The sequence below is a fragment of the Haliotis asinina genome, chromosome 2, assembly GCF_037392515.1.
Source record: "Haliotis asinina isolate JCU_RB_2024 chromosome 2, JCU_Hal_asi_v2, whole genome shotgun sequence".
Classification (NCBI taxonomy): domain Eukaryota; kingdom Metazoa; phylum Mollusca; class Gastropoda; order Lepetellida; family Haliotidae; genus Haliotis; species Haliotis asinina.
Window position 1 is genome coordinate 60765957 of NC_090281.1, and position 144179 is coordinate 60910135.

The following is a 144179-nucleotide window of genomic DNA, read 5'->3' on the forward strand; positions in this document are numbered from 1 at the left end:
GAAAATACTCTGGACCAGACAATCCAGTGATCAACAGCATTAGCATCGACCTGCGCAATTGGGTCCTGATGACATGTGGCAACAAAGTAAGCGAGCCTGACCGCCTGATCCCGTTAGTCGCCTCTTACGACAAGCATAGTCGCCTTTTTTTGCAAGCATGGGTTGTTGAAGTCGTATTCCACAGGGACAGAATCATCTAGGAGGTTGTCTGTGCCTACTACAGGGCGAGACGAGGGGATTCTTCTACGATCAGACTTGGGTACTGTCTACGTACCAGTTCCGTGCCATGTCGGAGGGAATAACTAATACCTATTCTCTTTCCGTATTTAGCAACGGGCCCGGTTCAGGACAGATTCGGAACAGCCTTGAATACACTGACGTGCTTATAAGGCCTTTAACTTACAGCTGAGTATTTAACCGTTGTGATGTCTTTAACCTAATTTATGATTGCAGCCTAATATTTCTTTTACAATATAATTTTTAAGTTTTCATTTATCTACTGTGGCTGTTTACACATTTTAAGGTCTAGCTCTGTGCGTGGTTTCTTGTTTTTCCTCCCTTTCAGTTTTGGAATCAGCACGTTCATTCCCTCTTTATTCTGTACAACGGTGTGGACCATCGTCCCTATGTACCACATGGCCCATACAATACACAGGAACTTATGCAAGTTACAGCAAGGCTATGTAACGATACAATCGATTTTGCTGAATATTTATAGATGTGTATCAAGACATGACATATGCAACACTCCGCGGTCAATGATGCAAAATGTTACACTATATAGTAAATATGCAAAAGTGTTAAGACTGAACCCACTGTACAACGTGGTCCAAACCTTATGCAGGTACAACAAGGCTATGTACGACACAATCGATGTGGCAGAATGTTTATACAGATGTATCCAGGCATGGGAGACATAACATTCCACGATCAATGATACATAGTTTTACACTGCAGGATAGATATAGAAAAATTATAAAGGAAAGACCGGAATCCTAGAAGATATAACACCCCATATGTATTGCTACCTGTTACAATGCTACCCCTACACAGCATCAAGACATGGAAAACAAGACGGCTCACAACCAACAGTGCATGGGTTTAACAATGTACAGATATATCATTGCACAGAGATGATACGTTGATACGTTACATAAACAAGTGCTTGAAGGGTGGTGATTTGCAATATGGGGGGTATTCTCAGACCAGTATCAATGATACATAATAATATCGAGCGCTTTTTCAATTTCATCAAAACATGGAGAACCTAACATACCATATACCCCCAAATTAAAAATATAAACAAGAGTTTTAAAAGGGAGATTTAATGGATGTAAACAGACATGTATTGATAGTGTTATGCATAGTACGAATACCAATACAGAGAGGGACAAGGATGATAAACCAGTCCACGGCCAATGCTGCCTAATTTTACATTGTAAAGCAGATATGCAAAAAAGTTTAGGCAAAGTCCTATGTACAACATGGTCCATAAGTTATACGGGCACTTATGCAAGTACAGCATAACAATCAATAGAAAACAATCACGATCCACAATTCCACGATCAATCGGGCATGTTTTCACATTACAAGGTAGATATACCGAACTTTTATGGCAAAAACTTGCGTCCTAGGGGATATGCCAGACCATATGCAATGTTACCTGTTACAAACCCATACATTGCATCCAGGCGGGGAAATAGGACGGTTCATATGCAATAATGCACATGACACGAAGTGCATACGTATCATGGTATGTATATGTTGATATTACACGATAAATAGAAACATGTGATTGAAAGTCGGAATGGGCAGCAGGATATACTCAGACCAACATCAGTGATACATAGTTATACCGAGCACGTGTTCAATTACATCAGGTCATAGAATGTCAAGGCAAAGTCCTATGTACAACATGGACACATTATACGTGAACTTATGTAAGCACAGAAAGGCTATGTCACAAAACAATCAATTTTGCAGAATGTTGTATACTGGTGTGTCCATGCATGGACAATATTCCACCATCAATGATACATAATTTTACATTATTTGGTAGATATACAAATGCATAAGGCAAAGACTTACGTCCTGGGGATATATACTACAACCTGATACTTATTCTATATAGGAGCTTTGGAGTGAATGTCTGAGGCATGAACAATGTAGTAGGTCAGGTTTCTAATGACCGCTTCATGTTTGGATGACATAAGTATATGAAATTTAGCCATAGTTGGAAATTCAAAATATTTAAGAGGTATGCATCTTTAGCAGAAAGTAGTATACCACTTTTTGAATCAGCACGTAATAATATATTAACCGCGTTGCACACATGCGATAGTGGCGATATTAGTTCAACGTCCAAGACATTCGATATCCACCCTCGCAATTCGCATTGAAAGGTGTAAGTTTGACTGGTGAAAATTGTTTACCTCGTCAGTCAATTGGTTGATCGCGTCCGCCACTTAAAGCGTTTCCGAGTAGTCAATCAATAAGAACGTTCAGTGTAAATACATAAAGCACTCACAATTAGCTAATAACGTTAAAAAACATTTGTTCCTGATCTTAGACATGTGGAACTAAAACAGATGGAACTTAAAAAAACATTGTAGAATAAACCATAAAGTAAAGTACTTAGATATAGATGATTTTTCTCAACATTCGAGAGTATCTGGTTGTAGGTTTTACATACAAGTTCAAGCTTGTTGAAGCAACTAAAATATTTAATCAGTTATAGTAATTGGTATTGTATGTAATGCTAGCTTAAAGGGTAACAAAACTTCAACATGAAAGCGTTTGTTTATAAAAGTTGTTTGAGGTTTATACAAATAAAAGTTAAATGAAATGATTGCTTAAGGCATAATGAGAATAATATATACGAAGTTTCAAATAAATAGTTGATGAATGTAAGAAAGTGGTTGATTACTTTAAAAAGTATTTTTCAATTCACACTTTCTTAGATAACAGCTGTAATTGTGCTCGTGTCCAAGACACGTGAGTGGATGCCACGATGATGACGACGACGACGACGACGACGACGACGACGACGGCGATGATGATGATGATGATGATGATGATGACGAACATTAAACATGGGGACTTCAGCAACCGGATAACAAGGCCATGTAACACCTGCACAAAACTGTCTTCCGTTTCATCGAACTAATCTAAGCTGGAGGCAGCAGAGCTGCCTAGATGAAAACAGTCTACCGGGAGACGGAATACCGTCTGGTGAGACTGAAACTGAGGCTTGTACCCAACACGAAACCCCAGTCGAATTCCTAGATGCTGTTAAAACATAGATAATTTAAGTAAGACGAGATATGTTATACTGTTGATGGGGACGCACTGGCAGTTAATTTTTTACGTCATCACATGTGCCACCATACATCATAATACACAGTATCCTGTCTGAACAGTAAAGCATAATAGATTGGTAACATGTCTTACTCATTGTTGTCTTATGTCTCCTTGGGTACCCTGCTCTTCACCTATGATGTAGGTATAGTTAGATCATGTAAGGTGGTCGTTCCTTAGGGATGAGTCGGTGCATTAGCTGCCCGCCGAACCGTATTGTTTGTTGTTGCAGACTGTAGACGTGTTAGCATCTTGAAGTCCTGGGAGATACCTGGGAGAGAAATGCTTCCCTTTAAAACTTGTGTTTGCTGTTGAAGATGAACAGCAATCTACTTCATATGTGATTCCTTATCCTAAGCAATATGTTCATTGTAAATATCTTATAACTGACAACGTAAGACTGATTCGTTCATTCCGTGCAAAGATTACTGCTTATCAGATTTTTTTTGATATTTTATATGTAACATAAACACAAGCCAAGTGGCTAATCCTACATAGATGGACGATCGTGGATAAGTCATATTTTGTTTAATATATTCTATTTGACGATATGAACATACTTAAATTTTATTTGAATTTGTTTAACGCCACACCCAGAAATAGTCCGACAATATAGCAATAAATGATCGAATGACGACCAGGCAATCATGTGATCATTTTCCAATCAGTCTACGCTACACTGGGAGCCGATGACATGTGTCTGCTAAGTCAATGAGTCTGTCCACGCGATCATGTAGTCGACAAACATGGGTCGGTGAAGATCAGTTTCTACCTGGGTCTTCATGAATGTAGTATATAACTATCCAGAGTGTGCGGAACAGAAATTAAACATCTCGTTTTTTTCCTTTCAAGTAGAATAATTTTATGTATTTAAGGGGAATTACTGAACATGAGAAACAACTGACATGAAGTATCTGAGTGCCTGTCTTCTGGGAATCTGATTTCATTTCAGTTTGTCGCTTTCACACTATTTGAATTCGCTTTCATATACTACACATAAGGTTGGATAATCCCAGGGATCAAATAATTGATCCATGACCCACGACGTTCACGCGGCATACGTCACAGTGAATATGTGAGTGACCCATGAGGGTTCGTCATTACAAATTAATAGAGTTTCTGGCTAGTGTTGGTGGCAGTGAAATGACAATATCACTCTTACAACCGATAGGTAAAGATAAATATTGCTCAATACCCAAGCAATGAAAGGACTGTAGAAAACTGGGGACCCTTATGAATAATTAAATACTGGGTTTTTGACTGTGTACTGTGGTGATGATTTTTGAGCAGACAGGTATCGATCCTTCAGTACATCGGTAAGAGATATATTTACTGTCAATTTCGGTTATAACGAACTCGACAAAAATACTCAGCACATAGCCGACGCAAAATGTCAATTCGTTTTACCCGTCAGTTCGTGATAAGCATCTTCATTACAAACGTAATTTTGCGGTAAATAGGATAGTTGCTCGGTAGTCATCAGACTGATGATAGTATATCTTTTAACACAGAAACATGCATAAAAGAGAAATTATGATCGAATGGAGGAATACATCCGCTTGGACGCGATGATGAACAGTTCCCTGAGTGATGAACATGCAGCTTGGTTTCCTCATATATCATACCCGTGAAGGTGTGGGATAGAAGTGATTTTCAGTCACCCATGCTTGTCTAACGGGGTCGGGTGGTCAGGCTTGACACGTTCCATCGTATCCCAATTGTTTAAATCGATGCTCATGGTGTTGATCGGATTGTCTGGTCCATGTTCACTTATTTACATAGCATCAGTATTACTGAGTGCGGCGCAAAACTAACATCTCCCACTCCTATGATATAATCTCTGAGTTTCTCTATCAGATGTTTTAGCTTAAACCAGAACAGTTTCCATGGAAATATTTACAGGTACTGAAACACCATGAACCCCGTAAGCCTTTTCTTTTGTCCACTTTGGCTTTGTTGACAGTTCTACACATTTCAGCAAATGTATCTTTAATCAAACATCAATGTTACATTCCCAAGGGATGCATGATGAAAAGAACGATTTCTTATATCCTGCTGAAGGAAACACTTTCCTGTGTGTATTTCAGTACATACTGAATACCGTTGGCGTTTGTTTACGTTGGTGACGTGAGCCATGAGAATAACAGTTGTGAATAGCCTTAAGAATAACCAGTGTATATCAAACGATGTTTGCTTTACATCATCTATGGCAACAGCTACTGGGGCAAAACATTGTCCTGCATCATGACCACATAGTCGAGAACTGTTGTGTCGCTCTGAAAATTTGATATCTGGGTTGTCTCGATATAACATCTCAGTCCCGGGAAAATCCTTCATAATGTTTCATTATTCAAGCTCTTACAACTCGATACGGATGTCTCGATATTTCCGATATCAGGGTATAATGTGAGGGTCCCTACAAGAAAATTTACCGTTTTAACTCGATATTTGCCGAGAAACTCGTTATTCAACTACTTTTCAGTAGATGCCGCTTGTTTATTATTTAAGTAGGATTACCTGACTGGCGCTTGACAAAACGGGTCGGAATTAAGTTTGTTTGTTAGTTTGATTGTTTAACGCAGGCAATATACCAGCTACATGGTGGCGGTCGTAAGTAATTCGAGTCTTGACCAGACAGTCCGGTAACAGTATGAACATCGACCTCGCAAGTGGGATACGAGTCAGCCAAGTCAGCGAGTCTGAGCACAGGATCCTGTTGGTTGATCCTTACGACAAGCATGGGTTGTTGAAGATCAATTATTATTCGGATCTTCAGTGGTCTCCAAGGAGCGAGTATTAATTAAGGAGCGGTAGGTACAGAAGAGACAGTATAACGGAGTACTTTAAGCAGTGATACGCGCACTCGTGCACTGATGACCAATAAAGACCAGTGTGGGAGATTTTAAGGTAGCTTCGCTGATTTTCCATTTCAAAATGTTCTCAAATATCTAACAATAGTAGGTTTCGACACTTAGGGAGACCTTCGTACCTCTGGTGACAAACAACGTTTCATACCTTTTCCAATGGTCTCATGATTGGTAGTTGGCAGTGCAGGGACGATGATCATTGCAGGAATGATACATTTCCGACCAGAATATCCCCAAATCAGCCAACTATTACGTCAGTCAGCCTCTATGACAGCCAAGCATGACTGTACACTTGGCTCGGTCTAGTAGAGTCATATTAATTTTGGCGGTCGCGTAATTTGGAACCAGAAGTGGTTCGTGAATATACACGCTTGTCACTGAAAGTAAGGTGGGTCCCGTCTCGCATACTGCAAGCTGGCGTGCAGAGTGGGGCGGGAACCAGTTTAGTACCTAAAGTGGTGCCTCGCGAGACTTTCAGGTTCTATTAATCTGAAAACTGAGTTTTAGAATCAGTTCTATTGTTAACTGATAGCAAATCGCAACTTCTCACACTGAAGAGCAATTTGAACATCTTTTTGTCTTTGAAAGTTCCTTTCAGTACCTTCAGCAATGCATTCCTTATGGATAATAGAAATCAACCACTTCAGCCTACTGACATTTTCAATAAAATTCCATTTTTCACTGTTTCCACTCTTTGGCCCAGCAAAGTGCACGTGTGTCTTCTGTTCTCTTAACGATAATGCCTGAACTTAAAGAATCGATTTTAGAAGTTTTATAACCGCGTCGTACTGTGTAACAACAATGAAAAAAAAAGAAAAATATTAAAAACTTTGGTGAGGATACACAATTAAAAATGTGTTAAGTAAATGTCCGTGAAAATATTATATTTCACTGAAAATATATCAGAGATACATTTAATTGTCTGATATAATTTTGTTTTCGATGTGATTTAAAATTAAATAAGGTATAACACTACATATTTATGGGGAAATGCATGTCTTCATGACATAAACGGGATCGCTGAATTGGCTGATATATGCCCCCACTGTGTAGGTCGATGCTTATAAAGTTTATTGCCTGGTCCAGATTCTATTATTTACAGACTTCCACCATATAGCTGGAACATTGCTGAGTGAGGCATTAAAACATCCTAAACACAAAAACATGAAGCAAACAAAAGCACCAACCAAAACAAGAGCTATAACACACAAACAAAAGAATTGTTTCCATGAGAAAAAGAACTGGTGCTGTCGCGCGTTGAAGCACCCGTAAAATATATTGTGCCTTTCAAGCCCTGAGTTAATCACTGCATTTCGCGAAAATAGCAACGGAAATACTGTAAAACTCACATTTCCCTCTACATCCCCTTTCATGATCAAAGTAAGCCTGATCGACAAGTCTGACTGATACATTACGGAGCATTGAAAAGATAGTTCTTTGATCTTACCGAAACAGTTTACAAGTTTGTGTCAGACCCTCGATTACAACGCTTCCTCGGCGTATTTGTGGACGTTAGCGGTTTGTTGAAATCAATCAAATGTATCAGGTTTCAGTGCATCTATTATGTCCATCCCTGCTTGGCAAGAACGTAATGGCTGCTTGAAAAGTCAGATCATCGTTCCCCAGCGACTGTGAACTAACCGTGAATGACGTTTTTAGAAATGTAAAAAAGATCTCCGAGAGTGTTTCATTGATCTTTAAGGTTCAAATAAAATGTTGTATACAACTTTGTAAACTCTGGCATATTGTAACGCTCTAAATGCGAAAGTCAACTGATACCTAATCTTTGAATAAATAAGCAACGAAGTTTGATAGGGACATTTATTTATCTAATATTTAAAATTTTCGTTTGTGTCCACGTGGCACAATAATAGACAGATCTGAGTTTAAAATATTAAAGCATCGATCATACTTTCTTTACAGTTCTTTTTGGGGGCATCGTGAGCTCAACCCGATTGGAACTTGTCGAGTTGTCAAACTCGGAAACAAATTCAGCTTAGTTTAATGAAAACATCGCAAGCACACCGGTGGGAACCAATGTACTGGCCATGTGATGCCCAGTCGCGTGAAAGGATTCGAAGCAGGGAAGAACTGATCTGAGGCCTGACGTCCACACTGGCAAAGAGGTTAACCAGATAATCCAGTGATTGACATGAACATCGATCTGCGTAACTGGGATATCATGACAAGCAAGCATACCAATTACATAGATCGATGATATCAATCGCTGGATTGTCTGGCCCAGAATAACATAAACATATGAAGGACTAGTCAGTTGTTTACCTGAAGATATCCACAAAATAAGTCAAAAGAGGAAATGACATGGACATCATATTTGTCACTGATGCGACAATTATAGTATTCCCAGAAATTATTGAGAATCATGTTGCGTCATGTAACTCATTACGTTTATTAACTTCTGGCGTTTTACTTACATAAACATGTTAAAACATCATCCTTTTACAGTCTCAGTCTTGTTTTAGTACTTTGTTAGACCTCCTCGCTCAGCAATGCATGCCTGAATACGCCTAGGCACACTACCCATCAAAGTTTGTAGGTAATCGTGTGACAGGGTATCCCAATATTGGACCACCTCGGCCTTCATATCTTCAATATTTCTCAGTCCCTTTTGGTTTATTCTGTCCTTCATGACTCCCCACACATTCTCAATTGGGTTTAGGTCTGGGCTGTAACTGGGCCAGTCTAAAACTTGAACATTTTCGCCCGACAACCACTGTTTTGTGTAGCGCGCAGTGTGTTTTGGGTCATTATCATGCTGGAAAATCCAATCATCTTCATACAATGTTTGTGCTGTCGGAAGAAGGTGACCATTTAGAATGTCAACGCATCTTTCTTTTGTCAAGTTTCCCGTGAAAACACACAATGGCGTCACTCCGCGAGCCGATATGCCACGCCACATGTGAAACTTCGGGCTATGTTTTGGTCGCTGGTAGATAGGTTTGACAGTATCTTTGGTCCAAATTTTCACACAATTAGGGAAAAGCCAAACAGAACTTTCATCCGAAAAGAAAACATTATCCCAATCTTGATTTTCATGAGCCCGACACCAGTTTAAACGTTTTTCCTTTTGTGCATCTTTCATCAACGGCGAGGGAATTCCACGTTTTTTCACCCAATTAAGTCTCTGTAATTCCTGCCTAACTGTTTCATTGCATACCTGATTACTTCCTCTGCTAATCATTTCATTTCTGATGTTCTCTACACTTTTCAATTTGCCCCTACTCACAATCTGCCCAAGTCTTCGGCGATCCACAACACTGAATTTCCTAGGCTGACCTGCCCCTGCTTTGTGCTCTATCCCGGTTCCTGTTTGAATATTCTTCAAAGTTCTGTATACTGTAGACAGAGGAATACCATGTCTACAAGCTAACACTTCAAAATCATCTAGAATGAGCTTTCTTTTCTCTCTTGCTGTAAATTCTACCATGTCAACACAGGAAGCCGTCTGCTCAGACAAGGGAGATAACTCTTGACGTAATGAGCTGCCTTCTAAGCCTTCAAGAGCTGTCTCCCTTATTTAGTATGCTTAGTGCATAGTGAAAGCCCTTTTTCCAATCTTATCATCATTAGAAAAAAACCCAAAGATTTTCTCAATAATTTCTGGGAACACTGTACCTGTTGATCGACAGGTGAAGGCCCGGGTTACAATTAACCTTCAATAATCCACGTTTGTCGTAAGAGGCAATTAACGGGATCGGGTGATCAGGCTCGCTGACATGGTTGACGCAAATCGATGCTCATGCTGTTAATCACTGGATTGTCTCCAGACTGGATTATTTACAGATATAGCTGGAATATTGCTGAGTGCGGCTTAACACTAAACTCAATCCCTCACTCACATGTTGATCATAGGGTTGTCTGGTCCAGACTATTATTATTCAAATCGCCGTAAATATAGTTGGAAATCTTTAACTTAAAAATCCTTAAACTTTATGTACAGCCAAGTTCGGGGTTTTGGTCCATAATTTATGGAAGGCCTGTGATCATCGAAGGCATCGTATTCTAATTATGTTGATTTATGGTTAGGTTGTAAATAAATGGGACAAAGCCGATATCATGAACATGTGTTTGTGTCAGCAGATTTAGTCAGTGTGAAAGTAATTATATTGGAGTAATGCTGAGTGGGGCGCTAAACAACAAGATTCGGATATAAATAGACGTTTTACTCTCATATCACCCTACCACCCTTGCACACGTATACGATAAACAAAGATAAAATTTGATTAAAATAAGCCAGTCACTTATAGACGTGACAAACAAAAAATATCGTGACACTGACAATAGGTGTTTCTTTCAGTGGGTTTGCTTTTTCAAAGGAACCTATATCTAGATCTAGCCCAAGCCTTGTATTTAGCACTCCCTTTGACATATGTTGTACATACCTGGTCATACATGTGTACTCTGTATATCTGACGACCCTTATCTCGACCAGGCACTCGCGTCAAACTGCCTATTTAAACTCTTTTAGTACATGAACTTTCTCTTGTTATCAGGAAAGTGCTTCGATCAAAATGTTCGTCAAATTATTGTGTGTGGTCGCTGCATTTCATGGCGCCATTTCTGCCGATAGTAGAAACATAGTGCAGTACCTGTCCGCCAATCCCGAATATTCAACGTTGGTTGGTCTGGTTAAAGATGCGGGTCTGGTTGCATCTCTGTCCGCACCAGGTGAGTAAAGTTACTAAACCCCATGTTTAACCTTCCTGAGGGATCTTCTTCCACTCTTTCTATGTTATCCCCTATACTGTCTAATCATCTGGACATTGAGAAAAATAGACAAAAAAAGAGATAATAAACAACAGCAAAAAAGAAATAAAGAACAAAACACCGGGAATTTCGGGCTATTCAAGCGTCTTTGAGAGAATTTCAAATCTGTTATCTGGGTGTCATAGCATTTGGTAAAACATATATTTAAATAATTCTTTTATCAAAATTATTGATATTTGCAAGCAAATGGAGGTTATGATTCCTTAAGCAAAGGTCCACATTTATCGGATATTCATATCCAAGTATGAAATTGTTGATTTGTGAGTGTATACATTAATATTGACATTTGTTTTTGGGAGCTTATTCAACCAACATTTACACATGGTTTGTGTGAACTATCTTCTGCTTCATAACACTGTCGCTTTTGAATGACGCCATATTGGTATGCATTATAAAACAAGCTTTAATGATAAATTAATAAGAGTTTTGCGGGAATTTTTAGTTGTCCGCATAATAGAGAAAAACGGTTTACGTTTCCGGATTTGATAGATTCCACCCCACTTCCACTATATTGAGTCTACTGATGACAAGGCTTGGGCGTTGGGGTAGTGTAGTGGTTAAAGCGTTCGCTCGTCATGCTGAAACCCCGAGTTCGCTTACCTATGACCACAATGTGTCCATTTCTGGTGTGTTCCGCCTTGATATTACTAGAATATTGCTAAAAGAGGCGTAAAACCTAAACTCCTTGACACACAAATGACTTGGACAAGGACCTAAATAATCACCCGTTTTAATTCGGATTTGTAGGTTATACAAATGCATTCAGTGAACTATTCACAACAGAGTCTTTAAAACTTTACTCAGCATATCGAATAATGATAAAAAAACCAGTTCGAATTAGTAACTGTACCATACAGTACATATATTTTACCATGCTGAGTAGAATGAAAACAGGAAAATATTGCAGGATCTATTCAGATTATTTATTCAAAGCAAACAGAGAGGCCATAGGTGAATTTTTACCATAATAAGTGCAAGGAATGCGTGCTTCTTCTACAACTGATGATCTATATACAGCGCGATATGTGCGTGAGTAAGTGTCTTTTTACCTTGCCTTCAGCAATATTCTAGCAATATCACGGCAGGGGAAATTTGCTTCAAATATTGTACTTATGTCGGGAAAAGCACCGTTTTGGCGGTGATGACCGAACGCTTTAAGCACTAGGATACCACAACGCTCGTGTAATAATCTAGACATTTGAGATTGGCGTGAGTATGCAAAAGAAACGAATGTGTGTATGTGCGTGCATGTGTGTGTATGTGCGTGCATGCATGTGTGTATATGTATGCATATTTTTCGTAAATGAAGATTATACAAACATGCCAAAAATGACACTCAATATCTACGATAGTAATCGGGCATCACGTACAAATATTGCTGAAATTTTCACCCAACGTTAAACATCCCAATCCGCTCTGAATGGAAATACTTACTATGTTGCATCGTGACAGTATGGAAGTCTAAATTCATTGATCATTTGTACAACACGTCAGAATCATTTTAATTTGATTGATCATTATTTTGTAAGGTTCGATGACCTTGTTGGCTCCGAACAATGACGCTTTCAAGGCACTCCCTGCAAGTACCCTTAGCTCGCTGCAGAACGATAAAAACAGACTGAAGACTGTGCTCCTCTATCATGTGATCAACCAAGCTCTTATCAGCTTTCTTATCAACGACGGGGACGTCGTAAACACACTGGCCAATCAGAATGTGACCTTCACAAAAACCGTGAGTCTTTGAAGAGCTAACGCGATGCAACATTAAATGACACATTTTAAACCGTGCCTCAAGTAAATGCATTTTGTTTTATACACTCAGGTACTGGATATGAAACATCATTTTTCGTCAGAATTATGTTGTTCATTTAATCGTGTGTTGGAAAATGTTTGGTGAAATTACGAAGATTCCTCTGATGTGATGACTTCTCTAAGGCAAACAGTGACAGTCCAACATGATGCATCTTCGCTGTGTTAAAATCTTGTGTGTGTGTGTGTGTCTGAGTGCGAGCGCGCTCACCACCGTTATATAAAATGCCATGATTATTTAACAAGTCCGTCAGTCAAAACTGCCGTGTATGAGAAACATTTTCGTTTGTTGAAAACAGAAGAAAAATACCACCACCCCCCCCCCCCCCCCACCCACCCACCCCAAAAAAAAAACAAAACAAAAAAACCCTCCCAAACCTCTGTTTATCCATGACTTAGAGGACTTACGTTAAATAAAGTATTTCCCAGAAATATTTTTTCCGAAACTAGCATCTAAAAAAGATCAAATAGTTACCCTCGGAGCGAAAACAGACAGAAAATGCCTCCGACTGTATAACATGTTTTTTTTTTTCATTTATATGTTGTTTTTGTCAAACAAATATTTACAAGGCTCATAGTTATAATTATAACCATATGTGTCTTTGTAGTTGTAAATGCACAGATACTTAGTCTCGGTACCAAAGCAAAGGTCTTGGAAAGAAAATCAAATTTTCAATCCTTCTACGCTATAATTCCATACCCGTGAAGGTCCGTGTTTGAATTGATCACCGGTAACCCATTTTTGTCATACGAGACGACTTAGGGGATCGGGTGGTCAGACCCTCTGGCTTTGTTGTCAAAGCCAGATGCTCATGTTTGATGCTCATGCTGTTCATCTGTGGATTGTCTGTTCCAGACTCGATTATTACAGACCGCCGCCATATTGCTGGAATATTCCTGAGTACGGCGTAAAATTAAACTCACTCACTCCATAATTTCAGGTCGATGGATTGAACACATTTTAAAGGAATACCAAGGGTTCATCACTGACTGTAATGTTTGCAGGGGACGTCTATCAAGGTGAACAATGCAGATATTTCTGGTACCGACGTCATTGTAAGCAATGGTGTTATCCACACCATCGACTCCGTTCTCATGCCCAAAACCGAGAATATCCTGCAATACATTGCCAAGAATGATGGTCTATTCTCAGATCTCTTTGCAGCCATCATTGTCACAAACCTAGAGAGTGCTCTTGAGAGTAAGTATATTTGTAGTCTTACTCTGTGCCAGGCTGCTGGACCTATGTTTCTGAAGCTCTCTTAGCGCTAAGATAATCGTATGTGCGCCTTACGACTATCTTAGCACTAAGAGAGCTTCGAAAATCTGGGCCATGAAATGTGACTGATCGTCTTGTTTATGGAGAACTTCCATCGTGAGATGATGTATATATTGAACAAAAGTGTGCATGGAATGACATTTGTTTGTTATTTAAAGCCACACGCAGCAATGTTTCAGCTACATAACGGCTGTCTGTATACTGTCTGAGTCTAGGTCAGATACACTGTAATCCAGCAATCAACATCATCAGCATCGATCTACCCAATTTGGATACTGAAAGTCTTAAATACAATACGATTACAACCGAAAGCCAAGTCGGTGACTCTGACCATCCGATTGCTTTAGTCGATTCTTACGACAAGTATGGGTTGCTGAAGACCAATTCTAACCCGGATCTTCACAGGTCGGATGGAAACGAACGTCTTTGAATATGGAGCATCATTTTTTAACGAAAGCTGACTTAAAATACCTCCAGTGATTACGTCACTATATTCACCAGGGACACGGCTTATGCTGTGTGCATCCGAATTGGTTCAGGATTAAATATTGACATAAAGCTGCCATATGCAAGTGTATAGAGTGAAACGCAAGCATATATATTGCAAACAAGTCTTTATGTTGTGTTAACGTCTTTAAATTCACTATCACTTTTTTTCTTTTCCAGGTGGGACGTTCACTGTTTTTGCACCTACTGATGATGCGTTTAAAAAGATCAGTTCTTCTCTACCTGGGGATATTGCCTCTCTAGAAAGTAAGTGTTTGTGTTACGGATGATTATTGTCATCAACATAATTGTTGTACAGCTTTTGTTCCTTTGGTACCATCAGGAAACACTGCCTCTCTTATCAAAGCAGCAAGGATATGCGCTTGTTTTTTTATATAAAACCCCATTTCTCTAGAATGTTTGCCCGAATAGCCGAATGTCAGTGGTTCTATTCCTAGACAGATTTGATTATAAGACATCAAAGGTCGTACTTTCTTCTGCTCTACCTTGTGCAGATAGAAACAAAAACACGTATAGGGTGTTTGAAGATTGAGTACATCTGTCTTGAGCGCGTTAAATCTGAATTCACCCTATTACTACTGACAGACAAACATAAACAAACAAACAAGCAAACAAACTCACGAACAAGCAAACGCACATACTTCACTGTTTGCGGTGTCAAAGCCACATTTGCCCAGTTACGACAAACAGACACAGACACACTCCACGCATACATTGCGTTGCTGTATCAGTCCCAAACTTCTGAACGCAACGTTGAACCCTATTCCATTCTACTAATACAAACACCCACGCACGCACACGCACAAATGCATATTAGTACCTGGATGTAGCGCTATAGAAATAGCCACATTATCGTTATTATTATTACATGATTGCAAAAATATCCAACGTGATCTTAAATCCCATTAAACATTACCTTCTCATGTGGTTTCGTGTTACGCCTGTGCGAACTGACAATATCCACAGTGTTATTCCTTGTTACAACAGAAGTCCTGAAGTACCACGTTGTGCCTGGCCTCCACCCAGCTGGCAGCCTGAAGGATGGAGATATGTTGAACACCCTGGCCGGAAAGGATCTCAAGGTTGACCTTAAAAACGGTGAGCTTATCGGCAGCCTTGACAAGGATAAGTCACACTTGACACGTGTGTAGTTTATCCGTTCCTATAAATCACCAATATGCCCTACATGCATTTATGGCTCGGAGAGATTTTTTATTACCTCCCTTGATCTTGAATTTTATTACCTCCCATCCAATCAGGTGTCTAAGCTAGGAAGTTAAGCGTACAAATCACAACTCACATTCGCTTTTCAAATTATCTAACCGATTAAACTTGGTATCACAATTCATGCAGAGGAACACTGGAAACGATAGAAGGAGGTCTTGTATATACGACAGTTTGTATGATTTCCCTAACATCTGAGTCGCACTGTAAACAAACCTAGCTGCGACCGCCATCTTTGTTGACACTGGCCAGCTTAACTGTAAAGGCGGCTTAGCTGATTGGTTACTGCGAGGATGTTGAGCCAGCAAAGGGAGGTAATAAAATTGTCTGGCGGAGTTGTATATCCAGGATATGGTGGAGACTTATCGGAACGTATAACCTGGAGATATCGAGGATGTACTAGAAATATACGCATCAGTCACTTTTCGCAGGGATCAGCCACGCTAGTCAAGACAAGGATCAGTCACACCTGCCAAGCCTTGAGGTCGTTCGGGCAAAACGTATCCGAGGCCACTCGGTCATCTAGGTGCCATTGAAGAAGCACTTTTAACGCTACATTTATTGAAAGCCTATGTTAAAGTATTGGCGTTCAGATCACATCAGCACTCAGGTCCCTTTGTGGAACAGGACCCTGGAGTTTGCTGTAGAATTGTAACGCTACCGCTGGCGTAGGAACGGCATATTCTTCATTATTCCTGATAAAAATAGGCAGATTGGGCAAGTGATGACAATGAATGAATGAATGAATGAATGAATGAATGAATGCGATTCGGCTTTTTCATAGAAAAAGATTAGTTAAATTTCTTATACGCACACGCCACACCAATGAGCTGGAATAGCTTGTGATGGATAGTTGTACTGGTCAGATATACCATTTGACACCATCCAGCATGTATGCAAATGAAGTTATGCAGTAGTTCAATCTCAATGGATCTGGTGCTCACGTGCTACAAAAATGCTAAGTTGCAGGTCCGGAAAATTTGAGATAGTTTATTTCTTCTGTAAGGGTTATGAGTGATGGTACAATAGTGATAATAGGGTGGTCCATTCAGTTCATTGTATACCTACACGATTTATGAAGTTACCCTAGTGACGAAACCTATTAGTCTGACAGGACAGTCCTGACTGAGCTCAACTGTTGTTCCAGGAGTGGAGATTGGCACAGGTAAAGTCATCACTGCCGACATCATGACAATTAACGGCATCATCCACGTCATCGACACCGTCCAAGTGCCGTAAAGTTCCTCGTGCAGAAGCTAAACAGACAATAAAACCATACTTCCTAGTACCTGGTCTTCGGTTTCTCTATGTAACATGACCTGTGAAGGTCCGGCTTAGAAGTGATATTCAGCAATCAGTGCCTGTCGTATAAAGATTGGTTTGGTATGTCATTTAACGCCACACTGAGCACTTTTCAAACTATATGGCGGGAGTCTCTAAATAATCGTGCCTGGCCCTGAGAGGTCAAAGATACGCATGGTTAATCTTCCTACCCTCTGCCGCGTTCTCTTGCATTTTACAATTATCATAATGCGAGACACGCATTTATAAGACTTAAGGCCTCTTTTCTCGCTCCACCCTGGTGTACGCAGTTCCCTGTCTCGACTCTGACTCCTTCACGAAAGTGCAGGTGAAACAACACATGGTTCGTACAACCGTACAACCGTAATTGTAACCAAAAACGAGATCACGAGTACAGCTACCTCAATGGCTAACGTGTGTTCATATTTTTACTTCTGCTCGTTTTGAGAACGATACGTTAACAAAGGCAGTAGTTTCCTAAAATACTTAGTTGAAACCATCCCGTCATTTCTACGGGTCTTGCTTCAAGACATTTCAGAGCTTTTCTGTTCGAAAGGAACTCTGATTGCACTGCCATGTCTTACTACCAGCAAACGTCCCGTTTTAGTAACACATTCTAACAAGACATTGTTATCATTGCTCCAGGGAGTCCGAGGGAAAAAAACATATTACTGTGCTCATTGTTGGAAAGCACCTTGCGAGAAGTATTTACACCTGTAATATGTCAAGATGCGACATGAGGTACATTTCAGGAAAAGATACACCCATATGAATGAACGGAATGGTGACATTCTGATATAACTTCTGATAAGGTATGCGAAGTTACTGATGAATGGATCAATCCAAGCTGTAATGAAATCAAATGAACTAAACTCCACTTTTCTGCTGGAATGCATTGCCCAGTTCAATATTCCGTGGAAACGCATGGCAACGTTTTTGCATACATTTCTAATTTGTTACGTTGTTCTCTGTCACGTGTCAATGTATTATACGTGGGTCATTCAACATTCCAAACCCAATTCGTCACCTGAAATGTCTCAGAAAATTTAGGTGTCACACTGTCGGCCGTATTAGACATTTTAATTAATTTTGTCAATTTTCCAACGTTTCCTCTGAGTTTTTTTAATATAACGAGGTAGCAAGCAAAAGCTGAACTATTGTGAAAATAGTTTTGTTGCTCGGCTGTGGAGAGTGAAAGAGTGAGTGAGTGAGTGCTTTGTATTTAACGCTGCTGACCATTTTGGTAACGCTGATCGTGTGTTTGAAACCCACATTCATCATCATCCTGGTACCCATCTGCGACCTGCATCCATTTCTCGTCATCATATTTGGAGCTGACATGAATGTAATAATGTTGCAAGTGGCGCTTAATCATCCTTACTCACTCATTCAGTCACCGACATCTCTTCATTCTTCAGATCTCACAGAGTGTAAAACTCCAGTGTGCAAATCCCCAAGAGCTCAATATCCTTAAAAGGCATGCTTCATAACACGCAATGTAAAGCAATAAACATTTAAATACAACCATTCACCACCAAAATAACCACTTGATAAATTATCCAAACAGTCTTCATTGTGACAACGTACTTCAAAAGCAATGGACATTAGTTCATATTTTGTAGCACTGATGTTCCATATATGCTCTTCGAAAAATAGAAATTTGACATGGTAAAAATATAAGAAAATATTTGACAGAAACCAATGCATGCTGAATCCCAACGTGTGGGTAAATGATTGCAGACGACATAACGATTGAAGAAAGAAACGCTGAACAAATATGTAACGTTACACTCCTATCTGTTGTCAATCGATCGCTCTAACGCACGCTATATGAAATTATGTATTACCTTGAGCTGAAGTCTATGACTGACTGCTTTAAACCATGTGGTTCTCCACATGCATTGATTTAAGCCACTAAAGATGACAAGAGACTGACCAGACAACGACACAACGCCATTAGCCGTTTTCAAGGACGGGTATCGCAGCATGAGGTGGCAAGGCACTTCAACTTGTCCACACAGACCATCTCAAACCTATGCCGATACAACAATACTGGGAGTGCTAATGACAGACCCAGGTCAGGTGGACCTAGAGTTAACACTGCCACCCAGGATTGTTACATCAGGGTGAGACATCTTCGTTGAAACACCACAGACGCACCACCCACAACAATTCAAATCGCCGAATCTTCGATCAGACTGGCTGTGGGTAGTCAGAAGACCAGTTCAGCGTTCCCGTTATCAACGTCAATGGTTGATCTTTGGAGCATGAGAATGCTCGACCTCACGTTGCAGGTGTTTGACAGGACTTCCTCCACCAATGAAATGGTCAGGTGTTACCTTGGCCTTCTCGATCATACGATTTGTCTCCCATTAAAATGTATGGGATACTCGATGTCGAAGCCTGTGTCGCCGCATTCCGCCACCTTAGTGACTACAAGAACGTTATACAGCACTTCAGGAAAGGAATCAAAGCATTCCTCAAGACAGCATTCGGCTTCTGTGACAGCTCCTTTCTTCTGTGGGTCACTGCTGCCAAGCTGTTATCGATGCTCGTGGTGGTCACACCAGATGCTGACATTTTACTCTGACCAAGAGGCTTTAATAGCCCCTCTGTGGTTTTACTAAACACTTACTCGATAATCATATTTTGAAAATTTGTTAAGCGATGGTTTTATTGTAATTGAACGGGTTTGGAACAGTTAAACGCACTCAGTATATACTCAGTAAATCCAAAACAACACATAAAGTTCCTTTTTTGAAGAGTATATATCTGTATCCATGCCCTGCCAAAAGAGAACATGTAATGATATGTCAAGTTTCAAGTTTGTGAATCTACTTGTACTTGTTTTACACGTACTCTGTCATGCGAATATTTGTTGTGAAACATGCATTAATGATACGGTAGTGTAACGCCACATCCTTCGATGAAAACACAATGTTAAACACAAATGGTTGACAGCGGTCATATTCAAATTAACCAGATCGATCGATCAGATACCATCATGCCCTTCCCTGAGTCTTCCACACAAGAGGTCCCAGAATGGCATGGATACGCGAGAGGATATGTCCTAGTCGACGTCAAAGTTGAAGGGACTTACTTAAATACTTCTTATATGGTACGGCTAGCAGTCAAACACACTTGAAAGGCGCTTTTCAATAATATTCATCTGTTACGGGTCGCAGTCAAGCACAATTGTGTGGAAATTGAAAGGACCTATTTAAATACTTCTCATATGTTACGGATCGCAGTCAAACACACCTGTGTCGCAGTTAAAGGTCTGATTTAACACTTTCTTTCACGTTTTACTTCGATACATCCAGAAGTTCGATACATCAGTGCCTTCGATACACACCCTCATTCGTAGCTTACGCTAGATACATCCAACACTCTATTCTAAAAAAGTCTAAGATTTTTCTTAAGTTTTGACTTAAGCTTTAAAAATTGTCTTAGCTAAGTCAAAAGTTAAGTTTGTATTTGGAGCTTAAGTAACTTTTAAGACTTAAGTCCTTTTAAGAATGCCGCCCCTCGTGTCCTATTCCACAGAGGCATCGACTCGACACATCAAACAGACCACCGTTAGTACTGGACACATCGGAATCAATGGATGTGCCCGGTTTGCTTCATCAACCTGTAGGGCACCCATATAGACAGGTCAATTCTCTCAACAGCGGGGGCGCGTCTGGATGTCAGGTAGGGCGAGATAAGCAATTAATACACCACTACAGTCGTGCTATTTGGGGAGAAAACAACATGATGGGGCATATCAACAACACATCTACACCGGACAATGTATCAGTATCCATAAAAAGATATTCCTCTTAGGATAGACGCCGAGGATTAGTTCCAATGGCAGTTTAAGAAATGTGAAAGGCTGACATATTTCCTTCTCTGAGATTTTCTGGAAGCATTTGGGAATAGTTTCTCATTCGTCAAAAGCAATCGAAAATAAATACAAGCTAGATTTATTGGCAAGAGTTGAGGGTATATATTCGATCATGTATCATCTGGAGTAATTCCGTACAATCAAATAAATATATTTTGTGAATTTGTTATTTAACGACGCTATTTGAAAGCAGTCTGAAAATAATAAATCCTAACTAGATAACCGAGTGACTGATATTATGAGCATCGATTTACACAACTGGGATACGACGACATCAGTCGGCCAAATCAGCAAGTCTCATCATCCGTCTGTGGCATCTTACGACAAAATTTTTGCTGAAGTTAAATTCGTACCCGGATCTTCACACATACTGTCTTTCTAAAATGAACTACATGTACAATAGTAGCGCAAGCTAAATAACGTCAATACAACGAAACTCGAAGCAACCTTATGGCCCCAAACTGTTTGTATGTTTTGATTTCTGTTTTACGCCGCTCACAGCGATATAGCAGTGGTCTGCAAGAATCACGACTTGACCAGACAATCAAGTGATCAAAAGCATGAGTATAGTTTAACGCAATGATGACGTGTGAACCAAGGCCGCCGGCCTCTTACAACAAGCATGCGTTGCTGAAGACCAGTCCTAACACGGGTCTTCACGGATGGTCCAAAACTGAATAAAATATGATAAACATGCAACACCATGGAATAAACATTCCGTGTTTGTTTTTTTGTGTAGCAACTGTCTAACATGGGTGAATGCTTTCTTTTGATCAGCTGTTTATCTTTAAACGACCATTAACAAGATAATAATGTCACTGTTTTATTGTATATGGAACTGTGTTTCTAGCCAATGATCTGCCCGGTGAGGGTACTTGGAATAAGTACGTGGTCCAGGATATGGACGACACCATTGTCAGCCTCGATATCACTCTCCGTCATGTGAGCCACGTGATTCAGACGAATGTCATTGTCTGGAAAACAAAGAGGAAAGAATTATTTTCTCTATCAATATCGGTGAGGTATATCATATGCGGGTGATGTTGTACAAAATGCACTTAGCGCTGAGACTATCGTAAGTCTGTGTTAAGGTATGGGAGTTACGGTCACCTTAGCGCTAAGACTGTCTTAAGTCTATGTTAAGGTATGAGAGTTACGGTCACCTTAGCGCTAAGACTGTCTTAAGTCTATATAAGGTATGAGAGTCATGGTCGCTTAAGCTATAATATCATCTTGTACAACGGCACCCCGATGTGTTCTCCTCTGCACATCATCCTCGATTGTGGATTCAAACCCACCTTCGACTAGAAAATTCCGGAACATTGGTAAAGTTATAAAAATCAACCGAATTTTGTTATTTCTATAGTAAATGCTTAGATCACCGGACACCGACTGTGCAATAGGAAACCTTGTGTCCTAATGTCTGTATGCACTGTGATGTGTAAATCTGCATATGCATCTCAAAACAATTTAGAGAAGAAGGCCGTGTGTCACTATACCTAACACTCATGACAGACTAACTCTAATTATACCATCTGAAGAATACTGGTGTTCCTTTATTTACGTTGAGTGGTATATGTTAGAATGTTTAAGGTACTCACTGCTGATATCGACACCAATGTCGTGGCCAGAGTACATAGATGTAATTCTACCGTTGCGGTCCAAACTCTTCAGGTGGACTGTTCCACGGTGCAGATGGTAACGGACCAAGTCTGAAATCATATGTGAAGAGAAACCTTAAAGATCCGTTGGGTTATTTGATGTGCTATTATCGTTAAATTTATTTGCTTGTCCAAGACATTATTGGCTATGATAGAGCTTGAGGGTTATTTGCATTTTACATCTCTCGAAAACCTCACCTCACACTTAGCCGAAGTGGTGACCTGCCTTGCCACTGGAAGCGGCCATGATTAAAAAACTTAAACTCTACAAGTAATGTGAATGATTCAACCACTAAACAATTTACTCAGCTTCATCCACGTCCATACTGCAAGTGTATCTTCAGCAATAGGAGAGAAATGCTAACTGTACCTGTCCCCAGAATGGGACGATATGCATAAATGGGTTGAGGATGTGACACATGCATACATATCACTCAAACATACGAGCATATAATTGCACATGGCTGCAATAAAGGAAATATACGACCCGAAAAAAACAGCCTGTAAAAATAGTCATTCCACATATACCTGACAGGTAAGTAGGGTTCTGGAAGAAGCGATCAAGCTGTGACTGGTCCAACTTAGCAAAGGCATCATCACTGGGCGCGAACAGGGTGTAACGGTAGTTGCCTGAAAAAGTGACTTCGTTACTTATGTAACATTTCAGTCATGTGATTGTTGCTCTGAAAACTGATTTCTGTCTGGCCAATATTCACTTAAGAAAATAATTCATAAAAATCTAAATATATCATTCTTGAATTGTTTCTACAGAGAAGTACATATTTTATGCATGTGAATATTTGCTTGATAACGGTTACTCGAATTTGCAATGTGTAAACGTTGAACTGCGACTTTGTAACAACCGTAACCGACCATCAAGGATATATAGACCTCTTATATTTTGACTAATGTCTTGGTATCTCTGCACGGCGTAACATTCAAAGCAATACGTTCCTATGTACACAATAAACAATCGTTTCTTCAAATGTAATACATGATCCCTATAAAGAACTGAATAAGTGGTCTGGGACTACCCTAAAAATGTTAGAAATATTGAACTGACCATAGGAATAGGTTGTGTTGAGCAGTCTGTCATAGCGGACTTTGTCGACAGCCGACCTGAACTTGGACAGTTTGTACTCTGGCTTTTCCAGAATCTGGTAGATTGTGCCCTCGGGCACATCCAGGACAGTGTCCAGAAGGTAGATGACACCATTATCTGTTTCAAGGTCGACCGCTACAGCTTTAGCATTGTTGAAATAGATATCCTGAAAGTTTAAGTCGATATTAGGGGGCATTACACTGCTGATATTAACCCATGGTGCTAAAACCCTGTACGGTAGATTGCAAAGCTTTGTAGCATGACATCATCGTGACATGTATTACATTCATCTTACAATCTAACGGTATCGGGTACAGTTTGTTGTGAGTGTAATTACTTGTGAACTGCGTACATTGTTATGTCTGTACATTCTCATGTCATTTGCTGCGTGTGTTGTTTACATAGCCCTCTATCTACAATTAGGTGCATTACCGAATCTAATTTGTGTGTGCATGAGTCCAGTGTTCATTACTTACTTTGAAATGCTTGCACACCATGATGTATTGTCTGCTCAAGCTTTTGTCTTACTTACATTGCTCTGTATATATGCACCCTGATGCCGTGTGCAGTGTGTAATACTTACACTTCCCTGCTTGTACGCCCTGATGTGACCAGTGTGTAATACTCATATTTCCTTGTTTGTACACCCTGATGTATTGTCTTTTATATCACTTACATTGCCCTGTATATATGCATGCTGATGTCGTGACCAGTGTGTAATACTCACATTCCCCTGTGTGTACGCCCTGATGTATTGTCTTTTAAATCAGTTACATTGCCCTGTATATATGCATCCTGATGTCGTGACCAGTGTGTAATACTCACATTTCCTTGTTTGTACACCCTGATGTATTGTCTTTTATATTGCTTACATTTCCCTGCCTATATACATCCTGGTGCCCAGCGCATTCCTTACATTGCCCTGTTTGTACATCCTGATGCCGTGTCCAGTGTGTAATACTCACATTTCCTTGTTTGTACACCCTGATGTATTGTCTTTTATATTGCTTACATTTCCCTGCCTATATACATCCCGATGCCCTGCGCATTCCTTACATTGCCCTGTTTGTACATCCTGATGGCGTGGCCAGTGATACTATGGACGATACGGCCTGTCTGGATGTCCCAGCTGAAGATCTCTCCTTGCAACACGTGGTACTTGAGAGTATTGGCCAGGTCGTTTGTGTCAGCGAGAAGCGCGTTGAGATCATCTTTTGGGATATCGTCAAACGCTGAATTAAGGGGAGCAAGGATGGTGAACGGACCTTTGAAGAAAATAAATTAGCATTGATTACAATGGTACATTCTATTGTGACATTATGTACGATAGGATGTGTTTATATAACATATTTTCGTTGCGAGTCCTTCTTCATGCTAATACTTCAAGTACATGAAGTGTACTAGAAGAAAAGACGTCAATTTATTTACATATTTCATTCATTCTTGTTAATGCACCTGAACCCGTGCATGCTTGGTTCCTAAAATGTCTTACTGAGCCAATTCTGTTCATGAAGGGGCGGTTTGATAACTTAGTGGTTAAAACGTTCGCTCGTCACGTCGAAGGCCGGGTTCGATTCCCCACATGAAAACAAAGTGTGAAGCCCATTTCTGGTTATGTCATTGGAATATTGCTAACAGCGGCGTAAAAGCATGCTCACTCACTCTGATAATGAAGAACACGTTCCTACATTACACTAGAACATTGGATGTACAACCTGAACGCCAGACATTCCTCATAGCACTGCCATACCTGGTCCTTTGAGTGTGGCTTCAAGACCAGCTTTAGTTATCAGACCCGCCAGCTGGGAGGTGTTCCCGTGTGCCGCTAAATCATCCACCAAATTTGGCAAACAATGGGCGACACTTGCCACAAGAGCCAGCACAACCACCCGGATCATCTTGAAGGAAGGTGCCGAAAGTTGAAGCAACTGATAAAAAGACAGCCGGCTATGAAATTTTGCTGAAGCAAAAGGGCTTGTATGTTTCCTACAGATAGAGTTATATAACCTACTTCTTACAACGCATGCGTATCTTTGACCACAGTCATTTCTGTAAGAGGTCGCAGACTCGGGTATCGCGTGTGGCCACGCTTTAATCTGCAGCTGACCAGATCTATAACACCCAAATGTTAGCTCTCAGGAATGACTTTCATACTGAGCATGAGTCCGCACCTTTCTTATCAATGTGGTATGTGCTTGCAGCTCCACACGTAGATAACAGTTCTTCAGGGCACGAAGGCTGTTACTAAATATTGCATTCCGAAACAGGATGGTCAAGATTAGTTTCCAAAATGCAAGTAATGTAATTGTCCATTTGAGACGACCTTACTTACTTTAAGGATATAAAGAGGATGTTTTGATATTTTGTGAGTGACAGGGTGCGCAGTTACCCTGGGTTCCATGCAGGATCCACCCCCTCCATCTCCCCATCGTCACTGGTACCACCTGTGTGTAAGCAGCCATTTTAAGAATCTTCAAATTTCCCTCTTTACCCAAATGTAGTGACACCTATTTTCGCACAAGCTTACGTGCCGACGGAAAGGCAGTCAGTTTCCCCACTATTTCATCAGAGTTACAATGGCAAATAAACAAAATGATTTGACTGGAGGCAGATAATTCAGTGTTACAACTGCCATTAATTGTTTGCAACATAGAGGAACTCAGTGTTCTCAGTGGGAGCTTTTACGATGACAGTGGTAGTAGATATTTTGATGTATCGTGACAGATTTCAGTGATCGCAATCTGCATCATACCGCTTTCTTCAGTTTCTATGTATGATGTGCTTCCTTGTGCCTATATATGAAATATTAAACAGATATTTCATATGCAGCTGTTTGATATGGGACCGAGAAGAAACGGGTTAGAATTTGCTCCAGCAATCCAGGTTGGTCCCAGAAGGCGACACACGAAACCGGGTGGTCATACTCTCTGAATTGGTTGATGCATGTCATCATATTCCATTTGCGTAGATAGATGTCTGTAATATCGATCACTGGATTATTTGGTCTTGTCTACTTTATTACAGACAACTGTCACGTAGCTTGAATATTGTCGAGTTCAAGAACAGTGATAAATCACGAAGGTCTGATACGTCTGAAATGGGTCAGAAAGCGTTCTTAGACTTTCAGAAAGTCAACAAATTCGTGGGGATAATGTGAACTGTGATACAATACAGTGAGTAAGTTTAGTTTTACGTAATATTCCAGCCATATGGCGGCTGTCTGTAAATAATCGAGTCTGGAGAAGACAATCCAGTGAGCATCGATCTGCGCAGTTAGGAACCGATGTCATGTGTCAACCAAGTCAGCGAGCCTGATCGCCCGATCCCGTTAGTCTCCTCTTACGACAAGCCTCATACTCACCTTTCATGGCAAGCATGGGTTGCTGAAGGCCTATTCTACCCCGGGACCTTCACGGGTTCGTGATACGAGGGTTGGCTGAAATGTTCTCAGCCTGAGTGGTTTTTCCCCACCAGGTAGAGAGAGGTGTTTGCCACCAATGAGGACAATCCTTTAGTGAATCATAGACACAAGAACTACAAACGTACTACTAGTTTTATCTCAACTACAGCTCTTATGGTAAACCTACCCTCTGAAATCATCAGAAATGGACAAAACTGAATACAGGGCAGTCATCAAGTACTTGCAAAAGAAAGAGATGTCACCAACACAGATACATGCTGACATGGTCTCCACTCCAGGGGATGATGCTCCTTCATTTTCCACAGTAAAGAAGTTGGCTGCAGAATTTAAGCGTGGCAGACAAGCCTTGATGATGACCCATGCTCAGGAAGGCCTTCAACAGCAACCACTCCAAAAAACATCACGCGTGTGCTCGATATGTTGATGGATGATCGACGATTGACTACTCGACATATTGCTAGTGTAGTGGGCTTCTCTCATGAGAGGGTTGCGCATATTATCACCAAAGAATTAGGAATGACTAAAGTTTCTGTAAGATGGGTGCCAAAGCTCTTGACAGCAGAACAGAAACGTGTCAGTTTCCAGACGTCCCTTGACAATTTGCGTCGTTTTGAAGCAGATCCCGATGATTTTGTGGAACGATTTGTAACCATGGATGAGACCTGGATACATCACTTTCAACCAGAAACACAACTACAGTCAAAACAGTGGAAGCATCCTGATTCACCAGCTCCGAATAAAGCCAAGTCTGTTCCTTCAGCTGGAAAGGTGATGGCATCAGTCTTTTGGGATTCCAGGGGTATTCTGCTCATTGATTATCTTGAAAAAGGTCAAACTATCAACGGCAGATACTATGCTGATCTACTGAACCAGTTGCGAGAAGCAATCAAAGCCAAACGACGAGGGATGATCGCTAAAGGTGTCCTCTTCCACCAAGACAATGCGCCTGTTCACAAATCGGTGGTGGCCATGTCAACAATCCGCGATTGTGGCTTTGAACTCCTTATTCACCATTATTGACCTTCCTCCTTATTCACCTGATTTGGCTCCTTCTGACTTCCACCTGTTCCCCAAAATGAAAAAGGAACTCGTCGGTCGCCATTTTGCAAGTAATGATGACATCATTTCCGCTGTGACTGATTTTGTTAGGGTAGCTGAAGAAGATTTCTTCCTGACCGGGAGTCGGGCCTTGCAGCATCGCTGGCAAAAGTGTGTGAACTTGGAAGGGGACTATGTAAAAACATAAATTACAAACGTGGACTTTGTAACTTTTTTTCACAGTGAGGCTTAGAACTTTTCAGCCAACCCTCGTACAATACAGATTCCACTTACAATAAATACTTTTTGAGATGAATTTAGATTCCCAAAGTAGGATGTGTTCCTTGTTGACATCACAGTATACATGAAATAGCAGACGCATGGTTATGGGTCTGGTAAAGTTGGCAGCTCTCGTATGTACTTAGTTAACCACATAACTACTACATGACAAACAACAAATGATTATCACATGGCAGAATATAACAAGAAATAGTACAGGCATTGGTAAATGGCCATCCTCATCTAAAGAGTTAATCAAGAGGCTGTTTCGGAGTACGCACTCGACCAAGGCGAAGGATGGCAACATGACCCCCAGATTACGATGACATGTAAATGATTTAGGAGACCCTTTGGTGCATCACAACACATTATGGGTACGTGGATACACCCGTAATGTCCTCAGATCGAACTGGTACGATTGTTTAAGGTTAAACTATTGAATTAGCGAACTGGTTAGATCGCTGACCTCGTGTGCATGCGATTAAGTACATCAGTCTGAAAGCGTGGTTTCAAATTCCAGATAAGGCGCCACAAAGTTCCAGACACCTCTATGGACATAATCGTGCTCCCGTCACTGTTGGTCCAGTTGTCCAGTTGTCCAGTTTCTGCTCGGAGAATCGCATGTCCGTTTTTCTGATGTCGAATTGCAAGTCAGGTTTCTTTGTTACCTTTTCAAAGTCAAAATGCAAAGATAAATACCTCAACCATGACGTTATGTATTGATCGCAAATTTGTTAGCAGTACATGTTATACACGTGCGGCGTCACACAAGGAACTTAATTAAATCCATTAAATTAAGTATAAGTTTACTGTTATTTGCAGTGGAACCATTGAGAACTCCAGGATTATATTACGTCTGGCAGTTTGTCACAGTAGTAAAGTTTACTGTACGTTTTCTATCTACAACTGCGTACTTGCACATACTCATGTGGCCACCATTTGGTCATATTCATGGGTTCTTTTAAGTGCACAGTATTGTGCACTGTACCCTAGGGGTTGTAACAACAATGAAAGATATAGATACTAAATACTGAAAGATATTTCGGAATAGTAGATAAGGTGAATAATTACGCATATCAAACCCAAAGCAGGAATCTTATTTCGAAATTTGTAAGCTTCGTGAATGTGTATTCAGTATATATTAGCTGAGATTTTTTTTAACATGAAGTCTTGCACCTCTGCAAGACAGTCATACTTACCATTTGAATTACGTTTACTCTTAATATATTATTTTGTTAGTAATACTTAACTGGTCAGAGAAAGGTCAGGTGGCATGACAGTTCAGCTTCAGCCTTCTTGATTCTGAGCCATAGTGAAGCAAATTTAAGCACATGCGGTGTCTCATCTGACATGGCCTTTTGTCTTTGTACCTAGCAGTGAATGTGTAACCAGTACAATACTCTCATCGTGGCATCAGTCCATGAACTGCATCATGTCCCCATACAATATAGTCCATAATGTAGCGAACATATCGTTCCTAGAAGTGTTACAGCTATAGGCGACTCATTGTAATGTATTAAACCCGTTGTACTTGATAGGGATTCACAATAGTTTACTTACTGTGTTAAATGCACAGTTGTCTATTACTTCCTAAATGTTATGCCACAAACTGTTCTACATGTGTTAGCCAACTGGTGAACATTCTCTCCTGTCTTAAGCCCTAGTTCGATTCCCCATAATATTATAATGTGTGAAGCCCATTTATGCTATCCATTTGCTGAACATTGTTGAAGGCTGTTTAACCGCATTTACCAAATTCTACAAAAAAAAATAAATAAAAAAAAATTACATAATAATACCTAAAACAAAAAGTGGTGCAACCTTACTTTCTCCAGTTAGTTAGAGTCGACGGGTGAGGACGCTTATCAATATGACCTTCATGTAACCTTTGATAAGAAGTAAAATATTTTGGGTATCACATGACCGCAATCGCGACCTATTAGGTCCTTCGCCCTCGGGAACCACTCCTTCTCGCCTCTCCTCAGCCAGTGACGGGGATTTGCGGTAACAACGCTCAGATACAACATGCAGGTTTTGGTAATTCTCTGTGCGCTTGTGGTAGCGGCATGGGGACAGGGCTCAACGAACACCATCGTCGACTACCTGACGTCAAGTCGTTACAGTTACAGAACACTTGTCAGCCTTCTGCAAAAGGCGGGACTCACTGACACTCTCAAAGGAGCTGGTAAGTCTTTGATTCATGGACAGGCCCCGTTTTTTTGTTCCTTGTACAAAAACGATGAGTGGATTTTTGTCTGATGTCTTCGCTTGTAGTTTTGTTGCTGAAATTATGGAACATTTCACGGAAACAGGAGGCTGTGAAATTACGGTTTTCTCTACATTAATGGGTTTTCTTCATTTCTGATGTTACCTACACGTGGATCATCAGCAGCCAAGGCATGCCGTAAGATTCGACTCGTAGATGCATGTGATTGATTTCAAATTGCGCAGATCGATGTCCAAAATGTCATGGCCCACTGGATTCTGTAGTCCAGTCTCGATTATTTACAGACCATCGTCATACAGCACTAACAGTGCTGACTGTGAGGTAAAAATCCCCAAATGAACATACTCACATCAGACCCCAGCCAACACAAGAAGGCCGTAAAATAAAAATACAGACAAACAAAGCGAAAAAACACAAACACAAAAGAAACCAACAAAAACGAAAACAGAAAAACGTTAAAGAACAAAAAAACAACAACAAACAAAACACACACCCCCCAAAAAAAACAAACAAACAAAAAACAAAAACAAACAAACAAAACGAAAACTCTAACTTCATTAGAACTTTAATGAACGAACTGCTTTCTATAAAAACGACATCTTTAGAAAAATGCGATGAATCCTTAAAACTTTCAGGCGGGTCACATTGGTAGTATTTTTAACTGGACTTTGTGTGAAGGCTCTGACCTTCTTTCCTACACACGGGAAACCAGATGTATTTTTTACTCCCAACTACATGTATTTATAAAAATAACTTCCTATGTTCCTGTATAAAGAATTGTACTTGCATGAGTTTGTGGCAGGTGCCACCGGTTGGGCAAGAAATGTAAAAAACCTATACACCTGGTGTCATTACTGTTAATTTGATTTTTGAACAGGTCCCTTCACCCTCTTCGCGCCAAACGACCGAGCCTTCCGTAACCTTGACGCTGCAGTCCTCGGCAGCCTCCAAAACGACACCGCCAAGCTTACAGATGTACTGAAATACCATGTCGTGAGCGGCATCCACAACGCTGCCGACATCACCGTCAATGAGCTTCTTCTTGATTCTCTCCAGGGCTCCAAAATCAGAATGAACGATTATTTGTCAGTTGGAGTGAGTGCAAACTGGAATTGTGCATCATTAATGTTCAAGCAAAGTTGCTGAAGATAACACTGTGCTGGGCTTCTATATACCATTAAAGACCGATCCCCGCAACACATTTCAATTGAAAGACGGGTCTAAGACACTGCATCATAAGTGTAAATATACACAACATTTCTTTGAGAGGCACTTGCTTGATAACGGTGTTGGTGCCTACACCAATACGTCACTCCCACTGTAATAAAGAAGTTCCCCATCCATTGTAATCTCTCAACACAACACGTTATTCAGTACGACGAGACAGCAATCAGCTATCGTTAATTTAGTAGCCTCTTACGACAAGCAGGAGTTACTGAAGATCAGTTCTAACACGGATGTTTTCCACTGAAGCGTTCGTAACACTACGCCATTTATAAGCGTATATGCGTACGCCATTTATAACACTACAGAGTTACGTTTGTTCATGTGGATAGGCCCCGTTTCTCTGAGCTATCGTAGAGCAACTACTGCGTAAAGTAAAGGAGGTACGACAGCGAACTGTCGTATCGCTACGATAGCTTAGTGAAACGGTACCTAGAACTTTAGAGAAATCTCTACCGTAGTTTCATGCTTTTGGTTTGTAAAACGACTCCATGTGAAATGTTTCTTATTTCAGGGCCTGGTTGCTCAGGGATACCGTGTCTACCTCCCCGCTCACGTAATGAGCAACGGTGTTGTATACCAACTGAATGGAGTCATGCAGCCGCCATCTGGAAACGTTGTCGATATCGTCACGAACGACGGAGAGCTGACCACCCTTCTGACAGCAGTCAAAAGCGCTGGCCTTGCCTCTTTTCTCCAAGGTAGAGCGGAGGTGTCTGTTGATTTCTGAAGCGATGGGCGGTGGGCTAGCCTTGTGGTTAAAGCATTTGCTCGTCACGTCGAAGACCCAGGTTCGATTCCCCAAATGGTCACAATATGTGATGACCATTTCTGGTGTCCCTTGTGATATTGCTGGAATATTGCTAAAAGCGGCATAAAACCCAACTCACTCACTCACTCACTTCTGAAGCGAGGACAGCGAATAATGATAATACCATGGCATGGAATACAAGGGCAGGATCCTAATAGTTTACAAATGCTGAGAACAGAACGTAATCACTGGTCTACTTCAACGGGCAAAGATTAAAATATGACCATGTGCTGCATGAGTGAGTGAGTGAGTGAGTGAGTTGAGTTTTACGCCGCAGTCCGCACTATTCCAGCTATACGGCGGCGCTCTGTAAATAATCGAGTGCGGATAAGACAATCCAGTGATCAACAGCGTGATCATCGATCTACGCATATTGGGAACCGATGACATGTGTCAACCGTGTCAGCGAGCCTGCCCAGGCGTAAGATTCGACCAACGGGATCGGGTGGGCGAGCTTAACCACGCGATCCCGTTAGTCGCCTATTACGACAAGCATAGTCCCCTTTTTTGGCATGCATGGGTTGCTGAAGGACTCATTAGCTCGCACGTTTTGCCGGCGGATCCGACTGAGCAAGAAGTCAGACTGGTTACAGTCTCTTAGACCAGCAGATGTCGAGACAATGTTTATGCGCATAAACGTATATCAAAAAGGGCGTATTTTAATTGTTTTTTTTTAAATATTTAAGCTAACAAAAAGAACGGTGGACGACTATGGGATTTCTTTATTCTAATAAAGTATTCAAGCAGTATTATGTCCAGATTTCCGATCCCATTTACCTCGTTTGCTACTCCCATAATTTAACAATACAGCTTAATATGTGCATGTATACACAAATGTTAAATATTACGTAATGTAGTGAGCTCAAATGATAATCAAAGCCATCATTTTGAAGTATGTAGTAATTGACATAATGGAATAGGAGTTTCCGCTTTTAGAAGAGATTTCTTATGGATGTGGGACCCGTGAAGGTCCCGGGGTAGAATAGGCCTTCAACAACCCATGCTTGTCACAAAAGGCGACTATGCGTGTCGTAAGAGGCGACTAACGGGATCGGGTGGTCAGGCTCGCTGACTTGGCTGACACATGTCATCGGTTCCCAACTGCGCAGATCGATGCTCATGTTGTTGGTCACTGGATTGTCTGGTCCAGACTCGATTATTCAAAGACCGCCCCCATATAGCTGGAATATTGCTGTGTGCGGCGTAAAACTAAACTCACTCACTCTTTCTTGTGGATGTGGAACGGTTTTGTTGCTTCTGTCTATGGAAAACCGAACGACGAGCATATTTGTGTTTGCAGATCAGCACCCAATCACAGTGTTTGCTCCTACTGACAAAGCTTTTGCTGATCTGGGATCTGACGTCGTCCAAGCCCTCGTCACAAACCCAACTCTCCTTGCAAGTAAGCGCCATTGTGATTTCTATCTTCTGCCAGGAGTTGTGTATTTTGTTTCAGTGATTAAAATCTTCTGATTCGTTGTTAATTCTTTGGCAGGAGTTCTATAGCCTATTGCAGTGATTAATACTAATGTTCTATTATTTCACTGCCAAACATCGAGCAAATCAAGTGCATCCAACACTGTCAAAGACTATACAACTGTTTTGTGACACATTATCAGTGAAAATTTACTTTCAATACCTTATCTATATCTAATACTTTTAAGGTTGAATTAATACGGATATTTAAGGTAGAAAGTATTTGCTCTAAGGTTACTGCCTATACTTTGTTGTAGCTGTTCATCATTCGTGACAGCAAGAGTTTCAACGCCATTATATCGTATATTACATAGGTTATTGTTGTACTGTTAAATCTGCTTCTGTCGTCCACAGGTATCCTCAAGTACCACGTGATTCCTGGGTCTCTGTATAAGTCTGGGTACCACGCAGCATCTCTTCACACCTTTGAGGAGGAAGACAGAATCAGGCTCCACCGTTTCATTTGTACGTGCCATTATTTGTATTGACCCTTCTTTGCATCTGGTAATATGTAAGAGAATATTTGATAGTTTTGTGTTATCCAAGATCTGGCTAAATCCAAAAAAGCATAATTCTACCATGATTTCAGTAAATACTATTTTGTGAATGGTTAATCAAAGTCATTCAGAAATATATAATGGGAGTGTATACCTCTGATTTTACAACACTGTGTGTATCTTAATAACGGAGCTATGGTAGAATAGAGATAAACATACTTTGTTTGAAAGTCAGAGGTGTATATTATCAAAATTATAACAGCTCTGAATCTTTCATTTAAAACTGTACGCTGCGCGTTCTTTAATAAATCAAATTTAGAGCTGTTATAATTTCGTTATACACTTCATCATGGCATAATACACTAAACCCAAATGGTTAAAGCGCTAGGCATAACTGTAGTAGCGTCCCTCTCAATAGTTGACTGAGATATATTGCTTTTTCGTCTAATTTCAATTGTGTGACAATTAACTTTTAAATAACAAGTGCCGTTTCCTCTTGACTGTGTTACCTCAAAATGATATAGTATCACATCTTTTGTGGGACTAATATCGTCTTTCATGTCAAACCTAGTGTACATTCATCCTTCTCTAAATATAATTTTACCATATTTCAAAAGGTTTCATTGAAATGTGTCATTTCAGATCGAGATGTAGTTTTCAGTATTCGGAATTTGTGTCAGAAACTATAGTATAGTCCCTTTTACTCAAAAGCGGACCGCTCAATCTAACTAGTAAACATACATAATACTCATATTATCAAATGCTGACCAAAACGTCAGACCAACTCTATGAAATTAAATCCTAAACAGGAAAAAAAGGAAAAGGTTGTTTAACAAACTATCATTAAAATATTGACACACTTTACTACTATGAGGCAGGAGTGCAAAGACAGGGACAGTCAGGTGTGTGAGAAAGGGTGGAGACAGCACAGCACGTGTTAAAGCATCATTAACTTTGTCGGCGCCTGTGAACGTGGTTCTAGAACACCTGGTGGTTCCTCTACAAGCCTTGAGTTTGATCTGCATTTCAATGAACATTTTATGTTTTGAATCAAACTGACTGTAAACAAGTAATAAAACCCCCCTTTTCTTTTCACCATTACTTGTTAATCTGAGTAAAGTGATCTTCGAGTAATGTAAACGTGAAGATCCGGGCTATGACTGATCTTCAGTAACCCATTCTTGTGGTAAGAGGCGAATAACGGGTGCAGTCGGTCAGGCTTGCTGACTTGGTTGACACATGTCATCGCACCCCTATTGCGTAGGTCAATGCAAACTATTGATTTGCATGAAAGCGAAACTTTGGAGTACAGATTATTCTGTTAAACCGAAAGGTTTCATCCATTCAAATATATGTTGATTATTTTCGAAATTTCTAGTTTTGCTCTCATTCTCTTCATTCGTTTCATTCCAGTCAGTTACGAAGTCGATGACGGTACCCTCGCTGGAGAGATAAGTGCCACAAATGGCGTTGTCCACAAGATCGACAAAGTGCTGATCCCAAGTTCCCTGGCTGACCAGGTCAAAGCGCTCACTTCCGGCACCACAGCCTCCGCGTAAAGTGTCAATAAAATGCATGTAATTGTTGCTTATTAAAGATGCACATGTAATATGCTGTATGAATGTGTAATTCAACAAGTTGTGTCTTGCATATCTTTTCATATGAAGACCTGCTAAACATCCTTGTCGCCAGGGACGATCACTCCGAAACAAGCTAATAAATCTTGGAAAATATTGATTATGATATTCCAATTTTTCCAGTTTGGGCTTTTTACAATCACATGTCAAAACAGATTATTTTATTCAGCGCATTTTACGTGTTAGGAACATAACGACCGCACGTTCTTGTAATCGTATTTGAACAATATGTTTTACAACACTGGGGCTTTCAATCTTCCAAAAAAGTTCAGAATAATGTCTCTGAAATTGAACCTGTGATTAATCATTTTTCCTTCACCTAGAATGGAAGTAAACATTTTGTATCAGTTTGCTATCACAGAATTATATGCTAATATGGCAAAAAATGTCATACCATGTTTGATCATCATTTTTGATATCGTCAGTAACGACTGAGAGCACTTCACACTCCTGATTCCGATCAATGGACGCACCACATAGTGTATTAATGCTAGGATCGAAACGCTGGCTCCCGCTGATGTTTAAGTATATCCCTCTGCCTAATAATGATTCTTGAAATAGGTATGTTTTGACATATACCATGTCCACTCAAACGATTGTGGCATAAAATTTCACAAATGGCTTACAATGGGAGAATTTTTTTGTTCTTGAGAGCGATAACTCTCTTTTGAAATGACGGAATCGACGGTTCAATGTGGTCCTGTCTGACCCCCGACTAAATGTGCGCTGTGCGCACTCAACTTGCTACATTTTAAGACAGAGTCAAACCCATGCGTTCCCTTGGTCTCAACTTCATTGATAAGCGATCTTTTACAACGAAATATCTTTTACTGACACATGTTTTGCCTTGAGTGTTTGTTTAATCTCCAAATGAATTGACACGATAGCAGATGAAGGGAAAACGCCATGAAATATCGGGGTACTGACACTGTATTTTCAGCATCAGTACCAATGTCCACAACGCGCAGTATTTCGATGAAATAATGAACACTGACATTATATATCATCAGCCCTTAAGTTATTTCCACCAACGATTCCCGAATTAAAATGTAACAAACAGTTCTTATACTTCCGCAGACTTAAATGTAATAAATCGCAGATACATCTGAAGCCAGCGGACATCATCTGTCAGGGCGTTATCGGTGATTAGTTACATAGGTAACTTTATTCATGATTGAAGAAATACTGTGCACATTTGAACAGGTGCTAGAAATGTAAATGTTATGTTTGGATCAGTAGTTCCCCACACATTTGATTTCATTTTGGTTTTCAAATCTGACCATTGTATTTTCAAAGTATACTAAAGGTACCGTGTATCTGTCATCCAATATGACGTTTGCAGCAGAGATACCAGTCATCATAGCTTGATTCAATAGAACTACCCATAATACACTATCCATCATGAAATGCGTCCATGTAACCAATGCTCTGAGTCATTATATATGACGATTGTTCATGTTCATTTATTAATCTTTTCTTTCATATTTTGGTACAATTTAAAGCTCTTAAGATAAGTATTTAATTACAGATATTTGTCTCAACATGCAGATCATACTAACCACCCTAGAGAACGAGTATGATAACAACAGAATTTAACAGAGAAAACCGACATTGCACTAGTCTGTTGTGTTTGGCCGTTTGAATCAAACATAGTGCTCGTGTGTTTCCAGACAATGTTTTTGACAATGTTTCGTTTCACCCAAACTCAACGAATACTGAATCAGTACTACTACTAGCTTTACAGCATGTTCTAACATGTCGTTTAAAGAGCCTATTAAGCACACAAAAGTTACATTTACCTTTAGGTATAAATGACCTCACCACATGTCGTTTAAAGAGCCTATTAAGCACACAATAGTTACATTTACCTCAAGGTATAAATGACCTCACCACATGTCGTTTAAAGAGCCTATTAAGCACACAAAAGTCACATTTACCTCAAATTATAAATGACCTCACCACATGTCGTTTAAAGAGCCTATTAAGCACACAAAAGTTACATTTACCTTTAGGTATAAATGACCTCACCACATGTCGTTTAAAGAGCCTATTAAGCACACAATAGTTACATTTACCTTTAGGTATAAATGACCACCACATGTCGTTTAAAGAGCCTAGTAAGCACACAAAAGTCACATTTACCTCAAGGTATAAATGACCTCACCACATGTCGTTTAAAGAGCCTATTAAGCACACAATAGTTACATTTACCTTTAGGTATAAATGACCTCACCACATGTCGTTTAAAGAGCCTATTAAGCACACAAAAGTCACATTTACCTTTAAGTATAAATGACCTCACCACATGTCGTTTAAAGAGCCTATTAAGCGCAAAATAGTTACATTTACCTTTAGGTATAAATGACCTCACCACATGTCGTTTAAAGAGCCTATTAAGCACACAATAGTTACATTTACCTTAAGGTATAAATGACCTCGCCACATGTCGTTTAAAGAGCCTATTAAGCACACAAAAGTCACATTTACCTCAAGGTATAAATGACCTCACCACATGTCGTTTAAAGAGCCTATTAGGCACACAAAAGTTACATTTACCTTAAGGTATAAGTGACCTCACCACGTTTAAGTTTTTTATAAAAATTTAGGATGTTCCCATACTTTTTGTTTGTAGTATATATCGTTCTTTGGGCCATTATCTGTCAAATATGTGAAAAGCAACGTGAAGACGTGGATCGAGAATGAACATGCAGCGTGAAGTATGTCAGGTAAAACTTGGGACAGATAATTTCAAGTCAATAAGTAGACATGGCCATCTGGTACATGTCGAACATACAATGTAGGAACGAAGGAACATCATACTGACAAGAAAGGCATCGGGAGTAAAAACTGTAAACACCTTACACCTCAAATTAAACCTGAAGCTGAAAATACAATTACCCCAGGCTGATACATTTTACGTACTAGCATATTTTTCATGAGGAACTCGTGCTTGTATTGACAGCTGGCAGGGACGGGATAGCTTTGTTCGGTGACATTGCTCGTGTTGTGTAGATTCCTACTGGACCAAGATTAAATGCATGTGTGTATGCGTGTGTTTTATTATTTCAGTGCCACATACTAGTTGTGACATTTACAAAGAGGTGACATCATTTACAATATGTTGTGACTGGTTCATGGTCAATATTTTCATGACTAGTTAAATTGGGTGAGGAAATTGTCATTTTAAGCTATCATTAGCTATCATTAGATAACTCACCTTGTATCTTCGGTATTTAAAACAGTGAGTTACGAACATCGGTTTACATTCGGAATCTTACAACGAACCTTTGAAGATTGGTGTTACAACTGGCCTTCAGAGTAAATGCTCGATTATTGATAGACCGTCGCCTCATACATTGAATATTGCTGTGTGCGGCGTTAAACAACAAATAAACAATTGCGAAAATCTGAAAACTTGCACAAGCATTTTTGTTTTATATCACATCATTTTCCAGGCAAGTCCGCGGTTTTACAGGCATGACTCTTTTATTGGTGTGTTGAAACATGATGACTAAGCAATGACCGTAATCCAGTGAATCTAAGATAACAGGATTATACCATGGAATAAAATCTAGCAGAGCCAATTTGACAACGCTTCACTGAATGAACTGATTACAGTTACAATAAGTAGCACTACTCTACTGAGTACACAGACACTCCTCCATTGTGCTGTGAAGACAGGCACTTGGACAGGGGCAGGGATTGTCCAACCCTAGTGTCTTTGCTTTATTTAATAGCATGTGTGACATGCACAAGATTACTTCAACATAGGATGAATGTAAACACTACTTATTTTTTTTATACTGTGAAGAGTCTTTGTGTGATTATGACCACATGGAATGAACTGGACTTGTCTGTATTAACAGTTGTACTGAGACGAATCCTTGAACTGAACACTGTAAGTCTTTATCTTGATGAAACCGACTGTTGTGAGCTCATTAAAAAATTAACTGTGTAAAGTGAGTTTCAGATAAGAATTAAATGGAACGCCGTTATGTCACGTGATTCTAACCAGTCTGACTATACACGAAGGTTCTTGAAACTAATCTTTCTTCTCGGCAGTTGACTAAAGGGTACTGGCAGCAGACAAAATGTATTCTTTGTTTGTTCTTTGCATGTTCGTCGTTGCTGTAACGGCACAAACAACAACAAGTTCTTTAACCATCATCGACTACCTAACAGCACGGCGCAGCACCAACCTTCTTAATCTAATTCAGCAAGCGGGGCTCACTGATACCCTTAAGGGATCCGGTAAGAACACCTCACAATTCTGGAATTGTGTGTCATAAGCTCTTTGCACTGTGGCTAGTTTTTGTCCAAGGATTTTGACAAATTAAACATGTTTTTGTCTATGCATATATCCTAAGGGTGAAAAGAAATGATTTTTTTTCGAAAACTTCGAATTTATGCTATTTCGTCCATTTACAGACGAGAATACTTTTGTTGTTTAACTCATGCTTTTTAGTGTGTAATTACATGGAATTGTATCCACAAGTATCAGGACACAAGATTCAAATTAATGCAGCTAATATTATTGCAATATCTCGCCAATGGGGGAATTTTGAAACAAACGTATTTCAGCCTGAATATGTATAGAGAATCTCCCCCGAGTGTGTTTTGACATGAAATATATCACCAAGAGTTGATACAGTTACAAACGTCTTTATTTTTGTCAAAGAGTGTTGATATATTTTTTATCAGATGACACGAGGGTGAGATTATATTTATCATAAAAAAATCAGTCTTCGTTAGCTTTCAATGGAAAATATACACCACTGAACACGGTTTTGTATGCAGTGTAGTCATAGCATTGTGACGTCATCACGTTCATGAATTTAATTGTGATGTCCATCTTCTGAATAAGTTATTCGATTGTTTGTGGGTCCTTTTTCAACGAACTAAGACACAAAAACGATGTATTTATTTCGTTTATTGCTAAAGAAAATGCATTTGTTTCTATAGCTACTGTAAATTGTTGTCGTTGAACCTTTCACAAGGTGGTATGAGGCAACGATGTTGTAACAGCTTCTACATTTTATGAAATGATAAATAACATTTGCTTTTATCGTAATGAGTTTCTATAATACGTACTGAAATCATGTTAAGCCTATTTACAACATCGCCTGTGCGGATGCCAAAGAATGCTTTCAAGCTTAGGCGGATAAAACATTTCGATTCATGTTTAAACATACTCTAATTCCTTATTTGCATTCCTGTTCAAAATGACATTTACTCACTCTTACGCGGTGGTAGAGCATCTCATCTCATATTGCTGTGACTCGTCACAGAACCATACACTCTGTTTGCGCCCCTCGAGAGCGGCATAGCTATTCCGGTAACAGGGTAAAACGGCGTAAAACGACATTTGACATTTGCTAATTTTTACATTAGTGGTTCAGCATCTTATCTTATGTTATATTGACTCTTCACAGGACCATACACTCTGTTTGCGCCACCCGAGAGCGACCTAGCTAATTTGGACACAACTGACAAGGCAAAACTGGCCGCCCTTCTCAAATACCATGTTGCAAATGGTCAATACAAACGAGCTGACTTTTACAATGAGATGAGTCTAACTACTCTCCAGCCCAGCTCGGAGCTCAGGGTCAACGTGTATCTCGCTAAGGGGGTAAGATGCAAATGTTCCAGAACTGTCACCTGTATTTGGGATCAGTCATTACAACATTCTGTGAGAGGGGCACGGACAGGTACGGGGAGGTGATAATGGGGTAGAGACTCTGTTCAGAATATGATGTCAAACAAAATGGCCAACCTTGATCTTGTAGCCTTAGTGTTGTCAGTGAGAACTTTTCGGCCACTTCATAAATTGATTTGACTCCGGGACTTAACGGGGTTGCACTTTCTTCTCGAGGTATGTACTGCCAAACAATTCAGTTTGCATCCAATTGATAAACAGTGCATGAACACTGCATTCTTTCTCTCCTAATCAATATGGAATATTTACAAAGGTATGGAAGAATATCAACTCCTTCAAGAGAAAGAGTAGGACGGGACAGGGCCTCTCTCCATACTTTAGAATTCATTTATATCTTTAAATGAATATTTTGTACAACGTTAATATATATCCAACTATAAGAAAACGTTTACAATGATCAGTTTGTATTGATTCCAGAGGAAACTTTCAAAGCAATGTATATACTGTACACATTGTTACGACTTTGTTACGTGTGTCATATCATACTTCATTATTCATATCTGAAAAATAGATGTTTTGCTCGCCATTGTTGAAGTGCATATAAAACTAGAAACATGTGATGATGGCTGTTTTATGCTGTCATGTGTCTGCATTTTTCAGGTGCTAATGACTATAATACACGGGAATGTATAATGTTAAACCTTTGCTTCTTTACCTGGGAAATAATACCATCCCCGGTGTACAGTTAACTGTTTCTCAATACCAATGTGTTGTGCCTACGATGAAGAATGTTGTTACCTACATCTACAATACTTAAACATATACGTGTACGCAATGTATTTTAATCAGCTTTTGTTGTTTGTATGATGGTTATATGCTGAGGGACACAAATAAGGGAACACCACCTCACAGCAGAGTTCCAATATTTATTCTCAGATTTCCACCCACAACGCCATTCGAAGCTACTGATGAAAACTGTAAAACAAACGCCTGAATTTTCCTATGTTCCTTTATTTGTTTCTCTCAGTATATATCTGATGGAAAGGATATTTAATTTCTTCATTCACTATATTAAATCAGATATGTGTTGTAACTCATATTTGGAGGTGTTTCCGTAACTATTGCTCTTAATAACGTCATCTGATTCAGACCAGATGCCGTGGAGATCACCGTCACCGTTGCTCATAATAACGTCATCTGATTCAGATCATTACCGTGGAGGGCCAGACCGTACAGTCAAGTGATGTAGTTATGAGTAATGGAATCGTCCACCTGATTAGAGGTGTGATGACGCCACCCACGGGAACAGTGTTGGACGTTGTCACAAAAGACGCAAATCTTACCACGCTCGCCTCAGTTATCAAGACTGCTTCTCTCGAGACCTTCTTTCAAGGTGAATATCTTCAGATCATTATCCACAAAACATTTCCCTTAAACTGTTTTACTAGGTTTCGGGGAAATCAAGTTCCACTGACGTTTATTGTGGGCAACACGTTGTAAAGGTGTTTAAGGTTTATACCCAAATCCCGTGACGGTAGGTATCTTCTAAGACATTTAGGATAAATTAACCTAACCAAAACGTAGTATTTTTATGATTCAAAACTATAGCTAAATTTAAGATCGCTCTCTCACGGCTATAGGGTGATGTAAATCCAGCTATGATCCATGCAGGTAGCAAAAGGACTAAACGTCAACATGACCTCTAGTATGGTGATCTTCCTTCAGTTGTTGGTGATTTCCAGCCCGATGTTATTTTGTGTTGTCCGTAAATGAGGTTTAGTTTTAGTTCCACGCTCGTTTAAGTTAACTATTCTATTATTATCTAGTCATTGACAGAGTTTATAATATAACTACATCGCTCATCAATAAATGACTTAGTTACTGGAATATTGCCGGTATAACCCTCTATTAAGGATAGGATGTAAAGGTTATTTATTATTACAACCTCCCCCCTCCCCCCCTCAAAAAACAACAACAAAAAACAAAACAAAACAAAACAAACAAAAAACACCCCCCTACAAAAACCCCAAACCCCCAAAACAAAAGAAATAAAAACAAGAAAAAAGACAAATAAAAAAACAACATAAAAAACAAAACAAAACAAGAAACCCCAACCCCCCTCCCCAAAACAAAAAAAACCGCACAAAACAAACGAAAAAACAAAACAACAACAACAAAAAAAAGCAAAAAAAAACCCCAAACCCCCATAAACAAACAAACAAACAAATAATTGCATAAACAAAAGACAAGAAACAAAAAATAACACTGAAACCCCAAAAATCCCAAATAGATTACGAAGACACCAATGGTATGATCAGTGCACTTTACATGTTCCACATTTGGAGAGATAAAATAGTTGTTTGAACATAATATGTTCAAAGTTTTTTTTCCCAAAAAGATGCAAAGTTTAACGATACAGTGTTACACAGGCATCGATAACTGAGGCCATCTGTACAGCCGAGTTTTATTTCACTGCACCCACCGTTTACCGTATACAATGTGTTTTGCAGATCAAAAGCCCATCACCCTCTTTGCGCCAACTGACGCAGCCTTTAACAAACTTGGAAGTGCAACTGTACAAGCGCTGATCACAGACCCTGCACTTTTGAAAAGTAAGTATGAAAAGTAGATGGAAGCAAAAACAAATCACTAAATTAATTATAACTATCTACCCAATCCGTATGAAACTTAATCCGCATTCTTAATGTGTAGAACCACCGCAGTGTACACTGTCTTGTCAGCCACCCTGTTCTTCCTCTTTGTCACTTCCATTAATTACTGTGTATGTCATACATGGTCTGTATTGTGTCTTTGCCTGCCCATTGCTGTCAAAAACAGTAAGTATATATGTTCACATCTGTATTGCAAAGGTGGAGTCCGGTATTTCGACTATGTGTGTAGGGACAACCGTGGACAGGATAACATACTTGTTTATCATGTTTTCTTGGAAGCAACTAAAGAAGTTTAAACTATGCCTTCATCTTCGTCAACGTACAATTCGTCTGAATTCCGAACTAGTTTCCTAGTCTCCATATCTACGCACTGACATCTGTAAAACGTAACACTAAAAACAAAACTAAAAACGCCCAATCCTGATTTAGTTGATGTCTTTAATGTTATGTGTATAAAGTTGCAACGTGGTTTCTGTAATGTTCGGAGCGTCAGCAGGCAATTGACTTGCTGGAAAAAGTGCCAACAGTCTGCGATTAGACAGCCTAAGTAAACTTATCCTCAGTATTTTTCGTTACACTCCACTACGGAGTCTAAGAAAACGGGTGGTCGCGTCAGGTAAGCTTTGAGATTGACCAATCAGAACACAGCTTACCAAATCGTGAAAGTGCACATTCGCACATACCTTTTGAACGTTTTATCTCGAAAAGGTTCGTACCCGAACGATTCCGAATGCTATTTAACGTACGATCGCTTCCGGCCATGATACGTACAGCCATGACAACGGTCAGTAAACAGTCGCCGTAAATAGTATTTTTGACAATATTCAAGGATGTTATCTTGCGGAAATATTAGCTAATGATAACCATGTCAACCGAAACCCCAAACCGTATAGACTGCAGGTCAAATAACTGTGTTTTATGCTGATTTTTGTCTGTGGAGAGATCTGTATCGGTGACCTGAATATTTTGAAAGTCCCCCCGATCCCTAAATAGCAGCCGTTGTTTGACTGGTTAAATCTATTTAACCGTCTCGTGTTTGATTGGGCGGTCATTTTTTTGCTCTAAGGTTACCTAACACGACCTTCTACTAGGTTTTGTTAGACTCAGTGGTGGAGTGTAACGAAATACACTGAGACTAAGTTTACTTAGACTGGCGATTAGAAGACAATGGACATGGAACTGGTAGGATAAATCTAAATGATAACGTCCGACGTCGCACAGGTCAACCCAGAATTGATTGATTCAAAGATGTGTATCGATCTATCGATATTTATCAGTCAGATTGAAAGAATGCACATTTTCATCAACAGTTTAGGCTGCGAGTAACAGTCACATGATTAGGGATCGCCAAATTCAGGACCACCACACGTTTTGGCGCGCTTTACAAATCGTCATATTGCCAACATATGTCAGTGGTGATTTGATAATGATGGTATTATTCATGCTGTACATTAATATATGGCTCTGCATTCAGGTATTCTGCAGTATCACGTAGTCCCAGGGACGATCTACAGGGCGTCGTATCACACATCCTACTTGCACACCTTTGAGGAGGCCGACCGGATCAGGCTACATCAATTCTTGTTCTGTGAGTAACTTACGTGATAGGGATGTCACGATACAAAAGTTTCATGAATCGATAGGTATCACAATACCTGTTTTCGAGCTTTTATTGCATAAATTTTGTCACATTTAATTTTTAACATTAAATATTTCATATTTAATAACTGTCCACGAAACGGTCAACATTTTTTATTCTCAGATTTTAAAAACTTCAAAGTTCCCATCTTTGTGCGTGGAAATCATCATTTATAACTCTCATAACATAAAAAAACACGATACCAGAAATGGGCTTAACACGTTGCACCATGTGGGGAATTGAACCCTAGCTACTGGGCTACCACAGTTAGTTACTCTATTAAGATTGTTCGTCAAATATCACGGTAGGGTAGCCTCTAAGAAATCATGGTTTTGAAACAATATGCTACTGACGTCATCCTGTAATTTGACACTGTAGTTTCCTACGAGGCTGACAGTGGCAGCATGGTGGGCGACGAGCTGAGTGCTACAAATGGAGTAGTCCAGGTGATTGATGAAGTCCTCATCCCAAACTCGTTGTCTGCCCAGGTGAAGGCTTTGACCGCTGGCACAACGACTGCTGTTTGAAACCTTAGCCTGAAATCCTTGTAATTATGAATGAGTAAATCATACATGATACATTTGTTTAGTATAGTTTTTATATTTTAAAGCGTCACTTCAGTACTCGTTATATTGCACCACGAAGTATTTTGATAAGAGAGCATTGTTGACTTAGTGGTCTGTGATACTGCAGCTCGGTGTGGTGACTTTGTCATTGCCACTGGTAGAATGTATGTATGTATGTATGTATGTGTGTATGTGTGTGTGTGTGTGTGTGTGTGTGTGTGTGTGTGTGTGTGTGTGTGTGTATGGATGGATGGATGGATGCAAGCATGCATGCATGCATGCATGCGTGTGCGTGTGTGTGTGTGTGTGTGTGTGTGAAGAGACGGACGGATGGATAGATCTATGTATCTATGTGTGTTTACATGTATGTATGGTGGAACGCTTATCACTGTCGTGTTACTGTAGGTATCACTATAGCTCTGTATTTCTAGTATGTATGTACTTTGCGGATGGGAGGTTGGGTTGGGTAAAGTAAAATAATATTTTTTTTTATAAATGTTGGTAAGTGAAGGTATGGTCCTAACGACGGGTGCCGCATGTTGTCCGTTGTCGTCGTCTAGTCACTGTTTAAGCTAACAACAGCGTGTGATCGGATGATTGTTTCGATTCATGAGGACAATAGCGGGCGCGGTGGGCGAGCGATGTCAGACGCAAGCCTTGTGATCCATCGGGCTTCAGGGTGTAAAAGCCTTGGAGTCAATTTTGGGTGCAGACTGTTTCTGTTGTCATAACGCCTAGTGTAAAGTGCACAGCTCTGTGCGCACATACTATCCAAAATAGTAAGCGGTCCACCCAGTAATATCAGACAGATAAATAAAAACATAATGCCTTTTTCTCCAACATCTTTCGTAGTCTACTCTTCGAGGAGATTTAGCAGTTACTAGTCAATGTACCTAACTTCAATGCACGTCATAGCAACTGTATGTGCAGTGTCTTCTTCGAGGAGAGTGTCTGCGGAAAACACTGGTAATGGTTTACGAGAAACTGGACTTCGAGACAGAAGGCACTACTTTGACCAGGTGCTGCGACTACATCGAAGTCGAACAGGTCCAGTACTGCAAAAAACTGTGGATTCTGGAATTCACAAAACTAGCAACGTGAATTGTACACTGACGAATCACGTTTTCTGAGTTCCACAAGATCGAATTCAAAGACTTATTCAGTTTGTGGTGGCCACAACAGATATTGAAGACAACGCCCACCTGGGGACGGACGCCTTATTGAACTATTAATAAGCTCTACTTGTTTACAAACCTACCGTGAAATTTGGCTGTAGCTGATCAGGAATTACATGGCTTGTCTCATTTTAAACTTACCAGGTTGAATAAGGGAATATACACCAATAGTTTCTCTGAGTGGAGAGTATGTCCGAACACATTCGGTGCGTGCATATGTATTCCGTATACAATGCTAGTGGTGTTCGACCAGAATAAACTATATAAATCTTCGTGTATTTAACACATGTACTGAACCTTTGTATACTTCACTTTGAGGTTTCTGGCCGAATGATGTTACTTACGACACATTAGTATTCATCAAATATGTTATTGTCCGAACGGTTTATGTATAGGCTAGATGTATTTGTCAAGTCACAGATAATAAACATTTTTTATTTGCACATGACCCTGTCCTTTCTGTGACCCAATAGCTTTTAACGAGGCCCACAATGCCAGTTTACTGAACGAGTTGAGTGCCACTAATGGCGTTGTCCAGTAGATCGATGAAGTTCTGATCCCTAGTTCTCTGTCTGATCAGGTCAATGGTTTGACCTCGTAAACATAAGACGCAGCTTGAAAACACTTCCCCTTACTCCGTTGTAATAATGACTGATTAAATAATACATGATACTTCTGGATATAGTCCGCTTTGAACGTTCTGTCCTATTCAGTAATGGTTATGACGAGGCCGTATGCATCTTTTGTGGTAAACGAGCACTTGTGTCAAACTGATGTATTGCATCAGTTCCATGTGCTATGTTGACCGTTGACGGTTGGCGCTGGTAGCAGAGGTCACTATAAGCGTTTCCCAGTGCTGAGGTGGCCGATATATCATATGTTTCTGTATATCAGTGTGTGTGTGCGTGCGCGTGTGTATGTGTGTATGCGCGTTGTATGTTTGTGCGTTTAAGCGTGTGCACTATTACCACGTGTCATCAATTGCACTGATTCACAAGGAGAGGAAACATGATTCGACCTGAATATAAAAATTATGTATTATGAACAGTTCTATTTTTAAGCCCATTTCGGTTTAAACACCATGTATATATTACTATGTAACGATGAGCATGCTCAAATCCCGAACTGTATCCACCGACTAGATACAAGCTCAAAGAGGAGAGAAAAGACGAGACGAGAGAAAATGTAAACTCAATAAAATACATGTAATAGCTTCAAGTATCCCTGAATTATAACAGGGGATGAAGCGTATACATAATAGGGAGAAATTCAACTTATGAATAATAGCCTTAAAACAGTTAGTATTTGAATACAGTATTGATAATGAAAGTTTGATGTCCAGAGGAAGTTTGTTCAGTAGTTGAAGAGCTGCGTGACTTAGCAATTTCTGCTCATAACTGGTAAGATTACGCTTTGTTCTGTTCAGAAGATTCAGATCTGGAGATCGGAGAACCTTTATAGATGTGTAATCTACTAAAATATTAGATAAATATGCTCGCTCCATGTCATTTTGACATTTTGACAACATACACAAAACATACACAACCCAGCTGATTCTCGCTTCATTGGGATGGTAGTGCAAATCCTAAGGACTGGCGTTATGTGTGATGGTACCTGGTGTTCTAGTCACAATCCTGGCAGCGGTGCTCTGAAGCTTCTGGGGTTAGTCAGTTGACCTTTATTGATCCCTATCAGTAAGCTGTTACTATAGTCAAGTCTAGAATGAACGGAAATTTGCACAAGTGTTTAGAGGCATCTCTCGTTATGGGATGGTGCATTTGACTGACACAACCATGATGAAAGTAATACGTTTTATAGACTGTATCTATTTATGGTTCCATTAAGTTTGCGATTCAATGATGACGTCAAGGTTTCTTACATTGACAGCGAAATGGATCCAAATGGATCTGGATATCGGGTCTCTAATGTACAACTGCAGGTAACGATGTATGATCATTTGGTTCTATTTCAAACACGCGAATGGCGGGGTTAGTCAACACGATGATGGTCTTGAATAGTTTCCGGTTTTCTAGCCTTAATAGCGGTGCCGCTCATCATCGTTTATTCATGTCTTCACCTGTGCATTGCAGTTTATAGTTAGTGGATGAATACTTGAATAGTTGTGTTTTAAGGAAAAAGTGCGTTTTCTAATCAAGAGGAGTATAACAGTTTCATCACTGAGAATTGCGATTATTTCGTGATAATATAGACCATAATCACTGAGAGCAACAAAGTGCAAAGAGTGAGTGAGTGAGTGATTTTACGCCGCTTTTAGGAATATTCCAGCAATATCACGGCGGGGAACACCGGAAAATGGCTTCACACAATGCACCCATGCTGGGAATCGAACCCGGGTCTTCGACGTGACAAACAAACGCTTTAAAGCGGCGTAAAATCATACTCACTCAGTTTTTTGTTCTATTTCCCGTGGAAGCAGGTTTGATATCTATGATCGCTGTCATCATATCGAGGTTGTGACCCAGTGTTCACACTGTCTAATCTGGTCACATATGGTGGATGTTATCTGACCTACCCATCCCATTATTTCTTTTACCCCGAACCACGATAATGGACGGTTGGCTTAAGGTGAGATAGTACATTTTAACAACAGTGCTAAATCTGGGATTGTCAGCTGAATAGGCTTAAGTCTGAAGCATTGACAGATTAAAATTATCAAAATAATTTCTAGGTGGCAGCATAAGGTCTGTTCATATGTTCATGTAGAAAAGCTTAAGTAACGGAGTAGCTATTTAAGGGGTTCGCCATGTGGCGATCTTCAATCCCCGGGGCAATGTACGAGGTACTTTTGCTGCAGTAAGTGAATGGCATTGTTCTTGACACCAATCAGAACCTGGATACGTAAGGTTAAAGGTTGTTGAACTGCTCATTCATTCATTATTGCGGTTACACACTGCACGTGTATGTGGTTGAATGCATTAGTTCGGACTAATGCCGGTTAAATACGTTTCTAGAAGACTGCCTATCCCAAGCATTGTTGTGATGTGCAAGCTGGATATGTATTAAAACAACCATATACAAATTAATAACTGAAAGGGGGCGGTAGGGTAGCCTTGTAGTTAATGCGCAGCCTGATCACACCCGGGATCGATTCCCAACATGGGTGCAATATGTGCAGCTCATTTCAGGTGTTCCCCCTCGTTATAATGCTGGAATGTTGCTGAAATTGGCGTAAACTAGAGTCACTTATTAATAATTGCAAGTTCGAGCCCACGTCTGGCATATACTGAAAGCTTTCGATTTATGATTGGAATATATGATGAAGTGTTGACATGATAATATACATACGCAGAGTACAATACTTTGGTAAATAACAAAAACAGGCAAGATATTACTGTGCGTATCAAAGTACTGCGTCATGTCAAGTAGTTATAGTTATCGCTAGGTGTTGTAACACCTGTCATTGGACCTATTACAGAGAACATATCTGTGACCATGTTATTCGGGACCGTGGACGGCTGAAACGACTCATTCAAGATGCATGTTGTCTGATCTAGTTATCTGCACGGGCAACAGGTACCTCTTTAGAGGATCGCGATTTCAACAATGACTGATTGCTGAGCTGTCCTACCCAGTAACGTGGTGTGTGTGTGTGTGTGTCTGCGTCTGTGTCTGTGTCTGTGTCTGTGTCTGTCTGTCTCTCTCTCTCTCTCTCTCTCTCTCTCTCTCTGTGTGTGTGTACATATGTAGTATCATTGTACACCCGTGTTTCAGATACTGAAAAATGTTTCAGCGATTTGGTCTTGCAGTGCAGTACTGCGAGCAAACGGTTTAAACACTAGACCACCGCCCGTACTACAAATTATAATGTCAAGTGACATTTTAGCAGGAGACCGTGTCTGCAATTATTGCGACCACCTCCGTGGTCCAGCTGACAAAGCATCAATCTGTACATGAGACGGGGTTCGAATCTCGGGCAGCGTTATACCAACATGTTATGCTTGTTGCTACCTTGCCTGGAGTTAGACATTATGAGAAAACAAGGACTGGTTGGAGGACATTGAGCGTGAGTCAGATATCCATGATAATACTACGGACACGTGACTCATTATCCGTGATAAAGTGTAATAGGTTTTAGCACTAGGGATGTCTCTAAACCGCATTCGTAGAAGGTTACAAAAACCTTTTCTTGTATGTGTGATCTCAGTATTGTTTGTTATTATCAGTATCATTGTACATAGTTATTTCTTGCCCAGGCGCTACAATCTTAAAAGGTCGCATGTCAGGGTGATATGAAACGCGTGTCAAAACACGTGTTTCAGATGTGACCAACTGGTACTCGACCTTTTGACTACCGACTTGCAATTCTAAAGTCTCCTTGAAGCAAGGCTAGATTTCCCAAGGTTCAGAGTCACTTTAGGGGTCGGTCTACAAAGTAAACATTAGTCTGTCTCACAGTACCTGAACCACATTATTTTCTCTAATGCCTAGCCTTTCCCGCAATGCTAAAGCCCTAAATGAGTCTCCAAACTCTCGCGGGCTCCTTTTCACTTTATATGGGTTAATTTGTTACTGTCAAAATTATATTTTTTTATGCATTCAGGGATTAAGCGTTAGTCTAATGGTTCGAGTACAGTTCCTTGATTTCTGATGAACACGGACTGATGCAGATACTGATAGTCATGTAAACATTTCGTTTTTGTGTGATGATAAGGTGAAATCATGAACAGTTTTAGAAGGAACATTCCCATTTTATACACAAATACATATTTTAACATATTAATAACATGATAACATTATGTCTAAATAAAACGTCCTGGTATTTTCAGCGGTATCACCTTATCATCCTCTTTACTTATAGTAAACCTTTTAGTAATGTGTCGTGTATTGTTCTGTAATGTGTTTCATAGACTAATGGATATTGAATGGATATCCTCGGTAACGTAGAGGAAATGAACTGGATCGTCCACAGAACATCTAAAACGTTACTCGGCATTATTCGCAATTAAAAATGTCAGTCTTAAGGCAAATGACAGTCGAGTTAGTATAACCTTAGAAAAGACAAGAGTAGTCTCGTGTCCGTCCAGATGAGAACAGTATGGCACATAAGATCATTATCAATTACTCTTGACTTTGCGTGGAGACACTTTGGAAAATACCTGTCAGGCGCCTCACAACAGCGTTGTCGGACAACTGAACATATGATTGAGTTGAGACTTATCGACATATTTTATGAGTGTTTCGTGACATCCTAAACAGACAGTTTAACCCAAAGCAAGAACAGAATAATCAGCAAGCAAAGTGTTAGCCGTTATACAACTTGACTTTGGTATAATCTGAACACACAATAAACTCGTTGTGAATTATTAGATACAGCTTATGGCCACGTATGTTTCAAGTAACTAAGGAGTATTTAAGCATCATAAACGAAGACAACTAACTCTGTTATCCAGCTGAGTTTATTTACTCCTGTGCAACTGAACAACGACTTCACCGAGAGATGGATGACAGTCACGTAAGACATTTTCATTTGGCAACAATAACAAAAGGTTGTCACGTATTTCCATTTTTCATAACGTCAGTTGGTTGACTTAAGGTTCCTTTGGGTACGAGTTTATACCTGTCCACTGAATGTTTTTGTCTTTGACCTCAGTGAGTAAGTTAATATTTAACCTCACATCGGGAATATTTCAGCCATATCGTGAACATTTAACACTGAAATGGAATATATGTGTATTATACAACCTGTATTATACAACCTGACAAAGGACAGTACAGCAACTAGAATATCACAATTAGCATTAAAGCTAGCGTAGAAAGTTAAAACTAAGATCTTTATAGGGACAATACAGTATAAAAACAGACTATAGATCGCCAACAACTGAAGGTAGATCACCACACTAGGAACTTTGACTGTTAGTAACACCACAACCATGTCTTGAATGTTTTCTCGGCAAACGTAACTCTCTGTTGCTAAAAATGTATCCATATACAACAGACAATTTATTTATCTGTTGCTAAACCGGATGAGTAAATGGTTAAAAATCAGGGCCCCGTTTCACAAAACTCTCGTAAGCCTAAGATCTCGTAAGTTTTCTCGTCGCATCCGTAGCTCCTGTGTTACAGTATAGCAGGTACACTGGCTACGATAAAACTTACGAGATCTTAGGCTTACGAGAGTTTTGTGAAACGGGGCACAGGCTTATAATTCTTCATTGATTGACTGTCATTTTGTATCGCAGGATTTCAAACATATCACGCCATCTATCTTGAATGCACATTCTAGACCGATGCATGTTCTGTTTTCCATGAAAAGGGGAGTATACCAGGAAGTTATAAATATCTTTTTCACCCTTCCACTGGTCGATGTGGTTCTCAATCCTAACTCACTTTCTTACTAACTCTGCTTTGAACTACATACAAGGTGCGTATTTTAGAAGACATGGCCACGCTGTTATGTAAGCTCACTTAATTGTATGCTACCCATCAAATGTTTAGACTCACCTCAAATGCAGCCACTTACGTCAGCTGTTCTACACATGAACCGATGTATTGTAAATCAAATTTGTAACCAAAGATTATTGCCATTAGTTCAATAAATGATGAAACTTTTGCGAATTCTTCACTCCAAAACGTAGCTATCCGCATGCACCAGACTGGCACATACTTTCTGAAACTTGGTGTAGATCACCGTGCAAATCATCTTCATAAGGCATCTCCAAGTAAGTGGAGAAATTCATCGATGCAGCCATATGTATATACATTACATACACTGAGTGTTGTAAGCGAGCCTAAACCTTTGGCAGGTAGAATATATGGTTGGACATGAGTTTAGTAATGTTATTGATTATTTTTTCAGTTGGCGGTGATCACGTCGCTGGTGTGTCTGTCGTACCAGTCTGCGTGCAAGTCTCCTCCACCTTCTGTGGCTTTCCAGAACAGTCGATTCTTCGGCCATTGGTATGAAGTGGGCAAGATTCAAACTGCTGGTGGAGCCATGTTTGAGAAGGACTGCGTGTGTACTACAATAGACGTGAAACCAACCCACGGTAGTTCAAGTGGTGACGCAATTGCCGTCAACAGTTGCAGAAAGAATTCCCCCTCGGGCTCATTCCTTAACGCCACGGGTAAGGCATCGGACCCATATCTATTAAATACGGTAAAATTACCGTACGTTACCGTACTATGACATTGCTGTCACACTCTCAAATGTGCGGTTTAAGTAATGGTATCACACAGCCCTAAACTGTAAACTAAATGTATACGGCCACACAAAACATGATCAGTCATTTGCAATAAGAATTCTTGATAGACCAATGGACTGACACAATACAGATGGAATAGCGAATATTCCGAAAACCAGCATAGTATTTTAACGTCTCTTCGTTGAGCTTCTCTTACACTAGAGAGAGTGAGTTTAGTTTTACGCCGCACTCGGCAATATTCCAGCTACATGCCGGCGGTCTGTAAATAATCTGGTCTGGTTCAGACAACCCAGTGATCAACAGGATGAGCATCGATCTACTCAAATGGGAACCGATGACATGTGTCACCCAAGTCATCGAGCCTTACCACCCGATCCCGTTAGTCGCCTCTTACCACTGGCATGGGTTGCTGAAGATTCTAACCCGGATCTTCAGGGTTTTCTTACACTAGAAATAGAAACTCATAGCAAATGTAGACATGTTTTAATCATGTGTAGGGTATAACTCCTGTATTTTGTCTGTTGTTCTTGATTAAACAATGAATACACAGAGACTATTTGATATACTCTGGTCATGTGACAGAGTGGGTACGTGTGTGAGCCAGCACATTGTATTAGTGAGTCTGAGAGACATTCAGTGCGTGTGCATGATAATCTTTGGAAAATGTATTGGAGGAGAATTAGTGGGTTGTATGGACATTGAGAAGTACATCGTTCTTCGAGCACAAGGTTCTTCTTATAGATATAAGGGTACACACTGAAATTGTTTTCACCCTTTTTCATAGGAAATGCGTGCATGGCGGTACTCTCCTTGTTGAATCACCCATTATCCATTTAAGTCATCTCATCCATACCGAGATCCCACCTGAATTACGTAATTATACGTAAGTGCCGTGACAGTAACTATGTTTAAATCTCAATCACTGTAGAAAGTGAAATACTGTTGGCAATGTTACCAAGTAATGGCGCTATTTATTGAAAATTTAATGTGAAACAAACATGACATTTAAACGCATCCATCATAATCTGCACTTGTCTTCTCAAGTGTGTGTATTAAAGGTTAACTATTGCACTCACATTGTAGGGTTTTTAAACCATTAATGCTATTATAGTGACAAACAATTTTGATGGAATTCAGCAAATTTGGTCTTACAGTTATAAGTAAATGCCGCATGCGTTTACTGGCAAATGCCTCAAATGAATTAGTAACCTTTTATTATTAACACACAGGCCAAACCGTTTAGGCCTTGGGAAGAAACTGTTTGAGCATTTTGTATAAATTGAATTATATGGCTGCAATGTGATCCAAACTGTTTGAACAAATCAGGCATTTGAAAAACAGTCGTTCGACGTCATCGGTGCAGTTTTTTTCGGAAAAGGAAGTCGAGAAATAGTTTATAAACCCTTAGAGCGACAAATACTCAGCTGATTTTCCTTCACGTCAGCTATAAACAACTTTACATTGAAAGAGACATCAGTTATCCCTCAAAATACTCAGAGGACCCAGCTGTTCACTGGACCTACCCAAATGAGACAGACCATTGCACAAGCTGTGGATTGTCTTTCAAAGATAAGAACAGCACTAAACGAAGATATGAAATGAAACATATATACAACCCATCAAAAGTTTGGACCCACTTAAAGCACTCACTATATGTCATGTATATTTACATATATAGTTACTTCGAAGATGAATTGCTCCTGATTTAAGGAACAAACTGCAAACTTTATGCAGGTGAATTGCATGTATGCATGTATCAAATTGGTGAAGAACATGTGACTGCATCTGTTGGTGGCTGCGAGTCCTCCTCTTCAAAGTCCATTAATGAACCCTTAATGACTCGGTAATTCATTAAACAAGCAAATTCTGACTAGCTCATTGGGTATGGTCCTACCCTAATGGTGCCGTTGGATGCTCACACTATCAGTCACTGGAATGTCAAGTCAAACTCGTTTATATACAGGCCAGCGTCATGTATCTGTTCTATTTAGCACGACCGCACAGGAGACTATATGAATGTGCGACTGAAGGTTACTTCGGCCAAGGCATGTCAGCAGTGCCCCCAGTTTGGATTACATGGCAGGTCATGACCTTTTTTGGTCGGTTGTTCTGAGACGTCCTCTTTAACATCGTCCCGGAAAACTGTGATTTTAGGAACAGAGACATCCGTGGAGGAGTGATGAGGTAATGACGATGCTCTCGCTTCATGTCGACAATTAGTTTCGCCAGTACAGGACGGGCAGTAAGCAGTTGTGTTGATAACGAGCCTAGTCACTGCAGCTGTTGCTGTTTAATTATTACAGCGTGCGCAATAACCAACAATCAACGTTGATCTCCGATCGCACTAATGCAGATGTTTCAGACAACCTTGTCTGGACTTTGCAAGGGATAATCATGGTCTGGGAACTGACATTCGGAGATATTTTATCCGTGGTAAATGCACCTACAGGTACATCTATATCTGTTTCGATAGTTCATGAGACATACCAGTGGTTATATGTCTATACACCCAAGTGGATATTGTCAGGTAACGGAGAAGCTGAGAGCGATGGTGACGACGTAGCATGACTCCGACGTCGGGTTTCCTGGCGCTCAGACTAATCTGTTTCAGTCTGTTCCGTACAGTACAGCACCCTGGCTGCTGTGCTCTCACAGTACGATTACGCAACTGTAGAACCCGGATGTACCGATCTTGGGCTGCAGTGGTAAGTCGAGGTCTGCCTGTACGGGGACGGTCATTTGTGGTAACTGTTTGGTTCCAACGAGCTGCAAGCCATGATATCTTGCTCAGACTAACATACAAACGCCTGGTAATCTCCAGCAGCGTGAAGTCTTTCCATGGCGATGTTCCGTGTCGTGAGTCAAGACATGACGTAGTGATTTGACCTCGAAACTCCTTCAAAACGAATGCCAATTTCTGAAAGCAATCTCGATATCTATTGTCAGACAGGGAATGCGTTTTGCTGCACAATTTCAACTGTAAGGTGATTTCTGTTCCGTTGTGGCGATGCCTTTCTAATCCTTGTAAGAAATCTCATCGAAATCAACATTTTCAGCTAAAAACGATTTTTACTTGTGCAATTGTGTAAAATCAACACTTTGTTTGACGACTGTTTGAACACAATAGGTAATTAATAGATTTATAAAAATACAAATCACCTATGCGTTTCTGTTTTTGGGACAGTATCAGCTGTTGCTTTTAACTAAAGGGTGCACGTGAGTGAATGAATGAACAACCGGTTGAGTAGTTGGAGAGTGGGTGAGTGAGTAAGTGAGTGAGTACTTTACACAATCACGTGAAGTACACCAACGCGAATGTAGATATCTACAGACAACCAAAGTGACATCTGAATTCTCTTGCTTGCAGCTTCGGGCCTATTCACACAGATACACTAACGAATCAGATTGGTGACTTATTGCACACACAACACGATAACGGTGGCGGGTAGAATGGTGATTCGAGTGCAAGGGTCTGTTTTGGATCTATACTCCGAAGAAAGTTAATAATGAAGTACATTTGAAAGAAAATATCCTTTCACCAAACTAATAATGTGAGGTTTGAGTACATAAATGGGTATCATATTTGTATGCATTAATTTCCAAAGAAAACTCTAAATAAGGAGGGTATAGATGTTCCAACAAACACAAGAATGATGTATTCCTTCAGGTACTTTGACGGCCGAAGGTCCACAAGGCAAGTGGAAGGAATCATTCTTTGTTCTAAGTCCAAAGGTGAGTCTGTAAGCTAATTATAACCAGCGTTTTGCAAATGAACGTTGTGCTGCTAAAGTTCTGGTTTGCCTTATATATGGTCTGAATCGTAAAGAGGACTGTTGGGGCGGAGACTGGCGAAAGTCACAAATGCTTCAGCGCGCCATCCGAATTACATCTTTGGCTGCCAGTAAGACATGGCAGGTCAGTTCACGCAGGGATTACTCAATGAGAAACAATATACATCGTATGGAAGTCATCAGCCATTACTATCCTGCCAGGCAATAGAAGCTATATACATGTAAAACTGATGAACAATTAGAAACGGTATCCACATGATGCATGGTTGAAGACAGTCAACACAACAACATTAGGTACAAGACCTATGTCAAGTGTCAAATACATCACCATCCGATATACAGAACAATGACTGTTGTACTGCATATTATGGTAGAAACTGTTAAACACTATAGTACAGACTGTTAAAAAAGACTGTTTGTAACTGGGACAACTTTCAAAGATATGTATAAGAAAACCTGGGCCCACTTGCACAAAACGACCTTAGAGCTACAATTATTGTAAATCCTTAAGATCGCGATCTAAGGATTCGGCTTCAACCGCCATCCACTTGCACAAAGCGATTGTAGGCTAAGATCATTGTAAGTTACACATACATACACACGAAATAATAACGTTTTCATATTTCCCTGTCATGAATTTTCCACAACACTCCCACAGTCATGTCAAACTTTCATATCTTTACAAATCTAATGCTTGTGGGATATATTTGGGATTTTACTCCAAATACCTACGAGATGCCAAACTATGTTCAACTGACAGCCACTGACAAATCATGGTACATTTAGGTGTTATATCATAAGGAAATTTTATTTATGTGCTATCTTTTAATTTCTTGATTATTAGGTCAATAACTCAAGACCCAATTTGTTAACGTATTTGTATGTATTTCAATACTTGCATATCACATCATTATTTCTTTACGTGCACAAAACATATATTAGTCAAATCAGAAAAAATGCCTTCTTTTACGTGTACGGATATGATCTAGAAACAATGGTTAGTGGTAACAAGATTACAATATTAATATTAATAATATATTAGAACTGATTCGCAACTGCTTAGGCAAGTTCGGTAAGATTATGACTACAAAATCTGAAAAGTTTGAACTCCTGTACATTCACTTGTCTTCATTTAAACTTATCAAATTGCTAATTGCATCTTTGCTTAATTTCCTTATGAACACATGTTTTATTTGTCCGTGAACACATGAGTTGTCAATTATTTTCAGTTGCTTGTTGCGGTATTCACGTAAGGATAAAATGCTTGTTTACTATCTGAGGTTTGAGAAAGTTTAAACCAACATCTTGTCCTTGCTTTTCAAATTTTAGCCACATTAAACAATTGTATTCTTTCCATTATACGTCAGTTTGTGTTACCCTTGTGATAATTCTTTGCATACCACTATTCAAGACGTTGAACCAAAACTGACAACACATTAATATGGTTTATTCTGCTATGTTTTAGGTAGACTACACTGTAGTCTATTTGGACGATAACTACGCCATTGAGTACGACTGCGGGAGTTTTTTAGGCATAACCAACTACTGTGTTCACTTCCTGAGTAGGACACCAAGCATTGGGAACGAGACTCTACAGCTCCTCCAGAAACTGGTCTACCAGCTGCAGATCAACACAGAAGATTTGCCCTACCAAGTCACCAACCAGGTTGGATGTTGGTGAGGTGACGATTGGAGCTGTAGCTCTTACGACTCCAGCTCTGTAGAGTGCTGTCAGGTTTGGATAGCAGGACACTGGTACATCTGTGTCTCATCCGACAGTCCAGTGCATACAAAATACAGTGTGACATTTTTTCAGTCTTGTTTGTTATGAAAAGAAAATGTCCTTTAGTAAGTCGTTAAATGCTACACGTGTTATCTTGGGATTATACTCTATCAACAACGTACAGATTCTAGTACTGTTATTGGGTCCCAACCAGGATTCGAACCCACAGCCTCAGAACTAGGGACCTAAACCCACATAGTCAGCCGCCTAACCCACTCAGCCATCGCAGTTGTTACGTTTTGTTTGTTGTTTGACGCCGTTGGATTCATTGAAGTAATATGGCAACGGCCTGTTAATCGTAGAATGCATCTAGTGATTAAATTCATCCCTGGAAATCCATGTAATTGGGATGATGTCAGTTTAAACAATTTTATAAACCAAATGGATCAGACACACTTAAGATCCATCTTCCTGTGTGTGATGTGTTAATAAGAAATGCTGAGAAAGTACGTTCATACAGATACATATACATGTACTTTAACATACTCTTGATTGATTGCTGCACTAAGCTGTTTCGGTTATGTGATGGTGGTTTGTAAATAATCGAGTCTGGATCAGACAATCCGGCGATCAAGAGCATGAGCATCGATATACAATGACATGTGTCAACCAAGTCAGCGAGTCTGACCGTTCGATCCCGTTAGTCGCCTCTTACGATAATAATAGGTTAGTGGAGACCAGTTCTTACTCGGATCTTCACTTGGTTATTTCACCATTATGTACACGTGTATAAATATATTCAGAAATAGATACACGTACGCATGCATTTATACGCGCATATCTATTCTAGATGATACATGTTCTATGCATACAGAGTTAAATTTGTTACTTATTGATATTTACTGTGAAAACCACATAACTGATGGTTATCTGGAATTCAAGTGATGGGCTCAAATTATGGAATGTTGGTATATTTTTGCTTTACGTGGGCTACTATGTATTCATCCGCTGTCGAAGTACACTTACAACGTGCGATAACGTTGTCTGTGGCTGCCAAGTCCTACACTACAAACCCCTTGCACTGAAGGGGAGACGCAAGCACATTCAAGTGAAACCAGTTGAAACCTGGGTTTAGTGTTCATCCGACACAATGCTGGTTTTCTGGTAACTTGAGTAATGTGAGTGAGTGAGTGAATGAGTTAGTTTTACGCAGCACTGGGCAATATTCCAGCTATATGGCGGCGGTCTGTAAATAATCGAGTCTGGGCAAGACAATCCAGTGATCAACAACATGAGCATCGATCTGCGCAATTGGGAACCGATGACATGTGTCAACCACGTCAGCGAGCCTGACCACCCGATCCCGTTAGTCGCCTCTACAAGCATTGTCGCCTCTTATAGTAAGCATGGGTTGCTAAAGGCCTATTCTACCACGGGACCTTCACGAGTCGAGTAATGTGACGGTTGCGCTTCTATATGCCTGAGAAAAAGAAAATATTACGCAGATGATTCTGGAATAGGCTCCTTTCAGTGTTTACCAGATATTTTGGTCTAGATCTAGCACACCATTACTCCGTACAGACTATCCATCTACACTATTCCTACCCTTGGTCATACGTGTTCACAATAGACACTACTACTACGGTAACATATGACCACAAAGGTGAGCCCAGTGGCAGCTACATCAATTGCATTGGGTGAAACTGAGCGTTCAATAACGCAATCGAGGGTCAGTAAGGAATAATGATTACAGTTCTCTGTCACTGTAATTCTCAATGCAGGTCCTTATAAGAAATGATAATGTTTTGTATTTTATGTCCCTATAACTTTCAAGCTATTTTTTTGTATTTTTAAACGTTTTCAGATCTTGATAAATACTGTAATTTCTTCAAAATGCAATCCCAAAAATCCATAGCCATTGCAGAAAGTTAACTTTAATGAAAAGAAAAGGATGAAATTCACATGACTGATTAACATGATGACCAAAGGAAGGTTGTTCAGTCCTTTAGATGCATCACTTCTAAGAGGATTGAATTTACAGCCTTTTATTGCAAATGTTTGACATGGAATCAGTTATCGCATTGAAATAGTTCTAGTAATCAACACCAGGATTAATTTGTTGGACCTTCAAAGCTACCAATTTCATTAAAAGTTAAGACATGCTTTTGACCACCACATTGAAGATTTTTTAATACCAAACAGATCAGTCGAATGCTTTAAATCTGTACTTAACTTCTTAACAGGGTGGTGTTTTCTTTGAACTCGAAATACAATTTCGTTTGACCAGACTTCACACTTTGGTAACATGTTGATTAAACCTTGGAAAACGAAAGGCAAGAACCGTGATAAAGCTTGATTGAGAAGGATTGTTGACTCATTACACAGTGCAAGAACGTGCCCACTTAGCACACATCACGAAACTAATACAACATTCATTATTTCCCATCAAAGGAATGGAGAATTTCCTCGGATAGGATACATAATTGCTCGCTTTCACCTAAGCATATTAACGCTTTCAGCAAATGAATGGGCAGTTGAATCTGGTGAACGCCTCAGTCAAACCAGCTCTGGCTATTTCACGATACGTCCCAAACGTCCTGTCCTGTTAGACACGTCAGTGACTTAAAGATTGATAACCTTGGCATCGTATCTAAACAATGTCGATCGTTGCTCATAAAATCAATCAGAAGATTTTTTGGCCCAGATTCGATTATCAATTCTTGTTGAAGTCATTTACTTGTACCTGGAATATTGCACATTTTCCTTTGTGTGACACAGAGTGGGTGAGTGATTGAGTTGATATTTAACGTCACACCGGCAATATTTCAGCCATATCGTGACTAGAACATTTAACAATGAAAGTGAGTGAGTGAGTTAATATTTAACGTCACATCGGTAATATTGCAGCCATATCGTGACGGGAACATACATTACATATATGCATATTATGAAGAACCTGTCGACGAAGGACAATAAAACCACTAAGCTATCACAGTTAGTATTAAAACTAGAGTGGAAACTTAAAAAATAATAGTATCACTATTTGGACAGGACAATATAAAAAACAGGCCATTGATCGCCAACAACAGAGGGTAGATCACCATAGAAGGGACCATGGGATGTGGCACAGAACGTATTAAACATGCCTCTCATGGCAATATTCCGGCAAAGGAATGACTTTCATACTATGCACCCATGCGAAGCATCTAACCTTGGTCTCTGGTGTGTCCAGCTACGTGCAAGGCTACAATATCGTCCTTAAATATGTACAAGAGATTCGTTGTTCAAATGAAACTATAACTCCTGCCGCCAAACCGACGTAAGCTGCAGTGAAGGCAGTCATTGTGCGTCTGATAATGACATCACGCAGAGAGATCAACTGTTGTTACCGGCGGTCACTGTTACAGTCTATCTGCAAAAATGCTGGCAAAATGGAGCCAATTGTGCATCAAACTGGAATCTGTTCCCGTCTGAGACGGAGAGAAACGTGCCATGCACCAGCACTTGCCATAGTCTTACCAAATTCATTTACCGTTCTAAAATCCTTTCATCAATTGTAGATATTTTCACAGTTGAATTGTGTGATATAAAATCACGAAAATCAAGTCTGTGCTAGTGGGGAATAGTAACACATAAAGTATCCCTCCTTCAACAATTAAACTTGAAACGTTTTTGGATGTTTCCATCGCTCGCAATGTTTCTTCCCCTAAGACATTCAATGACTTTGACATTAACTAACCACCAGTTTCAGCTTTTAAACAGATTTTCTAAGATTTATTAAAACGATTTTGCAAACTTCCCAATTCACTTAATTCGTTGTGCTGAGATTGTTAAGGGTACTGGAAACACCTTGATTAATGATCGATAAAATCAAAGCAAATCATTCAATGCTTTTATTTATTGTTTACATTTGTAGACGATGCACTAACATTTGGGAAAATGCACTAACAGTGTCTAGGAGAAACCCGTAACGGATGAAGAGCACGTGTCAATAAGGAGTGAGAATAGCACAGTTCACAGATACAACAAGAGTCAATCATAGAATGTCGCAGTCATTTCAAGTCTCTGGTAACGCATACTTAGTAACGAGTGTGACCACCTCTAGCTGCAATGCACGCCCACACTCGCCGTCTCATCACTTTCTTTATTTTCTTTTGCATATGAGTTTATCTTCGGTCCCAACTTCCAGCAAGACGTAAAATGTAATTTTCATGTCACAGATAAGCACTCCTAGCTTGGTGTTAAAGTTCAGAGACATATACAATATGCTATTTACAGATGAGTCCACTCTTCATCATGCGAGGAAGGGTCTTTAGGTGTAGCCGGAAACGTTATTCAATACCGTGAGTTTTTAAGGGATGACGTTAATGATATTTACAAGCAATGCATTGGGAAACAAGACGACATTTATGGCATGTGACAGCGCTGACGTCTCCTCATGAGGTCATAAACACGAATTTCAGTACACTTTTTATTACCCATAATTCCAAGAAACAAAAAACGAATGCGAGTGAAGTAAGGAATGTCCTACTCGGAACTTAAATTACTCACATTCGATCAGTAATTAGCGTAGAATGTCCTTCCCGTATGGCCTTGAAACTTCTTAAAGCTGATTCAAATCAATCCACATTACCCATAATTCCACTATATATCGTAATTATTTGTCGACTTTAGGTTGATACAGGGCAGCTTTTGTGCGGTGACATGCCAATGCATGCCGCTCCTGTGTTAATTGGTAAAACTTGTTGGCACTTTCCTTCAGGAAAACTTAATTGTGCTCTATTCTCTCATCTTTTACTAGAACAGTTTGCTTGAAGAAACATCTTTGAGTTTTTGAAGCTTTGAAAACGTCCTATCTTGCATAATAATAACAGTCGTACATAACATTATGTTTACAGAATATTGTGGAAGAAAGTGTAATAACTTAATTTAGCAATTGCGCCTTATACAAAGGTCAGTAAAATATATATTTATTCGGACATAAAATATATTTTAATATTTAATGCTTGTCTCATTTAATATTATTGACGACATTTCCATGACTCCAAGGTCGCGATTCTGTTTTGCACGTGCATGACGATTTTCGAATGTTTGTTGGAATATTGTGTTTACACAAGTGTTTTAACATGACTACTAACACGTAATGATTGATTACCTGTCAGGTCCTGAGGAAAACACTATTCTTTCACCTAAAGTAACATGTACGCAATGTCGCGGTTTCCCAACGTGCACGAGCCTGCAAAATAGCGAGACCTTACGTTTTCGGTGACAAAGAAAAGTCAAAGAAAGTTTTATTACAATGACAGGACCTGATTAATCATACTCGATCACTCAACGACATGTGTCAGGCAATAACATAGCATGATGTATTGTAGCTGCATGTCCGTCAAAACTGTTGCAGTGTTGTCAGAATGTATTTAATTGGCATCTGCATCACCTTAATTTCTGTCGACCTTAAGCGCAGCAAACACTGCAACGAATTTTCAGCATGCTCCCACTTTTTTACCATTTGGCGTTGTATAGACTGCAGTAAACATATTAGGGTTCTTTAGACCAAACACTGGATCGATGCTACGCGGAATAGGAAATACTAATCAGGGGCGGTGGTGTAGGGCATGTGCTCGTCTCGTCACGTCACGTCACGTCACGTCAAAGCTTTAGCCTGTTTCATATTTTCTGAGTAATCCATACATTTCTGCAGATTTACGGAATATTTTCAAACATTGTTTGCTGGTTTATAAAGCCCAGATTTTTCAGATTTACAGATTTCGTACAGATTTCGCCATGGTGTTGATAGAAATATTTTATCATTATTATGAATGTATGAGAACACAGTCTCACAGTTTATGGCTCAAATTTAAAAATGAATAAACAGATTGTCATCGATGAAAATTAAATAAAACAATGACATAACATATATTTCTAAAGGAAATGATATCTTTGTTGCAATGTTACACTTGTTAAATTGTCAGATCATAAATAACATCAAATAGTATAGCGGAAAATATGAAATATCAGATACCTAATTTGTTTACCTTGTCTTTACTGTCAGAATATTTGGAAATAAACAAAACCAAAGCTGAACAATGGGAAATATGAAGAAGGCGGTATTTGGGATTCTTGAGAGGCATTTAGAATGTGGCCAGAATATAAGGGAACTATATGGATGGCAACTGCTTCATTTGTTGTTTAACACAATGTTTCTGGGCCAGTTCTAGCCCCGTTTTCAGGCGATCACCAGAAGAAAAGGCAAGACGTGGCCCAGAAACGCTGTGTTATACAATAAAGAAAAAGTTGATTTGTGCAACACTTAATCTGGTAAGACCTGCCATAAATCAGACTGGTCAGTGTAATACAGGAATGCCACCGCATGATCACTTCCATCATCAAGCGCATCTGGTCTTTTCTTTACATTCTGATTCTTCTGATATGCTTTTGCTATATGTTGATTCATCGTTTGGTTTAATTGTAGCAAAACCTCTTTTCTTTATGACCAGAATAAAGAGGAACATTCATGTACTATGAATTGTTCACAGGACAATAATGACAAAACATCGCGTACGAATTATACAATTTACATTGCCGCATTCATTCCGATTATTCATATTGGTTTGGATCTCGATGTTTTCATTTTGAATATCAGAGAATGGTAACGGAAATATTTGTAATGGCATGTCATCATGGCCATTTGATGAGATGCTGATTGATTTGTGATGTGATGAGATATTGATTGAGTTTCCTTTGTGTTCTTGTTAAAGTTTTCTAGTCTTCATTAATGTTGTAGCTTCTTCGAAATTCAACTGCATAATTCATACTCATTTCAGAAAGGTAACCTTAATAAAAAAGGGAAAAGAATTGAATTCACATGACTGAATTAAGATGATGACCAAATGAAAGTTATTCCATTCCATTCCATGGAAAGATCTGAGAGGAGTTTGCAGCATTTTATCCACATTGTTTGACATGAATCCAGTTATTGCATTGAAACGGTTCTCTTAATCAACATAAGGATTAATTTGTTGGACCTTCAAATATATCACTTTCATTAAGAGTTAAGGCACTAAGACTATGCGCTCTAAACCAACACATAACTACTGAGTAGGGTTTTGTTTTCTTTGAACTCCAAAGACCATTTCGTTTTGATGAAACTTTACACCTTGTAAAATGTTGATTAAACCGAAAGACAAGAGCCTTGATATGGCTTGATTGAGAAGTAGTGTTGACCCATTACACAGTACGGCAACGCATGCTTCATTCTGGGAATTACCAGGAAGGGCAAACCCCAGGAAACGAATACTACGTTCAATATTTCCCATCAAAGGTGAGAAGAAGTTCCGAACACATATTTTCTGTCTAAACCTAAACATGTTATCACTTTCAGCAAATGGACTGGCGATTGAATGTGGTTATCGCCACAGTCAAACTATTTTTAACTCTTTCATGGGTTTCTGGACAGTAAACAGTCCTCGTTGCCCTCGGCTTGGCTGCATCATGTCATGCCAAGAAGTTTTTTGTGGGACCTTCCCTTTCCGGTAATTCCCAGAATGAAGTATGCGTTGATAACTGTCAAGATCAGATCCCAACACACCGCAACAACCAATGCTTGTTGAGTCGCCATCATCCTTAGGTGACTGTAGTGGTAAGTAAACAATGCCGTTTGATGTTCATGACATCAGTCACCAGAACGGAGTGTTCCTTTTGGCTGTTGAGCTATATTTGTGCTAGGATTCTGCATTTTTGTACCTGTGTAATATCAATGTTCCAGCGTGCAAGACCAAGGGAGAAACGAGGTCCATACATTGTACCCATGCAAGGACTCAAACCCGCCTCGGCTTGTCAAGTCAGCTAGGTTACAACCACCGTCCTGGTGCATCGGAAAACCATTGTTAACACAAACAACCTCCGTCAAACTGGCACCAAGGTGACGTCGGCTGCAGTGGCATATGAAAATGACACCATACAGAGAGATCAATTGTTGTTACCGGAGGACACCGCAGTCGATCTGCATGCTGACAACATGGAGTTGATGGTGCGTCAGAATGAAATCTGTTCCCGTCTATCAGAATCAGATGGTAAGAAATATGAAGTACGAATCCTCCTGTATCATGTATTAATTTAAAACGATTGTGAATGCTTTTGCCAGAATCTGATCGCATTCTACAAAATTATTTATCCAATTGTAATATACTTTTAGTTGATTTGTGTAATATACGGCACTTAAAACCTGTGACACCGTGGCACATGAAGAGTACCTAAAAGAGGTCAGGTATTAACGTTTTGGGATCATTTCTGTAGTCGCTATCACTCGGCATGTGATAACGACACATTGAAGGATTCGACAATAATTAACCACCAGTTTGAGCTCCGAAATCAGTTCTGTAAGATTCACTGAGCACATTTTTTAATGTGCACTCAACTTTGCAAAAGTGAATTCGCAATGAAGAGCATCTCCGTCAAACTTTAAAGTATTGGATTTGTGGCGTTATATCACACTTTCCGGCACGTGTCCGCAATATGCTTTGATTAAAAATGTTTCTTTTTCGCTGATTTTAATCAAAATATGAGCCAACGCGATGTATTTGTAAATTTAAAACTTAAAAAAACCCTTCGATGCAATGATGCCAATATTACGAGAATAAGTGTTAAATTGCAAATTTTGTAAAACATTTATCGAATTTGTTGGTGTCGGAATTCCTGAAAATCGCCAGTCATCACATGTACATTGTGTATGGTCATCAAAATAGCAACATCTTTATATTTCGCTGATGGACGATAATTTAACAGATTATATAAAAAACTAAACATAACAACGGAAAAATGACCGTGCTTCATATAAGGTTCAGTAAGAAATTTATTTCTGCATTAAAATATGCATCTCTCACGACGATGTGTGTCTGCTGATAGCGGTGAAGCAGTCTGTAGATGGAGGACTGCTGTGTTCCATAACGTCTGGCGACGCGCTGGAGGCTCCAACCTGCCTCAGTATTGTCCTGCTCTCCGACACACATTAGCATAGAAACGTGGCATGCTCACTGTTGCATGAAAATGCTAACGCAGACGTTAAGCACACACAAGGGCTTTGTGAATGTGAACAACACGCGAGAATTGTTAGCTCCGAGTTGCTGGTGAGAACACTTTTGTTTAACACTAACGCAATGTCGCTGCTTTGCCGCACCTATACACATGGGCATTAATTAAGCACCACCCATTTTCATGCTATAAGATTGTGTTTAACACAACACACTGGTCATTCATGATATGGAAACCAAACACATGGTTATAATTTCGTTAACTGAACCATCTAAAGTGCCAATCCATCAGCTATCAACACTACGTTCACTGCTCAAACGTTCAAACGCCGAATGCGCATCATTGGCATCCTCCGCCATTCCCCATGAAGAGCCTGGGCATTTCCTGTAGATTTTGAACAAGTGGATTCCTTACTTGAACTTGACGCCCCAGATGGTCCCATAAATGCTCAGTTGGGTTGAGATCAGGGTTTCTCGCAGGCGCAATGTAATCTGTCAACTGCATAGTTCTGCAAGTATGCGATAACAGCTCTGGAACGATGGGACCTAGTACTGTCGTCCATAAATACTGGCGAGGGGGTGGTTATCAAAGTGCGGGTCAACAACAGTTTCCAGTACTTCCTGTTGGTATCTCTGACCACTGAGTGTCCCTTGAATGGTGATAACACTCCGTTTACAGTCATAGGAGATACACCCCTAACACCATTACAGAGCCACCCCAACGGGTTCAGCTGCATGGATCATCCGCTGTTGATAAGCCTCATTACTCCTTCTCCAAACTCGCCAACGGCCATCAGTAAGACGAAGAAGAAAACGGCTTTCATCGGACCAATGGATCCTGCGCCACGTCCTCAGATTGTGGTTTTGCCGTTGATTACACCACGTCAAACTTTGAGCCTTTGTATATCTGTAAGAGACGTCTTGGACGACGTGCACGGAGTCCAACGCACCTAAGCCTCCTTCGCATGGTGCTGGTCGAGAGACGAACACCCACACCCACTCTGCATTGTTCTCTGAGATCTTCGGCATTGGTCATGGACCTTCATCTCACTAGGCGAACTAGAGCATGGTCATCACGGGCAGTGGTCTTTCTCGGCCTTCCTGATCGTGGACGATCCTTGACGTAACCAGTGGCCGCATGTTTCCTTACAAGGCGACTAATGACAGTGTGACTGATATTCAATCTGCACCCAATGCTGCGACAGGACAAATCAGCTTCACGCATACCAATAATCTGTCATCTGGTATTTTCAGAAAACCTACGCCCCGGCATGTCCCAAAACGTTCAATTTCAGCACTATTCACTTATTGATGCGTCGATAAGAAAGCAATGAGAATGCTTCATTTCACCTTTTTATACCCCTCAGTCACATGTACCATGACAGAACTTTAGCATCAAAAGCATGCACTTGAGTCAGCACGTGAATTCCATGCTAACTGCATGTGTATTTTAGATAAGATCGGTTGACTTCTCTGTTTTGATCTCCTTTCGTTACAATCGACATTTATTTTTGGTTGTGCTTAAGTAATGCTCATGTGTATAGTTCTGACGCCAAACAAAGTTGACAGACATTTTTGAATGTTCATCGAAACACGTCGTTCATTTTTGAGACAGTTGAGCAATGCTCATGTCTTGTCATGGGCTGATCGTCCACGTCAAAAGACAATCATACTCAGTTGGTGCATTTTCGGAATCGAAACAAACTGTGCCAGTAGGGAATCAGTAAATTCCTGTGTTGAAACGTGCCGACGTACGCATGCTGTTGACGCCTAAGCTAGATGTTAAATATGCCTTGACTGGAGTACAGGGTAAGACGAAAATACATTAAACTGTTCCCAGATTTCACGTGAACATCTTTGATGGTCGTACAAAGGTTTCCACGACGTTTTAACGGTGCTTGAGTTACAAAATGAGTGAGCGATATGGGCTTTACGTCATTTTTAGCAATATATCATCACTATCACCGCCCATCTGAAATGGGTTCCTCAACGTGTACCCACGGAATCGAACGATGAACCACCGCCCGTCTCAACAGTCAGGTTTGAAGCGGAAGTTAAAAGGTATGGTAATCACAGAGCATTGGGGAATTACCTTTCCAATGACATATTGGATGTGCGATATGAATGTACGGTTCTAAAGATGTATATTCAAGAACAAATATTTCAATACACTTTTGTCAGATAAATATAAAGAATTCCCTACTCTAAACTCGAAGTGTTGTCCGTGCCTCATTAATTAGCGCTGAAGATCCTTCTCATTGGCTTGGAATTCTCAAAGTTAATTCTACCAATCCAGATTACTCACCGCTGCTTTCAATTAGCTTCTAATCATTGGTCCGATTTAGGTTAATACAGATACATTAGTGTATGAAGTGTTACATCTGTGCTGAAACCCTGTACATATGCTGTAACTTTGGAGAAGGTTTCTTTTTGACTCTCAGAAAAACATTTAAGTCCTGTAAGAAGAACTTTAAACCCTTGAATACAGTTGGAAACTAAAGCGAAGCAAAATACTTCGATAGACTCGTATTCAAGAAATATATCGAAAATGGGTTTCACATATTGTACCCATGCTCGAAATCAAACGGTTATGGCGAGGTCTATGGCGTGACCAGCGAATGCTTTAACCACTAGGCTACTCCACCGCCCCATGAATAAGTGCGATGACACAATTTAGCTACGGATTTCAAGGCATTGTATTAACTGTATAAGGTATTTGTGATAATGTGACCGTTTATGGCATTCGGATACCCTGTGATAATGACCATTATGAAAGTCCTGGAACTGACGCTCCAAGATCTCACAAGGCCATGTATATGGAACTGTGTCAGCAGTGATTTCCGGATCTCATATCCAAGAAGCCTTACGTTCTGATGAACCTGCCTCCAGTCGTTCTTAACCTTTTTTCCTAGAAAGGTTAGTGTGAATTATGGATTGTTCGGAGAGGTCGACGTTAGCATGACAGGAACTATTACCAAGGCTTCTCCATTTTAAAATCATGATTACAACTGACTTTCAACATCATATCATACTGACAGCTACATGAACTATTATATGCAGTATAAGTTGTATAATGACATGTATAATGTTTATTGTGTTGAGACCCGTGAAGGTCCGGGGTAGGCTAGGCAAGAGATGCTTGTCGTAAGAGGCGACTAACGTTAACGGGATCGGGTGGTCAGGCTCGCTGACTTGGTTGACTCATGTCATTGGTTCCCAGGTCGATGCTCATGCTGTTGATCACTAAATCGTCTGGTTTAGGCCCTATTATGTACAGAATGCCACCAGACAGCTGGAGTATAGCTGAGTGCGGCATAGAACTAAACTCACTCACGTGTGAATTTATATTGTACATGAGATGAGATACAGTCAGGGCGAGAAGTAATCAGCAGCATGGGCAATGAAAACGTATCGTTGCTGGATCTAATGCTGGAGAGAAAATGAATTATTTAACGGCAACTTAAATACAGGCATATATGATGCTTCATGTGTTCATGTTTATGTTCAAATTATGTCTTATACTTGTCCATGGATTTCGCCATGTATATGTAAGTCATTGACGTGCATGCGCGTGCATGTGAATCTGTGTGAGTGTGCCGGTGTATATGTGTGTAGGATAGATATTTGATGAGTACGGATGAGGTTGGGGTTGGTTTGTGTGCAGGATGGATGGGTGGGTCAGGTGTTGAATGAAATAAATGGGTGGGTTACTGGGTGGAATTTATCTAGGTTTGTGGTGTATTTTGGTGTCGATGGGAATTTATAATAAATATGCACGTACTAGTATCTACAATATCTACGTGTCGTGGCTTCATCGGCATTCTAGACGTTGGCTTGTCAATAACAAAACACTGTGGATAACAACTGTAAACGAAAATTTACCCTTCAATTCGAATGCTTTATTACTGAGAGAAATTGAGATTGTTTCAATTCGTATGATCAGACTTCTATTTATCATACTTCTGCATTTTATTGTTATTTTGTCACCTCATATAACATCTTTTTGCCCTGAAATGTCTTTACGAGTGCGTTTCATAAAGAACCTTCAAGTGAGCGTTCACTGGCAGGTTATGCACCGTGTAAACTGTTAACACGTTAGCAAACAATTCTCAAAGCGCTATCAGCGGAAAAGGCCATAAGCAACACGTCCGGAATAATGCCAAGATGTGTGTTACACTGTGTGGCAATCTGACACCTAAAGTGGCATGGCTTGCCGTATTTAGAAGCGCCTGGAGTCTATGTACATCTGGGAATGACACTTCCAAGTGTGATCAGTTTCTGATAACCCGAGGCCACTGACGGCTTTCAATTACACCCTCTGTTACACCGTCCATCTTTATGTTGTCGGGGATGATGGTGAGGTAACTGTCTCAGGTCAAAGGCGTCGCCATGCGAAATACATGGTAACTGTGATCTGGTTTAAACACTCATGCGTAAAACTGTCAGGTCATTTATTGACCACTCGATCTCACACTATCAAGAGGTATCAAAAGGAAGGAAGGATTACAGTGCCCATCATGTCCGTCCTAACACGTTCATTATGCGACGCAAGCAGGGACATGGAGCGGACATAACGCTAAACATTTTGTAATTTTGCAGCTACACAGGTAACTGGGGGACATAAACAAGTCAAAATCCGACACTTTGTAATATATTACCCGTGTCAAGATGATAAACTCACTATAAAATCAGGTTGGGGATACTTAAACGACATTTGAACATTCTGAAGCGGTTCGTTCATAGCTAAAACCATAAAATCAACCCGAATGTTAATAGTCAAACTATGGGAATTTGTTTTGTCGCTTGTGAGATTGGGTCAACGTTTAGCATATAAACAAAAGCTTCAGTTCAGCTTGTTCAGCTTGACCTGACCTAATGTTTTGCGTGACCGTGACACACCTGGTTGGGTCTATTATTGTGAAGAGTGAACAGCCGAGACAAGGTCGTCGTTTAACATTCTCTGCTTTCCTTAGCTAACCAGTTTGTGCCAACTGGTTTCACGGGTCAGATGTACGGGTCAGACCAATCTGAACAAGCTGTACTTACTTTTTCCTCGATAACTTAAAGGTCGTTGAAACTGATAGAGCTGTTAATGATCAAAATGACAAGCCCCTTTCTTCAAGTCTAGCGATTATCCCAGCTCCAGCCTCCGATGTTTGTATTTCAAAATATTAAAGCACAATCGAGCAAGGGTTACTTAGTTCAACGTCTCAGTGAAGCTTTCAATGAGCTTTATGGTAGATATGTAAAACACCTTTCTTAATTTGCCTTATACCATTTGTTGCCATGTTCTTCCAGGTGGAAAGGTTAGCACTGGCGTAGCCAAGTAGTTCAAGCGTTTGTTCGTCACGCCGAAAACCTGGGTTCGATTTCCCACATGGACACCATGTGTGAAACCCATTTCTGTTGATCCCCGCCGTGATATTGCCAAAGTTGGCCAAAACGTAAAACGAAGCAGTCACTCACTTCTTGACAGAAGTTTCTTGTTTACGTCAACAGTTTTTTTTGCAGTTATGGGAATATTTGCTTTAACTGATATACTTTGAATGCCACTGTTGCAAATCTAATACGATTATAATGTTTTTGTGTGTATTTAGAGTTACCATTGTAGAGAAATGGTGATGTTGTAAAACTTGATACAGCAAGTGTTTAGTAGATGTTCTTTAGGCATTTTAAGCCTAATAATAGTATCTAACAACAGGTGAGATGAGTAAAGTTTCAATTTCATTGGCTGATTCCGTTTTCACGTCTTTTGGGTTGGATTGTAAGAATCGGGTAGCAGTTTTGACGAAGGTGTGATGACGCACGTGTAGGCAGAAAGTAGACAGCGAAGACGCATTTCCTCTAAATGTCAGAATAACATGTACATTGAAATGGCATTTTTGACGTGTGCCTAACAGGAGGCCAGAGAGGTTTTTTTCATACTGTAGCGGCAGAGATCGGCAGGCTTGGTGCTGCTAACAACATTGACAGAGCGACTCTCTGGCAAAAAGCAAAACCCACTGGAATACGAAATGCTTTTTACAAGTCGCAGTGAGAAATAACTTGCTATGACATATCAAGTAATGTCCAATAAACGTCCACAGAGGAAGACATCTGCCCAAACCATCAGCATTGCCTTTCGTTCAGGGTTATTATTGTCAGTCATCATAAAAATCAATATAAAAAGAGCAAATGTACAACCATACGCCTGTCTATAACACTGTAGTTGTAACACTGCATGTAACCCAGTATGGATTTTCGACATATGCACAGTAATTGAGACAAGCGGAACATAAATGGAGAGGGTTACATTCCGAGAACAAAACCCAAAAAATAACAAGCAATCCGTCTTCAATTCTGTCATATGTGCTGTCGCACATGACAGATTTCATTTCTTGATTCAGTGGGCATCTGTCAAAAAACTGTTGTCTCACATTTTTTGGTTCCACTTGTTTAAAAAATGTATTTGACCAATACCTCAGATACTGGACGTACACCTGTGCTGGCCTGGGAATAGGACATTTCGGCAACAATAGGAGTCAGTTTTACAGACACAGGTTATCTTCACGAGTCCTTGACGCAGCAGAACATACACGCATGTGTTCATGTGTTCCCTTACTCGTGTCCATGAGCACAACAAAGATGCACACACACACACACGCACATTTTCTCTCTCTCACACGAGAGACAGAAAATCACAAATGGTTTATTTAGATGTTTGATGGCTACACAAGAACACGGAGCTACACATGAACACTTAACGTAAGTTCTTATTTTTACTAACCATCATATGAAATTTAAGTGATACCAATAATATTATATCTATAATGCAATAAAACAGTATTCTCTCTTAAAGTACGAATGAACATTCATTGCTAAAATATATAAAAGTGAACTCCGTGCCTACACATTAAGTAGGAGTATTCTTCTCTCTCGTGCTGAAGTGTCGGTCAATATCGGATTGTCTCATTATCCTTGTTAAGCTTCCACCAGGCAAAGCGATTTCGACCCTCAGTGAGACCCTTACTTAAATCCTTACCAAATAGCCCCGGTAAACTACGATATTGTCATGGCCTCACATTTTGAATTGGGTTTTGGCTTGTGTCTTTAAAAAAATAAAACAATGAAAATAAATAAAAACAAAAAATAACAGCGACTAAACGAACAGGGAGAGAAGGCTGCTTTTAATGGTTTCAAATTTCGGGGCACTACTGGTGATTTACTCGAAACAGACTAAATGTGGACGTGATCTGTTGGGTATCCGATGATGACTTGGCCCAGAATTGCTGTGATACACACACATTTGGGACCAAGGAGGATTAGCCTCTCAACCGTGTGGCAGCTTATAACGTTTATTGAAAACACCCTCCTCCTCTAAAGGAAAGTGTATCTTTAAAGCATATCGAAGATGATTTTTTTCCTTATCAGAGTCAGTTTTCGGAATATTCTTTTATTGTTGATTCGCCCAATATGGTTGATAATTCAGAATTTGTCATTCACTCCAAAATGTTTTGATGTTTAGGGTGCTTACTAAACGTGTTATGTTAGGGTAAGAAGTTACCTATCTGTCACATGCATAGCAGAGGATGTCTTCATGAAGGAGTGTGAAAACTGAACTGAAAAATATACTACTATACTTGCATCTGCTTTTGTAGAGCAGGATACCATATCCTTTTATTTTACATGGTTCTATAAAAGTCGATTCATATATACATGCCCATGATGTAGCTGGAATCGTAAGTCAGCTCTCCTTTTAGCGAAGGCTTATGTACAATGGATTTATTCCACACTCTGTACTGGGTGTTCCGATTCTGTGATAACGTTATTTCGTTAAAAAGGCCAATAAATGTTAAATGTTAATGCAAATGCAATTTCGATCCAGAGTTGGATCATCATCAGCTACTTTCATAATACAATACAATACCTGGTATTAAAATAGCCACTGTTTTGGATTAGAGATAATTGTCAATTTCTCACGTTCACTGTCTTGCAGCAAATCTTTTTCGTGGTTTCACTTTAGCAAGCCGATACTAGATTGATTCTGTAACATATAGCCATGGACAGTTAGCAAACAACATTAAACTGTGATAGCATTCACCATTTGTATCTTCCTTCAGAGAGAAAACATGATCATCATTTCAGGAGAGAGATAGAATTCTGGTGTCAGTGTACACACCAATAAGTATATTGGCCTTATCTATGCACTGTCATTATGTAATGACACGTCATATAATTACATAATATACTGAGTCAGTTTAACTGCATGTATCTTTGCACTATTTGTGTTAGAGATAATTCCGAATGCAACTAATTGGTTTTCATAAATTGACATAAGTGAAGACAAATATTGTTATCTATAATTGAGAAAAGCCGTTTGTCATGACTCATGCGTGTAAATACAATATATTTATTGCCTATTTGACGTAGGTATATGTTTCGTGTCGTAGTCATGAATTAATCTGTGTTCATTGCATTACGTTCTCGTCGTATTGAACATGTGTCTTTATGTGTAGGTCAATGTTTATCATCTGCTTTCGTTATATGAACATTTTGGCCATTGTATGGATGTATACTTTATTAGATTTACTGGCAGCATTAGTGGGACGGTGGAACCGCACTATGTATCCCTTTGGCGTACAAGTTTTACATGGCAATGAGTTGAAAACCGATTCACCGTATTTACTTTTGTTTTCTGTTTTGGAGACTTTCGTCAAGATGGAACATAAACTACCTGCAACACCGGCTTTCCTTCGACAAGAAGCTGAAAGATCGTGAACAACTCTTTAAGTGCCTGTAATGTCATGTAATTTTCACAAACCTTTCACAACATCTGTCTTGCCTTTGACATAGCTTTTCCTTCAAGCTGTAATACTTTGATTAAGAATTAGTCATTTGTAAAATGGCTTAGGGTTGAATTCGATTCTTGAGTAAAAAACGTCAGGTTAATGTGTTCGACAAAACCAATATGGTGAGAGTGTTTCACGGATGCAACGCGATCACGACTTGGGGGTAGGCCTTAGTCACTGCACTGATGGAAATGTTATAATTTCCTTGCTATCTAGAAAGAATTACGTCGTTCTGATAGAATGAATCGTCTACGATCGCTATTCATTGATTGAATTTGGTGTCATATTCCTCTGAAAGTCTGAAATGACAATTGCTTTTCAGCTACCAAAAAAAAATATGAACAGGGATTAATTTCTGATAACCTCAAAGCTGTCAACTACATGTTCTTAGATGCGAATTGATCATCTAAATAATGGGATCTTTGGTTGCTGACAACGTCATGGAAGGATTATGTTTGAACTTTACACGTTTTTAGTTTGTGGGTAAAGTATGATTGTAAATGATTACACTTTTACATGAACATGAATGTCGTTTCATACAAAAAAGAGGTAACACATGGCGTTGTTTGTAGCTGGAAAAAATGTAATCCAAGTTGCAACGTTCTGTGCACAGTTTCCTGTCTTAGTTCTACCAGAATGTTGTAGATTGCGTTCTGATGTCATAGTCGTTGTCTAAATGAATAAATCATTGAACACTCACGGTATTTCACGAAGGAGCTAACTGGGTACGCCCTGTACTAATCAGTCCCTCCTGGATTCCGCGACAAATTTTTAGGAATTCGGCGGCAAATTTAAGCAAATTCTGCACCCCACTTTTCAATATTCTGCATGGCAAGGTAAATTCCGCGATTTTTTCTGCAGGAGGGACTGACTAATCCTGCAGAAGTGTAGCGATGTAGCTGTAATACTGACTGCTCACTCACGTACTCAAACTATCAAACAGTGCAACTGGTAATAACATTTCCTCAATTATCAATCAACATTCCCCTTTTACATACTTCTACTAGGTCTTCATGAGAACAGTTTTCTATATACACATACATGTTTCTTTGTTCCTAACGATTCTCAAACACAGCATTTGGTATTGATCAACAGAATGATACAAGATCAGAAAAAAACTGTATTGTGTTACGAAAAACACATGGAAAGTTACATGTATTCACAAGAACACAAACACATTTTAAAAGCACAAACAGCCATTGATTCGGAAATGTTTCGATCCTGACTGGCAAAACCAGGCTAGCAAATCACGAAAGAAACGTTTCTAAATGAACAAACCATTTGATGACAGGGAAGCTATTATTTATGATAGTGCTCTTATTTCAAAGAGATTATTTTTGACGTTCTTTTTGTCTTTGGACGCGAATCATTATCACATGACAGAATGTATATAGTATGATACAAATTTAGATGTTGAAGACAATAGTGACGTTGATTACCAACTATCTGATAATTTTCCAGTACGCCAAAAGAAACTCCAGCAACTAATCTAGTCCAGAAACTAATATGTTGGAAAAAGTGCAACTGACACTTCAATAACTGTGGCAATGTGTACCATCGTTTTTATCGCTGCTGCGGTTTAGACAATGGAACTGGGCTTTGGATAGTGCATGCTTGATAATTGGACTTTGAAGTGGAGCAGTGAGCATCAGCTCATCACAATAGCATTTACAGAGTTGAAATAGTCTTCATTTCAGTCACTGTCTGTATTTCTGCGTCGTCAAAGCAAAACTCATATAAAGGGCGTTTTTTTTTTATCTCTCTGTTTCCCTTTAATTCAACATTAAAGTGAGTGATTTGGTTTTAAAGCTGCTTTTATTACTATTATAATCATTAATTTAAGAATTAATCGATTTACTTAACTTCCAAGTGAGGAAATGACCTCGGGAATTAGTTGTGATCAACCGAAAGACCAGACTCATTGAGTACATTTTAAAGTGTTTGGAATGGGCTTAACATGTTGTACCAGTTAAGTGTCTTGAACAGAGTCTTCGACCTGACCAGCGCTTTGGTCTCGTATCAGTCACGCGGCTTCATCAAGGCCTTTTCGATCTTGAAGATCGCTGAAGAACCGAATTTATGAGAAAACACTTTTCTGTGGTGAAGATCACAATGACTTCATGTGAGGATACGAATAAACCGAAAGGCCTTCCCGAATGTGTCCTGTCATTCAGATTGCGAGCGTGTTATGGGCTAATGACTCGGTTCCCATTAAATGTCTTGAACCATGACGAACGGACACTACAGCCACTCGACTACGCTTTTTGGTCTTAGTGATTGTTCGCTACACTTGAGAACTGGATTTTCTTTCTCAAAATGATAAAGTATGAAATTTTGTTTCGACAGATGAGCATTGGTCATACTGTTTGGAACAGTTATATATTCCTAGAGAAAGACTAGCTACCAAAATAACTGTGTTATGTCATCATGACATCTGCGGTTTTTCAGGACCACAGGACGTGCAGAACACTCTAACTGTAATGATTCATTGATAACACTTCATGTACGACTTCATATGTTGGTGTTTGATGGAAGACGTTAAGATTATCAATGATCTTGAACGCCATGTCGCCATGATCTACACGACTGGTAGTTCTTAAATAGAATACTCTGTTTACATGGAGACTTGTTTTATTGACAATGTGAGGCTAAGTTGTATCCAAATAAATTTTCGTTATTTTTTTGACGTTGAGTCCTCAGTTACAGATGTCTGTTCACATGAGGGCAAGGACAAAGGGAGACATGTTAAATTATTTTATGGCATCTGGGTGTTGTGTTGTAAAGCCAAACAGATCCGGTCCCGGAACAGGTGGATCAGATGTTGATATGTTGTGTTCAAACGTTTTGTGAGTTGTTTATTGTTCATTATTGCTACAACAACAATAATGACAACGGCTTATAATTAATCGATCCTGCGTCAAAACTACTCGTTGCACAAATCAATATGTGTAAATGTATATAATAAGCGCCAAGATAACTGTGGGATAAGATCTAACCGGGGTCTTCACTTGAAGTGAACTATCAGAAGATATTTATCTTACAGCGAACGTTCAGTTTTCGTGATTAACAACTCTTCCCTATCCCAGACCGACAAGAACTTTGAATGACAGACAATTAGAAAGAGTGTGAAGGACGGTCAGGTGCGTTTATTCAGTAAAGAGCTCACCGGACAATTACTCAAAGCACATATCACATTGAATAACACTGGAGCAAAGTAATTATGCATTGGATCGTAAGCATATTGGTAATTCATGATAGTCGTGGATCTGCTGTTGTTGTTGTTGTGTAAATGCTGAAAATATATGCTGCCACGTTTCAACTGTCTGCAGCTCTGTCTAAAGGCTACAACGAAACCTTGAGTAATCAGGCCTTGGGTGATGTTGTCATATGAATGTAACAACTTTCGATTGAATCCCAAACAATTTAAGACATATAATACTGATAAGATACAGAGACGTGGGGTGGTGGCAGATTGCTGAAATTTGAAATGGAGATGTGCCAGAATAAGGAAGATTACTATGGGACTAAAATTTAAAAATACATATGTATTAATGTATCAACAAAATATGATAGTTGCCTTATGTAACTGAGAGCTAACCAGAGGAATAGAGACGCGTTAGTTTATTACATGTGGGTAAACACTACGGCATGGTTTTGCCATGATTAGGACGCGGTGGATGCACACGGACCATTATTCAGTCAGTAAGTGGTTATTGCATCATGATATGGCGCCTTGGATCCACACCATTCCTCAACTCTAGGTAGCATCTGTGCAACCTGCATGCACCAGTGGTACACGCTATCCGTTCATACTGGAATTAGACACTATGTAAGCAGATGTGAAAGGCTAAACGTCCATTTGAGGTTAACTGATTCCACGTTGGATCAATGTCTGTCAGCAACATGCATTTTTTAGAATACACTCTTCGTGACGTTGCTTGTACATCGGTTTCTCTGAAAGTCATATTCCTCTCCGGATCGTATAACCTTTATGTGGTTAATTTATGTTCATGTATGCAGTAACGGTCACATACATGTGCAGATTGTGTAGCTGTCGTTGTTAGGAGACTGTATATTCTGTAAATTGTATTATTGATTAAGTAATAATTGTTATTGGGTCACAATGTTTGGTGTTTTAAGTGATAATTATTATGGGTCACATTTCGTATCAAAAATGTTCAGTACTTTTAGTATTTTGGCCGGATGCCTTTAAGGATGTGCTTTAGAGTTACCTCCCCTTTGACTTTGTGTCTTGAGTAACTGGCCGAGAAGGTTCTACGTTTATGGCGATGGTTGTATGTGCTCGAACTTTAAATAAATTGACGGAAATATTGACTGTATATATAAAGGCTAGTTGCCGAGTTGACGACACGGACACACACAAAGATTAATTGGAGTAATATCAAACTGCCTTCATCAACGCTTGACCTACATAACCGCTGTGTTGCATTAAGTAAAACTGTTTCTCACTCTCACATCAAGATTTCGGTGCATTTGTAACCCATTACTTTAAATTTGACTCAGTTGTATTGTACATGAAACCTCTCTTGAGAATCTTTTGTATCTTGCTTTTGTTTTTGCTGAATACAAATTATTGAAAATATCAGACTTCTCGCGTTATATTTTGCTGGTTCTGTGCGGATTTCTTATATCTTTAGTTACGGCAAATTTTAACCGTAATATCGTTCACAACATTTCATATGTTTACACAGCTTTGACCTTTGCGTCTTGACATTGTTCTCAAACATTCTCAAAATGTATTTTGGGGGTTCTGTAAACATCATCTACTTGTAGAACTGCCAAACTTGCGAAACTGAAACTCAGCACGCATGCTTTTCCTTTGGTTGAAGTTTGTTTGTTCTAATCCACAGGTATTTCATGTGTTTTTTAGTGAAACATGGAGTGTTTGAGAATCCACACTGTATTTAATGATGCAATCGACCTTACATTTTTTTAACATTAAACGTGGCACTTTTTACTGAGACGGCAAACAAATCATTAGAGTATTTGATAATCCACATGCTATTTAATGATGCCATCGATTTGACCCCGCATTATTTAACAATATGGAATGTGCCACGTTTTCGCCAATCGGCTGCTGGAACCAATTCTCTAGTCATTGAAACTTTTCTTATCAGACATCAAAAGACGGTTTTGCAATTCCGCGTAGAAGAGTCAACGACGTGTCAGAGTCAAGCTGCTAACGTTATGAATATGTATTGGAGCTGTTTTGATTTGTACAACCAATGTTTTTACAAATCCGTATTGTAATTGTCTTTGAAAATCAGATTAAAAGACTAACTAACATTCTCAGTGAAGTTCGTATACACTGAGGGAAAATCTCTCAAATGACATACATACTTCATTACTACCTCCGGGACTGACTTAACATTCATTATCCAGAAGTTCACATAAATCGAATGAGAGCTATAATGACTCTGTTCAAGGGGCTTGGTGATGATATTGAGGTAAGTGTAATCCTTTTTCTCTTACTTCATCGACAAGATCATCTGGCGATAAATCACAACAGATTTGAAGTCATTTATCTTAGACCACACATTGAATATACCTGGCAAACCATGTAAGAGCCTGAGTCTGTGATGCAAGCTTTAAATTTCTTTCATGTGTCGGCTCCGAATTTCTTTATTAACAGGTCACAAAAAAGAGTGGTTCTCAGCCACGTTCGTACATGCTCACGGTCAGTAATCTACTATGTAATGTTGAACTGTCTTACAATGCGGAGTTGTCTGGCTTCATAAAAATCATGCAGGCTGTAAATAATTGAGTCTACACCACACATTCTAGTGATCAACAACATGAGGATCAGTATAACCATGAAATGTGTCAACTAAGTCAAGGATAATGCCTCCCTCCCCCCCCCCCCCCCCCCCCCCCCCCCCCCTCCCCCCTCGATCCTCTTAGTCGCCTTCTACGGCAAGCGTGGTCTAACACTGATCTTCATGGGTCACCAGATGCACTGAGAGTGGCAACAAAAACACTGGCAGCAACGGAGAGACTAGTAACTAAAGTAGGTCAAGTGACATCCCAATATGGGCTGGAGGGACATTCGTATTAAATTCAATCTAATGATGGGGGTTTCCGACTAAAAATACTTCAAAAGAATGTTAAATAAGTATTTTTCATATAAGCCAAACGTGGATATACACTTCAGTTAGTTAGCTGTATGGCGTCGATTTTGAATGGTACCCGAACACTCTGAACTTAGCTGTTCACCGCAGGTGCTCGGTCATTTGATACGTAATTCCGAAGTACCACTGTTCTAAACAAAATGAGACACGGTGACGATGAATTAAGCTCCATCAACCTTTTTCTCTTTCATGGTAAGTAATACGTGCGGCGGCTGTCTAATCCGTTCTCGTTTAAGGAAACCAAGTACGGTCACAAAATAGCCAAAGGTATTTATGTCACAATGGAGGCACTTAGTATTTTCAAGTGGCCGGTTTTCGTGACGTGTTTAATGCATCCAATAATTGCGTCTTTTACATGCAGCACTCTTATGTTACCACTTGTGCATTTAAAACAATTTGTCAGAGCCCATGTTTTAAATTATAAATGATAGTCCTTGTTTTAAATTATATTGCTATAGTCCTTGTTTTAAATTTTAAACAATACTGTAATGTTAAAATGCACGTTTAAAAATTGCTTACATGTGTAGCTGTGTGTTTGGTGTTTCTGTGAAAGTGGCCTCGTCACTTGGCTGAATATAGCTGACAAAGCAACGAAAAGCTAAATTTTAACTCATTTTAGACTATGAATGCAATCATGCGCTAAATATCATGTCAATGGTACCCTCACCTGATACACAAAGTCCAAATGTGTGACAGCTGACTTCGTGACACTTAAGAAATAGATTCTCTCAGTTGTACTCTTATTAGAACTAATGAAACCGCACCTATCTACAGAGTTTGACACGTGACTCGTCTGTCATTTCCTGATATTGAATCCGCAGAAGTACGATCATGTGCCCAGCGGAAGACGCCAAGAGTGAGCAAAGCGGAATACGCCACGCCACGCCGCTGTGAACACATTTAGCTATAGTAATAGCAGAAACAATACTGTGCAAAGTTCATTAACATTAAAACATCACTGGAATTAAAATACACATCTTGACTCTATGAGAGTTTTTGAAAGCATGTCCTGAGCTATAAGGTTGTGTATCAAATATTATATTTTGGAGATTGTACTTTCTCAGTAAACTGCAGATTCATTTAGGTTTTCGGGGTTCCTGGAATGGAACCCACATTCTCAGAGTGCCTAATCGTCAGGACTCACAATCAATCTCTCCACTCAACCTTCTACAAAAGGTAAAAGTGTGATAGCTAGTAGTCTTGAGCACATACCCAAACAAATGAACATTGGAACGGCTCTCGCGACCAAACGTTATGAATACAAAATGCCATTTAGAAAGGGTTAAAAAGGTAACTATGTCATACTTGGGATTGCAGATTCTCATTGAAATGCAGATTCTATCACTTTTATAAGTTGAGTCTCATCCGAGATGGGAAGTGTGGCTGTGGATACAAAATTGCATTGTGTATTTAAGGTTGTGATTCACAAATTTCATGTACATGATAATGCACGCCCCACGATCGTATTGTTTGCTTTTGATGAGAGCGCCGATCTCTCTGTATTTTAACGTAAACATTACCACGGCTTGCTGAAAGGCAACGTTGCAAGACATCATGCAGTTAAATAGAATCTGATATATGTTTGGACAAATTTTTACAACAGGTTACACTAATGGTGTAACAACGAACACAATGAGAGAACACACACTATTGTGTTAGCCCCCGAAGGAATCGATACCAATCTGCCACATAATCAGCTAGACCAAATCCTCGGTTTAAATGAATTGGAGGCAGAACCCTTCACATATGGCTTCACGTGTGAAACATAGCTGATATGTCAATTTGAGATATTAATATAACATAGTATTTATACATACAAATATATGTTACACGAGCAAGACACACTTTGGTCACTAATTTATTTCCTTTGATATGATGGTTGGAAGGATAATATTCAGTTTCAGTCACATTCTATGACATAAAACTAACTTGTTGATTATGCCTGCAGAATTACTGAAATGTTGATAGAACTGTAAACTAAGGAACAAGGGAAAGTATGTTATTGTACCCCAAAATCATAAACTTAGTTGACACTATGTCGGCACGCAAAAGTTTCCTAATGGATATATTTTTTCGAAGATAATTTGATCTGGAAAAAATCCCAATACTCTCTTAATATGCAACTCTTGCTAGATATAATCGACATCTTAACTTTGAGAATTAATAGTTTTTTCCCTCAACTAATGTACAGCATTTCAATATAGTGGTTTCGAATTTATTTTTTACCCTATCTCAAAGAGCCAATTTATTTTTTTAACTCAGTGACAGATTACTTTTTCACAAACTAATTGCAGGATTCAGTTATGGTCAAATAGACATAATCAAATTGAACAAAAGACCTTTCAATTTTCAATTATAAAAAAACCAACTATCACTGTGTAATTTTTTGTCCTCCAGTTTATTAGATTTTCTTGGTCTCTGTAGCGAAAAGTCATTTTGACAGCGAACATTATGGGTTATTGACATAAATTGTATTCTGTTCTGATAAATGTCCATGACATGTTTACCACCATGGGTTCAGTGACAAAGTTACCTAACAGATCGATCACTCACCTAGCGCATAGCATCTCTCGCTCACGATCTCAGTATCGACATCCAATCAACATGACATATGAGAGGAAGTTTGACATTCACCAGTCTTTATCGCCGAGCCTTCACAAACCTGAAGAATGAAGCTAACAAACCAATTCCGATGCTACTTCAAATGAACGTTTTACTCAAAAACGTTTATTTTGAGGGAACGGGATTTTCATTCCACCACTTTCATTCTTTGTTGAATCTTGTTTCATGGCGTGTTTTATCAACCTATTAGTGAATAATGACTGCCACACGGCCTTTTCAATATCAATCTAGACTGAACACCGGCTGGAGTCCTTGTGCAAAAGACCCTTGTGTTTTATTGAGGCGTTATGCAAGATTATTTCAGAAATAATGGCCATTTGTTCTGATTTTGAAACAGCAGTCTTATTGAACTGGTCCTGTAATTCCAGCCAGATTCACAACACACCAGTGGTGGCAAAAGGATCTATGATGGTAGAGGAATAACAGTGGGTGCGTGAGTGAGTGAGATCAGTTTTACGCCTCATTCAACAATATTCGGGCTGTATGGCGTCGGTCTGTAATTAATCGAGTCTGGATCAGAAAGCCCAGTGATCAACATCATGAACATCGATCTAAGCAACTAAGTCAGCGAATCTGACCACCCTATCCCCATCGCCATTAACGACATTCACGGGATACTGGAGATAAATATTCTAACCTGGACCTTCACGGGTGGAGGCGTAAGAGAGATATTAGGTACTGGACAATAGAGGAAGGATGTTACGACATTTAATTACTCTGCACTCATTTAAAGTTCCATTTGTCAAAGGCTGTAAGAACTGAAAGAAAATGTCTCAAAAACTACAAAACGTGTGAAATGTTATACTTCATGTACATCAATGATCAGTGTCCACGCTGTGTTGACTAACCATTTCGACCAATGAAAGCGAAAGGATTACAGTGAAGCTGCATCATTCTGATCTGATATTTAGATCTGTTTACAAAGATTCAAACTGGCAAAAACGTTCCATATCAAGATCAAAGGGATGCCATCAACGTTGATATTTTGCATCATCCAAAACAGCCAACTTTCCTTTCATGTCGACGAGTATTCCAGCAGCAGATTACATGTCTACACTTCATAACCTTTGATGAACACTGAAGCATACTGTTTCTTGTACAGTTTCAAAGAGTGAGTGAGTGAGTTAATTTAGTTTTTTTACGCCCCTCTCAGCAATATTCCAGCTATATGGCGGCGGTCCGTAAATACTCAAGTCTGGATCAGACAAATCCAGTGATCAACAGCAGGTGCATCGATCAGCGAGCCTGACCACCCGATCCCGTTAGTCGCCTCTTACTACAAGCACAGTCGCCTACTGCGGCAAGCATGGGTTGTTGAAGGCCTGCTCTACCCCTAACCTACACGGGTCACAATTTTCAAGAGCGACATGCGAGTCTTCCTCAGAAACTGACAGTATAGCTTTCAGAAATGTTATGGTAGACTTGAGGGCAGTGCATGCTTATTCGACGGTGTTTATTCAGGTGAATCTTTATTTGCCATGAAAATTCATTTCATCATATTTGCACATTTAAATTGCAGATTTATTGTTCGGAATTTGAAAGATATTTTCAAATGTTGAGAGGGTGGAACTGTAATAATGACGATTGTGTCAATCTTGGAAAGTTCATAAGACATTATATATTACCACAGAAAGAATTTTCAAGTAGGAATCAAATGTTTGTTGGAACTACGTGTGCATGTGTACACACAGTGATTAGTGACTTGCATCGAACACGTTCTAATTCAGAAACCTTTATTGAACAACGTATCATACCATGACTCACAATACCATAACGTCATGAGTCTCTTAGAATATTCCGTTGAGTAATGACTGTAAGGATATTCCGTTGAGTAATGACTGTAAGGATATTCCGTTGAGTAATGACTGTAAGGATATTCCGTTGAGTAATGACTCTGTGTCATGTGACTGCGCATTTCCATTTCAGCATAACACAATTTTGTCACGGATAACTCATTATCAGAAGTGCAGTGCGCTCATACGTCACAATGTCATGACGGGACAGATGGATACCTATCACCCACGGGGTTCTAGACTGCAGTGATCACTCAGACGAGCCTCGGACTTCAGCGCATCTACCTCAACACAGTCAGGACTCGCTTACGTCATTACACTTTATCATGATGCAACGTCATCGTGAAAGGTAGTGCCGAAAATAATTCCTTCATTGACATTATGGTGCAAGACAGTTGCCATTACAGACCAGTCCAGATTTAACATTTTCCATATAATACCGATGAACATTAACAGGCATCTTTTGGAGCATTATTCTCACGCTTGTCTGGTGGAGAGGAGTCGCTTAGGGGTTGGTTCCGTGATAATTTTGGGTGGGATAAGGGCAAGTTTTTGTTCTGAGCAATTTGACTCGTGCTGGCCACTAAGCCAACGGCATATTCAAGGATTGTTATTGCAACAGCATAACGCACGTCCCCATACTTGTAGGCCTGTAGGGTTTTTCTTCATGAACCCAAGTACTTCATTGCACTACATATTCACTGGATGCAACCTCTATGGAGAATGTGGCATGAAATAGGTGCACATCTACGCTGTGTATTAAATCCGCCACAAGACTTTTCTGATTTGGCAGTTAGAGAATGGAGAATTTTATTTTCATGTACCAGTAATCATATATGACATTCGCCGTTAGTATTACAGCCACATTTGATCAGGAGTTCATATTTTGAGCAAATTACTTCTTTCTCAGTCGTTGTCAAGGGCATTCTGAAAAAAAAACATCATCAGTGTAATTATGCATAATACACAATTCAGATGTCCGACAATAAGAACATAACGTGTGACAATTCATTTTTAACAGAATACACAACTGACATCGACATCGAAATTTAGGACACTTTTGAAAACTTTGAACTTTGAGCTCTTTTGAGCTTTGTGACGACCTCGAAATGAAAGGTGAGATTGGTCGTTGTCGAAATGCTCACGCAATTACATGAACGGTATGGGCTTCTAGAGTTACTGGCAGCAGCTTTGATAGAGGTGCCGGTTCCAAATCCATCAGTCTTAACGTGAGCTCGTTAATTGAGGGCAGCCAAAACGCAGATGGTTTATAGCTTGATTGCTTTGCTGAAGACGTCACCATAAGCGCCAGATTAGTGTGCCTATGGACGAACAATGTTACACTGCGAGGTACCAGACTGAAGCATACATGTAGCTTTCCATTTCCGAGAGACGGCATGTGGTTCTTGAAACAGAATAATAATCAGAAGTGATTTTCTTACTTCTCCACTTAGGAGTGAATTTAGTTTTACGCCGCACTCAGCAATATTCAAGCTATCTGGCGACGCTCTGTAAATAATCGAGTCTGGACTGGACAACCCCGTGATCAACAGCATGAACATCGATCTGCGCAATTGGGAACCGATGACATGTGTCAGTCAAGTCAGCGAGCATGACCACCTGATCCCGTTAGTCGCCTCTTACGACAAGCATAGTCGCCTTTGGTGGCAAGCATGGGTTGCTGAAGGCCTTTTCTATCCCGGGACCTTCACGGTTCTCTGCACTTAGGACTATAGGGTATTAATGATAAGCATTTGGTTGTAAAGTGAACATTATTGGACTTGTTTCTTGCAAATATCGTGCTCCTCGAACAACAACCGCTTGTGGGGTTTGTGCGACCATTTTTGCACATGTTCAAGATTCATTACAAAATTACAAATGAAAACACTTTATGTCCTATAACTTTTGACTCTGAGTTTAGAAAAAATACCAAGCAACAATCTTAACATATTTAATATTCTTGGTGTTTTCCTGATTTATTTGAGTAGTATGGAGATGACACAACTTTATGGATGATCAACTTTTTATTTTAACAACTGCAAGGTTTTGGTTGTTGTACCGTTTTCAAGCATCTTTTCATCCATAAAGTTGTGTCATCCCCTAACTGAGAACACAATGGCCGACTTTGCTGCTAAGGCAGCACTCAACATATCTGTGACACTACTTCCATACTCTGATTACAAAGCTGTCATCAAGTTTTATATTCGTGATCTAACGCAGAAGAAGTGGGTATCAATAAATTACATGAAATAAAATCCTATATTGGTTATACCTACTTGGGTTGTCAGTCCAGATTTGAAGAGGTCATCATACGACGATGTCGTATTGGCTACACCAGATATAACCATGAATAGCTATTGAAAGGTGAGGATCCCCCGTTCTGCATCCCTTGTGATAAAAGCATCAAGTTCAAACATGCCTTGCTTGACTGTGTTGAATATTCCATCACAAGGGATAAATTTTTCAAATCAGGAAGTATGAAGGATCTTTTTACTAATAATAGTTCTTATCTAATTATTGCATTTTAAAGGAATTAGATTTATTAACTGATTTGTACATAGATTAATGTTTGATTATTGGAAGTTTGAATTAGTCATTAAGATTGTTGGTGGCTGTATCCTCGAGGGGGCTTAAAGTACCATAAAATATTATTGTCCTCCCAAGAGGGTACGTAAGTCTCAAAGCATTCGAAGTCAGTTATAATATATACATTTTTAATGTATGGCTACTTGTGTCTACATTGCTAACGGCTGAAGGGATGGTGTACATCCAGGTACAGCCCATGCAGGAAGCAAATGTACTGTAAGTCCCCATGGTACCTAGTATGGTGATCCATCTTCAGATGTTGGCAATCGATTGCCCATTTCTATATTGCATTGCATTTTATGGTTATACTGTTTTACATTTAATTACTAGTTTTAAACGGATATCTGTGGTTTTACTGCTCTTCGACAACAGGGTTCAGTCCCTCCTGAATTGTTACGAATTCCTCGACAAATGTAAGCAAATTCTGCACCCCACTTTTCAATATTCTGCAAAACATTCTGCGGCTAAACATTTCGACAAAACAACAAAAACATTATATAGATCTTCATAGTTTAATTCTCAAACATAGATATAAAGTTATGTCGACAGTACACATTACATCTTGAGTGCCAAAGCACCCAAAACACTTGCTGAAAGTTATTTCTGTCCTGTCAGTTGTAACTTTGAATTGTAACAACTTCCGGTTTCATGCAGACAATATTATACCTAAAAGAAATCAGAAATATTTTCAATTTTCAAAATCGCTCGATTTTTGAGAATGTAATTGTAGTGTCAAATTCATCTAATATTATTTGAAAAAGGCCTAAAACCTGTATTAGTAATACAGTATCTTTAATTATGATTTGTTTGAAAATGTTGTCATAATAAATATGTCAGTCCTTTCTATGTGTAACCAACCCTACTTTTGACATTAGCTCTACTTTTCGTTTCGGCAGACAGTCAGTTTTCACTCACTTTTTAAAATGAGCAAATTCCGCGGCAGAAAAGTGGATTCTGCACGGATTCTGCACTCAAATATGCGTTACCATGGCAAGGTAAATTCCGCGATTTTTCTGCAACCGCGTAATTCACTAGTGACTGAGGGTTTAGTTTCTAATTTTCTTGATATGATTATTAATTTTTGATTGTTCTCGTCACGATATGGCTGCAATGTGCGATGTGACGATAAATATTAGCTCACTCACTCCTCAGTAGAGAAAAGCCTTCACTCAAAATCTTTCAACTGCAAGTAACCTCATAGTAAATAGAATTTTTACAGAACTTCGGGTAATAACCCTGTTTTATACCGATTTGTAAATACCTTCTTATCCTCAAGCACTCTGTCTTTCATATTATTACACAGAATTGTTATTAGAAGTCAGAACTGTCCTAACACGTGAAACGGGTGTGTGATATTTGTACATAATACAGGTAAATCCATACCATTTAAAGCTGGAGTATATTTATCACCAGGTTTTCCTATTTATATTGGGTCTGTCATCGTATGATTTAGATGTTGTATCATGGACTAGCAGTAGAAGCATGCCGTTCAGAATATTTAAGGCGACTCTGCCATTTGTGTCTTAAAGATGGATTATCTTTTGTAGAATACGAATACCATGTAATATTTGGGTGTAATATTAGTTTCACATCAGTCCGTTATAAATAGTATGGCATCAGATAAGGGTAGTGTTGTCTATGATATTGGCCAGTTCTTACTTAAGGTGTATAAACTCAGATTTGCCGTTACACTTAATGAGTGTATGATACGTGTATTTATTACTCGCCCGTTATAGGTACTGCAGTGTGATATTTTAAGGTAATATTACACTAGCGTAATACCTCTTGACGTATGACGTCAAATGTTCAAAGTTGTGACGTCACTATGCTAATGTCGCTGTGGCAATTTTACTAGACCTTGCTCGACTCGCGAGAGCTGAAAGTCCTCAAATTGTGGGTAATTTCGCCATGGTTTCTGTCCATTTATGTTTGCAAATAAACAGAATACTAAACTCGCTTCCGCGAAATACGTTAGACCTATTTATTTTAGCTGACAAGAACTATACTACCCCATGGAAAAACAGGATATAATTCACTTGCATTCTTATAGCAGAATCCATCAATTCCTTATACGTTAGATGCTAAATTCCAGAGAGACTTTACTCCACAGATACATAAATGGCGGTTTGAACAAACAGATAAACAGCAAAGAAGAACTGTTTGTCAACGTGGAAGTTCCTCAGGAGGCAGAGATCAACAGAAATGTGACAGAGCGTGAAATTGATAATGCTGACAGTTCCTAAAAATCTTGCGTTCTTGAAGTATGGATGAATGTCTGGTGATGCTTGCCTGACCTCGGAAGCGTGCGACAACTCCACCAGAAACTATTATCATGTTATTCATGGCCGATGTGATGTTTCCCTGTGCTTCAAAATCCCATCGAGCAGAGATCGAAAATATCAACCCTTTCTGGTCACAAGGAGACACACAAGTCTTACTTGACAAGGAAAGCCAAATGTTAAATTTATCATGTGTTTTCCCGCTGACCTTGGGCTAAATTGATATTATTCACTGACACAGACCGAAGGTTATTCGAACAAAGTGTCCATATATCTGAGTAGTATCTCCTTTACAAGCTAGTTTTATATGACAAATATCGTATTATATCTTGAAAAGAGTAATAAAGTGCCTGGCTGACATTTCCACAAACCGATTTCAGGGAAGCTAGATCACATGTCAAGTGAGAAAGATAGGGCGTTTGAGAAGAGCAAAAGCTTTTGATATTACTGATATCGCATTACAACATCGCGGCCTTCGACAGTGTGTTTGCCATTATTGACTTCTCCCCTTATAACTTTGACTGGACTTTTACTGTGGCAAATACATGGTGTGGATTGGCATTATGAATACAAAGTGTGAATGAAACACTGAGATCAGATGCATGTGAAGTCTTTTGTGATAAAAACCCGTAACCTTATACATCGTATGATATCAAAATGGTGTTGATTTTGGAGAAAAAGCTATTGCCTATTATGAACAATTTAAAGATCCAAATCCACATTCAGTTTCATACATGAATTATAGGTAAGGTAGAGCATTGAATCGTACTCCAACTACTTTTTGCCATATCCTCTTTGTATAGACCGTAATATTAATATTATCAGTGAGTGCGTTTTGTTTTAAGCCGCGTCTATAGAAGCAATATCGCGGCTGGAAACACCAGAAATATGGACCTCACGCATTTCGCCCACGTTGGGAATCGACCCGGGATCCTCAAAAACACCTTAACCACTAAGCTATCCCCCAGGCCCCTACTTAACATAACAAGAACAACACCAACAACACGTGTTGGTGATGCACGAGGGAGATGCTGGCCTTTATCCATAATGGTACGTCTCTTGGTATGGTGTTGTGACCACATGAAATGAATATGAAGTAAAAGGAAGTAAAAATGCATTTCCAAAATCATTAGAAATTTATAGTAAAAGCATATTTCACTGTACATATCCGACGAAGAATATCGAATAGCAATTAAACAAAGGCGTTTGTCGAAGCTCATGATATCAACCACTGGATTGTCTTCTTCAGACTCGAGTATTTTCATACCCGCGTCATTATTGCTGATTGCGAATACACCCAACACTGAACCACAAGTAGCAATATCTTTGATACTGTTAAGTAAATGATACCTGATGGAATATGCCATCAGTTTCAGTCTCTCTAGATTCTTTACCCAACTGTGGTAGACTTTGCCTGGCAACGACAAGTCTATATCTGATTGTAAAATTCAAACAGGGTAGGCTAGCCACTCCGGGCGAAATCACGAAATTCCGAATGGTGAAGCCAACCAATCTATTGGTAATAATGCAGAAGAAACCGGTGAATACTGACAATGTAAATGCTATCAGTAAATTTATGAAAGTATTTCCTTTGTTTCATCAGTAACGTAAGAAACCAAAGCCGTGCAGTTGAATAGAACACTTCGGGATGTTTGGATTTCAGCTTGTGGCCTTGCTCTGAGAGTGGTTTCCGTTATAGGAATGTCCTACACAGAGTGAAGAATATTTACAGTGCGTGCACGAGGAACCTCCTCCTATACAGAGGTGACAAGTCATGATATGAGTCTTTGAGTGGCAATTTAGAAATTGGGTTGTACAATACTTTATGGATAACAGTTTCATAATTTATTTTATTATATTTTCTTCGAATGAAATCAATATGTGACACAAAACAAACACGATATGCCATAAATTTATGCATATCATACAATGCCATTAGGACTCAATAAGGAGTTTCACTTAGATCTTCGTGTACATATGTGTTCTAGTGTTTAAAGTGAACTGTTCACGACTGTTAGCTATTTTTCTTTCACTACCTGAATACATTATCACAATTCATATAGACCTGCACGTGGATTACAATGCATCAGTTTGAAAGGTAAATGATACACATTGACTTATGTCAATCGTCAGAGCTGTTTTAAAAAACACAAAAGAAACATGAAAGAATGAGCTGGTTGAAACATCTAGATTCTAGATTATTTCTACGGCAATATTATTGCACACACAATTTGGGAGTCGTCATAACTCATCATTGAAAATAGAGTCGAGAAACAGATTACACAAAGCCTGAACGAATTCGTAGAGTCTACGTAGACAGTGTCTTGGCTTGCAACGAACTGTCATTGTTTACGTTAGTGTTTCATAAGACAAACTAATTTATTTTAAATTAGTTAACACCATCGTCTTTTTCTCGGTGCCCATGGTACTGGGTACTGTCCTTTGCAGACAGGAGTTATAACTTTTGAAGATATGTAATACTTTTTACTATTGTCTAGGGTTCTCCGGTCACGATATGGCTAAAATACTGCCAATGTGGCCATAAATTCACTCACTCACCTACTTGTCTTTAGTGTAATTTGCTTGTAGCATAGACTCAGGAAGAAGATTGTCGGAACAACTTTGGACGAGAAGATATGGAAAAGGTCTGTAGCTAGTTTCTGTTTAATGGATGCCTCGTGCCTTACTATTGTCTCAAATCTTTCGTGCACTGAAAATGTCCAGTATCAATAACCGCGAGGTCAGTGACATTATCTGATGAGTTGCTCGTCGTCCAGCTTCTGTTACCTTCTCCGAAAAATAGTTTGCATCTTTCCTTTGAATACAAATGTAAACAGTGATGTTTATATTTATATGACTAGTCCCATGTAGAAAGCGTTTACATTATAGGGAGTGAGTTTAGTTTTTCGCCGCACTCAGCAGTATTCCAGCTATATGGTGGCAGTCTGTAAATAATCGAGTCTGGTCCAGACAACCCAGTGATCAACAACATGAGCATCGACTAGCGCAATTGAGAACCGATGACATGTGTCAACCAAGTCAGCGAGCCTGACCACTTGATCTCGTTAGTCGCCTCTTACGACAGGTCGCCTTTTATGGCACAACAGACAATGTGCAGGAATTTACACCATGACCATACGTTTGATACTGGAAACATCTCATTTAAGTAGGAATATACGTTTCTTTTTTAATCTGACAGCAACCACCCTTTACTGATTTATGAGCAGTGGCGGTAGAAAATGAAAACATATAGGTGTTGGTATGTTGGATCTGGTTGTTCTTTTCCGGATAATGAAAAATAGCACTCCTTGGTCCTTCATCTACGAGGCAATATAAATTTCCAGCATATCAGCAACATCGGTCTTTAACGATACCCTTTACCAGTGTTAAGAGTACGCAGGGCATAGACTGACTCTGGAATACCGTCAAATGATTTAACTGAAAGGAGATAGGCTGCCCGTTGCGTCCTACTGCACTCAACAAGCAAAGAACAGGTTCGTAAACGTTTGACTTTTCTAACATCTCTCGCAATGCCCCGTATGCCTTTGGATTCTGCAAAAGGGTCCAGCATTAACAGAATATTGCCAGTGGTCTCAGTTACAATAAAACGTGGCCAGTAGTCAATAGATGTTGACAGTCCTTGGTCGTCAACATCAGGATCAGTCGTAAGCCATGTTAAATTTATATTGTTTCACCATCCCAGCTCCTCACCCTCCACTGAGTATCACAAGGACAATGCTAAGAGCAGGCGTGTTTCCATCCTATAGCCCCTATTGCGGATGATATACTCAAGCAGAACAATACAAAAATAATTATTCCACATGATTGGCCCTTCGAGTACAACTGTACATTTGCAGGTAACATAAACATCACTTAATTGCGTGTGTGATAAACTACATTAAACCTAAAGGGTGGTCTGTAGTGGTGCACATGGCACAACTGGGAGAAAAAAAATGACCCTTAAGCTTCTAGCAGAAATGTCTTTAAGTATTACAGAGGGAAGTTGCCAAAGTGATTCACAAGCCCACGATATAGCGAAATCCACAATCAACTGAGATTGATATACTGATTGAGTTTTGTCGCATTCATGTATAATGATTAAGTGGAGGGTTATTACCCCCATATGTATGTATTCAACAACGACTGTTATTTGAACTACTGTAACATGTACAGACAATTTCTAAAGCTACTCACGACTGGTTTCTGGTTCCGCACTAAAATCCCAGTAAAGAACAGTAGGAATTCTTTGAGAGAAGAAATATTGATGTTAACTAACAAAGAACAATGCCTCCCACGCAATACCCACGCGTAACAATGAGACAACATTGACGTATAATTTGGGACCGTGAGTTGTTTAAATAGAAGACGCCATATATTAAAGGGCACAAGATGCTTTGGCAAACGATCAGTAAAGGCAATTACAGATGATGGGGCACTGAGTGGCCCACACAAAGGAACTCTAAGGTAACATTACTCAAAAGTATCTGACGCTACAGAACATAATGGCACAATAACTTTGTCTGACTTTAAGCTCATTGGAGATTACTATTTCGGGATAATTCCTTAGTTATTAGCCATGAAGCATAATTCTTTGCCCAGGAAAATGCTATATTCTTTTACGTTACATGCAATTATTGAGAAAAAGACGCTGTGCGTAACCATATGAACTGTATTACATCATATTGCCTTTACTCCGTGGTAGTTGCAAGAAATGTGGTTCCTTGGAGAACCTTAAGATAAAAATAATGTTCTGTCTTTTCATAAAAGCATACAAGTAATAAATAGTTTGCTAATATTTCAAGATTACTTGTGAAAATAAGATTTTCTCGTTGCATTAAATGCTCCACCGCAGAGTTGAACTCCATACCAGTACAGTGTTCGTGTCTGACCCAAAATGTCACATTAGGCTCTTATCTAATTGATTTAAATGGTTCCTAACGAGACTGAAGTTAATAACGCAAGTCTACTGAACATAGTCATGTACAGACAAGAGCAGCAATATGGAAGCCCAATACATGGATATGATTTATGAGCAGACAGAAACTTAAATAAAGAAAGTGACACAATTTCTGACGCATAAAAGTAAGAATACATCAGGAAATGTCTCTCAAGTGAATGAAATCAACCATGATTGAAAGACATTTGTCAATAGTGAGTAGTGAGTGAGTGAGTTTAGCTTTACGCCGCACTTAGCAATATTTCAGCTAAATGACGGCGGTCTGTAAATAATCGAGTCTGGACCAGAGAATCCAGTGATCAACAACATGAGCATCGATTAGCGCATTTGTGAACCGATGACATGTGTAAAGCAGGTCAGTGAGCCTGACCACCCGATCCCGTTAGTCGCCTCTTACGACATGCATAGTCGCCTTTTATGGCAAGCATGGGTTGCTGAAGGCCTATTCTACTCAGGGACCTTCACGGGTCTCAATAAGAGTAACACACAAGAGCACATACCGTTTGGTTTCAGTGCATACAAGACCTCGCGGTTTCAGTAACAGCAATACTTACCAGAAAGAAGATAAATCTGTCATGATGTTTTATGATATTCGATGACAGTGAGCGAGATAGAGAAAACACGCAGCAGACAAACATATGTAGTCATGACTCCATACCATTTAACCACCTTCCTATGTGGCCCAATTGCTGTGCTTTACACAAGCAATCGTTGTATGTAAAGCGGCATGTCATGTCAAGAAACTGTCTCGTCAGTTTTGCAAGTTGATAATCATGGATGTTTACATTTAAAGAATCAAACATTGAAACAATATAACAAGCAATGTCTTCACAATATTGTAAGCCCATCCCCCTCCTCCCAACCACAAAACTTTCCAGAATGTACCTTCCTTTTATGTGGGGAACCTTTCTCAGTAGGACAGCTTATCCTCATGTCAAGCTTCCGCGTACGATGAAGCATTCTCTCGCATTGCCATATACAGTAACCGTCTTTGACCTTATGAAAACACTTTCACTGAACAACTGCTATGCCATTCTCTTGTAAGACTGAGATCCTATTGTCAGCGCCTATATTATACTCTAAGAGTGGCATCACGATGTTAGTAAAGGAACTACCAGTGAACATCCGGGTTAGAAATGGTCTTCGACCCGTGATGGTCCGGGATAGAATACGCCTTCAGCAACCCATGCTAGCTATCAATGGGGACCATGCTTGGCGTAAGAGGCGACTAACGGGATCGGGTGGTCAGGCACGCTGACTTGTTTGCCACCAGTCCAGTTCAGTTTGTCATCAGTTCCCAGTTCCGTAGATTGATGCTCATGCTGGTGATCACTGGATTGTCTGCTCCAAGCCCGATTAATGACACACCGCTGCCATATAACTGGACTGTTCCTGAGTGCGGCGTAAACGTCACTCACATTTCGCACGTTTCGATACAAATTCCAGTGCGTTGTCAAGCGCTGTCGAACGAAGATGCCAGTCCAGTTCATTTCCTGATTGGAGTGTAAACGAAACCAAAAGCGTAAATGTAATGCCAACACACGACAAAGCAGCACACTGTAATTAATAATTGTATCAAAAACATTTAAGTAAATTTCAAGTATTACAGGCACTGCTGAGGCAGTACAATATAGTGTGGCAGGAAGGATTTAAAGGTTTAAATATCATACAGCAAGCAGCAATAAAGACAGTAATGATATTATGCACCTCTCACTAACAGTAATCAAAATTCTGAACCTAGGTTTAGCTAAGAGTATCCAGGGTGCGGAACGATCACACAAATGCTTGTCTTCTAGTGGCCGTAGATGTAATGTGAGATGACAAGAAGGCAATGCTTGAAAAAGCTAGACCTTTCCATCACACGAAAGTGTTCGCCGCTTTTCACACGCAAACCAAGCAAACAAGGGGATAAAATCCGTGTTAAATCTCTACAACAGGTGTTCACTATCAGTTTACTCGCCATCGTGTGTTAATACTATGGTGACCTTTATGACATTCAAAGAGAACGATGACTTGACAAGAAGCACCAGTAGACGTCCACTCAGCTCAGACCACTGTGTTGCCGTTTCATTATGTACTTACAGCGGCACCCAAATGTCAAAATCTGTGTCTCAATCACTGCTGTTACCATCTGGGTCCTCATACGGCTATACATTATGCAGTCCCGCTATGCCTGATATAGCCTCAACCAGTAGCATAACATAACCTCTACCCACACAGGAAATGTAATTTAAACATATCCCACAAAATCGAGAAAAGATTAATTGATTCTAGTAAATGAAGCATATTATTAACATCAACATACCTAAGAGGCTAAAAGAGACATCTAAACACACAAAGAAACAAAACAGAACATCCTTTTTCAAAGAGGCACCTTTACTTTCTTGTGGTCGTAATGGCCACTAGAAGACACTGAATATCAGTCCTGTGTTAATTTTATCACATTTCAGCTCATCTCAAATGATATGAAACATCAGTAATACGTTTGGGAAGAACCCATGCTAGGTAGTCGATGTGTGAGAACAATTATTAACATTACAAGCAAAAGAATTTGCTATTAGACATTAGCGCTAAGTCAGCCAAAGGTGTCACACCTCTGTGATATTGTTTGCTAAAAGCCGATTGAAACACCAATTCAATGTAACAGTATAAGAATCGATCTGACTGATAAACCTGTTGCTAAATAAACAAGTAACGGGATAATTGAAGTGATTAAAGTTCGATTTGATAAATGGGAAATAGAGGTATTTAATTTCAATTTATTATATATATGTATTTTTTTGTGTCCTACTGTTTTACAGCTGTTATAGATAACCAGACACTGTAGGTTGTTCAATTTGTGACAGAAATAGAACACAATTTAAAAGACTATTAACTCCATTTCACCCTTATGCAAAGCAACAGAGGATGTAATAAGATAAGGGCACTTTCCTCAAGACAGCCACAGGTGATTTTCCAAAGCACACTGACTCCGGGCAGTTCTACCAGTCACCGCCACATCGACGGACATCTTGCCGAATGACTTCAAGTCACGTACCTAATGTAACATTCATGTAAAGGGTACAATCTGTTCGAAAACCTATTTAAAACCCCGTTAAATCTTCTGAACAATGTTTAAGGTGATTGTTTTTCATACTGAAATGACACCCCAACTACAGCCCATGGAACGTGAATTAGTTAACTTGCCTCCGCTTGTGTTTGCGGCGGTGCAAGATACTCTCACCTTAAGCGAACACCTCATATCAAGACTGATTGGCAATGATTCATAAACATGTATAATTATATTTTAGGACTCTTTCCGCAGAGATTCTATTCAGTGTTCAATAATTCAGCTAAGAAATATAATTTTACCTTTTCGTGGCGTATAAGTATGTTCTTACTGCAAGATTAAGTCATCTGTCAAGGCCAAGACTGTAGGAATCACGTAGGCACTAGACATAACCTGTCTGCAAAAGAATATTAAATGGAACTCACTACAAATATTATCAAAACGTCACCAGGATGGAACCAGATGCTGGAAAAACACAAGTCCAAAATACACACAGCATCAAATCAATCATCACCCAATAACGCACTTGACTCTGTCCATCATCAAGGTGTGACACTTTGTCTTGGATGTTACCTCCCTTATTAACAGTATTTAGGTAGAGGCTGATGAGCCTTCTTTTAGCCAACGCCGTATAAACTTATCTTTGCAGTATATCACTTAATTATATTCTAGTCAGTCGAAATTTGCATATAACTTTGTCTTTCACAAAACGTTTCAAGGACAGACATTTTAAGAACGCACCACCAGTACCCTCTATTACCACCCCTAAACACAACGTACGATATGCACGTGCACCACGCAGTAGCGCTAGCCCCATACACGTGCATGGGATCCCATTCCTGATTTTGACACCCATCGTATACATGCAAATTACATGCCATACAAAAATCATCTTTCAAAAGCCACTACATTCCAAAGAACATGGTTGTAAGGAAGTGCACTCTCAAAACATTCAATAATATAATATCAACATTGATTGACTCCGATAAACCTCCTAAATATTTTCACTCGTAAATAAAAAAAGTGATGATCCCTACTTTTTTGAGAACACAATGTCCGACTTTGCTGTTAGGGTGTCACTCAACAAATCTGTGATACTACTTCTTATTGCATACTCAGATTATAACGATCACTATATCTTACATCCGTGATCTCATGCAAAAGAAGTGAGACACTCAAGTTGCTATTGTAACACCCTTGGGGTGCACGTTGGAAGTCAAATAACACAAGGAGATGATGAAGCAAAGTAGCAGAGTCATCTGGACCGCCACGAGGGGAATTCCTTGCGACATCTATAGTTTTGAAAAAGACATCTGGGTCTGGGGACTCAGCCATTGTTTCCAGAATCTACCAACCCAAAAAGGATTCGGACCACTGGATACTAATTATGAAAATCAGTATCCCACTTCTGACACCAAAATTGTAACACCCTTGGGGTGCACGTTGGAAGACAAATAACACAAGGAGATGATGAAGCAGAGTAGGAGAGTTTGCAATGATGCATGCAAACTTTCTGTTTAATTTTGTTATAACGGCAACAATGCCAATGCAACTTTTGCTAACAATGTGATAAAATAAATGATGCCAATAAATATAGTCAGGTCTGATAAGACACTAGTTTGCCAATAGATTGGCTTAATGACAAGGCTCAGTCTCCAAGGAAAATAATGGTTATTATGCTACATTATATTTTGACTCAATTTGTATCTTGCAGAAATGATACTCTGTATATAGTGTTACCAAGTGATTGCAAATTTGACTTAAGAATATATACCTAGTGATAGTCAGGATAATAAATGCAAGTTGGTAGGGATGCCAGGTGAAGGTCAGTTCAAATGACTTCTACAATCGGAATCTTAACCTTAGATCAAGTAATGCGTGGATGAATGGATGAGGATCGAGTAAATGAGTCGGCCAATAGTGATAGGAGTCAGTTGTGAGTATTTGTAGTTGTCCTTGGGCCTTGACCAGTGATCGTATTTATAGGCATCATCAGGAGGTCATGTGACCTTTCTCAGCCAATCAGAACACAGGTTTGATGGCTTTTCATACACAAAGCACTGCATAGGCAGTATTGTTTCTAACACAAGTAAGTGATCACTAAGTGTCCTGTTGTTGTCCTGTTTGTCCGAAATTGATTAGGACACAGTAGAAATAATTAGGACATCAAAACAATTTGTTATACTTAAACGGACAATATCTTTCTCTCAACGTAGCATCAGCGGCCGCCATCTTGGTTGGTGGTCAGCTCAAATGACAGGTGAAATGTACAAAATATTCAGTTTCCTTTATCATTTGGTGTTGTCCTCATGTGATAAAAAGTGTCCGAAAAGATTAAACACAATGGACATCTGTGTTTTGTGGTGACATTTGATATAACAAGAATAAGGCCAACGATATAGTTACACCAAGCGACTAGGACGACATTTTGACAGACGTCAAATGCATGCTACGTCTATTGACAACTTGGTGTCAATGTAACGTAAATGTGCCCTGTTTCCAGGAATTTATGTTGTCCTATGTGTCCTTTAATAATTCAGACACTAGCGAGATTGCTAAGATATTTGGTAAAAGCAAACAGAGAAAACGGACAACAGAATGTCAAACAGTGCCATGAATGATTGTCGGCGAGAAATGTCAAAACATAGAATGACTGTCATGTTTGAGGTACAAATGTAGGAAATACAGGAGATTATATGTTGTCCTCTCTGTCTTAAAACAATGCATTTCTATCACAGATTCCAGGAAAATACCAGATAATGATTATGTGGATTTTGATATGAAAACGGACATTCAGTTTATAAACCGTCACTCAACCTAACGAAAACGTTGACAGGTCACCGTAACCTGAGAAATGTCAAATTGATCAATTTCATTATTCACAGCAATCAAGCGTAATGTACATCAGTATCCATCATGGAAAACACTTAAAAACACTTCTGAACAAGGAAGTTATCAGAAAATCACCATTAACTAGTGTCATAGGTCATTGTTTACATGGGTCACAAGTCAGACTTACTTTCTATAAATAGCCAGGGAGCAGGAGTGCACACAAGAAATAGTCCTTGACAAACATTGTTGCTATCATCCACAATGCACAATGATTCCAGACATAGAATAAAATACCAGTTAGATACACTAAATACATAAGCCTGTACAATAACTGTGAAGGATAAAACACCAGTAGTAAAATCCTGCATGAATATAAACAGCGTAGTAACACGCAGTGGTAATTAGGTCATGTCTGACAAGTGCTGCTACCGGGAACGTTCAGTGCTAGATAAAACATAGATGTCAACAGTGGACATGCCCCCTTAAAGTGACACAAGTAAGTGAACTTCAGAACCAGGTAACTGTCTATGATGTTGCCATCTTATTATTTACTTTAAGGTTAAAAAATGTGGATGGACATTTGCAGGTAGATCATGATATAGCGAAAATAGGTGACATGCGTGATGGACAATGTTAACATTATGTTTTGGATACTTTTACTGTATTTACTTAGATTCCCTTACACTATCAATAAATTACATGGTATTAAACCCTATATTGGCTACATCTACTTGGGTTGTCGATCCAGATTTGAGGATATTGCATCACAAGGGACGACCATTTCAAATCACAAAGTATGAAGGATCTTTTAACAATAACAGCTCGCATTTGTTTGTTGAATTTTAAAGGAATTACATTCGTTGAATGAATTGTAAACAGATAAATATTTTATGTTTGGAAGTTTATATTAGTAGCTTCGATTCTGAGTGGTTTTATTCGCCAAGGGATTTCAAGTACTGTAAATTATTGTCCCACTAAGAGACCGTTAGTCCCAAAACTTTCAAGTCATTTTAAACCTACACGGCTTTTTAAACATAGTATTTTTCATAATATACATATATTCCTTTTGCATATCAAGTATGTTCTCGCCGCGATATGACTGCAATATTGCCGATGTGACGTTAAATATTAAATCACTCGCCCAATAACTAGTTTGTGTATGAGAGTGAGTGAGTGAGTGAGTTCATATTTATCGTCGCATCGGCAATATTCACATTTCACATTGTATTGCTGGTGGTTGTACCACAAAGAAGTTGGTTTCTGGAGGAAATAATATCTCTATAGTTCGTTCTACCAAATCATTAGCTTTTTTTCTGAGTTGTGTGGATGTGCGTATAGCGAGATTTCTATGCGAGTACAACTACACGTTTGCACGTGTGGATGCAGAACGTTTTCCGCAAGTGTTGGTTTGGACAATCCACATAGTCTGCCAGATGTCCACCAATTTTCTTCCGGAATTCTCCTGCTTCAAACCTGGAAACTACTTTGCTGTAGAGTTTCGTTCGCTTTAAATAGCCATTCCAAGTCTCGACCCAAATACACACGTGGGACCCCACACTTCCCGTATTGTCTAGAATTGTTGGACTATTCGATTGCATAGCAGAAGTATCCTTGCTCTCGGAAACCATGCTTCTTCCAAAGGCATTCCACCAGTTGCTTGTACTCCATCAAGCCAAAGTAATATCTAGTTCAATCGATAGAATACTGCCATAGCCATGTACTAGTAGTTGGCCTTCTAGTTTTGGAATCAACGTTTGGAGCATGCCGATGGGTATTTCGGAATTGTCTATTCTGGCTACGAATAGAGTATATCACTTCTCTTCCAGATATAGATCTTGCCACTTTTCTTTCGTTTTCTTTCAGGTTTCTCTATCTATTCTAGTGATGATGCTCCGTTAATTGACGCTATCTTCATCAGAGCACAAGCGCTCATCCCATGCTCGTTTGTGCATACGTCCTGTTGAGGCATGGTTAAATAGACACAGTTCTCCACCCCAGCTCCCCACCCACCACGGAGTATCACAAGGATGATATTATACACCAGTGGGTCTCCGACTGGCAGCACCAGGGATACTGAGATGGTATACTCCAGCAGACGATAAACTGAAAGCAATCCACCAGATTGGTCCATCAGAAATCGCCTTCTGGGCAAAGGACTCTTGGCAAATTTTACATTTGTAGAATTTTGAAAGAAATGCAAATTTAAATTCAGAGAAGTAATTACCAATACCCAAAGCAGGATCATTTACAAAAATCAGATTTGTGCAATACAATGCACAGAGCATGGCATAGCCAGCCGATTGGATGAACCGGGGCGATTCCACCCGGCCAAAGTTGTGTGGACACAAGTCTGCAACCCACAGCAAACGGGTTGCTGGACTAAATACTACCCTTGGTTCACGACGGGGTGTTGGCGAGCTCCTAGCGTTACCCAGCATCCACCACGAGGAGGTGGCTTTTCACGGGTGTCTTGTGTTTGTGTCGTCAGTCAACCTGCATCATACAATTCATCTACATGTCATGTACTTGCTTAACTGAAAGATAATGTACGTACGTAGACAACAATAAGTCTTCTGATTCAGAACAGGAAAAGACGTATTGATTAGAAAATAACATATTTGTAAAGCCTTATTGATTTTTATTTCAAGTTGATTCTGTAAGCTGTAAACTAAAACGTTAACCGGTAATCAGTACTTAAACGAACTTGGTTCTAAACAAACGAAAAACTAGAAAATGTGCTGTCATTAACAACAATTTAGTAAACAAATTCAATTCAAGAGTCTATATAAACCCATACCCACGTATCACCATAGCACTATAAGGTAGATTGGCAATACAGATTCAAAGGCAACATAACGTAAAGACGTTGGTAACATCGACTACGGTAAAAGTAGTCCAATTGTAACTTCCAAGAGAAGTACCCAGGGTATATTGAGAACCTCGCTTTGTGCTAATCATTTTGTAGCTTGAGATGTAATGTGAGATGAAATGCAAAATCAAGCTCCCTGTATGATTATGTCTAAAAAAAACTAAGAAAATACTCTGTGTGGCGGAAAACTCCGGCATCAGCACCTGGAGGAATATTTCATGACTATCTATAACATTCTGTTGGTCAGAACTCATCTGAATGATCTATTGACACTGACAATGCATGTTTTCTGATTTACATGGCCAAGTTACATGATAAGTTTTCATAAGTCGAGTACAGCTGACACTACCAAATTGTTGTTGACTCTTGTTTCTTTTTCATTAGGTTGAATGTTCTGAATCAGGGATCGGTTACTTTTTGGTTTAATGCTGCATTCTTACCAACTACCCCAAACAATTCGAAGAAAACAAAATACCATTCTCGTGGTAAATGGTCTGTATCAATTAATTGCACACTGATCATAGAGCACATTTCCTAAAAGTCTCCTAAACGTCTGATACATGAAACGATGGAGTCATACTGATTTACACTTTCAGGGGCAATTCGCCTGTCCTTGTGCCATCTGATAGTTGCGCTCTGCACGCACTGCTTCCCGATTAGGATGGTGCCTACTGGATTAAGCCTAGAGGTACGAATGGACATTTAAAACTTTCTGTGACTTTTGAACAGGTGCAGGAAGACAGGTGCCAAGCAGAAGAAAGGACTATACTTATATGATGTACACACACCTTGTAAAATCAATCTTCATTGGCGACTTTCTGTTCTATCATGATGGCGTAAACATATTCCAAGTTTCTCTCCGCTGTCTCAGTGATTTTAGTTGTCACAATAGCGATTTTATATGTCGAACGCTGTATTATAGTGATGTAATCATATTTCCGTTTGATTCTGTCATCGTGTATATTTATTTTAATTTCGATTATGCGTGGCAATGGTGAATATTTCCGTTGACTATATGTGTTATGGCGGTGATGTAAACAGCACATTCAACTCTCTGGTGTATGAAACTGAATTTGTATGATCTGTACATATTTTAGGTACGGTGATGTAATCATATTTCATTGTCGCACAATGAACTTGTGAAAGCAATTCTTCCCCAACATTTAACCATTACTAAAACATGCGTTAAACTCAAGTGAACCATTCATAAAAGGTGATGTTCAGAGTGAGTGACAGAGTGTATATCATTAAGTATGAATATGGAAATGTAGGGAAACGCCCACTTAATGTATTAACTTGCACTATAAGCTCATCTCGAGATTGCAGTTGATTCAAGAGTAAACCTACGTGACCTAAATTAACAATGTTGCAGTCCTCTGTTGCCTCACAGTGATTCTTGATAATTAGTATTCGAGAAAACAACCTACCTTTCGTTAATACAGTAGGTTAATTAATTTTCGATTGCTTGCCAATATAACAACGTGGGCCTCAGCTCACATTATCTCCCAGAATAAGATCAAATCCCCTACTGTTCATGCTGTGTGGGAAATGAAGATATGTGTTAGATAATAAAAGGGACGACAGAGTGAGCGGTACGTAGATACACTAAAATGTCAGCTCAGATAACCGGGTATGGAATTTTCTTTTAAAAAATATCAACACTTTGCCAACACAGTTATGATCAGGTTTCACGTCACATGCATTTTACACGTATTCCAAGCCTTAACCTTTTTAGGCTAACCCGAATCGATCTTTTATTTAGAGTGCAAATTAAGGTAGCGTTTCTTTCCGTTTCGTTTAGTGTCTGCTCCCGTTGAGTGCAATCTTGATCTTTGCAAGGAAGTATATATGCACTGATAACCAATTAAAAGACACGGCAATACCCTTAGTGTTGAATGTTCAAAGCTTGATGAGAACGACTGTAAAAATAACTAGGTGTAAGTCGTATCACCATTTGAAGTAGTAAATGGCCTCGAGCATTCCGATGAAGTTATCCTCAACTACAGAAAGTGTCACACTAAGGAGTAATTAAACAGAAACATAAAGAAGAAATCGTGTTTTGTGTCTTTCCTGTGTAACGGAAGTACGATATCATCAGAAAAGTAATTGGTTCTTTTTGCAGAAAACATCGTAAAAATGGAAATGACAGCATCCAAACTCTGTGTCAATGCCCTTACCCAGTTCTAGTTTGTCGTGTTCCTCTAGTGAAAATAATGCGTGGATATTACAAAATACAAGTTAATCTTGTGCAGGATATATGTTTCTAATGTCTCCTTTGAATGGCAAAAGGACTTGGGTAAAGTACGTTCCATATACTGACAGTCAGACGCCAACTGAAATCAACCGTGGGCACAAATGCTCCCCAAACCATCATGTTTCTCTCTCCAAATCGTTTCCCAGTACCCTGCCATCGGCAAAGTGCAATATCAAGTGTGATTCGTCGTGAACGTAGACAATCATTTTCCACTGCCTCTGGTTGAATGTGGCATGTCAATGGCCTTATCGTCAACAATGAGCACGCTGAGATTGACGGACCCTGTGTAAGGTGGGATAGTCGGTGTATGGTTGAAATACAACTGATGCGACATTAAATTGCAGACAAACTCCCTCACTCATCCGCAGTCTATTCCATTTGGCCAGTACTACAATCTACCACTGAAATACTTTCGGACAGAAGGCAGAAGCATCAAAACCAGCAGTTACAAGAAGAACATGTTTGATTAACAGTTGTTGACTGGATAATAGAGTGGACTCACTAAACTGTCATTAGCATCACAATTCCTTTCATATGTGATAAAATGTTGATGAGCCTAATGAACAAAGAGTTTTGGCAATGCTGTTTTAAAATACCATGATGTGTTTAATAGTGTGGTAAGAGGATTAAATTTATATCATTGTCGAATTTCCAACGCTTGAAGATTAATTGTTATCATGGTTTGATTTCATTTCAACTGATTGCACCATTGAAGATCGATATTTTCCGATGACCTTTATTCATTGAAGTTATCCGCAATATGCATAGGTTCTCTTATGTTTTTTCCTCGAATTTATCTGTCTTGCCGGCTTATCTAATATCCTAAGGGATATCTAAAGGTATTAAACCTAATATTTCAGAAGTGCGAATTGCCGGAATATATATGCCAATAAATTTATATTTATATACATCTGCAATTCACGCAAACCAAGGTCTTATCTGTAAAACATGTTTGAGAAACTTAATGGACATGATAGGCAGAATGTTAATGACAATGCACAGTTGTGTCCACAGATCGTGAAAGAAAATGTGTCACACTCTTAGCACCCCGTATTTGTAACTGTTTCACACTTACAGACAGAAAACACATTGCAATTTATTTGACACGCCCTTTTTTTTCACTGAGTGTTCCATGTGAATAAGGCTGTGTAACAGAGGTTTTAATAAAGAACCAGTGGCTCCGAGTTATGTGCTATTGATCCGATCATGAAGTGTCAGTCCAAGGTAGAGAAGAGACAGAGAGAAGGTTGATTGTGTCTGACACCCCGGAGCCTTGCTCTGTGAGTGATTTGTGCCCATCTACGTCCACGAATCAGTGAATACTTACAGTGACATAGACGTGACACATTTGGCGATGAGTTGGCTTGTGGAATGGAATCCTACCCTATATGCAATGACTGGTACAGCAACATATTTACTAAAGGAGTTGCTGGTACTTTCCTTTTTTGTTACATTCAGTGATACTGTAATGTTGCATTGAACATGAAAAGTTTAACTGATAACGTGTGAGGATGAAGCCGCCAGGAAAGACAGAAATGATTATTGTAAACCTGACCATGTCAAACTGCAGCTTGATTGATCATTTCAGGTTTAATAGGAGTTACCAAAGCCACCACACGCCGTAAAATAAGCCAAAACTACATTGCGATCTACATAGCAAAATATATTCCTTGAACGTAATAGTCCAACCACTGAGAGGCCAATATTAAGAGAATCCACCATTGCCTCACCTTGATTTACATATTTTGAGCAATCCCTTATGGGGATTTTGTTTTCAGTCACACTATGACATTACTGCGGACTGTCCACAAAATGCTGCTGTGTTTTTTTAACATGAGGAATGTGCGGAAAGCGTTGCTGTGGAATATGACTGAGGAGAAAACACCCTCCGTTTCCCTTTTGTGACGATTCTAACTCTGAATCGCTGGACATCGGACAGCATTGCAACGATATGAAGTAAGCCAATGGCCAAACAAAATGTAGTATTACTCAAAGCCATCATGTCCAGGACCACTCCAACACAAATCCTCACCATACTCTCACATGTCTTGTTCAATAGCAATGTGCAAAGGCCTAGCTATTGACCCGTTATTCATTGTAGACTGGAAACGATGGATAGAAAAATCTACAGTTATGACAATCATGACACATCTGAGCCGAAATGATGCAAGATCATTCCCGCTGGGATCGAAGGGACTTACAAAGACAAAGTCTTAGGCCGTGGTGGTGGACAGAATCAAGAAGTTTAAGGTTGCTTTTGCAGGCTCCACCATATACGATGGAGCCATAATCAAGTTTTCGACCAGTGATCGATATAGGTGTAAGAGGGTCGCTTGATCCCCTCCCCACTTTGAGTTGGAAACAACTTTCCACAAGTCAAGAGCTTTCAGGCATTTAGTTTTAAGGAACTTAATAGGAGTCGGAAATGTTAAGTGTGAGTCAAAGTTAGGCCCAAGAACTTGGCTTCCTTTACAACTTTGATAGGAGCGCCATCTAGAGACAGTTCTGGGTCCTTTTGTGGGTTATATTTTCTACAAAAATCTATATAATTAGTTTTGGATTTAGAAAATTTAAAGCCGTTTTCAAGACACCATTTATTTTGTTTAAACACAGCTGCAGTTGCCGTTCAATAGTATGCATATTTTCCCACGACAGAAAATATTAAAATCATCCACAAATAACGATCCTTGTGGAACATCCTGATCCTGACTGTAATGATCAGACAGGGTAGAACCCACGCGGACTTGAAATTGTCTGTTATTTAAAGATTTTGCTATGAATTCAGGCAAACGACCTCGCAAACCGAAATCATGTAAATCTTTCAAAATGCCATATTTCCAGGTTGTGTCATATGCTTTTTCGAGATCTGAAAAGATAGACACAGCATGTTGTTTATTAATTAGTGCGTTTTAGCAAATGATTCCAGTCGCACTAGGTGATCGACAGTACTTCTATTTTTACGGAAACCACATTGTATAATATATCTGTTATGAGGTTATTTGTTTCCAAGTACCAAACAAGTCGATTATTTATCATGCGTTCCATGGTCTTGCAAACACAGCTAGTTAATGAAATCGGACGATAATTGGATGAATCCGTATGATCACGTCCAGGTTTAGGTATTGGTACTACTATAGCGTCACGCCATGAAGAAGGAAATTTCCCGGAAGTCCAAATATCATCAACTATATATAAGAGCGTCTCTAAACAGGATTCTGGTAAGTGCTTCAGGAGTTGATAATGTATGTTATCAGCTCCTGTAGCAATATCATGAGCTTGATCAAGAGCAGTATGGAGCTCATGAATAGAAAAAGTTTCATTATAATCTTCCCCATTATCTGAGTTGAAATTAATAGTTGTCTTTTCTTGTTGTTTTTGATATTGCTAGAATTTAGGTAAATAATTAGAAGAGGAAGCTTGTTTGCCGAGGGTTTCACCCAGTTTATTTGCTATATCTGATTTATCCGTAAGTAATTGATCTCCATGTTTGAGATGATGGACACCAGATTTAGTACTTTTACCTTAAATTTTCTGGACCATGTTCCATACCTTGGACATGGGTGTCCTCGAATTTATTTCAGATACATAATTTTGCCAAGATTGGCGTTTGTTCTGTTTAAAGTACTCCGTGCTTTAGCATTTAAAATTTTTAATTTATTTACATTATGCACCATAGGATGGCGACGGAAATAATGTTCTGGTTTGTTCCTTGCCTTCCTAGCTTGTTTGCAGTCATCGTTGAACCATGGTTTTCGAATATGTGGAACTGCAGAGGAATTTGGTATACACTCATCAGCTATGGAGTTCAATTCATCAGAAAAGCATTTTAATAGCATCAGGAACGTCAATAAAACGTTCATGTTTAGGTTTTTCAGCACACAGTGTTTCATATAAAGCCCAGTTAGCCTTTTTAAAATTCCGCCTTGATGATGGAGGAAAATCAGATGGAGTCCATTCGAATTCACTTAGTGAGTGACTTTAGTTTTACGCCGCACTCAGCAATATTCCAGCTATATGGCGGGAATTCATTTAGTAGTTCTGAATTTGTGAGTGACAAGTCGAGAGCAGAATAGGTCCCTGTACCAAGGTGTAAATATGCGTTGGAACCATCATAATAAATACATAAATTATTGTCAGAACAAAAGTCCTCCAACAATTTACCTTTAGTGTTTGTAGTTACACTACCCCAGAGTGGGTTGTGTCCATTTAAATCTTCCATTATAGTACAGGGCTTTGGGAGTTGGTCACATAGACCTTGAAGATCAGTTTTGGCAAACGCCGAAGACGGCGAAACATAGAGAGAGCATAGCGTGAACCCCACATGTAAAGTAATTCTCATTGCAACAACCTGCATATTAGTAATAAGTGAAACAGGGCTTTGAATAACGTTTTGTCTGATTAGAATGGATGATACGGCAGTGGCTCTATCACCCGGAGGTGAAAAACAATTACATGTATTAAAACGACGAAGGTCAAATGTATCTGTTTGTTTTAAATATGTCTCTTGGAGACAGATCGCTGAAGGTGTAAAATCTTAGACTGTTACCTGTAATTCATGTAAATTAGCCCTCAGTCCTCTGCAGTTCCACTGTACAGTATTATTGGAATAAACTATCTTTTGGGGGGATTTATTGGGGATCTACCCCTTGCCTTTCTAGAGCACGATATGCCCTCCAAAGATCCAAATTTGTTAAACAGCTGGATTTTGTTTGTTGAACCTTTCGAGGCTCTGCCACTTTGACATCTTTGTGATGAAGATACGTTTCTTGATTTTTGCAATGTCTTTCACAGTTGTTTGAGAATCAGATTTAGATTGTGAGTGGGATTTAGATGCCTTAGATATAGATACATCCTGAATACGGGATGAGTCTGGATGTACTTCCGCAGCCTGGGTGGATATTTCAGGTGAAAGAATCTGAGGGGAATCAGTATTTATCCATGTCCATTTGGTATGACAGCTTATAGACATTTTGGTTATTTTGGCTGTATCAGACGGTGATCGAGATACAGGGTTAGGGAAGCATAAGTTTCAGATTTTTGCATATGTTTTTTGGCTTCAGCAAAACTAATGTCTTGTGTCTCAAATGGGACACTCCTTTGAGAAAGATGAGTGATTTCCTTAACAATCAGTACATTTTGGAAAGTGCTGTTGCAGTCATCCGTCGTGTGAGTTTTTTCGCTGCAGCGAGCACATGTAACAGATGATTTACATGTATTGACACCATGGCTATATCTTTGGCATTTAAAGCATCTTAAAGGATTAGGAATGTAAGTATCCACATTGATACTACAGTAGCCAGCCTTTATTGATTTTGGAGCAATTGGACACGAAAAGGAAAACAGGTATGTGTTTGTCTGAAGGGTTTCATTATTTCTACGAGTTTTGAATCGCTTAACAAAAGTGACTCCTTGATCCTTCATCTCTGACGCGATATCAAATTCTGTCATGTCAGCAAACAAGTGATCACGGTCTCGCACTATTCCTTTACTGGTGTTCAAGGTTCTGTGTGCTGGGAACACAGGAATGTTCACAAACGATTCAGTCGCCATCAGGTTCGTGGCTTGCTGCCGTTTACTACATTCAACAAGTAAAGCACCTGAAAGCAAGCGTCTGATGTTTTTGACTTCACGCGCAATTCCTTGTATTCCCTTGGATACCGCAAAAGGGTTAAATTTCAATGGTGTTTTATCCAGAGTCTCAATTACGATAAAGCGTGACCAGTAGTCAAATGTTTCAGTGGATCTGTTTTCAGTATTATTAAGATCAGTGTCAAGTGGACGTTTTTTCTTTTTGGTAGGGGTTTGGTATTCCATGGTTAGTATTTATTGGTTCATCACCCGAGCTCCCCACCCTCCACGGAGTATCACAAGGACAATGCTACAAACAAGTGGATCTCCAGCTTGCAGCACCAAGGATACCCGGATGATATACTCCAGCAGAAAAATTAAAGTTTAATCATTCCACCAGAGTGGCCCATGAGCCATCGCCTTCTGGGCATAGGACTCTAACCAAAAACATGAAAGTGTGTATCTGAAATTACGAGGGTCCAAAAAGTCGCCAAGACTTACTAGGATAAAATTATGAAATTTTTACATTACATAATGTAACATTCACGGCTTGGCGTGACCAGCCGATTGGTTGAACCGGACTCATTCAACCACCCGTCTAGGGGAAGTAAGGGTCGAAGGGGTGTGTTGAGCAAAGGGAACGCGGTCACAGGTCCCCAGTGCCCTCAACCCCTAGACTCCCGTCCTCCACCGACACAGGCCCGCAACCCACTGCAAACGGGTTGGTGGACCAAATATCCCCCCCCCCCTCCACCCGGGTCCACAACGGGGGTGTTGGCGAGCTCTTGGCGTTACCCAGCACCCATCACAAGGAGGTGGCTCGCCACGGGTGCCAAAAGTGCTGAAGAAAAGTTTACTTAGACTGTGCCTTGGCCTGCACATTCACCGGATCTCTCCCCGATAAAGCATGTTTGGGACGAGATGGATCGACTTCTACTCCGTCTTCCTCACCCGCCGGATAACAACACTGACCTTGCAACAGAACTTTAGAGAATCTGGCATGGCATCCCACAAGTCTTCCTTTCACGTTTGGCTCTATGCGTCGGCGATGCACTGCTGCTCTCAATGCCGATGGTGGACAAACCCGTTACTGAGCTTGTGACATGGTCGTTTGACCCCTATCCCGCCCGTGAACTCGTGATGTCATTATTATTGACGTTTTCATTTCAAATTCTCCCGACTTGTTATGGTCTCATTATCCCTAAAGTTTGTATGTACCTTTGACATTGTTATCGCACTTATCAACTGGGACAATATTTTGACAATGCACAGTTTCTTTATGTGGATAGTATATTTGTTCACATTTATAAAGATTATTGACAAAAGTCAATCCAAAGCAAACTAACACTAAGTTCCATTTTTTTATTCCTTGAGAGAAGGCGCGGCATCTCACACTTTATGTAACACACAGCTCAAAGATTTGCATGGTAAGCTGGATCTCATGACAAAACCCACGTGCTATTTGAGTGAGTGAGTGAGTTAATATTTAACGTCACATCGGCAATATTGCAGCCATATCGTGACGAGAACATGTTTGATATTGAAATGAAATATTTGTACATAATAACACCCTGTCGTTAAAGGACAGTAAAACAACTGGAACAGCACAGTTACAATTAAAACTAGCGTGGAAAGTTAAACTAGCAGCACTATTTGGACAAAACAACATCAAACGCGGGCAATGCATCACCAGCAACTGAAGGTAAATCACCATAGTAGGGACTATGGGGACTTAGAGTACACTTGCTTCCTACTTGGACCCTAGCTGGATCAACATCATCTCTTCAGCTGTTAGCAATTTAGGAAATCTAGCCATACATTAAAAAGACACATATTCTACGATTAAAAATGTGGAAAAATGTAATTAACTTTGAATGCTTGTGGACTTACGTACCCTCTCAGGAGAACAATAATTTTACAGTACTTTAACCCCCTTCGTGGAAATTGCTATTTGAGTGCGAGGTAGATTCATCAGTGTCAGACAAAGAAATCACTGCACATTTTATACAGAATGAGTTTCAAGACCTCTCTGTTACTGCTCTTTAGTAAGTAACAAGTGTTATATTTGGGATTACACTTTCTCTGAAAAGTACCGACTCCAGTACTTTTGTAGGGTGACTCTGAGGTTGCGTGACCCTTAAGGCGTGGGGTTGAATCCTCCGTGGGACTCAGAGTATCAATACTCTTTGGTAAGTGTTAGAAATCATTTGTTTGCTTGTGTAACTACTAGTACTCTAATACCAATAGTACGGTAAGAACACTGAATGTTAATGTTGCACATAGTTAGGTGTTTGTATTATTGATATATCGTACCTTGTCGGTGTTTTGCAAGAGTTACCTCGTATTGATGTGCTGCGATTTTGTAAAACACTTATAGGACAAGATCTAAACGAATGAAATTCACCTTTTAGAAAATATTTTCTGTTGAAATAATTTCATGTCACCATGTGGACAACTAATCATTATTTCATATTTGTATTAAGCGCCATTTATATATATTTTCAAAGACAAATTGACGTTATCACCCGTAACTGTGTTTTATTTTTTTCCAAAATAGACAAACGAGATTTTAATAGTCCTTAACGAGTATTTTGTAAAGGCCGATGCTTCCTCAGATAGGCCGAAAGGTCGCAGAAGCGAACCTGTTAGGGTACATCAGAAATCGCGATATCATCTGATGTGATAGCTGCTGAGGGCCACAACGAAGAAAGATAAACGTCCCCGGACGAGTACAAAAGGAAGGACGAAATGAAGAACGACACACGGAGTGACGCGCTGACTACGTTCCGGATATGGAAAAGAAAACCGTTAACGCAAACGTGCTAGCGAACATTTCCGCTACGATCAACTTCAGTTAATAGAGCGTTGCAAATGAGCAGTTGGATCATTCGGGGTTTTTTTTATCTTGCGATCGTTATTTCCGATTGTTAAGAAACAAGCCAATTACGTTTTGACATGATTGTTCTGAACAGGTTCTGTAAACGTTACTTTACAGCACCCTATCAGTGCATTTCCTTCATTCAACTACTTTTGTGCGAGCGTTTGTATGCCGGTCTTTAAGACCAGTTGGTATTGTCACTCAGTCATTTAGAAACTCCGAATCTGTGAATGAGGCTCCTGCCTAACCTGGTACATTTATACACCATACTGGCCTCTTCCCTTACTACTTTTACAGCGATTATATTGTTTTGCTTTTATTAATCAAATCGCGATAGAGGTAAATATTTCATCCGAGCAGCATATGTCTGTGCTTCCAAGAGTCTCTCATTTTATCTGTCTGACACTCACTACTACCTTGACTAACCATATAAAGGTTAATATCTAATTATTATTAATCTTATGGTATCTTCGTGACCATCGTATCACATTCACTGGCAATCGCTCATCCTTTTCAAGCAAAGCTTTGGCGAAAGGGTCGTCCAAACCAATCATGATGAGGACCCATTTCCTACGATAGTTGAAGAATAGATCCGTGGTCATAAACGTGTTATCCATTTCCGTTGTCTAACAACCCCTTGTTGGAGTCGTCTAGACATAATTATGTACAGGCTGCCTATAATGCTAACTGTGCAGCAAAAAACAATCACTCAATCACATTTGATCATTAATAGTGACTTACATAAGAGGCATGCTTACGTCCATGCCACAATCACTCGCTGTGAAGTCGAAGAGTAATGTCGACCGGTGTGTCAATTTTGAAATCACCACAAGAACCTTTACTCATAAATATTCTACTTTTCCTCAGGTGAACTCTTCTATGATGGGAACTCTGTGTGCTTTGGTTGTTTTGTAGGGAACATATTTATTTAATCTGTATCAAGAAGCCCTTTAATGGATGACGTGAACATAACCTTGGAAAATTTTGTCCAAACAATTTCCACAAAACAATTGACTTAAGCTAATGTTTTCTATAGTGAGTGAGTTTAGTTTTACGCCGCCTTTAGCAATATTCCAGCAATATCACGGGCACCAGAAAATGGGCTTCACACATTGTACCCATGTGGGGAATCGAACGCGGGTCTTCGGCGTGACGAGCGAACGCTTTAACCACTAGGCTACGCCACCGCCCCTTGTTTTCCCTAATGTGTAATGTGAACAAAGGGATTAATTTGGGTATGTGAAAAACCTGCATAATTCTGTACCATTTTTGTTTTACACATTTTCTGAGAACCAAGAACATTGGGCATGTACTTTGTGTACTCAACATACATACTGTAGTTTTTATGTCAAGATATGCCTTTTTTTAAAAAGAAAATCTGAAGGAAGAGGTATACGAGTAACGGCATGAAAGAAAATGGCAAAATATTATTAACACAAAAAACATCAAAAGTGTTCTTATCTATGAACGTAGATAACTGAAAATCATGTTAAGTGTGCACTGGTATAGAAAGTAACAAGAAGACTTTTAAGGACTTACAAAACCAGACACCAGAAACGTTGTCATACCTCCTACTTCAAGTCTGAAATCATTTTGCCAAGAAAGTGACCTCAATCAAGACAGCTTCTCAAGATCCATGTTTTTGTGTCTCGGGATTGCAGAAGTTTTAAAAGCCCAACAGGAACTGGAAATGGCATCCCACTTAAAATGGATCGAGGTACTTGTCAGTGCATGTAACGATATCGTGAGACTTTTGGCAATGGTGGCTGCTTCTGTTTGGTTGCATCTGCAGGCAAATATTTATTGTTTTCTTTCCATGACCGAAAGTAAATATAGTAGACAACATATTGTATTGTCGTCCGCCCATGTTAGTTGGGCCCCTTTCTGAGGCACCAAACCGTATGAGTATGTAATTCCGGCGACCTGTTCGACAACCAAAGTAACCGTCATTTTGGGTTTTAAAACGATAAAGAAAGAAATGTTGAAATGCGCAGTTTCTTATTCATATATGGTGGGCCAATCGGATGAGGCGCTGTAGTACTGTTTGTGCTGGGGGGCACGACACCTGAAATCAGAATATGGGTTTTCGGTTCGAAACACGGTTCGCCCTGAAGATCTTTCAAGGTTTGTCAGCAAGACAGTCGTGGTAAACATCTGAGTCCTGCATCTCAACGGGCCTCCTCTCCTACAACAGTTTACAAGTCGTCCATATTACTTTGAGTGGCATTTTAGAACTTTGTAAAATATTGGGTAACAACTTCTTGTGCCGTTGTCCAGGAATACAGTATGAAGTGGATGGGATGTATTACTCCTAACAGAAAACAAAGCAAAGCAATAAGGTACCAAAGGGAAAAGAGATGGAATCGAGAGATGGACAAATCAAAGGGGTTGTCTACAGAAGGGAATAGGAGAAGGGAATGAATTATCCATGACCTCGACTGGAGGGTGGACTTTGGGCGTCGGATGTACATGGCTTCGGTAAGTTTGCGTTTGGTGAACTCAGTATGATTGTTCCCAGTATTGAGGATGCCAGTCCACTCTTTTTGCGACTGGGGTCTGATTTGATATAAACAGAGATGACCCTGTAGTGTTGGACTGATGTTCTTTCACGCTGGTGTTGCGATTTGTTTACAGTATACACATATATTGCTGCTGTACAAAAACTGCTGGACATTGTTGCAAGTATACGTTATACATGTCTGCTTCATTCCGCACACAGTGCAAGACTGTTCCGAACCTGAAAACAATGTTGATGAAACAAATGATGAAAAATGTTTCATCATACATGGCTTATGAATGGGTTATATTGTTGTGACCTTTATGACATTTAAGTATGGTGACATGGCGAGCACCATTACTTTAAAAAGGAGTCATTATCTCACTGTTTCATGATCTATTTATCGCGGCAACAAAATGTCATAAGCTTTGTGATCCCCACCGATACATCTTTGTGTCACAATCATTATTGTTACAATATGGATCATGAGACCGCTATACATAATGCAGTCCCAGATGTGTGATATAGCCTGTTTGTCTCTCTGGTTCCTTCCTGGCTGTCTGAAGATATTTCGAGGTATTGTTGGTTTGTAAGATGGATTGTTCCATTATGGAATGTCAGGGCAACCTGAGCATTTAATAAGTGTAGGAAGCACATGAGTTAGTGAGTGAGTATTTAAAGTCACGTCGGCAATATTTCAGCCATATCGTGACGAAAACACGTTTGATATTGAAATGAAATATGTATATAATAAAAACCATCAAGGGATACCAAAACAAGTAGAATATCACAGTTACGATTAAAACTAGTGTGGAACGTTTAATCTAGTAGCACTATTTAGACGAAACAATATAGAATACGGGCTGTAGATCGCCAACGCAGCAACTGATCACCATACTAGGGACCATGGGGACTTACAGTGCCTCTGCTACCTGCATGGACTAAGCTGGATTTACACCGTCCCTTCAGCTGCTGGCAATTGTATGCAAGTTTAACCACAAATTAAAATGACAATAATACTACGACTTAAAAAGTGGAAGATGAAATTTGACTTCAAAATGTTTTGGACTGACGTACCAGCAAGCACCTTAAGGCATAAACATTAAATACAGAAACATTTTGGACAACATAAGCTGGTTTGAGTCATTACACGAACACAAGAGGCAGATAAAAGAAATGTTATGAAAACATACGCCACAAGGACCTCGCAACCATTGGGAGCCCTGAAAATGATGAATGGGTTCTCGACAAAAATATCAACAGACGTCACAGACTGATAACGGACGTCTAAAACATATCAGAATTTTCTTGAGGTCGTAATGATCACAGGAAGACAGTGGATTTCGTTCAGTTTTGAATTTTATAAATATTCATTTCAACAGAAAACACATTGATATATTTGGGAAGACTCCATGTTAGGAAATCTATAGGCCACAACAATTATTAATATTGCTTGAAAAGGAATTGTCTGTTTGACCGTGTCCCTTCTGTGGTATTGATGGATCCGGAATATTGTTAAAAACACTCCCACAAAGCAATAGTATACAAAACAGATCTGGCTAATTAAACCTGTTGGTAGATAAACACTCAGTAGAAAAATTGAAGTTAATTAGCCGTACCTAATTTGATCTGATAATTGAGAAGTAGCGATCTGTCATAACAATTTAATATATCATACTTTCTGACCTTGTTTTCACAGATAATCGGATAACCAGACACTGTAGTTTTGTGACAGATACAGAACACAAGACTATTAACACTATTTTATCTCAGATCAATGTAAAAGAGGATGTAATGAAATACTGCCACTTTCCTCAAGACGGGCACAGCTGATTCTCAGATGTACTCCTGGCACGTCTACAAATCCATGCCACATTGTCGGACATATTGCCGAAACGTCGGACATACCACAGTTAATTGTAACATTCACATACAGGGTGTAATCTGTGCGAAAAGGTGTCGGAAACACTTTTCAATCCCCTGAAGAATATCTAAGGGAATCTCTTTTTATACTAAAATGATACGACAATTACACGACATTACACCCCATCAAAAGGTAATAGTTATGCAAGTGTTTACGTAAGGTTAGGATTCTCTCGTCTTTTGATTGATAATGATTCATAAACATGTTCTAGTTATACCTTCGGAATCGTACAGTGAGCTAAAGCATACAGCCGTCGTAACACTATGGCTTATACATGAACCTTTTAGTCGCCAGATATCCAACTTGCATTATGCATTGGGTCTGCATGTCCTTGTTTAACTGAAGGATAATGAACAAGACGCAATTTATCTACTAAGAACATTATACATGGATAATGTTTACAAATTTGCAGGTTTTTGTAAACCATTATTGAGATAAATATTTTTAGGGTGATTCTGAAAATTGAAACAATTTGTCCTCAAACGAAGTAGGTGTGAAAGAAACGAACTATAAATGAATATGTTGAAATTAGCAATTCAATTCTCACATTAATTATGTTTCCAAATGCGTATAAATCGATACAACCGTATCATTATATCATTACACAATAGATTGACAGTTGAAAAGTTAAAAGGCAGTGTGATACAGGAACAATGATTAAAGCAATAACTATGCTGGTGATATTGACCTCAGCAATAGTAATCCAACTTGCAAGAGAGATCTAAGCGGAGTATCCAGGGAATAATGAACATCATATATACAGTGCTGGTCTTTTTCTTGCTTGTAATGTGGTGTGAGAGGCAACAACATGCTACCCTCATGTATCAAATACAAACAAAGAAAATTCCACAGTACTCTCTGGGGGAAATGAGATGCAAAGCCAAACACGTGAATACATATATACGGCCACATACAGCTTGTAATTGCACTTTTTGTTGGTGAAAGCTGAGCCAAATCTGAGTCAAATGTCATGATAGTCGACTACTGTTCTATCCTGTCACTCTCCGCTGTCTCATAACAGATTCAGTTGTACTATAGTGACCATGACATATCTCAGTTGACTCTTTCATCAAACCATGATGTTTATCATCAAAACATGATGTAAACATATGGCTGCTGTATCTAGATTGGTGATATCTCAATTGACTACATGTATGATATGGCGGCGATGTAAAACACAGCACAGTTCACACTTACACTTGTATGATGTGTATGTATCTCAGTCAGCATATGCATGATGATGTTAATGCAAATTTCACGTCAATCTCTGTTATACCACAGTTCTGCAAATATTTTGTCTTTGTTGTTTGTCAGGATAGGGGCCATGCAGGAAACAAGTGTTTATTTTTGCAAGGTCCCTAGTATGGAGATCTGCCTTCGGTTGTTGGCAATATATAGCCTATTTTTGATACTGTACAGTCAGAGTATACTTATTTCCGCTATATTACACGCTCGTGTAATTCACATGAAGAAGGGGAAATAACCAACTGTGGGATATTTTGTGTTCTGAGATGTAATCTGTCCTAAACAACATGGGATAGTAAGCAAACACTGACAAGTTTTGAAACATGGTATGGTGTTTGTTATTTTACAAATGTTGAGAATTCACACAGGTTTCGATGGGCACAATAAATTATACATCTTAGGAATCAAACTTCTCATGGAAATTATAAGCAGATGAAATGAAAATGGTGTTTGGTTAAGCTGACATAGTTTTAAAGTTCTATTTTCTTTTTTAACAATTTTAAAACGTGCACTTCCACTAGACAAATTAATTAATCAGGCGAGGAACATCTCAGCTTCCTTAACGCTATCCCATACATTTTCTTGCGTCTAGACATGAGAGATACATTTCGGCATCAAAAGTACACTTTAAGATCTAATACAAACATTTACTGGAAAGTGATATCTTTTCCAACTATTCTTGCAAATAAATAACTTTTAATCTTTGTGGTAGTTATAATCTTCGTGTTAGTTAAAATAAACTTACCTTCAGAATCAACATACTGATCTTTCTATTTGAAAAATTTGAACTATCTTACTATCACGTCTACAGTGTTATATGAACCATATTAATACTTATTTTCCAGACCCTCTACAATTTGGATTTAGAAAAGAACATGGTGCAATATGTCAATGTTTATGCTCAATGATTGCGTAACATATTATGTTTAGCGAGGCGCACATGTCTTTTCAGTGTTTCCCGATAATGAGAAAGCCTTTGATCGCATTTGGCATAACCATCCATTCCTAAAACTAAATAGAACTGCAGAATGCACTACATATTGTCTCAGAATATGCTTGCCGATGGCGCGTAACATGCAATGCATCTAAAAGCACTGTTGTTTTTCGGAAAGGGAAACAATCTTGTCCTGAGCTTTCATTCTCGTTTCTGACATCGCAATAAATATAAGTTGATCAGTAAAATATGGTGGTATTCTACTCTCATCAGATGTGTTTTGTAACGACCGAGTTCTCGCTAACTTTCAAAACCTAGGCAAACTATAAATTCTTTACTCTTTTGTGGTGCCAAACTTCAGATCCCTGGTGTTGACGAAACAGCATGGCAAACCATTATATTACACTTTTCAAACTATACCTATTCTTTAAAGGAATCTTTGATGCATACTTTCTAAACTAACACTAATGTAAATATCCATGTGTTGTAAATATCCGTGCTTTGTTAATATCATATGTATATATGTAACTAACTGATATTGTAAATGCTTAATCTTTGAATATGTTTTGGAGGACATTCATTCATTCATTCATTCATTCATTCATTCTCTTTGGAAGCCAATAACTCTGATCTTTAAATAGGTGCATCAGGTATTTACCGCATTCTCCATACACCATTGTACCAAACACCAGGAAATCGTTTATATGCTTTCATTTACACTCTTGCGATAATGCATACCCCATATTTCAGCTCCATCCAATAAATTGGCTTAGTTTTGGTATCAGATGTTTTAAATATGAACTTATATTTATGTCTCCAAGTACACTTTATTTTTTTGAAGATACCTATCATGACCTTGTGTGCTTGCAAACAAGCGTAAATAACGTTCTGTCCGAGATAAAAACTTACCAAAGAACATTCCCAAATATTTCTTTACGAATTGGTGCATTCTAATTCTTTCCTTAATACAACCATTTCTTGTTTTTGTTTTGAGAAAGGTCCCTACTGCTTCAGTAATATTTCTCTTTACAGTTAATTTGTATTTGTCACAATAATTCTCAAGTTTTTGTATAAGTGTTTGTAAACCTGCAGTAGTGCTCGAGAATAGCACGTTATCTGCAAAAAGCAGAACATATGTACTAGGTGTGGGTTCTTGCTATTTTAACACAAAAGCTTTAACATTTTCATACATATTATGAGTCATTTGTTTTTAGGACTTAGACGAGCGTGTGATAAATACCCTCTTTTGGTGTTGAGGTATCTCTGTATAATACTTTGTAATGTAGACCTATTGTCAATAGTCATATATCCATGTCTATATCCTGCGTGGGATTCATGTATTTTATTTAAAGCCTCTTCACAAGTTGCGTATCGTCTGTTAACATTAGAAGTGAAAACCTTATTAAAAATAATAAAAAGAGTAATGCCTCATTAATTATTCGGATTATCGATACTGCCTTCTTATGGACCGGGACTATAATACCGATTGTCTGTAGTTGAAAAAATACCACTTTCTAATATTATATTGACTAATAATTCTAAATATGGTGCTAAAATAACTGCCGAATTCTTAATTAACTCATCACTGTCTGGTGATTTATTGGGTTTTAAGCATTTAATGCTGTCCAAAATCTCGCCCCTACTAATTGGAGAATCCAGCATATCCCCTCTTAGCGCATAATTAGTGTTAGGAGACGAGTTGCATCGTCAACAAAGCTATCAGTAGTATTATTCGTTTCTTAGTTGAAAGATTTCTAAAATGTCGATGTCACTCATTCATACTAATATTGTTGTTTGCTACATTGGAAGTGTTCAAAGTTTCCACTTTAACCAAAACTTTTTTACATGGTATTTGCTGTCTAACCGGTTTTCTGTCAATTATAATTAAAATATTTCAGATTTAAGTAAGTTTCAATTCATTTATGTGATAGTTATTTTACTGTCCTTTGCAGACACGTAAGTATCATATATAACAATATGTTTATTCATTTATCAGTTTACAACTTTCTTAGTCACGATATGACTGAAATACAGCCTCTACATATGATGTCATTTGCATGTGATGTGTTAACAAGATCCAGTTTGTGCATACATATACCCGTTTAGAAGCTTTCGCATCACAATGATCTAAGCATATTTCATTGAAGCCTGTATTGTTTTGCAGAGATGTAAACATATTTCACTTTATCACAATGACTAGTGAAAACATCATATCACAAAATGTGAAGAAATTTCAGGCCAGTCTGTTGTATCACTGTGTTGTAAATATTTATCAGCTGACTCTCTTCCGTACAAAGATGACCTCCTGTTACATTATTTTAAGAATAATCTATTAGAAATACACTCAATCTCTCCCTTGTGGTGCCGTGATAGTTTAAAGGCTGCATTGATACGATTTATTTCTGTTGGAGATTTAGCGATATCATGGCGGTGAGGCAATTATAATAGGCCACTCCATCTCCATGACAGATTTCTTTCCACAGGGGAACATGCACATTAAACATCTGTTTAGACGTTGCAACATATCTATTAATGTTTTCCAAAGTCAGATCCGAGGAGGTGGTTTTGACAGAAAAGCGGACTCAAATCAAAATATAAATCAAAAGATCATCGCATTACTTCAATGTTGTCCCTTGCTGTTGCCGGAACTAGAGATCAATGTCGTTTTAGCATGTTGACAAGATCCAGTTCGTGCAGTTTGTTCTGATTTATACATAGAAGGGATTAGTTGTTGTTGACATTACATGATATCACAGTTTTTGTTGACTGCCGTATTGCAGCTATATGGCGGCGGTTTGTAACTATTCGAATGTGGTCCAGACAGTTTTGTTTAAACCTGATCATCAGTGGTAAGATGTCAAAGAGCTATACCCACGAACAGCGTAAAGACACCGAACACAGATTGGCATTTCGGAAGTTGTGAATAGCAACAAATGCAAGCACAACACCATATACAATTTCTTTGTCATACGATTCTAAGTAATAGACTCTTATTCAGTTTTGAAAGAAGAGCATAGTACTAGGCAGAAGTGTTTAACTAGGAGAGAGAAGTTGTCATTCATTAAGTGCCTTGCATTTATAGGTACATAAATTTATATCAGCCTACGCGGTCACTATTCATACATTTCACAGATAATAGTTATGCTGACCAGTTTTTCAGATACGTCAAGTGATATACGGCGGATATGTTGGTTAGGGTCAAATCTTTCTCGGACTAATACATGGACTGTATCACGAAACATTTAAGGCAGCCTTACTCAAAGAATATAAAACGATTAATGCTTTATGTCATGACACCAAGGGCGACTGAGAAATATCCACCATCTGTCTAACATAAAAACATTACTTATGTCTTGACTATTCTAACCTACATTAAAACAACAGTTAAGTAGGAGTTTCGTACGGTTATTAATTTGCCGTTATAAAAGGTATAAGAAATCCCCCCAAAGCCAGCAAAATTTAACAGAGACAAATAAAAAAATATCCAATAATATGTATTGAGCTGACAAGAGCAAGATGCTCGTACAAAGATTCACAACAGAGGTTTCATGTACAATGCAACTGAGTCAAATCTAAAGTAATAGGTCACAAATATAATATAAAGTCAACAAAGTCTTGGTTTGAGAGTGAGAAACAATTATACTGAATGTTACACGGCGAGCGGTCAGGCAGCCGTCATGTGGGTCAAGCGTTGACGAAGAGGCAGGCAGTAGGTAGGCCGAATGATGCACTCCAGTTATTCCAACAGTAGTCCTTGAGTGTGTGGCGTCAACACAACATCCAGCCTTTATATACAAAGTCACTGTTTCGTCAACATTCGAGCACTTTTTGACCACATCGCCACCAGTTTAGAACTTTCTCGCAGGCCTCTGAAGTAAACACAACTAGTCAAGGGAGGCAACTCTAGATCACTACCTTAAAGGCCTGCCGTTAAAATGCTAATAGCACATGATACGAAATGTGACCCACGACGACCATCACTCAAAACTCCAAACATTGCGACCCAATAACAACTATCGCTAATCAATAATACAATTTATAGAAAATACGCCCTAGGAACAAGTTCTGTGAAGCTCTCCGGTACATTATGGGAGGATACATTCGTGATTGAGCCTAACTCCTGTTGAAATTCTGTACGTTGATGAAATAGAATTAGATTATCACACTCTGTGTTTCTAGATTCCATTAAAATCAACTGCGGCAGAAATAGATCTTAATATCACTTATTCGACTTCTGCATTCTTTCGACAGCAGTTGGATTCCCTGAGTATCAGGTTTTAAGCAAATTCTTTGAAGTATCAAGAGGAATAGTAATAATAGAATAGGCATAATGTCCTTTCAGAAGCGCATAAAAGGGATAGTGGCAGTCAGTGGAAACCAAACCAATTCTTCAAAAATGCCAGACAATAGTACGATCCGCACAGCTACAACTAAATCTCCTAATCACTTTTATTGACATTTATAAAGCAACAAGAAAAAAAATCTTAATAATCTTATCAAGTTCCATGTCTTGTCATCAAGCACTCGCAATGCTCATAGAATCACGTTAAACGTCTAGACACTTTAATACACAATGTGTTTTCGTGTACGCCGAACAGGTAATTCGGATACCAAACCTTCAGCTCAGGTATCGATATATCACCTAGAAGAACTTCAAACAATTCTGCCTGTGTTATACTGTGGGTATTTAGCAGAAACGGCGGAGCACATAAATAAACTTAATAAACTTAAACTGTTTTCTCTTTATCAGTTTGTTCATAATGTTCAAGGAAAGATCTTCGTTGATTTTCAGTGCTGAATCAGCATTATTTCAACATGTGTGCCTCTTACTACCAGTGAATTTAGCTGATTATTATCGGGCGTTGGTGTTTTCATATGCACAGGCATCAAGAGAAATGAATTTTATATAACGCCGCATCTCACGAAAAGGATTAACACGCTATACTATAAGTTGTATCTAGGCAGAATGAGACGAACCACTTTCCGCCATGATGTTTCCTGAACGGACATAAGGGGAGATAACTCGGGGTGACTTAGTGTATGATAAAAATGATCGAATTGAGCTTTTGTTAAACGACAAGGGAAATACAGAAACATTTTAGTTTTAGGATATATGTATTGGCACAAACTGATTCAAAATTTTATCTAGCCTCATGTAGGAATGTGGAGTTTTGATTGGTCCACGTCACTCTGTTAAAATACCATGTACATCCATCATGATCCGCGAGCGGGAGTGTAAAAGTCGTGTAATCCCGCTACGAAAGTCATATCACACCGCTACGCCTCGGTGACGAAGCGAAGTGAGAAAAGCGTGCATCGACAAGCCTTTAGTAACATGCGGTGCAATGAGGTCCAGCAGTGGCATCTCAAGTACATGAACACAAGTCGATTCGATGCGTGTTGTTTTGCGTTATCACATTGTGTCTAGGGAAATACGGGGTTTTATCAGTCCCGAGTAAGGTTGTATTCCCCTCGCCTCCGGCTCCTTACTCTGGACTGATAAAACCCCGCATTTGCCTCGACACGATGTGATAACGTGTAATGGCAACACTTTTATTTCTCTGTTTGTACTCATAAGTGTATACGCCAACTTCACAATTTCGAGCCGTTTGGCAGCCACATCCATCTAAGGTCAAGGTCTACCGTGCACCTGGTTAGTATGTCACTTGACAGATTTCACGGGGACACCCTGGCAAATCCGCCGACATGGTTTCATATGCTTAGCTATTAACAAATCAGAATTCGTCGAATTTATCTTCACCGTAGTAAGGTCTTATGTGCTCCTCCCTGTAGCAGTGTTATCCCAGCCGTTAGACTTATGAAATGGACAATACAGAAAATACCATTTCATTCTAGTTTGAAGATCGATATACTATCGAATATATGACATGGCATCAAAATGGCACCCTCGACTGGATGGACAAAATGTGACTCCAAAACAGCTAATCGAACAGTTTTCTAACTCCATGTACTACATGCATTATATTACGACGGCACAGGATTGTTAGCGATACAACGCCTCCACGGTGAGTTTTGCGGTTACCGTGGCAGCGGGTAACATTTATTCCGGTTGTCACCCTCTTGGGAGGGGTGGCACGGAAACATTTCAAGCGTCACTGACCAATGGAATTAAAGTATTTTACATAAAGGTACGACGAAGAGCTGGATCACAACACTGGTTTTGTATCTGTATCACAAACCTACAATCATGAAAGCATTGTTAAGTTTCAGATCAATCGGTTGTATGAGTTTTTTTTATTTCAGAAGAAGTATCCCTTACGGAGAGATTGACATAATGCAATTTGGCAGACCTATTTAATGGAGGCAACATTTACTTTAATAACTAAATCACCTCAGTCAGTCTGTGCGCGAGAGAACAAGTAGTATCTGAGTATGCACTACAGGCGCTCAATCAGTTCTATGAACTTTTATAAAATGTATAATGATTTCTAGGAGGAATGAAATCATCATTTCTCTCATGTCTGTGACAAACAAGATATTCTTCTTCCTTGTCGGCCCCGAAGTGAAGGGCATTAGCCATAGATGTAATTGTCACTTCTTCATAAACACTATGAATATCGGGGGTGCTGGACATTGTTGATAGGTACTGCAAGTAATGTCTAACTGCTCGCAGGTCAATGCCAGTTCAGTTTCAAACTCTTCACACCCTGGATGGAAGACAAAGCCACAGTGATGACACCTTAAGAGGACCCTGTTAAACAGAAAAGGCCGGGCGGGACAACTTAGGAATGGCCAGCGAGTCCTAACTTGACACACAAATTATCTCACTAGCTTCTGTCATGATGGGACGATAATTCACTCACTAGGGTCTTGGTTAAAAAAGGGGTAGGAACAACAAATATGAAGGGGATATTGTACCACATTAGTCATTCTTGAATGGGATTAACAGGTGTGAAAACTCGGTGGCCACTTCGGCATAAATCATTGTTTCAACGAGGCAATTACAATTTCGCGGGTATTGTCACTTTGAACACTGAAGCATTGTCGCATTAATATTGTTTATCATCTCATCTGGTACGCTGGTCTTTTCGGGCACGTTGATGAATTCATATCATGGCTCACATGTCTTACATTGTCATTATTGTATGTATGTAGTATATGTCCGGTTTCGTCTCTATTCGCCTTCAACCCATATCGCATACAAAAACAATGTAGGCGTATTGGGATTTGAAAATGCACCCCAATACTGTTAAATTAACGTTGCACGCCGTGAATCCACTGAGAAGTTACAACTGTGTTATAATGAATCGGATGGGAATAATGCATAAGCCTTTTAAATTGTAAAAGCTATAATGAAATACGGTCAAATTCACACTGTAAAATACTCGGTTGTCTGGTACTAATAGGCTTTAAACAGGGGAAAACGACATCATTGAAAGAAAGTCTATCTTAAATTATATAACGATGGTGTTTAATCTTATTCAACTAAGATAATTCTGGTAGCGAAACAAAAATATCAGATCAGTTGATCACGCTAAATGCTTATTACTTGGAATAAACATGAAACTACAGCAGTATCAGTACTTATACTCTCTAATTTTGTTAAATTAAGACAATTCTGGTAGTGAGATAAAAAAATTCTGCCAGAAATTTCTGTAGAAAAAAAGTCTGCCAGAAATTTCTGCAGAAATGCATTTTCAGAGCCAGTTTGTGAGCTTATTAACACGTGAACACACTGGAACTTTTTGTGTTCATCTCCTCGAGATCTTTCCAATGATATAAACTATGTCTTTGTATCCTGCTCCCTTCTGTGTGTCAAGTTAGGACTCGCTGGCCATTCCTAAGTTGTCCCGCCCGGAATATTCCATCACAAGGGATAAAGTATTTTACATCACCAACTGCGCAGGATCTCTTCAGTAATGTAAGTTCACATTTAATTACTGTATTTAAAAAGAATTAGATTTGTTGACTGATTTGCAAGCTTAAATCAATAACTCAGATTGTTTGTGGCTGTATCCCCAAGGGAGGTTGAAGTATCGTAAAATTATTGTTCTCCTGAGAGCGTACTTGAGTCCCAAGCGATGATGTAAATCTAGCTAGGGTCCATGCAGGTAGCAGAGCACTGTAGTCAGTTGTTGGTGATCAATAGCACATTTTTACATGGTGTTGTCTAAAATAGTTTTCTGCCTTCAAAAATGCATGCTAGCTAGTTTTTGACTGTACACAGTATGGGACGGGCCGCTGCACCTCTCGTCACAATATGGCTGCAATACTGCCAATGTGACGTTAAATTCTAACTCACTCACACACCTAATTACATTCTTCCAGAGGGACGAGAACGGTTTACCCAAATGCACCATACATACAAATGTTGCATAAGCTCAGTCGAAAAAAAAACTGACCTCAAAAATAATAAAAGGAGAAGAAATACACAAGAACATCACACAATACAAAACTCAAACCCCAACACACCACTACCCTACACTTGAAACACTCTAACGCATCACATTAGAACAGAGCCCACTTCCTGTAACCTAGGAACTGGCTATGAATTACTATCACTTGCAATTATTTCTGCACTACACCATACACACTGCAGTAATTTCAGGAAAAGATGGTTCCGCGAAAACTTTAATTGAAAACAACAAAGCAATGGTGAAACGTACATTTTAACAACTTCTTACGTGACTTACACATCGCATTAGAATTGGTTTTTCATCGGATTCTACTACATTTGTCAAATTCATCCCTCAAGCGAACTGAAGTACGCTATTAATCAAACATGATAAAAGGATTACAGAGACGCCAAAGAATAATCGTCGACATCACAGGGAAGCGAGAATGGCTGTCAGGAGGATTATAGGTTGGAGGTGCAAACGCCTCCAACCATATAACCAGGCTGACATTTATCTCTATACATACACTTGGGATATTCAAAATGAGTTAATTTTTTTGTACTTACACGGGACGGGGAGTATGTCAATTTGTAATGACTCTTTATCATCCGCCATGATACTGAAAAAATTACAGGATCATGCTTCCTCAGTCCACTACTAGCATTCATTTCTGGACAAGACAAAGCCTACATTTGATATGATGGCATATACTGAAAATGAGACAACCTTTAACTGCGATGTGTGCACCGATCTGTAGTAGAAGCAACTCATTCACAGATGGCGGTATGGTCATCGTGAGGCTCCCTAGTATGGTGATCTACCTTTTGTTGTTGGCGATCTATAGCCTGTTTTTATATTGTATTGTCTAAATAGTGATATTACTTTTAAATTTCTATGCTAGTTTTAATACAAATTGTGATATTCTAGTTGTTTTACTGTCCTTTGTTGACAGGTTTTATAACGCACATATGGTCTTTTTCATTGTTGAATGTTCTCGTCACGATATGGCTGAAATATTGCCGATGTGACGTTAAATATTAACTCGCTCACTCACTCATCGTCAGGTTGAAATCAGCTTCACTCCTCACTGAATGCCTTCATTTACTCAGGTGCCTCCAATGCTGCCTTTGAAAGGCTTTTTTCGTTGCGTCATCTGTTACATGGGTAATCCTCAGACTCCACGTCTTGGACATGTCAGTGTTCATAGTACGTGTTTGTTCCAACGCAATAAATGGCAATGAAACAACATAACCCAGCACACAATATGACCTCTTTCTGCAAAATGGGAGCCATAGAGATGGTTAAAACAACGTTGCCGTTGTTGCAGCCATATAGCGTACACTTCAAACATACTCTCAACATTCTTGGGGCGGTGGGGTAGCCTCGTGGTTAAAGCGTTCGCTCGTCACGCCGAAGACCGGGTTCGATTCCCTACATGGGTACAATGTGTGAAGCCCATTTTCTGGTGTCCCCCGCCGTGATATTGCTGGAATATTGCTAAAAGCGGCGTAAAACTAAACTCACTAACTCACTCAACATTCTTATTACAGAAGTGTTCATAAACACATTTTAACATCACAACATTTTCTACAATTAAGAACACTAGTTATAACAAGTACTAATTGAATCTACAACACGGCAAATGGTTTTCTTAATAACTAAATTTAGTGCAGCCTTTCCGACCATCCAATCCAAAGTCCTTATGAGAGGATACGTAAGTTCCAAACACTTTCAAACTCGGTTAACCTCAGTCATGTTTTTAATCGTAGAATATGTGTTACTTTAAATTATGGCTAAGTTTTTCTACCATCGCCAGCAGTAGAAGGGATGGTGTAAATCCAACATGGTCGTGGCAAAGGTACTGTAAGTCCGCACGGTCCCTAGCATGGCGATCTACCTTCAGTTGCTGGTGATCTATAACCTGTTTTTTATGGTAATGTCCTAAATAGTGTATTTTGTTTAAGCCACATGCTAGTTTTATATCTTTAACTGTGATATTCTAGTTCTTTTATTGTCATCCGAAGATGTATTTTAAGTTATAACGTTGTAAATTATTAACGTATGAACATTTTAAGTCACGACATGGCAGAAATATTGCCAAATGGTATCATTTTCAACTAATTCATTCTCTCCAATATAACTTCATAATAACGACCCGTGAACATCCGGGTTAGATTTGGTATTCAGTGGCCCATACTTGTCGTAAGAGGCGACTTACAGACTGCCGGCATATCACTCTTTATAACAGATACCACCAAGGCTATGGATTATCGGTTCTATTGCCCCTTTTGACTGGCATTCCCCATTGATCTGCTTGGTTTCATTGCAACATGAACAACAATACGTAAGTGATGAAAAACCTTGAATTCGTTCACTCACTGTAATTTATAATGTTGCTCTTGAGATGGCTAACATTCAGGTAACAAGGAATTAACACTTTCGAGTATATGTGAATATGTACTCTGGGCATAATTCTTCTGACTCTCAGGGATAACAGTTGTGAGCCTCATTCAGATCTATGTTAACTAGATAAGATAGAACACACGCGAAGAAACAGAGAGTCGACGTAACGAACGTTCCTTTGGCACTGTGCCAAAAGAATGTCACCACTGCGCACATTGATATAATTGAATTTCGTGACTGCTGGTTTCGCAAACTTAGAACAACACAATTTCAAACTTCATCTGTGAAATCATGACTGCACCCCATTCTCCAAAATTAGACACTGATGGTGATGTCACGTTAAATCTAGATTAAACTTGTCACTGTAAATTTCTTTCTGTTTTCAGTCGTTATCGTGCCCCAAAATGACACAACATCTATGCTATGCAAAGTCCGGAAATCACGAAACAGGAAGAAAACATGGCTGCTTCGGTTTATAGTTAAGCCGTCGGATTCTGCAACTGTTAATGGACGCGTTGTGTCCAAACACAAGATATAGATAGCAGCCATTATGTTCAGAAATGACAGCATTCCGTGTAAAGGATGACATTCTGAAGTGTCAAACAGGCAATGTCGAATGGAAAAGTAACAGGATATGGGAGAAGCTAGACTAAGTATACAATTACCTAGTTTACCCATTAGCGGCTGTAATGGCATAAGAGATGACTGACACTCTGCACCTCTTGTAAACACCTCCAGATGAGTGAGCGAGTGAGTTTAGTTTTACGCTGCACTCAGCAATATTTCAGCTATATGGCGGCGGGTTACTGAAGATCAGTAACGAAATGTGACGTGTGACGAAAAGATGGCAATACAAACATAACATTCTTTATTTACTTGCCCAAGCTGAGTACACATAAAGCGTTTGACAAGGGCAATAATGGATGACAAGGAATTATGTCCGTTTCAGCTGAAATTCAGCGGTACTTCTACTTACCAATTCACGTAAGATAGACGTTACGCCAGGTGAATACTACGTAATATTTAGTGCCGTAACAATCTGTTGTGAAAAACTATTGTGCCGATGGTGAAGAAACCTGCGAAAATACTTCGAAGTGTCCAAGGTTTGGCACAACCGGAAAATGATGGAGTATTACTTTTTACATTTACTTCAAGTAAGTTCACCAGTGGTTTTTGCATGATACTATAGATAATACACATGACTGACAAGTACATACACATCTATCACTTCATAATGTCCAACGTTGTGCTCGTCCAAGCAAAGTGCAGGTTCATAATTTTTGTGAGAATGAATACTATTAGATTCAGTATCCGAGACTACATTTAAAATGATTTGCTGAGGATGACTGTCGTAAGGGCGACTAACAAGTTCGGGGTTAGGCTTGCAGTCTTGGTTATCACATGTCATTGTATCCCTATTGCGGTTTTCGATGTTGTTCTCTGGATTGCCAGGATCAGACTTGTTTATTTACAGACTGGGACTGTGTCTCTAAGGAATCAACTTACCGTCAAAGCTGATGCCAAGGATGATACATTTTTGAAAAAGGATGTTTTCCTCCCTGGATGACAGACTGGATGGCATACTGTATTGCAATAAACAAAGTGTGAATCTGTGAAATTAAACTTACATTCTTTATAAATTTCTCTGATTTTTGAACTACAACATAACGAGGGCTGCCATTGTGGCCGTCTGTATTAGGCGTTTTGGACAAACGTGAAAGTGAATCTCCCTAGCGCCGCTTTTTTGTGATGAAGCGGAAATTATGTCCATCATAACAGGACAGGAAACATTTCACTGAAAACTGGAAAATGCCGATTTCAAACTCATTATATCAATAATCATGACAACATAATAAAGATTTATTAACAGCACATGGCATTGTCCTTCTGATGTTAAAATTGGCCGAAAGTTTACATTGGACACGCATTTTCGGCTGCAGATGAAGTCGTTTGATTTCTTACGACTTTGGATGTCCACGACACTGAAAAACGGGACGAAGACCATAATTTGCATTGTAGTGGAAGTGTTGTCCTTCCTTCGGAAGTGAAAACGCAAGTTAATAACTAGAACATAAAACGGTCGAAAAAAAATCAGCGTGTTGAATGAAATATTGCTGGTAGATAGTTTAACAGACTGAAGCAATGGACAGTGTAAGAGTTGATAGTTCTCGCTGCTACTCACAGAATCTATGGTTATAAGGCAGATTCCGCTCATTTTTTAGAAAAAATTAGCAACGACAGATCTGAAGTTAGCTGACAAGGGACATGATGCTTTAATCTTACGTAGCCTTCTCTGCCAAACATCAGTTTCCATAAACGTCAAATTTGAGGAAACCCCCAACAGTTTCAATTTCCTCTATGGAGTTGTTCAATTATGGAACATGTTTAAGAACTGGAATGTATGAACTCATATAAAGTTTACAACTGTGGCAACAACACGTGATTTCGCTTGTGAACCTTCTTGAGATATGGAAACTATGGACTAACATATCTTGAGCAGTCTGCTTCCGTTTCCAATCACAGATGTCATTTGTGGATGCATCGAAAATATTGGGCCAGAAGAGAAGATGAATCCTATGAATGTCCTTCAGATTGCTTGTCATTGGCAGAAAGCACAGACTTTGAAAGGAAAACATGATGTGAACTGGATTCTGTCAAGCGGCACTGTGCGATAACGTTTGGAGTTCTCTCCACTGACAACCGTCACATGTAAGCATGCAATGATTAATCTGTGTGATAGACAATCAGTGAATGATATGTGCATTTCCAAATCACCCGTCAGTGTTAACCTTTCGATCATTCTTAAGCATATGGGCACGTCACTTCCTCCCGTGTAAAGGATTCAAAAACTGTAGGATACAGGCGTAACAGCGGATCTAGCACTTGTATAACCAACCAAATCTGTTTCCAATGAAGGGTGACAATGGTACACCACGATACGCGCACGGTGCAATGGCACCGTGACCTCTTATGCAGAGATTTTTATAATTGACACTTTTCATTCTCTTTTTACAGTAAAGGACAAAAGAGTTCTGAGGGCTCTACGGTTCTTTGCAGGAAAGCAAGTTTCAAGTAATCAATTCAAGTTCACTTAGGTTCAAGTTCATTCAGCCAATGTTTTTTTCTCTTTATTAGGGGAACAAGAAGGAAGAATTCAGAATTCAACTAACATTGGCAAAATTCATTTTTATAAAACTTGTGTTCACTATTACTGAAGGATATATTCTTTTTCAATAAAATATCCACCTTGTAAATAATGTCTAAAATGTTTAAGACTAAGAGGAGTTTTTAATACCTCACATTTATGTATGAAGAATATAGGTAACAACAATTTCAAATCAAAGTTGCAGGTCCAATTTCATGGAAAATCATTCTGGAAAATGTTTTGAAATGCTTGCACGTACAGTACCAAAACAAGTGGGAGACTGTTTCAACGTCACATTGGCAAAAGATACGGAAGTTGATTTCAGCTAATTTGATCTTAAATAGGTGAGTTATTTGCTAGAATACAATGAATAATCCAGAACTGAAACCATTGACGTTCACCATCCATCCCTTGTAGGCTCCCATGAGTCCCGTATCAGTGTTCTCAATATTCAGACTCAATGACTTGATGTGGCATTATGGTATCGTGTTTGAAGTACATGATCTATTGAAGTGTAACAGAAACATACTAGTAGTGCTGTCAAATACGTTGCCACAGGTTAGATTTATCCATAAGCAAGATCAAATAAGCTTCTTTGTTCCATGTAGAGCAGTCCAAATTTCCATCACCTTCAGCGAATTCGATCGTCCTCCATCCTTTGCAATCTCTCTCTGTCGGAGGTAATCACCAGGCAAATATAGTAATTTAAACATGAACATGGCACGAGTGCCACTGTTAAAAACTGTTCCTTTTAATCGTGACTTTTAATCACTGACCATGTGTGGGATCCTCGATTCTTAGGATTACAGTGGTCAATATTTACGATCTGCGTTATTTTTGAGATTCCCTCACTCTTCAAAGCACAGGGGGGCTGTTCTGTTACTGTTCACTGACACGTCTCACCCACGTAGTCCTCCATGAGACATATCGTAAAGGACATTGCGTTTAAAACATGTCTATCTAAACCTGACACTCTTCAGTCCACTTTATGGGATGAGGAATACACTTGGCAGTACAGGCACTGACCAAAGAGACAAAAAGCGATACTTGCACATACATGCACTCTGAAATGATGTTACGTGGCTTTCAATGTGGAGAGCCAACGCTGATAAATGATGAAATTTCAAGGTCATCTCACGTAATGTGCCAAAAGGGATGGCCCGTGGCAGCTGGTGAAACATGTATGACTGGAAACAGTTTAAGGTTAAAGTATGCTTCAATGATAAAGTTTTGAGAGCTGACAATTTCGGATTTTTTTCAGCAACGTGAAGCCAAATTAATATTTTCTACTTTCCTTAAATTTACCTTCTCGAAGAGCTTTAAGAGCAAATATAAATAAAACGCCCCCAGGAATATAAAACGGATCATTAAAACAGAAAAGTACATCCGAAAGAATCGGAATCATCAAAAGAGGATAACGTTAGACGCAGCCATTATCTGAAATTTGTATCAGTCATTCCTGTCAAAATTCTGTAAATGACACTCATCGAGATGTATTCTGATCACTTATGTGACAACAAGATTTCTGTTCCTCGTCATTAGTCAACGAGGTAAAGGCTGCACCAGTCCTCCCATGTGAACTACTGATTCTAATCACTCAGCAATACACAGTGTTAGTTGTCGTGGAGGACAAATGTCATGCTGAGAAATAACTGGAGCCCAGTGACTACAGAGGATAGGTGGGTAGCAACGTGTCATCAACACTGCAGTGCAGAAAGGTATCTGATATGACGCCTGTAGTTTGACAGTAGTAGATAGAAGCCAAAAACCGTTTCCACATTCACTATAAATCTCTGCTAAAAACGGTCGATTTTCAGTTGTGATTTTGTCATGAGCTTACATTTGTATTGCCGCCAGCGGCTGAGGGGATGGTGTAAATCCCACTAGGGTCCATGCATGTCCCCATGGTCCCTAGTGTGGTGATCTACCTTCTGTTGTTGGTTATCTATAGCCTGTTTTATACTGTATTGTCCATATAACGATATCAGTTTTAATTTTCCACACTAGTTTTAATGCTAATTGTGATATTCTAGGTGTTTTACTGTCCTTCGTTGACAGGTTTTATAATGTACACATAGTCCTTTTGCTGAATGTTCCCGTCACAATATGGCTGAAATATTGCCGATGTGACGTTAAATATTAACTCACTCACTCACATTTGTATTGCAGGGAGAAGACTCGAAGTCTTATCTGAGATACAAATCTCAGACCTAACCACTTGGTGCAGGACGAGAAACCTTGAAACGACTTTGGGGGAGAGGGATTGGGACAGACGATCGTGTTTCCTGAGTGGCTTAAGGACCCAACTCTGCAGATTCAGTTGTGGCACTTTACGTGGCGTATTGTGCAAAATCGAATCCTTGCAATCTGGTCAGTGTCCAATGCAGCCATATTTAGTCTTATTTGTTCACATTTGAATATTTTTCAGACTGCTTGGTGCAGCTGTATTTTACAGCTCAAAAGAAAGTAGGGAAGTCTGTGGTTAATCTGTCATGCTCTCTCCACGAAGATTTCAAAGAGCGCCCTTTAGCCATGAAAAATTAACTGTGGCCATGCTCTCTTCACGAAGATTTCAAAGCGCGCCCAATATCCTTGACAGTTATGTTTTTAAAAAATCGGATGCTCTTCAGCTTCTGTGAGTAGTAAATCACTATTCCCCAACTTCAAAGTCACCTGACAGGCTGCACGATATCTGCTTGTGCTGGATTTGGATCCAATAATTCATTATTGACATTGCTAGAACACATCGTCCGCGCTCTGGCTGTTTCATTATGTTTTTATGTTTATTTGTCTCCAATAATTGAAGGAGGAAATACACGGAGTAAATTGCTCTCATGAATAAGATAAATCAGTTTTCTGATAGGTGCCGTCAATTAAGAATTAACGTCTTATCACGGTGTTCTTTAATTTAGTTCTTTAAACGAAAACGTTATTAACATATGGTATTTATGTCAAAAAGAAATCATTAAGACAATGAACATGCATGTTAAATGATTGGCTTATACATACCAGTCACATGACCCTGACATTATTTTAATTACACTCTCATTTCACCCCACGCACTTAAATTGGACTCCTACTATTGGCGAATATTGTAATTTGTCATGTAGGGGCCTAGTGGTTAAAGGGTTCGCTCGTCACGCTGAAGGCCCGGGTTCGATTCCCCACTTGGGTACAATGTGGGAAACCCATTTCTGGTGTCCTCCGTCGTGATATAGCCAGAATATCGATTAAAGCGGCGTAAGTCACTCGCCATATGTAACAACACCCTCGAGGTCACTATTAATTATGAAACGCCGTGAGTTCCCGTTACCCAAAGTTTGTCGTAAAGAGATTTTAATACGCTTATGTGGGACCTTATTGTGCATGAACGATGACTGACGATTTAAATAGTTGCTGAATTTATCTGCCTTTGGTTTAATCATTTCCGGATTTTCCGTGATTGATATATCAGAAACACATGAGTTACTACCAGTAAATACCCATCCATATCATCCTGTGATTGTTAGTATACCAGTAAATACCCATCCATATCATCCTGTGATTGTTAGTATACCAGTAAATACCCATCCATATCATCCTGTGATTGTTAGTATACCAGTAAATACCCATCCATATCACCCTGTGATTGTTAGTATACCAGTAAATACCCATCCATATAGTCCTGTGATTGTTAGTATACCAGTAAATACCCATCCATATCATCCTGTGATTGTTAGTATACCAGTAAATACCCATCCACATCATCCTGTGATTGTTAGTATTAAACTAACACATGGAATGTGACTCATCGTAAATTCATCTGTACCTGAACCTGGCTGGTGTCTAATTCCGCTGCGTAAGAAATGTGCACGGATTAGGCAATACCATCCATTTACATATTGGTGCTTTGTATAAGAATTTTTGAATACTGCTCACAGCGAAGTTAAATCCTTGAAAGACACACTGGTAGATATGGATATTATATTTAATTACAAAGATTGCTATTATTGAGGTAACGTGAAATTAGGGAAGAAACTAACGGCTATCATAGTGATGAGCATTTGCTTTGTCTGACGTCTAGAACTAAAACATAATGGAGGCACAGTGTTCGTCCTATTTCAAACACGGTCTTGATTTCGTTTGAGCCATGCGGTCAAAAGAAACGGATCCAGAAATAGACAGAAGTACATAAGGTCCTCACCTTTGATTCAGTTACCACATTGATACCATTCTCTCTCTGTCTCTCCCACTTTCACAAATACCCACTCACTACTAGCTTTACAGCATTGCCCAAACGAAGGGAAACATTATAGTTAAAAAGACATATTCTGAGTGAGTGATTTAAGATTTATCGTCAAATCGGCAATATTCCAGCCATATCGTGACGAGAGTGCTTAAGTACAAAACTACATATTAATTAATGGCACGTTATAAAATCTGTCAACGAAGGACAGTAACACCACGTTTTTTGTGATAAAGCAGCAGCTGCTATAGACGACAGGATTTTAATAACATAAAAAATGCATAATTTATTTAGGTCACGATAAAGCTGAAATATTGCCAGTATGGCTTTTAAACAGAATTAGCTGCCATGCATAACTGATTCTAACAGTTAAGAAGTATTTGCAAAAAGATATCATAAACCTTGAGTGTTTGTGACAACAATGTTTGGCGTTTGATATTGAGTGAAGTCAGCCTTATACAAACAGGCTGAGTATCTTAACAGTTAGGAATGTTGTCAATTAGTACAAATTCGAGATCCTAAATGAGACGTACTCACAGACCAGTGTCTATGTTTTGGACATGGACATGATAGTTCCCAATGTGCTGCTGGATCATGGATCATGACTCTTATGACCCTAAATGCAATGCAATCAGAACTCGTGTACCATAGAATGACTTCCAGGCATTTAGCATAAGTCCCATTCAAAGAGGACCTGTGAACTGGGTGCAACGTCATTATCCGTTAACCAGAGTTATAAGGGAAGATTTACGGATGTCGGCACACAAGACGCGCCGAGTTCCGGGTTACAAGTGATCTTCTGTAACTCATGCTTGTCGTTAGCGAAAGACGGGATTGGGTGGTCAGGCTCGCTTATATTACTTGGTTGACATGTCATCATATCAGATTTGCGATGTTCGTGTTGTTGATCAATAGGTTGTGTGGTCGAGACTCTATTTTGTTACAGACAATCAACATATAGCTGGAATATTGCTGTACT

At 39.3% G+C, this 144179-nt stretch overlaps 5 protein-coding genes across 5 annotated transcripts; 4 read left to right on the plus strand and 1 right to left on the minus strand.

Moving 5' to 3' along the window:
- Nucleotides 1-10600: 10600 nt before the first annotated feature.
- Nucleotides 10601-17119, plus strand: LOC137274067 (transforming growth factor-beta-induced protein ig-h3-like). The gene is made up of 6 exons (XM_067807046.1): nucleotides 10601-10913; nucleotides 12542-12744; nucleotides 13827-14022; nucleotides 14767-14853; nucleotides 15595-15705; nucleotides 16979-17119. The coding sequence occupies exons 1-6, from the start codon at nucleotides 10757-10759 to the stop codon at nucleotides 17068-17070; spliced, it is 846 nt and encodes a 281-aa protein (XP_067663147.1). The 5' UTR covers nucleotides 10601-10756; the 3' UTR covers nucleotides 17071-17119.
- A 3963-nt stretch (nucleotides 17120-21082) lies between these two features.
- LOC137274066 (transforming growth factor-beta-induced protein ig-h3-like) lies at nucleotides 21083-25843 on the minus strand. The gene is made up of 6 exons (XM_067807045.1): nucleotides 25533-25843; nucleotides 24839-25047; nucleotides 23744-23948; nucleotides 23209-23310; nucleotides 22621-22731; nucleotides 21083-21993 (listed from the first exon to the last, which is right to left on the minus strand). The coding sequence occupies exons 1-6, from the start codon at nucleotides 25678-25680 to the stop codon at nucleotides 21866-21868; spliced, it is 903 nt and encodes a 300-aa protein (XP_067663146.1). The 5' UTR covers nucleotides 25681-25843; the 3' UTR covers nucleotides 21083-21865.
- A 4630-nt stretch (nucleotides 25844-30473) lies between these two features.
- Nucleotides 30474-36488, plus strand: LOC137271931 (transforming growth factor-beta-induced protein ig-h3-like). Its single transcript, XM_067804314.1, has 6 exons — nucleotides 30474-30705; nucleotides 31625-31842; nucleotides 32486-32672; nucleotides 34083-34184; nucleotides 34613-34723; nucleotides 36169-36488. Exons 1-6 carry the CDS (start codon nucleotides 30546-30548, stop codon nucleotides 36312-36314), a joined length of 924 nt encoding a protein of 307 aa, XP_067660415.1. The 5' UTR covers nucleotides 30474-30545; the 3' UTR covers nucleotides 36315-36488.
- Nucleotides 36489-40383: 3895 nt separating this feature from the next.
- LOC137272755 (transforming growth factor-beta-induced protein ig-h3-like) lies at nucleotides 40384-46939 on the plus strand. The gene is made up of 6 exons (XM_067805143.1): nucleotides 40384-40643; nucleotides 41825-42021; nucleotides 43255-43441; nucleotides 44559-44660; nucleotides 46195-46308; nucleotides 46738-46939. The coding sequence occupies exons 1-6, from the start codon at nucleotides 40484-40486 to the stop codon at nucleotides 46884-46886; spliced, it is 909 nt and encodes a 302-aa protein (XP_067661244.1). The 5' UTR covers nucleotides 40384-40483; the 3' UTR covers nucleotides 46887-46939.
- A 3660-nt stretch (nucleotides 46940-50599) lies between these two features.
- Nucleotides 50600-60867, plus strand: LOC137272756 (apolipoprotein D-like). The gene is made up of 4 exons (XM_067805144.1): nucleotides 50600-50686; nucleotides 54918-55185; nucleotides 58931-58995; nucleotides 60520-60867. Exons 1-4 carry the CDS (start codon nucleotides 50618-50620, stop codon nucleotides 60733-60735), a joined length of 618 nt encoding a protein of 205 aa, XP_067661245.1. The 5' UTR covers nucleotides 50600-50617; the 3' UTR covers nucleotides 60736-60867.
- The last annotated feature ends 83312 nt before the right edge of the window (nucleotides 60868-144179 follow it).

Bases quoted from the DNA above. Each gene is read 5' to 3' on its own strand.
- LOC137274067 (XM_067807046.1), top strand. From the start codon at position 10,757: ATGTTCGTCAAATTATTGTGTGTGGTCGCTGCATTTCATGGCGCCATT. The intron at 12,745-13,826 runs GTGAGTCTTTGA...TAATGTTTGCAG, and splicing joins ATGTGACCTTCACAAAAACC to GGGACGTCTATCAAGGTGAA. The intron at 14,854-15,594 runs GTAAGTGTTTGT...TTGTTACAACAG, and splicing joins GGATATTGCCTCTCTAGAAA to AAGTCCTGAAGTACCACGTT.
- LOC137274066 (XM_067807045.1), bottom strand. From the start codon at position 25,680: ATGATCCGGGTGGTTGTGCTGGCTCTTGTGGCAAGTGTCGCCCATTGT. The intron at 23,311-23,743 runs GTCAGTTCAATA...TCACTTTTTCAG, and splicing joins CAACACAACCTATTCCTATG to GCAACTACCGTTACACCCTG. The intron at 22,732-23,208 runs GTATATGTGGAA...ATATGATTTCAG, and splicing joins GAACCCTACTTACCTGTCAG to ACTTGGTCCGTTACCATCTG.
- LOC137271931 (XM_067804314.1), top strand. From the start codon at position 30,546: ATGCAGGTTTTGGTAATTCTCTGTGCGCTTGTGGTAGCGGCATGGGGA. The intron at 31,843-32,485 runs GTGAGTGCAAAC...TTCTTATTTCAG, and splicing joins ACGATTATTTGTCAGTTGGA to GGCCTGGTTGCTCAGGGATA. The intron at 34,185-34,612 runs GTAAGCGCCATT...TGTCGTCCACAG, and splicing joins AAACCCAACTCTCCTTGCAA to GTATCCTCAAGTACCACGTG.
- LOC137272755 (XM_067805143.1), top strand. From the start codon at position 40,484: ATGTATTCTTTGTTTGTTCTTTGCATGTTCGTCGTTGCTGTAACGGCA. The intron at 43,442-44,558 runs GTGAATATCTTC...TGTGTTTTGCAG, and splicing joins TCTCGAGACCTTCTTTCAAG to ATCAAAAGCCCATCACCCTC. The intron at 46,309-46,737 runs GTGAGTAACTTA...TTGACACTGTAG, and splicing joins GCTACATCAATTCTTGTTCT to TTTCCTACGAGGCTGACAGT.
- LOC137272756 (XM_067805144.1), top strand. From the start codon at position 50,618: ATGTTATCTGACCTACCCATCCCATTATTTCTTTTACCCCGAACCACG. The intron at 50,687-54,917 runs GTGAGATAGTAC...TTATTTTTTCAG, and splicing joins TAATGGACGGTTGGCTTAAG to TTGGCGGTGATCACGTCGCT. The intron at 58,996-60,519 runs GTGAGTCTGTAA...GCTATGTTTTAG, and splicing joins TCTTTGTTCTAAGTCCAAAG to GTAGACTACACTGTAGTCTA.